This window comes from Microplitis demolitor, chromosome 3 (assembly GCF_026212275.2).
Source record: "Microplitis demolitor isolate Queensland-Clemson2020A chromosome 3, iyMicDemo2.1a, whole genome shotgun sequence".
Classification (NCBI taxonomy): Eukaryota; Metazoa; Arthropoda; class Insecta; order Hymenoptera; family Braconidae; genus Microplitis; species Microplitis demolitor.
This window is the reverse complement of record NC_068547.1, coordinates 24,086,530-24,228,488: the sequence shown is the minus strand read 5'-3', so window position 1 is coordinate 24,228,488 and position 141,959 is coordinate 24,086,530. Positions and strand designations below refer to the sequence as shown.

The 141,959-nt window shown below is 29.0% G+C and overlaps 21 protein-coding genes and 1 long non-coding RNA gene across 46 annotated transcripts; 10 read left to right on the top strand and 12 right to left on the bottom strand.

Moving 5' to 3' along the window:
• The first annotated feature begins 2,280 nt into the window (after positions 1-2,280).
• LOC103579250 (uncharacterized) lies at positions 2,281-21,545 on the top strand. Its single transcript, XM_008560607.2, has 14 exons — positions 2,281-2,397; positions 3,167-3,265; positions 10,673-10,837; positions 14,904-15,040; positions 15,423-15,711; positions 15,797-16,083; positions 16,165-16,512; positions 16,628-17,037; positions 17,137-17,373; positions 17,542-17,721; positions 17,893-18,040; positions 18,652-18,921; positions 19,024-19,370; positions 19,432-21,545. Exons 3-14 carry the CDS (start codon positions 10,675-10,677, stop codon positions 19,781-19,783), a joined length of 3,168 nt encoding a protein of 1,055 aa, XP_008558829.1. The 5' UTR covers positions 2,281-2,397; positions 3,167-3,265; positions 10,673-10,674; the 3' UTR covers positions 19,784-21,545.
• Positions 21,546-23,672: 2,127 nt separating this feature from the next.
• Positions 23,673-26,606, bottom strand: LOC103579249 (AP-2 complex subunit mu). Its single transcript, XM_008560606.3, has 5 exons — positions 26,342-26,606; positions 25,541-25,936; positions 25,210-25,460; positions 24,865-25,121; positions 23,673-24,792 (listed from the first exon to the last, which is right to left on the bottom strand). Exons 2-5 carry the CDS (start codon positions 25,878-25,880, stop codon positions 24,312-24,314), a joined length of 1,329 nt encoding a protein of 442 aa, XP_008558828.1. The 5' UTR covers positions 25,881-25,936; positions 26,342-26,606; the 3' UTR covers positions 23,673-24,311.
• A 219-nt stretch (positions 26,607-26,825) lies between these two features.
• LOC103579248 (protein N-lysine methyltransferase METTL21D) lies at positions 26,826-27,902 on the bottom strand. Its single transcript, XM_008560604.3, has 3 exons — positions 27,561-27,902; positions 27,307-27,496; positions 26,826-27,234 (listed from the first exon to the last, which is right to left on the bottom strand). Exons 1-3 carry the CDS (start codon positions 27,815-27,817, stop codon positions 27,007-27,009), a joined length of 675 nt encoding a protein of 224 aa, XP_008558826.1. The 5' UTR covers positions 27,818-27,902; the 3' UTR covers positions 26,826-27,006.
• A 23-nt stretch (positions 27,903-27,925) lies between these two features.
• On the top strand, positions 27,926-30,134 carry LOC103579247 (nucleoporin NDC1). Its single transcript, XM_008560603.3, has one exon. The coding sequence runs from the start codon at positions 28,123-28,125 to the stop codon at positions 29,956-29,958; it is 1,836 nt and encodes a 611-aa protein (XP_008558825.1). The 5' UTR covers positions 27,926-28,122; the 3' UTR covers positions 29,959-30,134.
• Positions 30,135-30,176: 42 nt separating this feature from the next.
• Positions 30,177-33,336, bottom strand: LOC103579246 (WD repeat-containing protein 36). The gene is made up of 4 exons (XM_008560602.3): positions 33,234-33,336; positions 31,531-33,159; positions 31,181-31,455; positions 30,177-31,100 (listed from the first exon to the last, which is right to left on the bottom strand). The coding sequence occupies exons 2-4, from the start codon at positions 33,104-33,106 to the stop codon at positions 30,201-30,203; spliced, it is 2,751 nt and encodes a 916-aa protein (XP_008558824.1). The 5' UTR covers positions 33,107-33,159; positions 33,234-33,336; the 3' UTR covers positions 30,177-30,200.
• A 68-nt stretch (positions 33,337-33,404) lies between these two features.
• LOC103579244 (tRNA methyltransferase 10 homolog A) lies at positions 33,405-34,947 on the top strand. Of its 4 annotated transcripts, none has more exons than XM_053737823.1 (7): positions 33,425-33,509; positions 33,581-33,620; positions 33,693-33,877; positions 33,950-34,259; positions 34,317-34,463; positions 34,548-34,653; positions 34,741-34,947. In XM_053737823.1, the coding sequence occupies exons 3-7, from the start codon at positions 33,717-33,719 to the stop codon at positions 34,893-34,895; spliced, it is 879 nt and encodes a 292-aa protein (XP_053593798.1). In that variant the 5' UTR covers positions 33,425-33,509; positions 33,581-33,620; positions 33,693-33,716; the 3' UTR covers positions 34,896-34,947. The 4 variants fall into 4 exon arrangements, with proteins under 4 accessions (XP_008558823.1, XP_053593798.1, XP_008558822.1 ...); XM_008560600.2 differs by having other exon boundaries at positions 33,686-33,877; XM_008560601.3 differs by lacking the exon at positions 33,581-33,620 and having other exon boundaries at positions 33,405-33,509; positions 33,686-33,877.
• A 78-nt stretch (positions 34,948-35,025) lies between these two features.
• Positions 35,026-39,015, bottom strand: LOC103579243 (reticulophagy regulator 3). Its single transcript, XM_008560598.3, has 6 exons — positions 37,826-39,015; positions 36,948-37,082; positions 36,773-36,872; positions 36,545-36,695; positions 36,314-36,445; positions 35,026-36,217 (listed from the first exon to the last, which is right to left on the bottom strand). The coding sequence occupies exons 1-6, from the start codon at positions 38,065-38,067 to the stop codon at positions 35,931-35,933; spliced, it is 1,047 nt and encodes a 348-aa protein (XP_008558820.1). The 5' UTR covers positions 38,068-39,015; the 3' UTR covers positions 35,026-35,930.
• A 966-nt stretch (positions 39,016-39,981) lies between these two features.
• Positions 39,982-45,429, bottom strand: LOC103579242 (integrin beta-PS). Its single transcript, XM_014442901.2, has 6 exons — positions 45,089-45,429; positions 44,111-44,286; positions 42,451-44,031; positions 42,175-42,375; positions 41,542-42,042; positions 39,982-41,470 (listed from the first exon to the last, which is right to left on the bottom strand). The coding sequence occupies exons 2-6, from the start codon at positions 44,282-44,284 to the stop codon at positions 41,405-41,407; spliced, it is 2,523 nt and encodes an 840-aa protein (XP_014298387.1). The 5' UTR covers positions 44,285-44,286; positions 45,089-45,429; the 3' UTR covers positions 39,982-41,404.
• A 452-nt stretch (positions 45,430-45,881) lies between these two features.
• LOC106693045 (death-associated protein 1) lies at positions 45,882-46,857 on the top strand. 2 transcript variants are annotated; one of them, XM_008560596.3, is made up of 4 exons: positions 45,882-46,056; positions 46,156-46,212; positions 46,270-46,369; positions 46,455-46,857. In XM_008560596.3, the coding sequence occupies exons 2-4, from the start codon at positions 46,164-46,166 to the stop codon at positions 46,612-46,614; spliced, it is 309 nt and encodes a 102-aa protein (XP_008558818.1). In that variant the 5' UTR covers positions 45,882-46,056; positions 46,156-46,163; the 3' UTR covers positions 46,615-46,857. The 2 variants fall into 2 exon arrangements, with proteins under 2 accessions (XP_008558818.1, XP_008558817.1); XM_008560595.3 differs by having other exon boundaries at positions 45,884-46,074.
• Positions 46,858-46,950: 93 nt separating this feature from the next.
• On the top strand, positions 46,951-50,934 carry LOC103579241 (extracellular signal-regulated kinase 2). Of its 4 annotated transcripts, none has more exons than XM_053737184.1 (9): positions 46,951-47,682; positions 47,975-48,194; positions 48,267-48,397; positions 48,504-48,819; positions 48,898-49,090; positions 49,170-49,310; positions 49,406-49,557; positions 49,618-49,823; positions 50,183-50,934. In XM_053737184.1, the coding sequence occupies exons 1-9, from the start codon at positions 47,593-47,595 to the stop codon at positions 50,801-50,803; spliced, it is 2,070 nt and encodes a 689-aa protein (XP_053593159.1). In that variant the 5' UTR covers positions 46,951-47,592; the 3' UTR covers positions 50,804-50,934. The 4 variants fall into 4 exon arrangements, with proteins under 4 accessions (XP_053593159.1, XP_053593158.1, XP_053593160.1 ...); XM_053737183.1 differs by having other exon boundaries at positions 49,403-49,557; XM_053737185.1 differs by having other exon boundaries at positions 49,382-49,557; positions 49,681-49,823.
• A 743-nt stretch (positions 50,935-51,677) lies between these two features.
• On the top strand, positions 51,678-53,731 carry LOC103579254 (protein phosphatase 1 regulatory subunit 42-like). The gene is made up of 5 exons (XM_053737442.1): positions 51,678-51,818; positions 51,883-52,188; positions 52,276-52,504; positions 52,569-52,694; positions 53,367-53,731. Exons 1-5 carry the CDS (start codon positions 51,678-51,680, stop codon positions 53,729-53,731), a joined length of 1,167 nt encoding a protein of 388 aa, XP_053593417.1.
• A 478-nt stretch (positions 53,732-54,209) lies between these two features.
• Positions 54,210-69,007, bottom strand: LOC103579240 (uncharacterized). Of its 4 annotated transcripts, XM_053737847.1 has the most exons (15): positions 68,223-69,006; positions 64,317-64,485; positions 64,087-64,234; positions 63,694-63,988; positions 63,276-63,614; positions 63,027-63,199; positions 62,788-62,927; positions 62,218-62,304; positions 61,381-61,587; positions 57,499-61,164; positions 57,291-57,398; positions 57,067-57,177; positions 56,626-56,730; positions 56,045-56,254; positions 54,210-55,942 (listed from the first exon to the last, which is right to left on the bottom strand). In XM_053737847.1, exons 2-15 carry the CDS (start codon positions 64,476-64,478, stop codon positions 55,763-55,765), a joined length of 5,931 nt encoding a protein of 1,976 aa, XP_053593822.1. In that variant the 5' UTR covers positions 64,479-64,485; positions 68,223-69,006; the 3' UTR covers positions 54,210-55,762. The 4 variants fall into 4 exon arrangements, with proteins under 4 accessions (XP_053593822.1, XP_053593825.1, XP_053593823.1 ...); XM_053737850.1 differs by lacking the exon at positions 56,626-56,730; XM_053737848.1 differs by lacking the exon at positions 62,218-62,304 and having other exon boundaries at positions 68,223-69,005.
• Positions 69,008-69,191: 184 nt separating this feature from the next.
• On the top strand, positions 69,192-71,389 carry LOC103579239 (UDP-glucose 4-epimerase). 5 transcript variants are annotated; one of them, XM_008560589.3, is made up of 6 exons: positions 69,192-69,616; positions 69,840-69,975; positions 70,052-70,170; positions 70,232-70,703; positions 70,830-71,114; positions 71,211-71,389. In XM_008560589.3, exons 2-6 carry the CDS (start codon positions 69,846-69,848, stop codon positions 71,264-71,266), a joined length of 1,062 nt encoding a protein of 353 aa, XP_008558811.1. In that variant the 5' UTR covers positions 69,192-69,616; positions 69,840-69,845; the 3' UTR covers positions 71,267-71,389. The 5 variants fall into 5 exon arrangements, with proteins under 5 accessions (XP_008558811.1, XP_008558810.1, XP_053593829.1 ...); XM_008560588.3 differs by having other exon boundaries at positions 69,192-69,621; XM_053737854.1 differs by having other exon boundaries at positions 69,192-69,621; positions 69,790-69,975.
• Positions 71,390-73,709: 2,320 nt separating this feature from the next.
• On the top strand, positions 73,710-90,758 carry LOC103579238 (putative uncharacterized protein DDB_G0281733). 2 transcript variants are annotated; one of them, XM_008560586.2, is made up of 6 exons: positions 73,710-74,110; positions 85,282-85,960; positions 87,720-88,083; positions 88,484-88,669; positions 88,770-89,361; positions 89,481-90,758. In XM_008560586.2, the coding sequence occupies exons 2-6, from the start codon at positions 85,699-85,701 to the stop codon at positions 90,240-90,242; spliced, it is 2,166 nt and encodes a 721-aa protein (XP_008558808.1). In that variant the 5' UTR covers positions 73,710-74,110; positions 85,282-85,698; the 3' UTR covers positions 90,243-90,758. The 2 variants fall into 2 exon arrangements, with proteins under 2 accessions (XP_008558808.1, XP_008558807.1); XM_008560585.3 differs by lacking the exon at positions 73,710-74,110 and adding an exon at positions 79,524-79,751.
• A 4,475-nt stretch (positions 90,759-95,233) lies between these two features.
• Positions 95,234-103,219, bottom strand: LOC103579252 (probable serine/threonine-protein kinase DDB_G0282963; the record flags this gene model as incomplete). Its single annotated transcript, XM_053737441.1, has 2 exons — positions 95,234-99,224; positions 103,126-103,219. Coding segments are annotated over 2 exons (2,877 nt in total), but the record flags the coding sequence as incomplete, so codon positions are not given.
• Positions 103,220-114,151: 10,932 nt separating this feature from the next.
• LOC103579237 (beta carbonic anhydrase 1) lies at positions 114,152-116,045 on the bottom strand. Of its 2 annotated transcripts, none has more exons than XM_008560583.2 (5): positions 115,284-115,880; positions 115,088-115,172; positions 114,795-114,982; positions 114,538-114,729; positions 114,152-114,467 (listed from the first exon to the last, which is right to left on the bottom strand). In XM_008560583.2, exons 2-5 carry the CDS (start codon positions 115,146-115,148, stop codon positions 114,258-114,260), a joined length of 651 nt encoding a protein of 216 aa, XP_008558805.1. In that variant the 5' UTR covers positions 115,149-115,172; positions 115,284-115,880; the 3' UTR covers positions 114,152-114,257. The 2 variants fall into 2 exon arrangements, with proteins under 2 accessions (XP_008558805.1, XP_008558804.1); XM_008560582.2 differs by having other exon boundaries at positions 114,153-114,467; positions 115,787-116,045.
• Positions 116,046-116,400: 355 nt separating this feature from the next.
• On the bottom strand, positions 116,401-118,251 carry LOC103579236 (ras-related GTP-binding protein A). Its single transcript, XM_008560581.3, has 5 exons — positions 117,819-118,251; positions 117,657-117,756; positions 117,168-117,552; positions 116,770-117,101; positions 116,401-116,707 (listed from the first exon to the last, which is right to left on the bottom strand). The coding sequence occupies exons 1-5, from the start codon at positions 117,828-117,830 to the stop codon at positions 116,616-116,618; spliced, it is 921 nt and encodes a 306-aa protein (XP_008558803.1). The 5' UTR covers positions 117,831-118,251; the 3' UTR covers positions 116,401-116,615.
• Positions 118,252-118,334: 83 nt separating this feature from the next.
• Positions 118,335-126,738, top strand: LOC103579235 (serine/threonine-protein kinase Pak). The gene is made up of 8 exons (XM_008560580.3): positions 118,335-120,150; positions 120,683-120,878; positions 121,891-122,059; positions 122,137-122,381; positions 122,465-122,751; positions 122,832-123,327; positions 123,413-123,631; positions 123,722-126,738. Exons 1-8 carry the CDS (start codon positions 120,095-120,097, stop codon positions 123,803-123,805), a joined length of 1,752 nt encoding a protein of 583 aa, XP_008558802.1. The 5' UTR covers positions 118,335-120,094; the 3' UTR covers positions 123,806-126,738.
• A 95-nt stretch (positions 126,739-126,833) lies between these two features.
• LOC103579234 (methionine-R-sulfoxide reductase B1) lies at positions 126,834-129,643 on the bottom strand. 8 transcript variants are annotated; one of them, XM_008560571.3, is made up of 4 exons: positions 129,447-129,643; positions 128,591-128,696; positions 128,090-128,262; positions 126,834-127,325 (listed from the first exon to the last, which is right to left on the bottom strand). In XM_008560571.3, the coding sequence occupies exons 1-4, from the start codon at positions 129,520-129,522 to the stop codon at positions 127,135-127,137; spliced, it is 546 nt and encodes a 181-aa protein (XP_008558793.1). In that variant the 5' UTR covers positions 129,523-129,643; the 3' UTR covers positions 126,834-127,134. The 8 variants fall into 8 exon arrangements, with proteins under 8 accessions (XP_008558793.1, XP_008558794.1, XP_008558800.1 ...); XM_008560572.3 differs by having other exon boundaries at positions 126,834-127,289; positions 129,447-129,641; XM_008560578.3 differs by lacking the exon at positions 129,447-129,643 and adding an exon at positions 129,204-129,319.
• Positions 129,644-129,931: 288 nt separating this feature from the next.
• Positions 129,932-133,167, top strand: LOC103579232 (F-box-like/WD repeat-containing protein TBL1XR1). Of its 2 annotated transcripts, none has more exons than XM_008560570.3 (6): positions 129,932-130,484; positions 130,560-130,847; positions 131,230-131,579; positions 131,644-131,988; positions 132,093-132,461; positions 132,544-133,167. In XM_008560570.3, exons 1-6 carry the CDS (start codon positions 130,415-130,417, stop codon positions 132,673-132,675), a joined length of 1,554 nt encoding a protein of 517 aa, XP_008558792.1. In that variant the 5' UTR covers positions 129,932-130,414; the 3' UTR covers positions 132,676-133,167. The 2 variants fall into 2 exon arrangements, with proteins under 2 accessions (XP_008558792.1, XP_008558791.1); XM_008560569.3 differs by having other exon boundaries at positions 129,934-130,484; positions 131,227-131,579.
• Positions 133,168-133,908: 741 nt separating this feature from the next.
• Positions 133,909-135,144, bottom strand: LOC103579251 (uncharacterized; the record flags this gene model as incomplete). The annotated part of the gene is made up of 3 exons (XM_008560608.1): positions 133,909-134,017; positions 134,099-134,503; positions 135,049-135,144. Coding segments are annotated over 3 exons (534 nt in total), but the record flags the coding sequence as incomplete, so codon positions are not given.
• Position 135,145: 1 nt separating this feature from the next.
• LOC103579231 (uncharacterized) lies at positions 135,146-140,525 on the bottom strand. The gene is made up of 3 exons (XR_549524.1): positions 140,457-140,525; positions 140,113-140,274; positions 135,146-135,271 (listed from the first exon to the last, which is right to left on the bottom strand). It is a non-coding gene; the product is annotated as an uncharacterized LOC103579231 (long non-coding RNA).
• Positions 140,526-141,959: the final 1,434 nt, after the last annotated feature.

Below are 141,959 nucleotides of genomic sequence, written 5' to 3'. Positions count from 1 at the left end.
TCTATGGCTTTCCCTACTAGAGGGCATCATAATGAACAAAAAACGTTTATATTGTGATGGGTTATTCCCAACAGGAGCAAAGTTACGGGCTACTCTTCATGGAGAATATCCTATACCCATGGCTACCAATACTCATATGGGTCTCAACTCACAAAATAAATTATTCCTAGGACTTTCTATGGCTTTTCCTACTAGAGGGCATCATAATGAACAAAAAACGTTTATATTGTGATGGGTTATTCCCAACAGGAGCAAAGTTACGGGCTACTCTTCATGGAGAATATCCTATACCCATGGCTACCAATACTCATATGGGTCTCAACTCACAAAATAAATTATTCCTAGGACTTTCTATGGCTTTCCCTACTAGAGGGCATCATAATGAACAAAAAACGTTTATATTGTGATGGGTTATTCCCAACAGGAGCAAAGTTACGGGCTACTCTTCATGGAGAATATCCTATACCCATGGCTACCAATACTCATATGGGTCTCAACTCACAAAATAAATTATTCCTAGGACTTTCTATGGCTTTTCCTACTAGAGGGCATCATAATGAACAAAAAACGTTTATATTGTGATGGGTTATTCCCAACAGGAGCAAAGTTACGGGCTACTCTTCATGGAGAATATCCTATACCCATGGCTACCAATACTCATATGGGTCTCAACTCACAAAATAAATTATTCCTAGGTTTTTTTATGGCTTTTCCTACTAGAGGGCATCATAATGAACAAAAAACGTTTATATTGTGATGGGTTATTCCCAACAGGAGCAAAGTTACGGGCTACTCTTCATGGAGAATATCCTATACCCATGGCTACCAATACTCATATGGGTCTCAACTCACAAAATAAATTATTCCTAGGACTTTCTATGGCTTTTCCTACTAGAGGGCATCATAATGAACAAAAAACGTTTATATTGTGATGGGTTATTCCCAACAGGAGCAAAGTTACGGGCTACTCTTCATGGAGAATATCCTATACCCATGGCTACCAATACTCATATGGGTCTCAACTCACAAAATAAATTATTCCTAGGTTTTTTTATGGCTTTTCCTACTAGAGGGCATCATAATGAACAAAAAACGTTTATATTGTGATGGGTTATTCCCAACAGGAGCAAAGTTACGGGCTACTCTTCATGGAGAATATCCTATACCCATGGCTACCAATACTCATATGGGTCTCAACTCACAAAATAAATTATTCCTAGGACTTTCTATGGCTTTTCCTACTAGAGGGCATCATAATGAACAAAAAACGTTTATATTGTGATGGGTTATTCCCAACAGGAGCAAAGTTACGGGCTACTCTTCATGGAGAATATCCTATACCCATGGCTACCAATACTCATATGGGTCTCAACTCACAAAATAAATTATTTCTAGGACTTTTTATGGCTTTTCCTACTAGAGGGCATTATAATGAATAAAAAACGTTTATATTGTGATGGGTTATTCCCAACAGGAGCAAAGTTACGGGCTACTCTTCATGGAGAATATCCTATACCCATGGCTACCAACACTCATATGGGTCTCAACTCACAAAATAAATTATTTCTAGTACTTTTTATGGCTTTTCCTACTAGAGGGCATCATAATGAACAAAAAACGTTTATATTGTGATGGGTTATTCCCAACAGGAGCAAAGTTACGGGCTACTCTTAATAGGAAGACAGACAGTGTCATCTGCTTGCGTCGGTCACGTACTAAACGATCTGCGACATTTGATCTGATTATATTCTATCCGCAGGTTATCATATCTATGGAAAATTAATCCTGAAGACGACTAATCCAAAATTTTTTGAACTATGTAAACTTAAATATATAAATCTATACGGTTGAAATAGTATGTTGCCTTTCCTCAGAGTCTTAGTGTGCGTGGACGGTGACGCGTTGTTATCAATTGTATACGTTTGTTATATATATACATGTATTGCTTTAACATGGTGTAGAGCGAAAGAAGCTTCGATTTTTAGGTAGCATCACTGCGCACAGTAATCAATATAGAGTGTTGAGCATAGAAAAGCACAGTAGAGGGTAGTAGAGGATAGTAGTGGTGGTTGCTCCAGGTAGTTATCGGTGCTTTTGCGCGGAACGATCACTACAACAGTTCTGGCAGTAGCAGTACAGGGTTGCAAGGGGTTGCTGCTGCTGGTGCTGGTGGTGCTGCTAGCGGTAACTCGCCGATGGCGGGGTCGAATAATCGAGGAGACTTGGTTGAGAATCGGAGCTCAGTGAGACCCGCGTCGCGATAGCGTACACTACCGCGCACATTCCGACCATAGCAAACTAGGTCAAGCTCACTGCCGCTTCTGCACGGCTCGCTCTCGCAGTCGCATCACAGCCAGCCGTGCAGGAGCGCCCTTACGCTCCTTCCTTCTTTTAACTGTACGTATTTTTTTATAATCGAGGTCTATCATACGATAAATATTTATTCGTTAATTACAAACACAGCAGACTAGTATTTTATTTATCAGTATCAGCATTTTTATTTTAATCAAACATCACAGTCAGTATGTTACATGTCTATTCTTCATAGTTACTAGCTAAGTCAATACATATATGTATATAAAAACCACAATGTCACTTAAGTATTTTATCCGTGGAAATAAATAAATTCTCATAACATCTTTATGGTGAATAAACTATTTATCTTATTATAATTATGCAGAGTTGGTTTATAATCTTTAGACGTACCCTCTACCTTCTACACTTATCAAAATTCACTAGATAATATTTTTTAAATAAACACCAATTAATTATCAGCAGTATTTTTATTTTCCTCCGATGGAAATTAAGCGTAATATCTACTGGTCAAACAATTTATTAATAGTGTATACACGTGTGACTTCTATTTATTTCTGTTGATATAAAAAAATTAATACATTAATATCAGAGTTATATTTTCTTGATCGTACTTTTAACTGAAAACCAATTGCCCCCAAGAAGACATTTAAGTTGAGTTTCTCATACGCAAAAGTATTTTAGCTTTTAGTCCTTGGCCGTGAACGATTAAACGCATTATGATTTCTACAGTTTTTCTCGACTCTCAAAGTTTTATTTTTCTTTATATCACGAGACAAGTATATTTACTTAACATGTATGTTATAACTCCCTTACATCAGATATACATACGTTATTTTTTTTATTTTTACAGCAAATGACAAGAATTTAAATGCACAATAATTAACCAGTATTAAAACTTAGCGATCTTTGAAATAATTACATCTTATAACTCCGTCACAGACAATCGAAAGTAAGTATTTTAACGTGGAAATTATTAAAACTAGATAACTAGATTCTTTTATTATTTTAATCTGTCTCCACAGTTCAGTTAGTTTTTGTTAGATATATATTTTTTTATTAATCAGTAGATAGAAAAGTATTTAATTTTTTTATGATGATATATCGTTGATAATGCATAATATAGATGTTTGAGAACATATAAGACTATAAATACATAGCAATAATTTATTAATAAGTAATATGATTGATTATTTAATCACAAAATTACATAATGTAATAAATTTTACAGAGATTATAATATAAATTACCTTCATCTCGCTACGTGAGTTATTAGTGTCGATAGTTATTAATTTTAAGCTCATAAAATTTTTCCTAAATTAATATTAAAAATTATTATGCCGTAAAATAATTAATATAATAGAAAAATCAGTATCGTTAGTTCTCGCACAGACTATGATGTTGTTTATTAATTATGTAAAAGTTTTTTTTTTTTTAACTATACATATATACAATTGACCGAGTACATAGTGTGCTGAAGAAATATGATTGTTGTAAAAATATGTAATGGAATAAATTATAGTCATGGGCATTCATATTTAATATTTTGTATTATAAAAAAAATAACTCCTCGGAATGAGTGATGTTTCAAAAAATTCTCAATATTTAATTTATTCACGTTAAATTATTTTAGATGTTAGTTAATGAAATACTCGAGCATGAAATGTACACGCGATAAAATTAAATTACGTTTAATATTTGCTCGCGGGCGGTAACGCATCATCTCAAGTTTTTATTTAACTTTAAATCTTTAAAAAACTATCTCTTTTAAGAGCAACGCTGTGTAACTACTCTCGGTTTTCAACTACTTTGTCCTATTTTTTGATGCGTGTAAAATATCTGTATATATATATATATATATATATTTTTTTTATTTTTGTATGGTATATACATGTATATAATACGCGCGCTCAGATAAATTAAAAACATGTCTGTGCCATTTTAGAAATGAATTTGTACGAAAAGCAAACAGGTAATAAATAATAATTACATGATGGTAATTGTTTATACACTGAAAAATGACTTATTTATTTTATAACTATTGCTGTATTACGGCAGTAAAATATGCTCTTTTATTCCCCATGGTTGCGGATGATTTAAAAAAACCTAGGAACTCGTTGGTACGAGTCAGTACGTTTGTCCACCCGCTCATGGAGAATGTAGGTATGGATAAGTTCTAGCCATTGGCCCTCGGTAGTTTTTCGCTGATAATCACCATGACTTTATGCGTCCATCTACAACAAATATATTAAAAATATCTGTCGCATACCAACACAGAGCAATTTTAAAATATTCATTTCACTCAATCGTCCGCAATTAATCGTCAATGGCAAAACTAAAAGATTATAACTCGAATATTTGAGCTGACTGTCGGGTGAATTTACGTAAAAGAGTACTCTTTGAATATTATACATATACAATATAAAAAAGCTCGATCACTGATAAATAAATATATTATATTTGCACATTGGTACAAGCCTAGTGAATAATAAATATTATATTATAAATCGGGGATTTATAATAACAGGAAAAAAGTAATTAATCAAGGATTACTTTTTATTGAGTGTAAGTCAGTTGTCTTCGTAAACGTGACTAAAATTACATTAGCGTCAACATTAGAACTTTGTCGAATATAGGTTGGTGTAAACCTCAGCTCGTTGGTTCACATATAGATGCTGATAGCTGGTAGGACGAATCCGATATGTCCGTCAACCAAACAACCACATAGATATGCATTATGCATAGTTGAATGATCGTATCGGCAATCGGCGGTAGTTTGATCATATCATGCTGGACATACGTTAACCCCTAGAGGTGTTTCATACTTGTACTCTAACCAATCAAAATCATCTTTCATTTTTATATCTATTAGACATTTAAAATTTAATCACCACACGTAATATTATTTTTTAAGAAATTTATTTTTATATAGAAATAAGCGATAGAAAAAAAAATCGATAGGTTATTAATTGTTATTAGAACGTAAGGAATATGATAGACTTGAGGTGGCGAGCTAAAGCTTTGTCATCAAGTAGTGGATAAAAATAATAATAATAAGATGTATTGGACATTATTAATATAATATTACGGATATTAATAATAATAATAATAATAGTAAACTACTAGCATTACTAGTAATTAAAACAAAATTTAAAGTTTGTGAAAAAAGTTTTAATTTAATTTTTTTGTTTTATAAAACTAAAGCATTTATTAGTTAAATTCTTATATAAGTAATTAACTTTGAACAATCGATTAGTATATGCTTCTCTGCATCCACAAAAAACTTTAAATATAACTTTAATAAGTAGAATATTAAACTTAAATTATTTTATATCGATGAAAAAAAGGGAAAAATATAAAAAATATAAATAAATAAATAAATAAATAAGCTGAAGATATTAAATATAAATCAAATAGTGATGGCGATGGTTATAAAAGACGATGGCTGTCCAATTAAAGCCGTCGCCACTGCCACCGCTACTGCTACTGCCACCTTACTCTCTTGTTCATTATCATCGCGTGCCTGAGAGCTAGATAGAGTTTCCGCAAAGGCAAAAAAGCTCTATGCCGCATCGCGCTACTTTTACTCTCACCAGTCACCAATCACAATTAATGAGGTCTCTGAACTTTAATTATTTTAACTATACTTAACAAACAACATTAATATTAAAATTTATTTTTTAACAAATTAGTATACTATTGATTGTAAGGGACATCATTGATTAGTTATTCCACAGTTTCAATTGCTTTAAACTTATAAATATATATATGACCTAATTATTGTAGTTACTTTTAAATAACCAAAAGTTTCATCAACAGATAATAACATATAAAACAAAATTTAGTTGTTATACAAGTTATAAGAATATATTCTGACCTATGTCTCATATAAATTTATAATTTCTACGTACCTTATATACTAAGGAAACAGCAATAACTTGTAGTCATTGTATATTTTCAAAGGCTATTTTTACAGCCAGTGACCGAACACCATAAAAAAAAAAAAAAAAAAAAATCAATATTACATGTAATTTTATAAAATATCTTGATTTTTTTACTCCATAACTTGTATATATGTATATATTTATTATAGAGGAAATGAGAGTAAAGTTAGTGAGGAAGACAGGAAGAGAGAGTTATTAAACCGGCTTAAGAGTTGTTATAAAAAGTTTGATTAAAAAATTTGTTTTTAATTTTATTTCTTAATAACTCAGAACGTGATTGATTTATTTTTAAATTTAAATAGACTAAAGTCTCGGTAAATATGCTCTCGACCCCAAGTTCACTTCAATAGATCTATTTACTCTAAAGATCGTCCGACAAAATTTTTATTACACATATACTCAGTTTTCGTATGCTGCACATCCGGAAATAACTTTTTTAAATAATCATAAAAGATTACCAATACTTTTTTACGAGTAACTCAAAGCATACTGATTAAAATAACTTTTTATATTGATTAAAGTTTTCAATTTACATTAGAGGAAATATACATACACAGTAGAGCTCAAAAATTCTATTATTAAAAGTATTTTATTGTTGCTGCTGACAACATGATCAGCCGTAAAGTATTACACATGATATATGTTGTGGATTTAGTCGAGTGATATATATTATAAAAGAGTATTAAAGTGTGTAATTGGTTAAATAGTTAAACATTGTTAGGCAACAGAGCGTTAAAAAGACATAGTTTATGGTAGATTGCTTGCAATATACTATTTCTATATGGTGTAGGTGTACCCACACAATATATATATATATATATAATGAAAAGTCTTTGAATTTACTGATGAGTAAAGTGAGTAACACTCAAGTATTGTTGACGAATGCGGTACGCGACGCGGGCAAGTATTCACTCTCTCATTTAATAAAACGTCTCAAGTTTGAGTATGTGTTATACATATTATATATAATATAATAATAATATTTATCTACAAGCATCTTTCATAAATAATTATAATATTATCAAAATAATATATTATCGGATTTTATTACACATCATTATTGATAATTTAGTGGTATATTTATCTTAATTATAATTGAATATGATACATAGTATATGTATATTAAAAATAAAAGAATGTAATAAAAGATATTTGATATAAAATTTATTTGAAATGAGAAATGTTTTAATGTGAAACTGTATGATGTGTATAAAGCGTCACAAGAGGATTCATAGTGTCTGAAGGGTACATAAAAAAAATTCCCGTCTCTGTAAATTTATTGGATTTTGAGACGTAAAACGTATGCTCATATTATTATTATTATTATTATTATATTCGTGCAATTACGATATCTATGTATACCTAGTGAGTTGAGCGAATAAATGAGCAGAGCGAGTATAATGAAACAGAAAGAGTATCCTGTTATAACAGGAGTTTACATACTCTCAGCACATTTAATTCAAAAAAATTTACTGTTTACTAGTATATTCAGAAAATGTTAATATCAAATTATATTACACGTGATATTATTTATGTTAAAATCTTTTTTTCTTTTATTTTTTATTTTTTTTTTTTTATTTTCCATTATACATAATACTTGGAGGGGGGGGGGTGCATTTACTAGCATAATATACTTGCATGATTCTTTGCGTTGCCACTTGGTTCAACTCTTTTAGTATATAAAACTACTGATGCAGTAGTAGTAGCACATGATCACACACGACGATATCACACACAACGAACGCTGACGGCGCTTACTCTCGGTTATTTTTTTTCACCCTGGATATTGCATACTGCATACTGCATACTGCAGGGTGTAACCAACCTCTTGGTTCTCTTACTCTCTCATTCTTTAACTCCTTCTCATTCTCATCCTACTTGGTTTGTTCACAGCTTTAGATATCACGCTAACCCCTGCTCATCTATACAGAATTATATGAGCCAGCCATGTGTAAGCATTCGCACACAATCGCTTTACACTTTTGCTTCAAAAAACGTTAACACAGAAAAAATATATTTATAGTCTATTTAAATTTATCAAACATAGATAATACATTTATTTAAGTCACCAACCTCATTTAAATTAAATATCTGATAAAAATTTTATCTTATTTGTTAAAGATATAAATAAAAGTTTATCCTATCGTTAAGTCACAAAAAACCTGAGATTTAGTCATGTTAAAAAGTGTATACGTAACTCTACCAACTACAAAAACAACAACAATAACAACATATATATTTTTCGTTACACCAACATTAGAGATAAACTTGAGAAACTTTAACGTAAATTTTAAACTCCCAAGATACTTATTTTTTTATAAACTTGTTTACAAAATTTATATATAATTTATAAATATATAAGGTTGGATTATCTGTATATTAATTATATAGGTTTATTTAGAGCCGTAGCTCTCCAAGGACCATAAAATCAAAAAAATTAAAAAATTACTGCCGGCTGGCCTAATCACTAACTCATATGCCATGAGCTAAAAAGCCAAAAATAATTTTCATAGATATTTAAGTTTTTTCTTGTCTAATATTACCTATACGCAACGCAATTGCGTAATTGACAGTAATTATAACTTAAAACCAAACAATCATTGTAACAAATACGATAACAATTAAGTTTAAATAAAATTTTTATTTATACAGAAAAATGATGATGTAGCATGAGTGTGTTGTATGTAGTTGGATATCGAAAGTCTTAATACAAGTATGAAGGTTAACGTCTATTCCTATATTCCTCTATTCACTGTAGATACTCAAGAGTTGAATGGCGCGCGCGGTAGTAGTATTGATCGAGTAAGCGAGCAAAAGTCTCATCCCTGAGTTGGTCCGCGCGCGTGCTGGACCACCACGGTACCCTTTTCACAATATAAATATATAAATATATAAATATATAAATATATATAAAGATCTTGGTATACTTGATAGTTTAGCGCCAACAGCGAGCACTAAGTCATTTATATTGCACACTGGTCAGCGTTAAATTGAGGAGAAAAATAATAAAAATTAAAAAAAGTATAAAAATACCTGTCGCGATAGATAATTGAAAGTGATAGTTGGTGACATTTCCTCGAGTATTCAGTAACTGACTACTCGAATGATATACTCTATCTCTCGAATTTTTTAGTATATATACTGTAATGTTGAGAGATGTAGGCATCGACTACCATACACTGACCATACACTGACATATACCACTGGTGATATTTTGTCAGTGTGATGTACAACCGAGAAAAACTACTCGAAATAGTAACATCATTCCCATGTCACGTACTATATTTTACTGCAGACACGTGAAAAATATATACATCTTTTGTTAGACACAAACACAACCGAGCAGAAACAAAAAAAGAGGATGAAAGGACCTGGATAAAATACTTGCTCACATCTTAATTTATATTTTATACTTGTTTATTTGTTATCAAAGAATCTAACAATAATGTATCCTTCTTTTTCCTACAGAAAAAATAAAAATAAAAATTTAATTACATTTAGATGAGGATTCTTAAAAAGTCAACATGCGATATACACTCTTAACAGTTGTTATTGCGCAAAGTTAAATAATTTTATAACTATTCATACACATCAAAGAGCTTTCGAGAGTACGTGTACAACACTTTTAAACTCATATTGCGAATACGCTGGGTGAAAGCAAATCGCTAAATATACCCAAAAGTATAGTAATAGTATAACAAATTAAAAAGGAAAATATAACTATACCAGCTTAAACCAGATATCTAACCGCTTTTAATGAATACCCAGGCCTTACTTTAACCTGATTTTTTATTTTCCCAGATAATGCTAATACTTTTAAGATAATTTTTATTTTATTTATTTGAAAAAAGTCGTTAATAATTCTGCCGGAAGAAAAAAAAAATTATGCAACTAACTTTATTCACGAATGCTTTAATTCCGCAATGCTGAATAAACGACAAATTTACCCCAGGCAAAAGAAAGAAAAAATTATGAAAAATTTTAATAGCAAAGTTAACAGGAAGTAAATTTCTTTAGTTGCCAGAGCGTATATACTGAAAATGCCAAAGGATTCTTATAAATTAACGCCAATTGTATTACTTTGTTTTTTTCTTTTAATTTCTACCATTTATTTTATTTTTGTTTCTGTTACTCTGCTGTCGACTCATTTCTCAATATTTAATCCTCAGTGATTACAACAGTCGGTACTTATCCTTTGTTTACTTTACAAGTGAATATGTATCATTAATATGGTATACAATCTATCTTGTTATATGTGTATAGGAACAATCCGACAACTTATACAACTCAATTCTCGGTGACCCGTGATTGGATATTTTTTATGTACATAAATCATTCCTATCCCCGATTTAATACAAATATAAAAGTAAAAAACCGATAAAATAATTATTTTAATTTTGTAATTATAATTACAGATATGTATTGGTTTTTGCGTATTACTATTTTAACAACTGCCACAGTATTTTGCTGCCGACAAAGTGAATTCCAATGCGGGAACGGAAGATGTATTACGCTCAATAAAGTATGCAATGCCTTGGACGACTGCGGCGACGGAAGCGATGAGCAACGAGCATGCTCCCGTAAGTATATTATATATCATTATTATTATTGTTGTTGTTGTTATTGTTATCAGCTTTATTTATATATTTTATAATTTATTATATTTTCAAACAATTAAGTTTAAAAGAACAAATTTATTTTTTTATTTTCTTTTATAAATTTAATAAATTACTGTTTAATGTCAAACAAAGGAGAGAAACTATGGATTAAGTCAGACTTTAGATCACATAAAAATAACTTTACAAAAGAGGATTAATTTATAAAATTATTTTTTTAAAAATAAATATAGTAATAACAATAACAGGATGTGTTTATGAAAATATTATTGCAAAAATATTGGATTGAAAAATAAAAAAAAAATCAATCAGCGTTTTCTCTTATGTTTCTGTCTGCAGTAATTTAGTAAAAAGCTATGTTAAACAGTACAGTAGTTGTACACACTGCAAATGAAATATGTAGCCAACTCCAATAAGATCTATCTATATAGAGTGGCTTGTATATGTACATATAGATAGGTACACATACGTGCAGGTATATAACTGATAAAATTTCTTCCAGCGGTTTTATATAAATTCACTGCACGTATAACCATCATTCTAGCATTCTAAGACATTCTAAGACATTCTAAAACATTCTAAGATATTCACCTTTATGGCACGAGTACACGGCCAGTTAACCGCTATTATTGTGCTAGAAAACTCTACCGGCAACTCTTTTTTTTTTTTTTTTTTTTTTTTACTTTATTGTTATTGAATAATCATCGATAATATACATGAAAAAAAAAAAGACAATAATCAAATTAGTCTCCTTTAACGACAATAAAAAAAAATTTGATCACCAATTATAATATTTATTTGATGTTTTATTACTATTATCAAACCTCATATGTGATATTTAATATACTGATGCTCATTATCAATGATTGCAATAATTGGTTCAATTTAAATATGATACCATTTCATGATATACTATTATATTATACACCAGAATAAAATTAACTCGAATAATTAATTGATAATTGAAAAAACAAATGGATATGACAGTTGATAAAATAATAAAATAAAATAAGAGAGGGATAGAAAAATATAAAAGTAAAGAGCATGTGCAGCTTGGTTGCACTTGGTTGATTCGCGCGGATCACTTTATATATATATATATTTGTGTGTATATGTGTGTATGTGTACGTAAGGTTGCGGGCTGTGGGCAGACATAGCCAACTGGCCAAACGCCAGCCAACGGCCAACATTTAGGTCATACTCTTTATACTACATACATATATCTATACTTTTATTCTCAATACAGTAAACTCTACGGTGTATGGCCCGTCCACCCTCTTATACTATAGTATACTCTCTGTACTTTGTCTGGCACGTCTTCGGCAGAGCTCCACATTATAGCTCAGCACCACATAATCAAGAGCAAGGTTTACACAATGAGACGAGCCCACAATTATTCTGATAATCAAACAATATTTTATTTTTCCAATGTTATTTACAACATATCACAGCGGCTTACAACACAAAAGTGGCCCTCTGAGAGCCTGACCCAGGACCAATTTTTTTTTCATTTTACATATTGATTGCGTCCTAAAATGAGTTATAAATCATCCATAGGCATCAAATTAAGTAAAATAAATTAAATTTGTTAATAAAAAATTTTTTTTTCTTATAATTTTAAAACATCTCGCTGTTATTTTGTTCGAAATTGGAAAAATCTAGTTGGAATTCATTGGTATTTCGACTTTGTACGAGTAAGCTCTATAGATATATATATATATATATATATATATATATATATATATATATATATATGTATTACAGATTTCATTAAAGCTTTCGTTGGATTTGTGCAATCACAGCACTTTTTTATCATACCTTTTTTTTTCTTTCTACTTTATCGTGATACTCGTGAAAATAATGCACGTACGGATAGAAAACGAATGACCAGGCGCAAAAAGTAAAGAAAAAAAAAATGACAGGGGGACTAGAGAAAAGATGAAACCGTGCACCCTCGATGAGGTACGTACAAGTAACCTGCTCGAAGGGTTGTCTCGTCGACCGCTTGAAATTAATACTATAGAAATTTTTTTCTCTTTTCTCTTTTTTTTTGTTTTCAATCTTGACTACACACTACTTGAACGCAGCAGGGTACTATCGTGAGATATAGATGCGTGAAAGGGACGGGTAGCTTTATGAGAGGTTTTCCCTCCTCCATATATAGGATAAAATTCATCGCGCATTCAATCATGTACTACTAATGAAGCAAATATCAAATTCTTTTACTCACTGTACCTCAGCATAATTATTTTTCATCATTAATTAAACCGTCATCATTTGAATAATAACAGAAATATACAACTTTAAATTATTTACTCTGAAAATAATATAAATAAACCCATATAAGAAAAGGTTGAGTGCCCTCAGTAGTCGGGTTATACTCGTGTTTAAATTGTGTTTGATAAAGAAAAATAAAGTGCTTGGACACGAGGTATTCCCAAGTGGCTAAAGTCACATATCCGTCAGGTGAAACTTTATGTATATTTGAATACGTCCCGTTGGTTATTAATATACTGGTTACACTATAATTATTTTTTATGTACATCTACCATCTACATTATTATTCGCAAATAGTAATAAAACTACATGTCATTTATCTCTCGTCTATTAAATTATTGTTTGCCGTACAGTTTAAGAGAAATTATAGAATCAAATGTTGGAATAGATAAGAGGACAAAAACAAATGAAATTTAGTTACCAAGTGGTGAAACTAAATCACAAGTCAGACTCATCATAGTCAGCAGTAATAACCGGCATTGAGTTATAATATCAATATAATAATTTAAACATTTATAAAAATAGGAAACAATGTGTCATATTTTACAATTTATATTTCTTTATATAAAAATTTAACAACATTAAATGACAAAGGTGAGTTAAATATCAGCACAAAAACAATTATTATTTTAAACTACCGGAATTAAAAGGTCGCGAATAATGTCTTCATCACAATAAGATTAAATTTATAAATGTTTATTATGTCAATCTGTGACTATAATATAATATTGTGTGAAAAATCAATAAGAGTATATATAAAAGCAATAGATAATTGCTCCTGAGTTGGCGCATCAACCAATTAGCCGTTTGTGAAACCCTGCACCACAGTAGGCGACTGCGACTAGTAACTCTCCCCTCAGGGTTTTTATCGACATACACGTTCGCATAATCGGATAGTGCGATTCTCCTCACCCTACTCTAACTACTATACCAAGGTATACCATTCAATTCAATAATTTCCCACAAAGAAATACCTTTTTGTTATAAATAATCCATATTATATTGTTGAAAAAAAAAGTTTAAAAATCTTAATTTTTTTTTAAATTCTCAGCAAAATTTAACATCTCAGCTTTAGGTGTAATAAAAAAAAAAAAAAAAAATTGTCATAATTGAGAAATTATTACCATGATCATTATTGTATTGATGTCAATAGATAAAAAAAATAAAAAATAAATATAGATGTATATATTAATGAATAATTCAATTGACACGGCGACGTTATGAATAAAATATCGTGATGGTGTAAACGGAGCAAATAGAAATGACAGAATAATGCGATGGAGAAATGGCCAAGCTACTGGTATATCACAGATCAGACTGGAAATGACGAGCATTGTAGGCTCGCGGCGGCATTCACTCGCCTAACAACCGCTCGCCATTCTCTCCCCTCTGCTCATACAATCACCAGCATGTACGTCGCTCTATCTCTTTTACTCTTATGAAAACGGATTTAGTTCCATATAACCCTTTACCCGGCTTCTCCATTTCCTGTGATCTCAATCACTATATACATATACTAAATAGCTAGCTCTTGAATCCAATAGAATCAACTCCACGTGGATTAATCTGTGCTACACTGTAGAATCACCACCAACATACTCTCCAAACTTGTTATATTCTCTCAACCGTAAATCCTCGTCCTTGCGTAATAATAATAATAATAATAATAATAATAGACTTTTATATACTGTAAATATTGGGATAATAAATAAAATATAAATAGTTGATGTATATGGTGTGATATTAATTACAGCTTGCAATAAAACTTATTATGGTGATGTGGGGAAAACTTACTACCTCGAACTCCATCGACCCAAAGAGGACAAAGTACCTTACTTCTGCAAGCTCACATTCAATGCTGTCGGTGGTAACTTTGGGGACATTGTTCAGGTAATGCCTACATATATGCTTCTCTCGCCTAGAATACATTGAATGCCAAAGATAGATTGCACGAACTAGGAATTTTTAATAATCCACTCTCAGTGATAATGTTGCGAGCAATTTTTCTTATTCCTCTTGAAATATGTCGTGATAAAACTTTTATTTTTAAAAAAAAAAGTAAATTTGGGATATATTTTATCACATAGTTTACGTCAAGTGTGTATCAATCGTCATTCAACTGGAAACACTCCAGAAAACACCTATAAATCATTATTATACCGGAAAATTTTCACAAATTTATTCTATATACAATCATAATAATGATAATGATAATGATAAAAATAATAGTTGTATTATATGTATATTAATAGTGTTTGATGTCTGTCGTCAGCTGACTTTTGACAGTTTTACTCTTGGAAAATTCGTCTCTTTTACTGCGGAAGGATGTCCTGACGGATCACTGCAAATATCAGAAGCTCAGCGTCCCGATGTTGGCGGGTTGTGGTGTGGCACATCCTGGGGTCCTGCAATTTACTACAGTGAAACGCCGATCGTCACCATTTCCCTCCGACTTTTTAGATTAAGCCAAGATCAAACGGGATTTAACTTTGACTTTCGTATGGCTTATAAGATGATCCGTAAATCCGACGCAGTAGTTCGATATGGAAATCCTTTTGTCGGTAATATTTTTATTTTCATTTACATCAATACTTAATCATCAAATAATAATAATAATAATAATAATAATAATAATAATAATAATAGGAATGACTCAAGTAACTCAGCCGACAACAGAATTGGAGCTGGAGCAACTCTCGACGGAATATTCAAATACAACAATGTTGATGTCGACATCGCCGCTAGTAGAAACGGTTGAACACGAGCAGCAATCTAGAGATAGTAAACCAGTACCCGAACAACAATACCTCGGGGATCTAATTTCGGGTACATACTGCTCGCGGATATTTAGCGATTGCGATAAAAAAAAGTGTCGATTGCAGTCACCAAATTTTCCTGGTCTCTATCCACGTAATCTCACATGCTATTACGCTGTAAGTTTATTATACCATTATATATTATCTATAATACTATAATAACAATAATAATAAAAAAGAAAATAATTACAATAATAGGTACGACAACATGAAATTCCACCGGGAAAACATGCCCTTATAACTGTTCGACAACCACGAGGACAACTAATTGCTGTTCGAGCCCGGCCGGCCAGCCAAGCTGAGCCGCCACCTCGAGAACTTCGTCTCTGGCAAGACTGCGATGTTGTACAAGACTACGTGACTATTTACGACGGCTATACTACTCGTGATCCGGTAATCCTTAAATTCTGCGGTGGAGGTGAACCCGTCCCTGAGGCTACCAGTAGCGGCGCTGAAATTCTTGTCGAGTTTACCACTTCACCATACGGCACCTTTCTTCATCCCACTCCACCACACTCGTTACATGGATTTCAACTTGAAGTTCAAGTACAATTATCATTTTATTTTATTATAATAATAATAATAATTATTATTATTATTATTATTATTATTATTATTATTACAATCAAATTAATTATATAAATTATTAATAACTATACAGGTTAAGTTTGTCGATGCTGACTCTCCAACTTATGCAAAAAATAAACGATGTGAGTTTTGGCTAAAAGGTAATACTGGCGGAGTACTAACCTCACCAAGTCATACTTTACCAAGAAACACAACTTGTCTGTATCATTTGCGCGGAGCTGGGCCAGTTGTACCAAGTCCTACACCACCGAGACCACTTCCGAAATTTCCCGAGACGCGGCCTGGAACTGTATGGAGAAAACCTCCACCCAAACCACCACAACCCCAGTTCAGAGTTTGGCTTTCGATACTAAAGTTTCACATTGGAACAAACCCCACAGTTGTTCCTTCACAGAACGCTGCCTCTGACGACGATTGCAATACCACTCTCTTCGTTTGGGATGGAGAAATGATGCCTTTATCCGATTGCAATGACATATCTTGGTATTATAACACCTATTATTATTATTATTATTATTATTATTATTATTATTATTATTATCATTTATCATTATTATTTATATTTTTAAATTAAAATTTCAGTGAAAAAGAAAGATTAAGATATATGGAGAGAACAGGGGACTCTATAACGACAGTAGGTGCACGACCAGCCAGCAATACATCTCTATTAGCAAGATACTGTAAAGATCGAGTCCCTAAAACTTGTGACCACGCTATTTTACAAAATACCAGTCGACCCTGCTCACTTGTTGAGGGTTTTATTTCCTCTGGTAATAGCCTCACCATCGAGATACGTATGATTGAGTCTACAGCTCTCAGGTAACAATAAATTTAATCAATAATACGTTGTTTTTTTTTCCTTTTTTTTCCTAGCCTACGCAATTTAAAATATTTTGCAAACTCAGACATCTTGCATATAATTGTAGTAAATTTAAAATACCCATAAATAGAAGATAAAAAAAAACGAATTTTATTTATTTTTTCAAGGCCCGTAAATTTTCGTGCACTTTATGAGTTTGTGGATCTTCATCATGATGGTGAACCGTACGGCAATGGACCGTGTTCACGGATCTTTTACAGCAGAAATCGAGATCAGTACCCGGATCGGAAATTCCAAGCTCCGCGAAATATTTTTCTTTATGGCCGAGGGGGTACTAAAAATTTAAGGTAATAAATCACCTTTTTATAATTTATCACGAGATAAATAGATTATTCCGTCTATAAAAAAAGACTCTTTAAAACTCGATATTTGTAATAATAAGGTTATTTGCATGATAAAAGAATTTTTTTTTCCAACATTCAACAAATATTTATGAAAAATTACTCAACTTGTTTTAGCTGTGTGTATCGATTCGAGGGTGAACAGGATGAAGTTGTCAAACTACGATTCAATAAGCTTCTCAATGGGAATCGAACATGTCGTAGTGTGTCCAGTATTGACTATAATCGTTTTCTCTGTATTGGCTCCAGCAATTTCTCACTCAAGGCAATTTTATTACATTACTAATTGTCACGCAATCGTTATTATATAATCTCATAATAATACAGAAAAAAAAATATAACTATGTAATCAATGATAAATAAGAGTGCATGCTGAAAAGTATGAAAAAAAAAAAAAAAAAAAAAAAAAAAAAAAAAAAATCGATATGCTAAGAACACAGAGTAGGATGATGTATATCTGGTCTAACCTAGATGTGCAACGAGCTTTCGCGTAATATCCTGAACTGTCTGACACGAGCTATGTTTATATTATACAAGTTATATGTATTTACGTGTGCATGTATATGATGTACATACCAGTTACCATCAACACATTAACATCGTGTGTCTTTATTACTCTCAACATGAGCAGTAACTTGAATTCGTGATTAGAGTTAGTTCTCAACACCCTCTAGCACTATACTAAATTTAAGAAACGATCGATATTTATATGCAACTCTGATATGCCCGCATGGTTTTTACTCTTGTTCTTGTTCTTGTTCTTGTTCTCGACTCGTCAGAAAGTTACGTGGCTAAGAGATTTAACTAAAACTTATGTAGATTTTGTAAACATGTATTATTATCTATTATTAATATTATTTTTATTATGATAAAAAGGTGATGGAACTGCCTTGGTTGAATGCAGCGCCAATTCAGCGAGACTGTCTCTGCTCTAATCGATCACTACCTATAAACATTAAATCATTATCCCATGTTGTTGAGGTACATTTTACGATTCACTCAATGAATGCTCTGGATGATTACAACAATATTTTCTTTGAGGGTGTTTGGGATTTCATAAAAGCCGTCCCGTGTCTTCAGAAACGAAGAGTTCGTGGGCCATCAGGGGAAATTAAATACGAATTACCCCTTACAAATGAAGACCAGGTTTATATATTTTTTGTTAATCTAATTGTAGATGATAATAATAATAATAATAATAATAATAATAATAATAATAATAATACCAAGTATATCTTTTACTTTAAGAAAAATTGCAAACACCATCCGTGGTTGATTGATCCAGGACCGGGACAATATCTGTACATAGAAACACATGGAATAGTGATGAATAGCAACAATAGCAGTGGTAAATGCTTAACCAGCAACCGTATTATCGTACACACAGGCGGAAATGTAAATGTTTCGGTCTGTCCTAAGCCTGAATCAGACTCAAGACATAATGTTGTCCAAGTGTTTAGTAAAGGTTGGTCTGTTGAGCATAAAACAATGATGTTAGCACCTCGTTTTGATCCAACCAGAACAATTGCCGTTGAATTTATTATGAATGAAGCTGATTCTTATTCTGTTACGTGGCTTGAACTAACCAAAAGATGGTAAATAATAATAATAACAATTGATAATAATTGAGATAATAATATAATAATTATTTAATAGGCCATCATCAATAATGGCAATAGCCGAACTGGGGGAAAGTCTACCGCGTGATTGTGAGCAACGTTGTCCAGAATTGAATGCCTGTATAAATACATCATTGTGGTGTGACGGTACTTCTCACTGTCCGTCTGGTTACGATGAAGCACTTACTCACTGTTCAATGCTGCTGCGACTTCCTCCTTTACATTTGGCTATTGGTGCTTCAATACTTGTTACAATAATTGGCTCTGTGTGCTTTATCTTTTGGCGGTGTATTCGCCGAAAAGCGAACCGTTCAATTTCACAACATCGACTTAAAAGTATATCATCAGAGACAGCTATTATTGGAGATGGAAAAGAAGTTATCTGCTGACAAAGCGACAGTTCTGTACGTTACGTCGAAGTTGACCGGGTTACCACTGTGTGACGATCGTTACGATCATCCTCACGATCTTCACGATCTTCACCATTGACGCCATCGGTCTCTCTGTGGCTCGTTCATTGCTCCTTTGTGGGTCTGCCAAGGTGGTGGTGGTACGGACATGATGCCTTGTTAACACATAATTTAATGTTGTTATGGCTACTCAATGCCGTTCAAGTTATTATTATCCTCTAACCCTCAATTATAAAAAGTCCCACTCGCAATAAAAATAATATTATTTTTAAATAGCGTATGAACGAGCTATAATAACAATACTTAAAACTCGCTGTTACGTGCAGAGCTGGATGATAATCATTATTATTATTATTATTATTATTATTATAACTAATTAATTTTATTATCATATAACTAATTATTATATTACCGTGTACGTGGGAGTGTGTATGCGTTCGACCGTATTCAATCTTTTGTTATCTCTTTTCAATAGCTACCCGTTTTAATATTAACACATTATTATTATTATTATTATTATTATTATTATTATTGTTGTTATTGTTGTTGTTATGAATAATATTTATTATATTTAAAAAAAAAAGTGATCGTATATAATCCACAGAATGTTTTAAACTACTGTGTTAATTCCACTGGGGTTAAAAAAAAAATGTATATCTGTTGGAGTCAACACTTCTCGATGTGATTGTTTTTTTTTTTTATTCTACTTCCCCGGGAATTCTCTCGATAACAATGACCACACGCTGCCAATATTTTATTGATCATTTCAACGAGAATGTAATTATTGTACAATATTTTCACACAACTTGAAATATATATATATATATATATATATATAGCTATGAAATTATTTAAACCCGAATTAAAAAAAATCCGTTTGCGACCATTTAAAATAATAATAATAATAATAATAAAATAATTAAGTGTGATTTTTAATCACATTTTTTAACGAGGACAATAACTTTATAAAGAATAAAATATGTCTTGAATCGAGAGATTTGCGTGGAAAAGTATAAGTATATAAATATATATGTAAGAGTGTATCGAGTTGAAAGTGTTTAAAGATATGATGCATATAAGCGGGTTAATAATGATAATAATAATATTATTCAAATAAAATGTAGAAATTTAAAAAAGTAAAAAATATGTTATAATCATATACGTTTGATTGAAAATATTGGTATGATTAAAATTTTTGTGTGAATTGGCGCGTATATTGTCTGAATATGTACATAGATATATAGTAGTAAACAATTGATAACTACTTTGTGAAACACGATATAAATTTAGAATACTTATTTGGCATATTATATTAATTAAATATACCGACCAAATTCAATATATATATATACAGATATAAGAATGTTGCATTACTTAACAAACAGAAAAATAAAATTTTAGGCATTGAAAGCATGCAAAAAGTATTGAGGTAGAAAAGATTTAATAAGGAAATGAGTGTTAACTTTTTCAGTTAGAAATAACAATAACTATAATAATAATAACAATAATATACATATGTCATGTGAAATATGCATGTATATATATGTTATTTAGTTCGGAGCTGTGCTTCGAATTGTTATGCCGAGATTGACGTCAGCGTCGCGGCGAAGGCACGCGGACAATCTAATTGATTTTTACGGCACAAGTGTGGAAACCAACCACATATATTGTAATAGACAAATATTGTAATATTCAATTTTTATTCCTCAGTATGTACACATACACACAAACACCAATTAAATCTCCATTACTCTTTATCTCATGTCTGATTTACGAAACACCATATTTTTTTTTTTTTTTTTTTTTTTTTTTTTTATTTATAAGATGATATTGTAAATAGATATGTGTACTTTTGCGCATAGTAAAAATTCATACTGCAGTATGCGAAAAAAAAATGACTGAGTTACAATAATCATTATTACTATTATTATTACCATTGACTATTCAGAATAACTACAAGTAATTATAGAAAGGGAATAGTAGCGTTGCGCACATACACAGCGACAATAGTTAAATAAATCAATGAAAAATTCGGTCATTTAAAATTTAGCCATATTAATAAATTATTCGCAAATAACAGAAAAGAAAAAAAGCCAATAATAATAAATACTAAAAAATAATAATTTAAAATAAATGCACATACACATACAGCTAGCCGCGAAAGCACAGCCATTATTTTCTTCGTCAGTGCGTGTATATACTATATAATAATATGCAATAATAATTATAAGCATTTGCTTGTATACTTAAACTAAATTTGCATGTCAATACTCAGCTACCGCCCAAATAATTCTTTCACATCTGGAATCGTATTGAGCAATTATTTTTTAAAAATTTATTTATATTTTGCAACTGACATCCGTTATTTTTTTTCATTATGACTATAATTTTGGGACCAATTCGAAATATCAATATGTAAATGTTTAAAATATTAATTCAAATAATTCTCTATTTCTCTTCCACTTAAAATGTATAACCTTATAGCTACTTTTCATATTTTTATTTTTTTAATTATTAAAATTAAATAAAAAATTTTTGGGGTGGTAATAAAACCAAAATCACTACGAAAAATAACCATACGATATATCTGTGCATTTCTATTGTTGAATTTTACAATTTGCTACCAGCGAGTTCATTTTTGTTGTTGATACAACACTCACATACACATGGATTCAATTATAGATATAATTCCATAGAAACGTATAGAAAAAAAAGTTTTTAAATATTTCACAGTATGTTGTTGTTAAACGGACGAAATATACATGAAAAAATTAAATAATAATGAATACTTAATTCAGTATTCAACAATACTCTGTAAATATCTCTACCAATTTTAAATGACGAAAAAAAATTCAAATCAGCGGAATTCTACTATGTAGATGATAAAGACGTTTCATTACAATTATATTATCATTATAAAATTCGATTGTAGAAATTGCATATCTCAAAATTGTTAAAAATTTTTTTAAATATATATACAAAAAAATCACGTCAAAGTAAAAATAAAGCAATTTCTTTATACATTTAATTATAATTAAAATTATTTATAAAATTTGTATTGTGTTATATTATGAAATTGCAATATTGAGTTTTACTGTCAAAAAAATAAATTTAAAATTTATTAAAAATAATACTTACTAAGTAATTGATATTGCACGAATGTGCGAGTGGTCTCGACCATTTTTCAAGACTGCCGAAATACGTCATGTGTATTTTAATAATTATATGATGTATATATGTTTTTATTGTTATTTAAAATTTGTTTTTACTATTTAAATATTGATAATAAAATGAATTGTCATATTGGAATTTTTTAAGTGCCCTATTTTTAATTTTAAATACTCTGGGAAATTACCCGTTTATCAGTATCATCGTAATTATCACAACTATCTATCTTTGCTAAGTGCAGTTAAATAAAATAGCTAAAATAAAACTACTTAAACGTAATTTCCATCATTAATTTTAATAGAGAGATTAAATTTACGGATTAAATGCAAAAATCAACACATTATGAGACATAAGTCGACAATAACTTATTAAAAAAAAAAAAAAATTAATTTTAACTAAACACGAACATTAATTACAATTTAGATAAAAATAAATCTAAAACTAGGATATTTGCATAGATAAATAATCAAAATAAAAACATTTAAATGTACCTCAATAATTGTATATAAAATAAATAATAATTACTAGTGGAAAAATTTTAATTATAATTCACCATTAAAATTTGGTTTATTATCGACTGTTGAAAATTTTTGATAACATAAAATTTCCAATGAATCAAATAAAATATTATTTGTTGTGGACAACCATATGAACTCAAGCCAGCGAGTTCCTAGGTTTTTTTAAATCATTCGCAACCATGGAGAATAAAAGTATTTTTTATTGTTTCTTAATTTATTTACTTGTTTTTACCGTTTTATATAGTATAATTTATCTTTTCTTCTACTCTCTCTTCTAGGTTCTTAATATTATATTATAATTATTATGTGCCGAATAATATTATTGTTATATCTATAGATTTATTTAATAATTGCGCAAAGTATTCAATACGTGATGTACATATACTGTTTTTAAGCACATGCAGATAATAAAATTCATTATAACGGTTATATTTGTTTTTGGTTCATATTTTTTTTTGGATGTCACTTTTTAGGAAAAAAGCAAAAAAAAAAAAAATTTTTTTTATTTTGTTCATAAATTTGTGTAGTCATACGACATTTAAACACGCTTATATTCTGCGATTGATACAATAATAATAACAACAACAACAACAATAACAACAATAATTATTTTTTGAAATTAATTATACGAATAAGATTATACAATTTTTAGTTTTTTGGGATTAATTATGATTTTTTGTTATAATAACCCACCATTATTATTTATAATTGATCTATATAATATATAGTAATAATATTGTTGAATAAATTTGTTGTTGTCATTAATAGGAATAAAAATAATAATTATTCCCAATAAATTACAATGACAAAGTAGAGTATTATTAACATCGCGTTTCATAAAGACCACTTCTGCCGATATATCTCACCCACTTAATAACATCGTGATCAGAATAATTTAGTTTTGATTCAAATACTTTGAGATATCTAACTTTAAAGCCAGATGGAGCAAATGGTACCTCAAAGTTCATTGAAATAGGTGGTCTTGTCCATTTTTTCTTGGTATCAGTTTCGAGTAAATCTATTTCAGCAGACAATTGAGTTTCTTTCATACCTGCCATACGTTTTATTTTCCATACAATTGCATTTTCCGAAGCTTTATATTTAGCTTTACCCTTTAAACAAATCAATTGAACACCGGCAGTATTTAATGGAGTTGGTACTCGTACTTCTATTTTTTGTCCCAAAAGTGAGGGCTTAAAATTTGATTTAAGAACAGCTTTAACTTCCATTTTTGTACGGCCAACTTCTCTTACCAGTGGTATCAATCGAAATGGCAATGATATATCTTTTGTTGTTCGGTATCTATACATTAAATAAATATTTATATTTATTTATTAGCTTATTAAATATTTAAAAAAAAATAAATATCAATACCTCATTAATTCAAATTCGCCATCCGGTGGTATAAAACTAATGGAATGTTCAGTTTCAAACTTTGACAATTTAACACATTGATGAAATTGACAATCATCAATAACCACAACGGGTTTACCAGAACGTGCGCCTGTTGGATCTTCGCCACCTCCCAATGCACCACTACCACCCTTCATTCCACGTGCATCCATCACTATTTTATCATTAATACCAAATTTACATTCTGGCATTCCCGACAGATAAGATTTCATTACAACCTATTTATTTATAAAATAATATATATATGTATATTTTTTTTTTTTTTTTATTTCGACTCTAAATAATATTTTATTTATATGATTATACCTTTCCGGCAACATGAGCGCTTAATACTTGTCCCTGAGGACTCATCAAGAGATTCACATACTCCAATACATCAAGGAATAATTCATTACGACGGTATTTAATACCTTCTCGTCTCCATCCTATTTGACCTGTTACTTGAGATGTAATTTGTGCTTGTTCTTCTTTTGTCGCTGACTTAACCCCTTGTTGAGTAATGAATGTCTTCAGCACACCGGTATCGCAATTTTGTGGATATCCAAAATCCAATATTTCTATTTAAAAAAATAAAAAGATTCCTTTACTCAACTTCTTTCATAAATTAAATTTATAATAATGAATTATTTAATTTTACCGTCAAGCAACTCGTAAATTAAAACAAAATTATTTTTAATATTTTCTTCGGAAATTTTTCCAAAGTACGACTGCATAACGTCATTGATCTTGAGAAGAAATTCAAAAACCATTGCTGCGTTAACATTTTGTTTAGTTACTGCAGCCAACCAAATATTTGCTCGTTTAATATGAAAGAATGATGTACGAGCAATATTGGTAACGGGTGAACGAACTTGCTGACGAGCATGAATAACATTAACTCTAAATGCATCTACGGCATTTCTACCAATATCATCTCGATACACCCGAGAAATTAATACTTCTCCCTTGTGATTGTACACAAATAGACCTCCGATCATTTTTACGGTGAAAGCTGATTCAACTCTCAATTTATTTATTTTATGTTACTGTACGGCTGAAAAAGAAAAAAAAAACATTTACATTATCTACAATGTACGGTAAATTATCTTTGCTACATAATCAAGTGCCACGAAATAGCAACAGAATATAAAAATAATTTTTTAAATTATTATTATTATTATGTGTGGGTTTTTGAGACTGAGAAAAATATCACAATCGATAACGCCCTCAATATCATAATAAATGACATTTGAAACGAAAAATAAACTATACATATATATGTATATATATATATATATGACGGAGATGCTTCACACAAATGATCGCTGTCGCTGATGATGTATTTTATCGACCACCCACTTTTGTATGACATTAAGAAAAAAATTTTAGAGTAGAAAGAAAGAGAAAATGGAATAAATGCCAACAAGTAGTAATGGTAATATAATAATTAGTTACTTACACATTTCACTACTTAAAATACTGGAATAATGTATTTAATTATTCCAGACTGGGATTAATATTTAAATTTAACTTTTAAACTTAAAATACTATCCAAGTGCAATCATTACGAGCCAGCAGCCAGCAGCAGAAGCAGCAATCACTGGTGATATCAGTCAATATCAGTAGCCGAACCAAGCCGAACCTGCCCAACACCCAACACAGTCCAAATCTAACACCGTTTTATACGTTTTCATCAGAACCAGAACGACCAGAAGCCGCGCTCAGCCATCTTCGCGCAACAAATTATACACCCACTTTTTGTTACTACGTAATTCAAAATTATTCATCTTTTTAAACTTTTTAAAATTCATTCTCATTAAATTATTATTTTTTTTTTTTTATTTTAAATAAAACAAAACTACTCTCTGATAATTAATTATTTAAATATTTTATTTTATTTTAAACTGATTAAAGGTAACAAATAGTGGAATAAGGAAATGGAATTTATTAAATATTCCATAGTTCCTCTTGTCTGACATGTTGGATCGAATCCTAGTCGAGCAGATGACGCTGTAGACAATTTCTGAACAATAGTCGCATTATTTAGTGGTAAAAAATTCAAAAGTCATTTGTATATTTATTTATAAAAAAAATTAATTACAATTTAAAGTATTGGTATAAATATTAAAGAACCGTTAATTTAATCAAATGAATATCATCACTAGAATAAACCGGATGCTGATCAGAGCGAGGTATGTACTCTAATTTGAATACTTTTTTCAATCTTTCCAGAAATAGTTGCCACACTGACACCTGTCCAGGAGTATCTCTCTCTTCTTGAGATAAAATACCATAAGTATTTTCATTAGCTGTACAAAAATACTCGAGAGTTTTAATCAGCGGATCTATCGACTTTTAAATTATTCATCAATTAATATTTATTAAATTAAATTAAATTAAATTAAATTAAATTAAATTATATACCTCTAAATAATATACACAGTCAGCAAGAAGAATAATTTCTGGTGAAAAATCAAATTCAATTTTAGTTCCCCATTGAATAACTCGTGCTTCAGCAAATCCTATCCCATTTTTCCATTGATTTTCGTTCATGGAAATGTTGTAATTTAACATTGGAATTGCACTCTCTAAATCAGTCATAACAACATGAGCTCTAAAATAAAATAATTATTTTACTTTATTTAAAAATAATTTTAAGAGAAAGAAAAAAAATGTACCCAAGGCAGGCTGCTGTCATTCCTACGCAGCCAATTCCAGCTCCAAGTTCCAGTACTTTTTTTCCCGCAAGCCACTGACTTGTCATTCCATTTTTATTATTTAAATTACTGAAATTATTGTAATCCAAATATTTAGCTAAAACAATTGCTGCATCCCAAACAACACAATTAACATGACCGATTTCTTGTTGATATAACGTTAATTTATTATCTTTACTCTCTAATTCGAAATTTCGAGTAAAAATATTTTTTTCCATTATTATTAATTGTTAGAGGTTAATATGCCATATCATACTATAGTAAATATATATAACTATACCAAAAATATTTTGCCGCGAAAAGAAAAAGATTTTATTTTGTATAATGCGTCTGCCGGCCGGCTGCATTTGAGTATTTGAGTTTTAGTTAAATATATAATAAATGTGCTCATAAGAGGTTATACTTAATTATTTTTTCATTATAAATAAATATCAACAAAAAAATTATTATTATAAATTTAAAAATAATCAAAGTAAAGTGATTATTTATTTTAAAAAAGTTATAAAAAATAAAATAAAGAAAAATGAGTATGGAAAATATAGGATGTAAAGAAGTACTATTTAAACGTATATTATTGGCAATAACTGCAAGTATTATTGTCCAATTAATATTTATGAGTAATGTTATTTTAATTAAAAATATAGACATGACATCTCCATTGTCATGGTTTCAAGACACATGGAAAATAATAACATGTTTAAAGATGTGGTTATACATGATTATTTTTGCAACAATTATTATCCTTCAAGGAATTATCTTGAGTAAAAATTATTTAAATTACTCGTATTCACCATACGCTCAAAGCAGATTTATTTTGTTCTGCCGTTTATTTACGCCAAATAATTTAATAATTATTGTTATGTATCTTATCAGTGGAATTGTACTCGTATGGTTACATTTAGCATTAGAAGATGGAAAGTACAGTTCATTGACTAAAAAATGCCACACAAATATTTCAACAACAATAACTTCAACTTGTCTTGTTGAAGAGCATTTATTTTTGCTGCTTGGTAGTCTATGGACTGGAATTTATTATTTTACAAAAACAAATATATTTGTCTTTCATAGATTACAATTTCCTCTTATTCCATTATCGAAATTTACTCAAGTACGCAGAGATATCAGTAATATAGTGCCAATTACAGTAATTAATGCTATTTGGCCAACATTATATTTCATAGGACTGTATTATTTTATCGGTTCGTATATTAAAAAGTTTATTGCGTCTCTGTTATTTATTCATATAGAAGAACAACAGCCATTGGACTCAATATGGAGATTATTTAATTTATCATTAATATTGCATTCATGGTTATATACATCATTATTTGGATTAACAATAAACAGTATGCATTTATTATTTAAAGCTTATTTAACAGAATGGATGCAGTTTGAAATCGGACAGCAGCTAAATGTTTACAACAATGTTAATCAACAGCTTAAAGTAACAATAACTCTTTCTGATGCATTGACAATGAGCAAAGTCCCAATTATTCAGCATTTAGGATTTTTGGATCTGGTAACACTGGCACAGAAAGAAAAACAACGTAGAGCAATACTATTTAGCTTGAGCCAACCTGGAGGACATCCCTACAACTGGAATTGCATTGTCGAAAAGTGTTTATCATTTATAAATAACTTTTCTGTTGAAATAAATACAACTGTATATCCTGCTGCTGGTCAACAACAAGATAAAGTATCAGTATCTCCTTCTGCTGCTTCACCTACATCACTTACATCCCCTACATCACCAGTTACGTGTTCTGAAAAACTAGGAGCACAACCCTACCATATGCGTAGTTTAGTAAATAAAAATCTATCTTTAACACCAGCAGCAGTAGAAAAAGATATTACGCCAACTGAAAATTGTAATAATTATATTGGACAATTTATTGGAGAATTTATAAAAACTACACGGCAAAATTTAATATCTTACTTACTGTCAAAGCCTATTATTTTTTATTTTTTTGGTAAACTGAATAACAACAACATTCAATACTTGATGTTTAATGGTCAGCCAATTATTTGGGCTGTTGATGGAATTTCTTCACTTGCTGTGGCATCTCTCCACGAGGATCCATATGGTATTGTACAAAAAGATTTACCAGCTATTATTGAAACGCTACTTGTTCTCAAACAATCGTTAGATAAACTTCATAAAATGAATATGATGATAACAACAAAAAAACAGCCACACTATGATGACAAAGACGTTAGACAAATGCTCACATCTCTGAGAAGTGCCAACAGACGAAGTATTTATAGAATTGTAACAAAATTCAAGGATTACATTGATGATTTAACTTTGGATCAATCAGTCAGGGATCAGTTGAATGGATTTTTTGTTTGTAAAGAATAAATTACAAGTTGTTACTGTTATTATTATTATCATCATCATTAAAATTTGAAATAAATAAGTGTGTGTGTGAGTGTATGTACGAGTATAGACTCAAACAATAAAAACTCATTATTTCTATTTTTAAAATATAAATATAAATATTTTTCATATCATATAATTAATGTATAAGTAAATAAATTAAATTGTTTTTTTTTTTGTAATTAAAAAAATTTTATTATTATTTTTATTTATAAATAATAATTTTACATTTTTTTTAAATATTGTACAACGCTTATATTATAAAATAATTTTTCACGCAGTAAATTCCAACTTTTACGTTGTACAGTCGACAGATTACTTAAATATTTAAATAACTTTTCATCATTTTGTATAGCCGTACCATGAATTTTTAAAAATATACCTAAATAAGATTGAGATAACTCAAAATCGCGATTACTCATCATCATATGTTTAATCATTTTCATAAATTGCAACATTATCTCTACTGAACATGTAGAATCTGATGAAAGCGATTGTACTTGCAAGTCTATCGAGCTGGGTCCCAATACTTTAAGTCTTTCAATAATTTTTGAAAAATCATTGTCATCATTGTCAATAGTGTCTTTCAACATTTTACCAAATAACGTCAAATTACTAAAATTATTTGGTATAAGTAATTTACTATTATTATCGATATTTTTATTTTTATTAACATCAGATAAATCAAACTCAACTTCCAATGAAGATATAGTCGGCAAAAAGAATGGCGCACTCTCAGGTGCTTTTGGAGGTTCAATTGGTTTGTTTCGTTTTTTTATTATGTCAATATTGAGAAGATTTTGCCATCGTGAGTTTGCTAATGATGACATTGTTATCAGATTCGAAGCTAATTGATCCGGTGAAATATATTTATTTTCATCGTCGTCATCTTGCTCATCAACAACTTGCATATTTTCTACTTCAGTATCATTATCATTGGGTGCTGAAGCTATTTTTGGTAATCCAACCAAAGGTATTGAATAATTTGATGGTAATGCTTTCAATGACACATGAGAATATAATGTACGATTCGACCACAAATAAATTCCTACATTATTCATATGAGCTGTTACTAAAAATTCGCTGGTAGGAGAAAAATGCAATGATACACAAGCCTCGGGTATCTATTAAATAAATATAAAATTATTGTTTTATTATGTTCATCGTAATTATCAAATTTAAGTTAATTTATTTAAAAAATTACCTGAAATACGTCAATTGGTTGAGCAGATGGTATGTCCCAGGTTCGTATAGTACAATCTAACGCGGCAGTTACTAGCCATCGAGCATCGGGACTAAATGTAGCATCAGTTAAGTGACCAGTATGACCACGAAAATGCCTAACTAAACGTCGGGTATCTAAATCTATTAAAATAGTGGTAAAATCTTCCAGGGCTAACGCAATAAGAGAACTTTCTGGATGCGTTCTTACCCATTTTACAGCTTCATTTAATGTCAATACTGTTTGTGGTTCAGTATCTGAAAACAATCATAAAAAAAGATTAGAGTATTTAAATAAAAAATAAAAAACTATTAAAAGAATAAACTAATAACCTTTATTAGGTTTGAATGGCCAAAATTTAATTTTAGTATCTCGTCCAGCAGAAACAACATATTGATTGAGTGGATCGACCATGATTGCTCTAACGGGACCTTGGTGTGCACCTTTTTCACCTCCATATGTCGCTCTGTGTAGCCCCGATTGAATATTAAATCTATCAATGTGACCTGTATTATATCCTATTACGACAAAATTTCCACAGTGTGTTAAACATACACTTGTTGCGTTAGCATTAAAATTTTTCGAAAAACGTTCAGGTAATATTTTATGCTCTCCCATTTTTAATTTATCATAAGACCAAGTGGTGACAACACCCAAACCCAAATGACATGCAGCAATATTGTCCCATTCTTTTTCACGTGTTTTTTCATAAGCAAATTCCGTGATTGGTGGCATTATAAGATTATCCTCAACGTTACGTTTCTTTTTTTTTGATGATTTTCTGTTAAATGACGCTCTGCCTAAACTTTTATTAAATATCTCGGTGACAGTGGAAAATATTCTCAATGAAGAATCACCACCAGCAGTCAATATATTACGACCGTCGTCTCCATAAAATCTAACATAAGTTGGCGGCTCAGAGTGTCCTTGTCGAACAATCAATTGTCGAGCAGCTCCATCAGCTAAATCAAATATCCAAACTTTCAGAGAGTTATCCGGTGAAGACGAAACAATCAATGGCTCATTTGGCAAGCACTGTAATCCAGCAACAGGTCCTGAATGAGCATTCATAAGCTGTGAATCAACTCTTTTCTCATCAAGATTCCAGAAAACAATATGACCAGAAAGACTACCAGTAGCCATAATTGGACGCTCGTGATCGTCTGTTCTAAATGTTATCGATGTAACTAAACCCCAGTCTTGAATAAGTTGAAAAACAGTCTCATCTAATTTTAAATTATGTAAAATAATTTTTCCATTGGCCAATCCAATCGCCACAACATCCAATGCTGGTGCCTGTTCAACAACCATTACCGTTGAATTCCATCCATTAAAATTGTAAATCATCTTTGACGTCCTAATATTCCACAACTGCAAATTACCCTGCTCACTACCCAACAGTATTTTATTTATATAAGTATTGGGATGCATAATTGTTGTTATTTTAAATACATTATTACTAAAATTTAACTCTAATTCAAGTTGTTCTGTTTTTATGTCCCATACTTTTAAAATACTTTCATCATCAACGGACAGTAAATTTGGTCCAAATGGCAATAATGCGTGTACTTGATAATTATGTTTAGCATACGTATGCTTCAATTCAGTTCCTCGACGCCAGGCATAAATATTACCCTCGCTGGCAGTATACACGTGATATGTATCACCAGCTAAACATGTTATATCACCTGGATGACTACCAGATACTGTCAAAAGACTCAAATGAGAACAACTGTAAGTATGAAATGCCCTTCCAACACAAGTTACAATTAAATTATCCTTTCTTCGTTTAATGTAACGTGTTACAAGTGGTATATGATTACTTACATAACCTAGAGCACGATTTTTTATAAATATTTTACTTTCCGGCATTTTTACACTATTTATATCACTCATTGTTTCAGGCATTTTATTTAATACACTAACACTTGTATAATATGTATTTATTTATTTATTAAATCCTGCAATAAATAAAATACTCAAATTATTAAAAGTAAATAAATAAAAAAAATTAAAATAATAATAATTATCTTACCTCTTATAAATTTTTAAAATGAATTTAAAATTTAAAAATCATAATTAATTTTACTACAAAAGCACGTGTTTTCTGATGATGTGATGATCGCCATTTAATTCATTTTTGTATACAGTTAAGTCGGTTAAGTCTACGAAAGAAGAAAAGAAAATATAGATATAGTTGTGTTGTGTATCGTGGATGTTGATAAATAAGATCTCTGTAACAAAATTTAATACGTACAAAACGTGCTGATGATTGATGAACATACAAGGAAATAGACAACAGAAATCATAAGTATGTACAGTATCAACACGTGTTTTATTTATTTATTTTAAATTTTTTATAACACAAAATTGTATTTTTAGTGCAATAAATTTTTTGATTTTTAAAAAAAACAACTAACACGTAAGTTATACATATATTTAAATTATTTAAAAATTAATAAATTTGTTTTGTTCATAAAAAAAAAGTTGACAGGTTAATTTAAAAAATAAACTGAAAATGACAACAAATTCATCGGATAATCAGATAGTAACAACGCCTAATTTAAATTTAATTAATGAAAATTCTAATAATGATACTGACACAAGTAATTTAAGTAAAAGCCAGCTTAAAAAAATAAAGAAAAGAGAGAAATGGCTCGCACAAAAACCAGAAAAAAGGTATGTCATTTTATACAATAGATAAGTATATTTTATTTTATTTAAATATTAATTGTTGTATCTGATTAATAGACGGAAAGAACGGTTAAAAACAAAAGAGAAACGGGCTTTTGCTCGGGCGAATAACATAGATCTTGGACCTTCAAGAAGAGAATTAAAGAAAAGTACCATGGAAAATAGCACTTGTCGATTAACAATTACCATCGACATGTCATTCGATGATTTAATGATTGACAAAGATATTGCTAAACTTGTCAAACAAATACTGAGATGTTATACTCTGAATAGACGAGCACTTGCACCAGTACAATTTTCATTGACAAGCTTTAATAACAAATCGAAAGAACAAATGGAAAAACACAACGGCTATCAACATTGGGATGTTAGTAGACAATAAATAATATAGTTTTTATTTATTTATAGTATTCATTTATTATAGGTTAAATTTTATGAGGAATCATACTCAAAGGTATACAGTGATAAAAAAATAATTTACCTTACTAGTGAATCAGAAAATATTATTGAAAACTTAGATGAAGATTGTGTGTATGTAATCGGTGGTTTAGTAGATCATAATTGCCACAAGGTAATTATTATTTTATATTTTATAATTGATGGTTTATATTATTTTAATTATAATAAATAAATGTTTATTATCATTTAATTATAGGGTCTATGCCATAAACTTGCTGTTGAAGCGGGTATTCAACATGCTCGATTACCATTAGATAAATTTTTAAAAATGAAAGCTAGAAAAGTTCTCACTATAGATCATGGTAAATTATTTTATTTATTCTCAATTTTAATATTAAATATCACTACACGTTAGTTATTCTTTTTTTTTTTTTTATTAATTATTGTAGTTTTTGAAATTTTATTGAGAATGACTGAGGGGAAAACGTGGCAGGGAACATTTCTTCAAGTATTACCGATGCGAAAAAATGCTGAACTAGTATCGGAAGCAGAAGAAGGAATAGATTCATCAAATGAAAGTAATGAATGTCAGATTGATGTTTGAAAATTGTACATAATATAAAAAAAAAATAATGATCTACGATGATACAAATTTATTGCGTTTTTTTTTTATTTTTAATTTACATTAATAAATTTTAAAAAGAGGTACAATCCGATGATACTTTTATTAAACACGCCCACAAATGCGTGTATATACATATTTTTTTTATTTTCATTTTAATAATTACACAAAGTGTAGAAATATAATTTTCAAGCATTCGAATCACTGTTAATCTATTACATTAAGCACTTATTTATTACCATTATAATTATTGTGATGATAAATTAACATGATTTTTAAATTTCGAGAATAGGCCATCTTACTCATAATATCTATCTTACTTTATTTTTACAGTAATAAATAAATATTAGTATACATTTTTTTTTTATCAATCTCTTACTAAGTATTCAGTGTTAAAGCTTTAAAAAATTAAAATTCACCAGAATCATTTAAGTATAATACAAATAAAATAAAATAATTCTATTAAATATATTGTTAAATGATATTTGATATACATGGTTTCAATTGCTGATTTAAAAAACTGCGTTTAAATTTATTTAAGTGAACAGAGTTTTCAGTAAAGAGATAAAATTCATAGATTCTCTTAAAGTCCTGCTCAAAAGATAACGTATGTTTATGTATATAAATATATATAATAAATATATACAGTGTGATATGAATTTTCAGCGAATTGTTGAGAAAAATATAGAAAAAAATAAAATGAATATAGTAAAATTACTTTCGACACTTTTTTTTTCTTTTATTCTATAAATCTAACTGATTTGTTGGTTTTTTTTTTATTATTTATATTTTACAGCACCACGTTATTATTTTCATAATAAATATTACCAAAGTCAACACCCCACATATGACTTATGGAACGTACATATTATGTACTATTAAAAATTGATAAATCAAAGTTAAATATGTAAAAGATAAAAGTACCGTCAGTCATTGTTTTCTGTGTACAACACATACAATTATTTTTTTATACATACTGTAGTATAAATGTTTTTTTTTTTTTTTTTTCTTTTAAATTCATAAATTGTTGACATTGTTTATTTCATGACTGTCGATAACTTCAAACTCGCTTTCGTCACTATCCCCGTCACTATCACTAGATAAATCTTTGGATTTAAGTTCAAGTTCTTCTTCATCTTCCTCAGATGAAGAAATTCTTTCAAAATGTCTACTTTGAATTTTCAATCCATCTACGTCAGTTTCACCGCCACTCAACTCTAGCTCCGAAAGCTCAAGTCCATCAGTGCTGCCATCATCATGAGATGGCATTTTTAATCCAACAAGTTCATCGTCATTAAATGGATCTTAACAAATTAATATAATAAATAGATTAGTTTAACTAGGTAAAATAATTTTTTATATATACATAATTTATATATTAATACATATTCGTAACATACCTATTGGTTGATCGAATGATGCGCCACTGGGTGGCGTTGGAGAGTGATCACCGGTCTCTCCCGCTCTATTTAAAACTTGTAAGTTATCCTCCGTAACAACAGGCAAAAAATCATCTATTTCACTTTCCCATTCTAGTATTTTATATTTAAAAAAAAATGTATATATATAAATATAAATTTATTTTTATTAATAATGACAATACTTATTCTAAAAAATAATAAAATAATTACCTTTACATGAAAATATTTTTTTTGGTATTCTCAGGAACAAAGCAGGTCCCAATAAAATGCTCATACAAATGGTGTAAGTTAAAAGAACACCATTTACAGCACCACCGATAAGCCATAACACGATAGATGCAATACAAACTCCAATACAAAACTAATTATTTAATAAATAACATTATTTATAGTTGATAACGATGAATAATATTAATAAATTATAAATAAAATAATTACCACTCCTGGCTGATTTTTCCTTAGCAGCATTAAATTTTCAAAACCCGCTTTAGCTTTGCTAATTATTTTACCAATACATTCTGCGTGTGGCGTCGACGATCTTTTAATTAAAAAAAAAAAAATTATATATAGTAAATAAGCATTTAATAATTATTTAAAAACATTTAAAACATACATAGTTGAGTCTGATAATGATTTATTGTCCTGTTCTTTCTCTACTTGTGCTTCCAGAGTACTATAGCAGAGAACGAGGACCAGCGCAGCACTGCTGGCTGCCGCAAAGCCACGAATCTCCAATACCACAACACCCCTGGAAAGAAAAAAAAAAAAATTAAAAATAAAACAAAGACATTTTGACAAACAACAACTTCGGATTCATACAATGACAGGAGTTTTTAATAAAAATACATAAATATGTATTTTTAAAACAATGACTGTACTGGTTATTTGTTTCATCAGATGGTCATTCATTTAAGAATACATACTTCTAAGTATAAAAATATTTCACAACATTGTGTAAATAAATAAAATTACGTTTTATCAATGTTTGAGTACCGGGAATAGTATTGATGAAAAAAATAAATAAAAAAGAATTATGATCAATATCAGATAAAAAAAACATTTTGATATCTAAAAATTACTGACGTAATTATTAATATAAAGTATTGTTGTGATTGATGTTTAACGTCTTCAAGGTCACGAGCAATTATATATATATATCAACTAACTAGAAAGAAATATCAAAGTGAAAAAGAAAATAAAATATACATGTATAAATGTGGACATTAAATAAGAATCACGTGATTATTCGCGTATGTCTAAGTTTTAGCTTGTTGACACACAGCACACTTATAATAATATACATATTTATATACATCATGCGCAAAAGATAGCATAACGAGGTTTAATTAATAATTATTTGTTAAAGTTTATAATTATTTAATTAATATGATAATATGATTATAACTAAGTATGTAAATATCCGATAATTGAAATAAATTTTTTGCAGTTACTCCATTTATTATAATGATAATAATTAAAAGGTAAACTCACCAAAATAAAATATTAAAGACAAGGACAACAGAAATGCTGTTGAATGAATTTTCCCACAATAGTATACTCTCCATTATGGTAAAAAATTTTTCCGATGTTTCTAAATCACGAGGAGGTAATTTTTTAGTTGTTGTTTGTTGCTGATAATGAGGATCAACGGATGATTTTTTTTCGACCAAATGTTCAGCTGTCCCTTTCATCCGCCGAAAATACCATCCAACTGTTTTCGATAATTTTTCCATAGTTTCCGTAGTATATATTTATAAATAATAAAATAACTCTATATATATATTTAAAAAAAATACTAAAATATCACGTTATTGTCACTTGGCATGTTATTTTTGAAAGACGCACATTAACCCCTACGACTATTTCTGTTGCTTAACAAACTTTATTTTCCCAATTCTCGTATCTCGTCACCGCTAACTGCGTTGTTTGTGAGGCAAGATGAATAGAGAACACCCTCGCTCAATACAGACTACAGACAACTCAAATAAATTTCTCTCTCTTTTTTTTCTCTCTCTCTCTCTCTCTCTCTCTCTCTCTTGATTACTTTCGTTATACCTGCTGCTACGAGGTACTAACTATTTTTTTAATTATTTAAATAATTTACATATTTAGCTTAACCCCTTTGTTAACTTTGATATATATTTTCACTTGTACAAAATTTTCTTTGTCTGAAAAAAATTCAAGTTACCACACACGATGAGTAATATGATCCACATAGATTTAAATAAATCTAGTAGTTATATTGCACACTAAATTAAATAAATTAAAATAATAAATAATAAAATGTCACTTGGTTTAAATTTAAAATATAAAAGTTTTTCTATAAACTGCGTAAGTTATTATCAATATATTTATCGAAGAAATTGCGATGTGTTTAATGTGTAAAACTTAAACGACTGTTGTATGTTGTGTCGTCGTTGTGTGTGGTTGTGTGTACCATGTGGTTACCCCACTACTGGATGTGGATACTGCAATACTGGTTTTACTTCTGCCTTCTACTGATCGTCGTTGCTGTTGTCCGTGTCCGTTGTCGTCGTTGTGTCGTCATTGCCAGCACTTGGGCTATTTTTCCCCCTCTTCCTTGCTCGCTCTCTTTCTTCTCTCTTGTGCGCTTTAAAAACAACCCTATCAACGTATCAACAAAAAATATAAAAATTTATCATGTGTAAAATGATTTAAATCTGAAAATATAAATAAACAAATGTTATTATTATTATTAATAAAAACGTGTTTACTTTTAAATTATAAAAGTACTTGGAAAAATAATAATAATAAATTAAGACAGTACTTACTAAACGTCATACTTTTAATGGTTTTTTAATGTATGTACCTATATATAGATATTGGTGTATATTGTATATTGTAGACAATATATAAACTAAACGGCATGATTCTCTTTCGCAAAATATAAGTATACAATAAAGTGCATAAACCTCCGTCTACAATTCCCACCTTGTGATCTTTGCTACTTTTATACACAAAACATGTGACACATATTGGTACTATTATTATTATTTTAATTCTTAATATAAATTACATTATGAATAAGATACCACTCAATTTAATACTCTTACTATATCGATTATACCTACAGATTGAATGTATGAATGAATATCGCGTCATTATTATTATTATTATTATTATTATTATTATTATTATTATATTTGTTTATTTATAAATTATCAAAAAGCATGTTCTCCCTCATTGCTGCTTTAATTAATCATTAAATGATATGATAGTACACGAGACGTAAACATCAGGCGATTAAATATACATACATATATTGAGAGCGTATTTTAAATATGAGTTAATGAATTGTATATGTACATAGTATAAATATTTTTCATCAATTCATTGATAGGTTGTTAAAACTTATTTGGCTATCGCTCCAATTTTTGGCATTAGGTCATCTTACTAAATCGCTTTATGGCCTTTCACTTTACCTTGACCTCAATCCAAACTTATTTTTCCCTCTCTATTTATTTATTATTTTTTTTTTTAATCTCCACTATATTATGAATTAATTAATAAGATGTTGGTAAAGATTACAGTTAATTAAAAATGTATTTTGCTTAATTAACTACTAAGTCTAATTGTAATGACAAAGATAATTCAATTGTTAAAAATTTATTTATTACACATTTTTGACATCCACGCACTCTTAAACATTTTAGATAATTATTCAGTCATTTCATATTTATCATACAATACTTTTTTTTTTTTTTTTTTTTTTTTTTTTTTTTTTAAATTAATTAAACAACGTATGGTACCTTGATTGGTCATCAAGTTCCTTTAAATAGATATCTTGGCTTCCGCTACGAATACTCGCAACAATTACATATAGTACATTAGAAAAAAAAAAATGTTAAAAAAGAAACCAACGATATATTTTTTTCAACTGTGCTGAATCATCTTTTTCGTACAAAAACAACATATTTATTATGTATTTCTTCAATCTCTTTAATTATAAATTATGTTAATTAATATACAGATTTATATATTTTATAATTTCATCATAACTTTAATTAATATTTTAGCTGTATAATTGCAACAAAATAAATTTACATTTATACGTATCAATAGATGAGGTTTTACAAAACAGTTAACGATATGTCGGCACAGAGAATTACGTTATTGTATATATGTTTTATAGTTATAAACAGTAGTTAAGATCGTTATATAAATATTGAAAATAAAATAAAATAATAATTAATAAACTTACAATTAATAATTCAATAAAATATATAAAAATAAATTTTAAAAAATGCAATTCACTATGGCAATTCAATACAAAATTGTGTACATTATTTTATTTATTTTTTTCTTTACTAAGTATTATTATTATTATTATTATTATTATTGTTAGTCATACTTATAAAAAAATTAAGTAATTTAATAATTATAATTAAAAATAAGAAAAGATAAAGAAATTCGATAAAAGTCACTTTGGCCTTGTTTATAAAATTTAATCATACACTGGGAGACAGATTTTTAAATTTCGACAAATAAATTTTAAAAAAGTTACTTTTCATAATTTAAATAATTTAAAATGCTAAGTATAATTGTAATGAGTGTTTAAAATTCATAAATATTTTAGATTATTACAGCATCATTACTTATTTGATCACTCTATATGTATATATAGAAAAGGCACTTTAATAAAAATAAAAAGGAAAAATTTAAATCACGTTTAAATAATCCAATAGGGAGCTATTTAATTACATTATCATAATGTATTAAATTTATTCACTAATATTTAAAAAAAAAAATTAAAATGATAAAAATAAATAAAAAAAGACAAGTTAGATATTTTACTGGACGTTCTCTTTACATGTTGTCATTATTCACACCCGCTTTCGTCGTAGTTTAACTATTATATTATATGGCAGTATTGCAATAACACGACGAATAATAGAAAATAAAAATTTTAATATTTACCGAATTTTTTTTTTATACTAATGTAATAAACTAAAAAAAAAATGAATAGTTTAAAAAACATTATTCTTTTACATAAAGTTGGAAGTAACAAATTTTGTTAAAAAAAATTTTTAAGTTGGTCGTTGTCCTTTTTTACTTGCCAGCATAAGTAGGATTTTTAAATGTGGATGTTGCTTGTTTATAAATTGGGTTTTCTCCCTATAAAAAAAAATGTATTTATAAATAATTAAAATTATTAAGATTTAATAGTAATAAACAAAATAAATTACCGTATCCCATTTAGCCATCATTCGTTCTTTTTCGAATTTCGCAAACTCTCTTCGATCGTGAATTGTCGTTAAAAGTTTCCAGAGCAATAAAAATGCTAAACCAATAAGAACGATAGCCGCTATTACTCCAAGTACTATTCCCAGGACGTAAACCGGAGAAGGACATTCTCGTTCAGCTTGAGCTTTCACTTTCAGACAGTTTTGTCCATCATAATAGTATACAAAATTGTATTTACAATCGTACTCATCAGTTCCATAACACGGGACTTCATCATTGTCGACATCGACTATTACAGCTTCGACAGGCTCAGGTACAAACTCTGTGCAAACTCTGGCACACTCTTCCTCAGTTAAATTTCCAGTTTTGTACATTTGACACTGAACACAAGGTTTTAATTCTTCGCAACGACTTGGACAAGTTGGACATTTGTTACAGTGCTTACCAGAGTATCGTATATTACCCTCCTCATGGCATTCACATTCACCACAAACACAATCACCCTGTTGATACAATACACACATATAACAAAATAATAATAATAATAATAATAATAATAATAATAATAATAATAATAATAATAATAATAATAATAATAATAATAAAGACAAGGTTATAAATTTATTAGTACTTACATGACCAGAACATAAAAGGCCGTTGATAGTACCTGGAGCGATACAGGTATCATTGGAAGATCGACATTTACAGCTTGGACCAGTCCAACCTGCATTACAAACACACTGTCCACATTGGCATGTACCGTGATTCGAACAAAGATGTCCTTCATCACGATCACATGAAAAGTTATCGCATTCACAAAAATGACCTGAAATAATCTGAGAAAAAATAATAATAATGATTAATAAAATAATTAAATTAATAGTGATATAAATAATAAATTAATGAATTACTTCTTCAGGATTTTCACGTTCTTCGCATTCACATTGACCGCATGCACATGTCCCACGGCCGGAACAGTCTACCAGAGATGTATTGTCCGGTCGACAGGATTGGAAATTACGATCAAATCCAGTTATTTCCTGGTGTGAACTGCATTCACAATGTTTGCCGAAGAATCCATCATAGCATTCACAAACACCACATTTTAATGTGCCTACACCATTACATTCTGGTGATTTAGGCTCATACATTGGACCCTCATGTTCACATTCACAATCACAAAGCATTTCTAAATTAACAGTCAACGTTTCATTTATTCCAACGGGATATATATCGAATTTTTGTTTCCATTCAGAGCGATTTGTAGGGCAACTTGTTACCTCTATTTCCGCTATGAATTCAACTTTTGTTCCGACCTTTAATCCATCACATTTTGACGTTTCTATTGGAGGTCCGTCATTTAAACAACTCGAAAGATATCTAACTTTAATAACACTACTAGCAGTATCTTTCATTTCAACAGAACTTGATATTTTATCATACTGTTCTCTTATCAATTCAACAATATTACTCGAGTCATTGGAAAGTTTACCAGCAAATGAACCCTCAACATGTTTTGTTAATCTTTTATAGACACTTATCTGTTCCTCAGTAACTGCCCAAATAATATTTATAGCATTTTGTTTAACTTTTAAATTAACTTGAGATATACTCGGATAGTCTTGTACTGATGAATGAGTATAAAGCCCAGTATGGTCAAGATGACACATACCGTCATTTGGCCGTATAATACCACCTAATTTACCGTCACCGGCATAGTGAAATCCAGCGTCTGTTGAAAATACCAACAGCCTTCGAGCTTTTTCACGCCAACCAATTTCACGTCTACACACAATAGCCTGCATGATAGCATCAAAACCACCCTCAGGAGCATCCAAATTACCAGAGACGGATGCGTTACTCACCAAGCTGGCAAATGCACTGGTATCAGTTGACAATCTCATAACATTTTTGTAACCATAAGGTGCCGCACATCCATCGCATGGCTCAATAAGTGCTTTCGGCAATGTACTGACATATGGCATAACAACTTTATCAACAAAACTACCAAATCCTAAACGGAAGTTACTTGTTATTTTACTCATACTCTCAACAAGAAGCTGTCCTAAATCCGATAATTTTTGTTTATCATCTTCCATAGATTTACTCAAGTCCATAAGATAATAAAGATCAACTGGATAATCTTCAGCTTGTGAATAAGCAAAGGACATTCTGTGTGCTTCATTTATTCGAAGTTTTAAATTAACTTCTTGAGGCCATATTTGAACAGCTTCCTGTCTACTTGAACTGCTGCTACTGCTACTGCTACTCCAAGATGATGAACTGCTTGATGATGATGACGATGAAGAGGAAGAAATAGATGAACCAATAAATCCAGAGCTTTCACCACCAGCAATAAATCCACCCTTGGTTAAATTCCGATGTCTTACCATACTAAATACATTATCAGGATTCCATGTAAATTCTTCCGGACATGTTGCAAATATTTTAGTATTTATATTTGGTAGAAAGCAACGTTTTTCATTGAATTTCTGTAAAAAAGAAAAAAACAAGTAAATAAACAAGCATACATAAAATAATAATAGTTTAAAGGAAATAACTGAGACTTACTGGTGCTGCACACCAAGCACAATGAGGCGTTTGTATACAGTCATGACAAGTTTGTTTGCTAATACATGGATTCATTCCTGTCAATCTTTCAGGCGGAGGAAGAGTAGCTGCGATTTCAGTGATACATATCGCCAAAGATATAGCAATCACTGTCTTGTATATTATATCCATCATTACTGTAATAAATAATTATATTAAAAAAAAATCATTATATAGACATAATTTTATACCCTCATATGTGTCAGATAATATAAATTAAAATTAAAACGGGACAGCAGCGCGACATACTTATGTTTACTGAGTCAAATCTATTATTAAGACACTGACTCAGTACTTGGCAGAGTAATATTTAACACACAAGATGATGCTTTCCTTGCATTAAGAGTCATATATTAATACTATTATTATTATTATTATTATTATTATTATTATTAACAATTTATAAATTTTTTTTCATGAATAACAATCGTGAGGATTTTAATATTTTATAAACATAGTTTGTGTCCAGAGCAATTAAAATATTTTGCCATTTTTTTTTTTTTTCCGATATTAAATGAATTAAAAAACAGTTGCAGCAAAAAGTATTTATTAACACGGTGTTGAATTTCTGACAGAGAAAAAAGTTAAACTAAAGTGTGAGAAGTTTAGGTGCGGTTAAAACCAGCTCTCCCACGCTTCCTTCCGACCGATGTTCCCCACATTACTCAACACCCTCACAGTAATCAAACAAATTAAAACGAAATGAATTAAAAAATTAAAAAAAAAAAAAAACTGTCCTTTTATGGCTCGATTTTGATGATATCTCAATGAACTGAAAAATTAATAAAAAAGGAAACACCCTTGTGACACTAGTTGCTATTCCAAGTATTGTGGTGTTGTCATAATTTATATGATGATAAATCAATTAAAATAAAATAATATTTAAATTATAATTTGCAGATATTTATTGGTAGTAATTGCAACTAAATAAATGCTTACTTTTTAAAATTATATCTTCTATTCCGTATTATTGTTGATTTTATACAGCATTACAAATATATATCTATCGTTTTATTTTTTTCTTATTAACTGGATTACCATAAAAGGTAACCCTTACAATTCTGAGGAACTAGCTTCCTAAACTTGTATCACACACAATCCACTACACACCACAGCTTGGATCTGCTCGGATCACTCTCATGAATGCTCATGAACTTTCAGATCAACTGAGATCAACAACTCCAACAAACTCTTGCTTACTCTTGCTGCTGCTGCGCTACGCTACAACTTATTTTCTTTCTTCTCTCTCTTTCTCTCTCCTTCCCACTTTGCCGCTCTTCAAATCTACTATATTTTCTGCTATTCTACTGAGTGCAAGTGATACTGTAGCGCTCTGTAAATGTGTAAATTGCAAAAGAACTACCTGTCATGTAGGTGACAGCACCTGTCAATTCAATTTTGTTTGCAAAACCGCGCCAAAATACAAGCATATTTTTTTCTTCATTTTATATATTTTTATCAAAAAATATAAGTTTGTATAATAAATAAAAAAACAAAATAAAAAAGCAATAAAGCAGAGCGCTGGTGGCAATATTTTGAACGATAGGTAATTGTATTAATAAAACTGTGTACACATGTGTAATATTAAAAAAACACTTAAAAATTCAGCACATGTATGTATATATATGTAATATATATATATATATATATATATATATATATATATATATATATATATATACGGTACGAAACACATGAATATAAACTCTATAATGGCATGAGTTTGTGTATGTAAATACTTACATCACTACATACTGAATACTGAACACGGATATATAACATAAAACAGAAAACACAATACAGAACACATTACGCAGTAGACATATAAATATATAAATACGTCGTATATTCTTTACAGTGCGTCACTTTAGTTCACGGTTAACAAAAATTACCAATCAGTTTTGAAAGTACGTCTACTTCCAACGGTAACATATTGTTCCATTGTTAAATCATTTACCGTATTACTATTATTATTATTAATTTTTTTTCTTTGTATTTTACATCAGCTTTAACAATGTCAAGTCCAGATGAATGCAAATTAAAAGCTGGACATCCACCAGCAGGTTAGTAATTAATATAATTATACTAATTATTGTTACTTATTGATAACATGATTTCAGTGAAAGCTGGCGGCATGAGAATAACTCAGCATAAAACACCACGAGAAGAACGTGAGGCTAAACCCAGCAAAGATTCCATTGAAAGTAAACCATCAAGCAGGTCATAGATTTTACATTGTTTACTTTGGTTATTTATTTTTTTTTTTTTAATAATAATTGAGTTTTTTTTTGTTTTTTGTATGTAGCCCTCCTAAAACAATAATGATAAGTGGTGCTCCTTCAAGAGGTAACGCCGATTTTCCTCCAGAAGCTGTTCAGCATTTTCATGAAAAACCAACTTCATCTCATGATTCCAGACCAGCTCATTCTACTAGACCCATTGTTATTCAACAGCCCAGGAAGTAAATTATATTGAATATATATAAATTTATCTCTTAAGTTTTGTTAAAACTTATACACTTTAAAACAGGTTGATAAAAAAATACTTAAATGCATTTTATAATGTTATTTGTTAAAAAGTGTCATATTACATTATAATAATGTGTGATACTAAAATTATAATTACTCTTAAATGTTACTACGATTGATATTTTTCATTTTGTAAAAAATTATTTATATGAGTATAATTATATTTTATGTATTTTATTACTCTACTTTTTCCATAATTACATTCATTACTTTTGTTAGTATTCTCAAGAAAAAAAAAACAGCATACTTTTGAATACAAATAATAATATTTTTGTGGGACCATAATTTTTATTATTTTTTCTTTCTTTAAATATCAATATTTTTTTTATTTTTCCATTATGTATTATTATTAATTATTCAGTTATTCTTTTGTTTATTCTTCGGATTGGATATATATTTAATATAAGAAATAATAATTATAATTTGTATTTGGCATAGAAAATATATAAAAGTATATAAAAAAAAGTTAAGGACTAAAAAGTTATTGACTTTGATTGTGTTGCTTTAAATATAAATTCACTAATACAATAACAAAAAAAAAACACGAATGTATTTGTATATGGTTATAAAAGGAAATGACGACACATATTACCGCGAGAACGAGTGTATTCTTTTGCCTAGCAACCAGAAATGTATTAAGTATAAACATAACGAGTCGTCGATGTGTCAAATGTGCCCGTCGAAAAAAAATAAGCAATTCAATGTTTATCAATTTTTTAATCCACACTATTCATATAAATGTACTTAAAGTATTAATATAATAAAATTTTGAGTGTTTGTGTGTTTATAAGAAATAACAAACAGCTGTCGAGCCGGGTCAACACCCGGTACTTATCAGTTATTTGAATTTGGTAAACCTCCGGCAGCGAAATATTCTTGGATTATAATCAGAATTTATAATTTATCAATATCAAGATGTCAGGAAAAAATAATGGTGAAAAATTATCGGAAATAGACAGTCATGTCACCAAACATTATAATATCATCAAACGACTTGGCAAAGGGGTAATAATTTATTTTTATTTTTTAAATTTATCATATCATATGTGATAATTCGTACGACCTATAAAAATTAATTTAATCATTTTTTTTACAATATATATTTTATTGTCAGTAATAATCAATACATAATGTAGTCATGAGTGTGCATTTAAATATTTATGTAGTGCTTGGAGATATAGATAAAACAACTCTGCATCGTACGTTATCACATTACATGAAGATATATATATATACATAAAAATTAATTTTTGTTTTTATTGCCAAATATTAATAATACTAATAATTATTATGCCAGGCATATGGAATAGTGTGGAAAGCTATTGATAAAAAATCGAAAGAGACTGTAGCAGTTAAAAAAATATTTGATGCTTTTCGAAATCAAACTGATGCTCAGCGAACATTTCGTGAAATAATGTTTCTTTTGTCTTTCTCAAATCATGAAAACATAATTCAATTAATTGGACTTCATAAAGCTAACAATGATCGTGACATTTATCTTGTTTTTGAATTCATGGGTATACATTTATATTATAATTATTAAAAAATTGTTTATATTTTTACTGTCATTGGTATTTTATTTATTTTAGAGACTGATTTACATAATGTTATTAAAAGAGGAAATATTTTGAAAGATATTCATAAAGTTTTTATTATGTATCAGTTGTTTAAAGCAACAAAATATATTCATTCAGGGAATGTTATCCATCGGGATTTAAAAGTAAGCTATTTTACATATTTATAGAGTTACATTACTGTAGACTGTACATGCAACGATACAATCAAAAAATTAATATTGTGATAAAAATAAAATATATATTTTTTAGCCCTCAAATATACTTCTTAATGCTCAATGCCATTGTAAAATAGCAGACTTTGGGCTGGCTAGATCAGTCACGCAAATCGGCGAAGGAGACGGAGAAACTGGTAGCGATCCTACTTTGACTGATTACGTTGCGACAAGATGGTATCGAGCTCCAGAAATATTGATAGCTTCTAAAAAATACACAAAGGGAATAGACATGTGGTCGTTAGGTTGTATTTTAGGCGAAATGTTACTTGAAAAGCCTCTTTTTCCAGGATCTTCGACGATCAATCAGGTCGAAAGAATAATGGCAACTTTGCCACCCCCTACACCACAAGGTTTTACTCCGAAATTCAATAAATACTGATATTCATTAATTTTATTTAAATTATTTATAAATAAGTATATTTTTATAGATATTATTTCTGTAAGCGCTGGATATGGATCAAATTTGTTGGAAAAAATTCCTAATATATCACGGCGTACTTTACAACAAATTTTTATTGGTGTACCTGCAAAAGCATTAGATTTAATTGAAAGACTCATAGTATTTAATCCTAATCACAGATTGACTGCCGTTGAAGCACTGGAACATCCTTACGTTGCTGAGTAAATAATTATTGTAATAACGTATTTTATAGTATTATTAAAAATAAAATTTATCAATTTTTTATATTTTAATTTATAGTTTTCATCATCGAGCTCATGAACCTGAGCGTGGTACTAACGTTATACCTCCATTGCGTGACGACGTTCAGCTGAGAGTTGAAGATTATCGCAATAAACTTTACGCTATGATGGATGAAAAACATCGTAAACACAAAAATATGTAAGAATAATTACAATCGTCTGATGGATAAATATTTTTTTTTTTTTTTTTGTTATATTTATTTTTCATAGGATAAAATACAAATTTTGTAGTAGGTCTAAGCCTAGAATTCGACGGATTTCGGAACATATAAGAAAGGACACAGGGCAAGGTGACGCTGTTGCGAAAAAAAATTTTGAATTTTTTAGTAATGACCTACGAAAAGAGCGTGAATTCAATGAGTCATTTAAAAAATCACACAATCCCGGTAAGTTTTTTTCTTTCATAATTTATTTATGAGAAACTTTCTATTAAAAAATGATTACAGGAAATAAAAGTAACATATCCCAATACGCTCACAATTTGATAAATGGAAATTTTCCAATTATAGCACCTAGTCACACTAAAAGTTGTCAATTTGTCAGTCACCACCAACAGAATCATAATCATAATCACCATCATCATCAACAGCAGCAGCAACAATCATCTCTGACAAAATCTCAGCGTTCTGTACAATCGGATCAAATGACTGGAGTAAGTTAATTTTTATTGTTTTTATTGTTTTTTTTTTTTTTTTTTTTTTTTTTTCTAATAATAGCAGGGTGTATATATAAATCACCAAAATTGTATCATTACAGGCTACTTGCCATATGGGATATATTTAGGTACTGTAAACTTTTCGAAATACACAAAAGTGCCATTCATATTATTAATAATATTTTAATAATTTATTCGGTTTAGTTGATTCATTAATTGTTACCAACTGCAAACAATTATTGTTTTTATCTTGCTAGTTGTAGAATATGTTGATATTCTAAATCAAAAAATAAAATAAATTATAAATTACACAATGGAATTAAGATAAAATGATAAATATTTATTTATTTTTTCAGTATGGCGTCACTAATAAATCGAATAACATATCATCGATAAATCAGCCAACGAAATTACGACGTGGCACTAAATCACAAGGGCTTAATAATAACATTAATAAATACTCAACAATAATAAATGGCAGTAATGCTCCATCAAGATATTCATTAGCTAAACATGCTAACAATCAGGATAGTCCAACAAGTAGCATTAATTCTGTTAATAACTATCTCACTAAAATTCCAAACAATATTACTAAACATTTTGCCGTGGGTACTGGTAGTAATGACCCAACCGATAATAATAACTCATTGGAAAGTCAAGTGATACTTAATTATTTAAATCAAACGATACCTTTAAGAACAACGGCAATAAGTGCAATAAACGGCAACAACCGGACTTCAGTAGTTAATAATAACAATGTAATTAATCGTCATCGGAATGATAATAATATCAACGAAACAATCAGTGGATATAAAATTACGCGTAGTCAAACTCTAAAAAACAATCTTAAACACACTGGCGTACAAAAACAATCAAATATAAGAAATTTACGATCTATCAACAATTATAATCAAAATCACGGTGTAATTACAGCTTCTGCGTACAGCGATTTGAAAAATGGATCTGTAAAGTGGTAAAACTAATCCACACCAATGTCATCTGATGCTCATTTTAATATTAGCTCGACAACAGAGATACTAACAATAATTGTTTGATAAATTTTTTGTAAATAGACATTTTTTAATTAAATGCTCACTGTGTGCGGTGTTACTACTTTTCATCTACATAATTCAGACATAATAATAATAATAATAATAACACTCTAGTCACAGATAAATTATCCAAATCCTGCCAAATGTTCGGATTCTCTCAGACTGAAATTTAATTATTTAATAATTTTAATAATTATCATAATTAAGAGCACGACGAATGACGTTAAAGTCTTCAATTATAATTTACATGATTATTGTTGTTATTATTATTATTATAATTAATTTATAATATATTTATATAGATCATCATCGCGTGTATTGCGATTTATTTGACTACACTGTGCCATAGAATCAAATACAATCTGTGCAATTAGATCACTTGATATTTAAGTGTGAAAAATTTTTTATAAGTCCTATTTTAAATCTACACACATATATAAATATATATATCTTTATTTATTACACTTATGTATATGTACAAGATTTTAATAAAAAAAAAAAAAAAGGTATATTTATGGAATCAGTAATAATTATATGAATGTAGTAATTAATTTTAATGATATAGAGTTTTGATTTTTCAATTTCGAAAAGTAAGTATCAAAATTTAGTTATTCAGTTGTTTAACAAAAAAAAACACCGTCACGGCTTTTTTTAAAATTTTTTTTAATGTAGAGTTTGTGTCTATATATATATGATACAAAACAAAATATATGACCGGTTTGTTTGATCAATAATAATTTAGTCATTTAGTTGTCAAATAATTTCTGGCTCCAACAAATAAAATAATTGCAAGTAAACAATGGTGCTGTTAACGACGAATTACATTGAAAAAGAATGTGTTCGGACACAATCCTTGAAATCTCTTACTAAAAAAATTTCAAAAAATAATTTCCGTACAATCACTCATCTTTATATGAATGGAAAATTTGTTGACGCTATCGTAAGTTTGTATAGTAAGCAAATAAATAATTTAAAAGAAGAATTAAAATAAATAATAATTTTAGGGAAATCTTTCAGGATGTAAAAACCTGAGAGTCATATATTTGCAAAATAACTCTATTTCGAAAATTGAAAATCTTCAATTCACTGTAAATTTAACCCACTTATATCTTCAACACAACAATATAAAAAAAATAGAAAACTTAGATAATTTACACAATTTAAAAATTTTATTTATCGGCTACAACAATATTTGTGTTGTAGAACAAATGGAGAATTTAGAAAATTTATTTGAACTTCGTATCGAAAATCAACGACTTTCGAGAAGGGAATCAATAATTTTTGATCCAAGAAGTCTCTATACCCTATCAGTACACTGAAATTGATTTTACTATATTTTTGATAATAACTACGTATATTGATGAGCGTTACCTTTTGTCCGATTGCAGACTAATCAGTTAAGAATATTGGATGTAACTGGAAATAATTTGACCATTTTGGAACCCCTCAGCTGTTTATGTAATTTAGAAATTCTAATTGCAAGAAATAATCTTGTTAATGATATGCTTGACTTGATTGAAACAATGAAAGCATTGAAATCACTTACAGAACTACAATTGCAAGACAATCCCGTTACACATCACTTCAGATATCGAGAAAACGTTATTGCTAACAGCAGTTCACTAGGTAAATCAAAATTATTTATCTTATGAAAATATAATTATTCATAACATAATTGGTATTTTGGCAGCTACTTTGGATGGGAAAGCAATACCTCGAATTACCCGGAATTTTCTGACTAAATTTCAGAACGAGAAACAATTGCGATTGGCCCAACGGAAAATACATAAAATGAGTTTAAGTGACGATATTACAAGTAAGTATTGAACATATGTAGTACAAAATTTTTTCAAAAACACGACTCATAAAAGGATGCCACTGTGTACGTGCTGTCTGATTCCGATGCAGGAGGTCACTTTTTACTCTCAAAGAAAATTTCAGACCGCTAGATTGTTATTCGAACAATTCGGGAGAAATTGAGCCGCCGGATTCCCGATTTTTACGCATTTTCGCCACCTAGGGACCCCCTGGTTGACTTTTTTATGGAGAGTTAACTCATACTTTGCTTGATTTCGATTCAGGGGATCGAAATTTAGTTCCAAACCAATTTTTAGCCTTCTAGAGCCATAATTAGATTTTCTAGGTCGATTTTAGTGGCCGGAATCACGATTTTGACCCTTTTTTACTTTCTAGAGCACCTGTGCATGACTTCCTTGTTTATTCTTCGGTCATACTTTACATATTTTGGCTCATCGTTTCGACTCATATATTCTACTTGTAATAATTCTAAAAGCTTTCAAAATAAACTTTTTCTTTCATGTGTAGATATTAAATACATCAATTCATGTTCTTGATGACAATGGCAAACTTTATAATCATTTAAGGTTCTTTGATGAGATATTAGAGTCGCGAATCCCCATTTACAGTTGCTACAATCAGTTAATATCTTAATTTTATAATAACGATAATAATTAATAAAACGAAATAGCTTCTCTGAACTTACCACCGGCATTCGAACGATCTATATCACGAGCCATACTTCAACCTGGCCCTAAGTTATCAATCAGTGCAACATCGGCTATGGAAGTTAAGCCCCAAATCTATCCACCATGGACATCAAGTAAAATCATCTATTCTTTAATATATAATTGTATAGAGGAGAGAAATAAGCGACGTTTTTATATAATTATTTTATTCATAGCCCCCTCAATCGCTGGAAGAAAAGATAACCATTGTACTCCAAGACCTTTTTGGAAAGCTGTTAATCCTCGACAAAAACATGAACTTAATCATCTAAAATCTACGTACATAAATTCAGTAGTTATGTCATCATGTTTGAATAAAAAGTCATAGTAAATATGTAATGCTAATAATAAACAACATACATCGAATTGGTAAGGTTAAAAAAATATAATAAAAAAATACACACATGAGATTAAATATATACAAATGGAAAGAACAATTTAAACAAAGTTTGTCGAGCAAAAGTACTCGTTGCTTTAATCATCGTTTTTTTTTTTCATATATGTATATATACTGCATTATAAATTCACATTTTTATTATAATTGTAGTAGAGAACGCTGCAGAACAGGATGTATAACAATTCAATTATATAATATAATATATATGTATATATATATTTCGAATCAAATTGATGTACTTTATTATTTATTTTCAATATATATTTATATATATCTCTTAACAACTCTATAATTAACGTGTGTTTCTGTTATGGATATTAAATTTTTTTTTATCTTTCAGCGTTAAATTTTCAATTTTACAATCAAGACAATATAATTATTGTTTTTATTTTTTATATTTTATTTGTTCTTCATTAATAAGCGCTGCTAAAATTAAAAAACAAAAGAAAATAGTAAATTAAATGTATAATAAAAAAATATAATACACAATGTTAGTTATTTAAATACATAAGCGTGGAATGTTACAAACAACAATAATGAAGCAGGGTGAGATAATATTATGTGCCATATTCGTACTTTGGAATTGAGAAATATTTATATAAATATAATAATAAAAACAATAATGAAATATTATTTGTGACAAAAACGAAAATAATCTTACTAAATATAATTATATTATTATTAAAATAAAAAAATTATAATGTGAAAGCCACATTAATTAATAATAAAAATATACTCAATAAATGTGGGGTGATATTTATGTCATCATTTATTACAACCTTTAATTTTCAATCAATATGTAAAAATATAAAACTAACTAATCATTTTTAATTGGCATCTGAATAAATTAAAAAAGTATATCTAGAGAAAATTAGTTAAAAAATTGAAGAGCGCAGATATGGTAAGACTTTATTTTTAAATAAATTTAATTTCACTGTTACTGAGTATAAAATTATCATTGATGTCAAAGTAATTTTTACTTTTTTTGTTCAATATATTAAAGGGTATCATACGCTGCAGACATACATTTTTTGAGTATACAAGCTACGCTAGATTTAGACATATACGCTGACAAATGCATCTTATAGCTCTTGGTTTTACATTTAATTATTATTGTTATCATTATCGAAAAAATTCAGTACTTGAGTCTACAGGATTTATGAGCAAACCTTCGACATTGATCTGCTTAAATGTAGTAGGAGAACGTGATGACGTTTTATTGTAATTATATACTGCTTATAGTATTTGTTTAAATATATATTTTAAATTGTATATTCAAAATAAAAATACTCAATTGTTACAAATCATACTATACAAATATAATCGTAGCATTAAATTTTATCATCACTTTTTATTATATAAACGTATTTTTCATAATATTGTTAAAATACGTTGCCCATAATAATAATAATAATAATAATAATAATAATAACATTATTATGTTTAGAAAAGTTCAACTAATATTATTATATAATATATCTTTGTTAAGTAATTGAAAAATAATAATCATCCAGATCTATTGTAATTGTAATTTAAATTATCATTTTTTTTAAAAGAAATGCTTTTTTGTCAACTGTACGGTTTCTTATTTTATTTTTTCAGTTCTCCAAAAAAAAATTGATAAGATTTATCATAATTATTATTATATATAATATAATAACTTGTTAAGCGTGTACCGTACTTTTAAAATTCGATAGCAAAGTCTACAAGTATTATTATATATGTATTGTATAAGTTTTTTAAAACTCACCCTGTACTGTCAAATTTTATTCAACCTCTGTACAAATATGCGTAAGATTCAATCATACGCTAAGTAATTGCAATACTAATAATAATATAAAATACAATATTTTCCGATAATTTTTTTCAATTAATATTAAATAATTATAAATTTTTTAGAAGATATTGTCTTCTTCTCGTTTATCAAAATTATAGTACTAATAATAATTTAAATTATTATTATTATTGTGTTGTTTGTTGTTGAATTTCAATTTTCTCTACTGTCATATCAGGATTCATAGCTGTTGCTTCTTGAATAGCTTCAGCAAGTGCTCGGTCATGGTCGATTGGATCACCATCTGATTGTATTGTTATTTTTTGTTCTACTCGAGTTTCAACAACCCCATCTCGTTCCGTTTTATACTATATCAATAAATACAGTGAAAATTAACAAGGGTTTAAAAAAAAAAAAAAAAAAAAAAAAAAAAAAAAAAAAAAAAAAAAGTTTATAAAATGAATACAAACCGTAATTGTTTCTACAGTTCTAGTTTTACTGGAAATAGTTTGAGTGCTAACTATTTCACCAGTTGCACTGTAACTTCCATCTTCATTTTCCAAAGCGACTTTTCTTGTTTCAGTTGCCACTAATGGTACAGTACTGGTAGCAATTACATTACTGTCTGGTTCACCCGAAAATACATGAGTCTCTGTTGCCACTATTCCAGCAGAATCTCCCTATTAATTTAAATTATCATTGATTATTTTAATTATAAAATACAATTATGACAATACAAGTAAAAATTTTAAATCATTGCAGTCATAGACAAATTGCTTTTTTTGCGGTGCTCACACAGTCACTTGTCTATTTACCTGGTACACTGTAAATAAACCTGTTAACTTTATAAATTATTTTAACGTTAATACAGTAATTCAGACAAAAACATTTCGAGCAAACAATATTATACAAACATGTATTACAATTTAGTGTTACCTTGATAAATGTATTAGATAACTCAAAAAGCTGATGATTTATTATAATTATTATTATGAATAATAATAAGTAATAACAAAAAGTGGTTATGTGTTAATGAGAAAATGATGATTACCTGATAATACTGATTGTAGAACTCACGTTGATCATCATCAATGTCAATAGGCGTGCCTGAATCACCGCTGCTTGAACTGGACGTACTGAGTCGTCGTGAGAAGAGCTACGCCATGCAATGTGGGTTATTAGCCAAGCCGCCGATCATTAATAAATTAATTAAATAATAATAAAAATAATCACAACAAACTATCATACTTTAAGTAAAATTTAAGCTAATTTTGTTATTATTTTAAAAAACATGAATTTTTTAATCGAAATGATTTTTTGAAATTCAGTTAATAAATTATTTACTTGTTATAATGATTTATATATGAGAAAATAATAACTGTTAATATTATTGAAAATGATATTTTTAGTGGCGTTACTTTTTACCACAAACAAGTTAATATTGTGATATTAAATAGTATCTAATAAAAAAATAAATAGATATAAAGTTTACCTGCTCTCCAGAAAGCACATGGCTTGTGGTTCTTACTTCTTGAGTAACAACTCGCTGCTCTTGTCTGGTAGCACTAGTGGCAGTTGTGTGTGCTACCGTTTTCTCTTCAACCTGATATGCCAGAATAAAGTAAAGTAAAATAAAATAAAAATAAAATAAAAAATAGATGATTAAAAAAATAATAAATTGTAAAAAACAAAAAAAAAAAAAAACAACAAACAAACCTGACTGGTTTTTTGATTTTTTTCAAGATCTTCATGCATAGTAGCAGTACGAGTAGTCACGGCTGTTGCCGTCATATATGGAGCTCTACCATCATCCTGAGTTTCTGCCTACATTTATACATAATATGCCAAACTAAATACTTTTTTACTATTTTTCAAGACACTAAATAATATTAATAATAATAATTATAATAGTAATGTCAATTACCTTATTAATGTGGGTATTTACTGTAACTTGTCCTGTACCACCTGGTGTCAAATCTTCTATTTTTTCTTCAATATTTTGTGTCAATCCTTCTTGATCTTTTATTACCGATTGTTTAGTTGTTGTTTTAACAATAGTAGGTGTAGTAACTGGAACCGCAGTTTTTTTTATTTTTGAAGGTGTAGTAGTTGGAAGACTTGGAGCTACAGAAACGGGAATCTCATCATAATCCATTGGTTGACTATTTTTATCATAAATAATACCATCCTTGATAAATCCACTATCATCTCCAAATATTTCTTGGTTGTATGGTTTACCATTTGTGTCGTAAATTTTACCATTATTAATATAACTTCCGTCATTACTAAATGGACTTTCCGTTATTGGTTTACCGGCACTGTCACAAATTATTCCTTTTTTAACCATCGTAATAGTTATATGAGTATAATGCTTGTCAAGTAGTTTACCCGATTTATTGTAAATAAGACCATCTTTTACAGTATTACCGTCAGAATCAAATACTGATTGTTTAATAGGTCTTCCAGTTTTGTCAATAATTACACCTTCTTTAACTCTTAATCCCTCAGGTCCAAATGACTCTTGTGTCAGAGGTTGCCCATCAGCATTACAAACTCTCCCGGCTTTGATAAAACAACTTTCAACTGGCAATGGCCCATGATTAAGTGGTTTATTATTAGGAGCATAAATAATACCATCTTTAATAGATTGTTGCTGTCCATTAAGACTAATAGAGCTTTGATTTAATGGTTTTCCATTGCTGTCATATATTTTTCCATTCTTTATTTTATTACCAGAATCATCAAAAGGCTGTGATACTATTGGTTTACCGTCATTGTCACATACCAAACCATATCGCACGAAATTTATTGTAATAGTAGTTGTTTGTTTTTTATTAAGTGGTTTACCGTTAGATCCAAATATTGAACCACCTTGAATATAACTACCGTCTTTACCAAATGTACCGCGACTAAGAGGTTTCATATCTTTATCATAAATAAATCCATTTTCTATGAATCCACCATCATGCCCAAACGAACTATGATTTAAAGGTTTTGAATCTTTACCATAAAGTCTACCTTCTTCAATATAATATTCGTCGGGTAATTTACTGCCGGCATTAAACAATGAACCTCCCCAATTGTACAATAAACCATCTCTAATATACGTACCATCGGGTTTGAATGCTCCCAATTTAAGTGGACGTCCATTTCTATCATATACTATTCCTTGTTGGATATAACAACCGTCTGGTAATAAAGAACCTTGATTCTTGGGATTACCTTGTCCATCAACTATTTTACCATCAATAATTGCAATATTATCTGGTCCTTTATCATCTTGTGTTGAAGGTTTACCATCTGGACCAATAATCATACCATTTTTTATTTTATGTCCGTGTGGACCAAAACGTCCATCTTTTATTAATTTACCGTCTTTATCATATAACAATCCAGCTACAACATACGATCCATCTGATCCAAAAGTATCCTTTACAAGGGGTGTTCCCATATCATCAAAAATAATTCCATTTAAAATGTAACAATCGTCTGGAATGGGTGAACTTAAATTCAATGGTTTACCATCTTTACCGTATATTTGTCCGTCTTTAATAAAACTACCATCAGGTTTAAAGAATGACATTTTAATAGGTTTTCCATCTCGATTACACACTTTACCTTCTTTTATAAATGCACCTTCAGGTAAAAATGAATCTTGATTAAGAGGTTTATTATTCTTACTGACAATAATTCCTTTTTTTATTTGACTTGTATTAGATCCAAATGATTCTTGTTTTACTGGATTACCGTCTTTACCAATAACAATACCATCTTTAATAGATAAATTATTGTCATTAGCACCGACACCACCCAAGTAACCATGATCAAGTGGTTTACTATCAGCGCCATAAATAATTCCCTCACGTATAATAGTGTCATCAGGTTTAAAAAGATTTTGATTTAGTAAACGTCCATTTCGATCATAAAGTAAACCTTGTTTAATAAAACTGCCGTCAATCAAATACGGAATTTGATTTAAAGGTTTACCATCTTTAGCATAAATAATTCCATCTTTAACAAAGCTACCGTCTGTTTTATAAAATGAATGTTTTATTGATTTACCATCTTTAGCAACAACTTTACCATCTTTAAGATAAGCACCAGTTGGAAGTAAAGATGCTTGATTTAATGGTTTACCATCTTTATTGTAAACAATTCCATCTTTAATAACAGAACCATCGGAATTAAAAATTTCATTTTTAACTGGTTTACCGTCTTTTGCATAAACTTTACCTTCAGTAACGTAATTACCCTCACGTCCAAGATCACCGCTTGACAAAAGTTTACCATCACGACCGTAAATCAAACCATCAGATATATAAGTTGAATCCGGAAGAAGAGCAACTTGATTAATAACTTTTCCATTTGGTGCACATACAATTCCACCCACAATATAATTGCCGTCAGTGCCGTATGAACCTCGAGTCAATGGTTTACCGTCATGTGAAAATATTAAACCGTCTTTTATTGATGCACCACCTGATCCAACTTTATCCACACTAATTGGCTTACCATTTTTTCCAACAACTCTACCGTCTTTAATTAACGAATGTTGAGGTCCAAGAGAACTTTTATTTAGTGACTGACCGTTACAACAAATAATTCCATTTTTTATATAATATTTATTATTATCAACACATGGTATTTGTTGATTCAATGGTTTGCCATCTTTTCCAGTAATTAACCCATTGACAATGTGTACACCTTGTGGACCAAAATCTGCTTTTTTAAATGTTTTACCATCTTTTCCGTGTATTTTACCATCTAATATTTTATTTGAATCAGGTCCCAGTGAACTTTGATCTAATGGTTTGTCTTTTAGATAAATCATACCTCCGATAAAAGTTGTACCATCTGGTAATGGTAGTATCAAGTGTTCTTGTTGTGGCTCAACATTTTCAGGTATAATTACACCAGGTTTAACAGCAGTTATATTGCCTGATTGTTCTCCAGCAATAAGAGCAGCAGAAGCAATTTTGTCATTTGAATTTTGTAATCCTTTCTGTTGTTCTTTCAATCCTGCGGATTCAACATAATTTATTCCTGGAGTTTTTAAACCTGTAGCTGCTGGTGTTGCTGCTGTAGTGGGTGGCGGTGGTGGTAGTGGTGGTGATGGTGATGATGTTACTTTATTTGGTGTAATATATTTGGTTTTACGTTTTTCAGCTGCTGACTCGACAACTTTTTTATCCTCTCCTGGAGCATAATTAAAGGCTAATCCGGTAGCTTTTTTACTTTCACCAGTGAGTGATTGTTGATTGTTACTGTCTGGAGAAGCAGCTCTATCTTCATATGAAAAACCATGGGGTACATATGATTTTTTTGTAGGCGATGATGGTGTTTCTTCGTAATCATAAGACTTGGTGTATGCTGGTGATTTTTTTTCTGTTTTTTCTGTTTTTTCTGTTTTTTCAGGTTTTTCAGGTGTACCAGGCATGGGTTCAATAGGTTGTGGCTGTCTTGATGACACTGAGATATTTGAATCAGCATCACCCATTGACTCATCAAGTTCTTTATTATTTTTTGTTGGTTTCTTGGTTTTATTTTGATCTTTATCCCGTTTACCAAAGAGGAATCCACCGACAGGTATCTTTGATAGTAAAAAAATAGTAAATACATGCGATACATGCTACAGAGCAACTACTTTAATATATTTATATAATACTTATTATTTATGAAATTACTATAACAACAACAAGGGATCTAATTATTTTTTAAGTAATGATATCTAATAATTTAAAAGTTTGAAATAATTTAATGCATCTACTTATAAAAAATAATTATTAAATAAAAAAAATCCACAAACCTTTATTTTCTCCTTTTTGTCACGCTTTTCTGGGCTTCCTTTTTCCTTTAATTTTTTATTATCAATAGACGTGCTATCATTTATCAACTCGGAATTATTAAGATCATTATAATTTTCTTTTTCATTTTCGTTCTGCTTATCCTTCTTCTTTTTACTGGTAAGCTCACCACCGGCAAGCGGTAAAACCGCAATACCTCCAACCGGTTTCTACAAGTAAATTAAAAAAATCGAATCACAAAAGCGTTCCATGCACGCAAAAATAAATATATATAGTCTGAAGCTTTCAAGCTCGAATTACTTTTCAAAAATTTTCATTTTATTTTATTCACATACATATTGTATGTGAGACTTTTTTTTTTTTTTTTTTTTTAAAGGTAAAAATTTTTCTTTTTACAGCAAAAAGCTTACAAAGAGCACGACAAATTGTTTATCGTACGCGCTCACTGCCGTTAAGTACACATAGATTTTTATTTCTGTTTTATATATTATAATAAACGATCAACCTAGCATGCTATAAAAATATCATAATAACGGTCTGCGCTCCCATATATTTATAAAATTTTTTTTTATTATTACTATTATATTTCACTATATATATTTGTGAAAATTTAACAACCCCCTTGACACGTAACGCAATAAATGAAATATGAAATTCACAAATGTATCATGCAGTTGATAGAAATTAAAAAAAACACCAAAGATTCACCATAATAATCTAACATTGAAATAGAGAACTACAGTGCGATATGTATAGATAGATTATGTATATATAGTATATATAGTAAACTGATAAATAAATATTTATTTAATGAGGGGAAATGAATGATGAAGATATACCTTTTCAGCGCGTTCCGCGTCATATTCTCCTTCCAGGCTACTGGCACTGCTAGCCGATGTTGTTCCAATACTTGTTTTTCGAGTGAGCTATCAGTGGTTAGTTATATACGTGTCAATTAATCGTTTAAATCTCAAATTTTTAAATACTCGGAATTTATTTTAAGTTAAAATAATAATTTCCTAGGTAGGTGTTTCCTAACTTGTTTTTATATGTATATATAGATATGATGATAATCTACCGTGATTCTCTATTAGATATAATTTAAAATATATTATATTATACCTTATATTATTAATTGCCCACTTCAAGCACAAGGCGTTGGGTGTACTCTACTCTCGCTTAAAAATTATTCAATTTATTTTTAATATCTTCCTAATAAAAAGTTATCTTTTTTTTTTTTTTATCATTTGTATGAAATCGAACATACATACGGATAAAATAAAATCTTGAAAGCGTAGACCGCATTGGGCGATATATCGTATTATAATCATCGGAATAATAAAAGTAATTGATCTCCATAAAAAAAAAAGAAAATAATAATAATTTTTGTATATATAAACAAATGTTACCTTTTCTTTTTGTTTTTTTATCGGACTAGGCCTTTGATCAATGTGTTCCATGTCTGGAATCATTTCAGGTTCATAGCTCATGGTATGACGTTTACTTGGTTCTGAGCCATAGGTCTCAACGGTTTGTGACCCACCTAAAGCTAAATAAATACAAAAAATATTTAATAAAAGTAAATTTGTATTATTTATATATTAATAAACTTTAAAGAAAAGAAATAAAAATTTAACAGCAAATATACCATCCATACTGCGAGAAGTTAGACGACGGCCGCTGAGTGATCTTTCAAATTGAGGAGGCTGTCTTTCAATTGGTATTTTTTTAGTTTCATAATGTGTACGTCCAGAATATCGAAATCGTGATCCTAAGTGTGGTAGCAGTCCCACTTTCTTCACTGGCTCAGGACTCATGAGTCTTAAATTTATGTTATTAATTTATAAATACAAAGAGAAAAAGAAAAAAAAAAAAAAAAAAAAGAAAAAAAAAATACCTGAAGAAAGTGTGATGTTCGACACAAACTTTCCATAATTTTTTTGCAGCTCTGTGATTTGCTAATTTAAATCCAATCGTTGATTCATATTGTTCAAATTCTCCCGGGCGAATTTTAATATAAAAATTATGTCTTTTGTATGAAATTTTTAATATTTTAGGCCATGCAAATCGATTTATTCTCAGTCTATCTCGATGAACTAAAAGACCTGAAGAGCATACACCAAGCATTATATCTACACCTTCAGAGTCTTTTGCTGGATGAAGATCAACACCATACATTGCTAGTTTTTTTGCATTCTCCAAGTAATGCAATTCTGCTTCAGCAGGTGTTTGACCTCTGTTTATAAATAATACATATAATTAATATATTTATTAAATTAAATTATTATAATAATATAAAATAAAAATAAATTTACTTATGTGTTTTATGAAGATCCATAACTTTCTCAACTAATTCGGGCGTCTGATTAGGTGCAAATTTAAAGTCTTTTAAATAATCTCTACCATGCTCTTGTGGATCATAATCGCCCACTTCTGATTGTACTAAATAAGACCCTAACAATGCGTGAGTGACAAATGAACACGCTAATCGTCCTGTTATTATATCATTTCTAATTTGAAGACACAATTGGTATCGAGTAATATCTTCCTGCAATTGAGCTGGGTCTGGTGGATAAAATTTAACTTCAAAGTTGAATTTCCAAGGTTCACCTAAAAAGTATAATTGGTTAAAATCATTTTTTTATCTATTGATTAGAACTTTAGTCTCGTATTTTATCAATATTTTTTTTATTTTTTTATTGGCTTACTTTTAATGAATTTTGTAATTCTTCTTTCGAGATCAAGCCAATTTCGTGGATCGTATTTGTCTTCGTAAATAAGACCAAAGTAATCTTTCTCAATTAAATTAATACTTGCACATATTTTGTCCAGAAGCTCGTATCCTTTTGCTTTTCTCTGTAATATAATTTATTAATTTTATTATTTTTACAACATTTATACAACATATAATGTCTAGGAATTAAAAATCAACAATAACCTCGATAGAAAAATCTTTAGTAGTACCATCGAGCAATGTTACTTTGGCTAGTGCCATTTTACCCCTAACCATTGGACTTTTACTTGGTGAATGAGTTCCTGTTCCATTTTCAGCTGCGGTAACATTACCAGTACCACCGGTTGATTTTTGTTCTTCTGGCATTTTTAATCTTTAAAAATAGTTTTATTTATTTATACAACGGCAATACTAACTGCATATAAATATATTTTAAAATTAATATAAATTATCTGTATAATAACTCATCAACCTACACAATTTTATTATCTCAAATATGAGTTGTTCTTTAACAATAAATGTGGAATTATTTCGTAAAAAATTTATAATAAATTACGTTAAATTTTTATTTAAAAGGTTAAAAATAATAATCACCAAGGTTATTTTTTCGTACATTAACTATTACTTATTTATGAGAAAAAAAAATATATATATATTTTATTGAATGAGTGTATTTTTTTGTGTGTTTAGTTAATACATAAAAATAGAAGGAAAAAAAATAAGAGTATTACTCATGGAGCAAAATATAATATTAACAACAGCATCAATAATCATACATGAGTATGACTCAGAATCAAAGTCAGATAGCGCACCTTATTCACCTTATTCAGTTTATATACAGTATTCAAATAAACGTGTACTTTTATATTACGTAATCATATAGTGGTTATGGTGCACGCACGCACACAATATAAAAGTAAAGTAATATAATTTACAGTGAGTGTAAAGTTAATTGAATCGTCCTTCATGCTAGCATTCCAATCATAAACGACCAACTTCTATCGAACACAACAAGTGTAGCTCTGTGACAATAAATGACGTTGAATTTATACATCATCATCTATATCATCATCATTCATGCGTAAATATTCCGCGAGTTATTTTAAATTTTAGCAGGTTCACTAGTACATATATATTATTTTACAAGTCTTTGATTACAGTAGTTAAAATTGACTGATGCCGTCAGCGCTAAAAAAAAATAGGGTGATCAGTCTTTAAACTTTATATATATATATATAATTGTATATAGGCGTTTGTTGGTTGATATAAATCTCAGTCGTATGTAATTTAAGTGTTTGATATTTTTTAAAAAATTAAATTAGATTTAATTTATAAAAAAAGAAAAAGCGATTTAAAAGAGAAAATAATGTCTTGTAATTGTTGTTTGATTGTTGAGTGGTGAATAACAAATGCATGCACTGAGGCCATTAAACCTTGATGGATGATTTTAAAGAGTCTTTTTTGTGTAGCAGTTTCTTTTGTATACCCGTGGTCCATTCAGTTGCATGGCTAGGGCTCGTTTGTCTCCGAGACGAGCGCGTGGGTTATGTCTATCCAACATTGATCTAAAGAACTATACATGCAATATATACCCATTTTTTTTCTTCTTTTTTTTGTTTTTTAATTTTTACTTGTAACAAGCACATCATCCTCCTCCTCCTACTATATTTGACGCTGAGTATTTTTCATTCTCCCTTACGATTAACTGACAGAGCGCATTTTTTTTATACACATATATATATGGTGTATTATATTAGTGGTATATATATATCTCATATTGTACAATTGCTGAGTTTGTTATTATAAACACTTTGGCCTCTGGCAAAAAATAATTGCAATATGGATTCACCGTATATTAGAGACTGTTTGTCATTTTTGTGTACGCACGGAAATGATACCGTGAAGGATGAATAAAAAAAAAAATTTTTAAATTACAGCTGGTTGAGTAAGAGAGAGAACATGTTGATTATATTATGTGGATATATATACATGAGCGTCGCAATATCCAGACCCCGTTAGAAAACTCGCCAAGTTCATTGTTACTCTGGTCACGGTGTATGGAGTAACGTAAAATGCAGGTTTTTTTTTTTTTTTTTTTTTTTTTTTTTTTTTTTTTTTTTTTTTTTTTTTGAAAAAATTATTTACTTAATAATTATTTTTTTTCCTTTACTGCGTCATACACTGACGCTTCGTAAACGTTTGCTTAAAAGAATTTTATTTTGCTATGCATCCAATATTAGTACTATTTTAAAAATTTATTTTATATTTTATAAAATTAATCGATAATATTATTAAACATAAGCATATCTAGTGTTATACACAGAATATAAAATAATGATTTTGGTACGTATCGTACTCCGGTACGAGTTTATTGACTCTGACAAACAATATTGAACCTCATCAATTAAGGACGAAGGGCTTAAAATCATGCAATCTATTTCTATTACGCAAAAATAAAAGTACTTGTTTTAACGAATCAAAAAAAAATTTTTTTGAATATTAAACTAAAAATCGATATCTGAAAAAAACATAATACATTATTATTCGTGTCTATAAATTACTTCCTTTACAGGAAAGTTGTTTGAAAGTCGTGTGCACGTATATTTAACATCTGTGCTACAAAAGTCGGGTATACATACAACAACAATAACAACAGCAGAGTAGTCAAAGTTTGATCTAACCACGATAACAGAGTAATTGCATTTTTCTATTAATAACGGGTACAAAAGGTCATGAACCATGAACATGACCAATATGACACACAATATGTACAATAAAATAAAAAAATAAGTAAGTAATGAAAAGGAAGAAGAAAAATAAGGTGGGGGTGTAAATTTATTATGCTGGGCTTTAAATCCTTCACAAGTGATCTTAATTGAGGTCATCAAGCAATTATTCGGATTGTTTGTCATCTAACCCGATGAGGTCAGCTACTTATGTTATTATTACCCACTATTCCAGTATACTTTCGCAACATTCTCTTTTTTCAGCGCCATAAAAAATAAAAAAAAAAAAAAAAAAGACAAAATTATATCAACTTCCTCATAACCCTTAGGCATACACTCGCAAATTTAATCAATACTATCGGTCAAGATCTGAAACTACTAAAATCCATACTCTTTTTAAAGGGTTTTCGTGACAAAAATAAATCTACTTATAACAAAGAAAAAAAAAATTAACGGATAAATGATGTATTGTATGAGTTTTTTTACAACAAGTGATAGTATGAAATGTACATGCAGCAATAACTTGTAATGAAAGAACGATTTAATTTTTAAACTATCTATATATTTCAAATATATATGTATATTTAATGAATGGTATTTAAAAATGACGTCATCAAAACGATATTATGAGTATTAAAAAAGTGTACAATGCTACTGATTACATTAACGATTCGTCAATACAGTAAATATTATAAATAAATAAATAAGTAAATAAATATCTAATAGCTGATAATATTAAACTTAATTATGGACATGAGTAATTCGTATGAATATAAACTACACTATCATTATTTTATTTAAAGGATTTTACAAGTTTTATGAATTAATTAAATATTTACGACTTTTTAAAATCATCAACACACGTTGATAAAAGGAGACACTTTAAGTCTGGTTTTAATATGTCAAACACGCCTTGTATTCAATGAAACTCCATTAATTGCGTAAAAATTTATTTAGTTTTATTTTCGAATTTATTTAGAAAAAAAAAAAAAAAAAAAACAAAAATGTATATATGTATATTCAGCAAGTATATTTTTGTGAATATATGAAAATAAATAAATTTCTTGTTTTTTATTTCATTATTCAACTAAAAAATATTTAGGACACACGTATACTATAATAGCCTATGATATTATATATCCCCCACTCCTTATCTTTGACAACTGGGAGCGTCAGATTTATATCTAAACAATGATTAGTGTATCAGAAACGTTTCTACCCTACGGGAAAATAAAAAAAAAGAAAAAAAAGTAACTATCTAATAGAAAATAAAAGAAAAGATAAACTTTAAAAATTTATAATAATATTAATACGGCGATGAGTTATTATCAGCAAACGGCAAACTCTTTAAACATATTATACCGTGGCTGTCGTTCTGACTTACCTTTAATTTCCAGACACACGTTTTATATTTTTATTTTATAGAATATATCCTACAGGTGAAATCCAATATGGCAAGAAAGAGTTTTTATTAAAGTAAAAAATAAAATCCACAAAATAGTTATTTAATTATAAAATATTTGAAAAAACGAAGGAAAAAATAAATAAAGGAAAACACTTTAATTGAATAAGCATAAACAATTGGCGTATTAATAATACTACCAATAGCCTAAAAACGTTTTATAAATATAACAAACACTACAAACAGGTTCGCCGGACAGGATCGCGGCACCGCGGCTGCACAACGCTGCTTGCTGCTACTGCACGACGCTACTCCCATTCCCCCCACCCACTATTATTTCGAATCATCACACAACTAACACAACCACCTATATTTCATCATTGCTTCACCAATTAAAACTAGTTCCTCTCTGTCAATTATAAATTATTTTTTTTTTTTTATTTTTTTATTATATCAATACATCAAATCATTATATTTTATACTCAATTTTTAATATTTTATTATTCAAATTCAAAAATTAAATATTATTATTATTTTTATTTTATAGTTGTTAGATTTGTAATCGTATTCCTACGCCGAGTCAAGATGGCGGTAAACACACATGTACACATACAATATATATGTATACTTTTCAACAATACAACAACAGAGCGAACAAAATCAACAGAATGAACAGAACCTGACAGCTTACGGGCCAAGAAAATAATAATCAACCAGGAGATTTCTCTTATGACGCAATCGCATCGCGGACAACACCCCGCCCAATGTGTTTCTTTCATCAATTATATACTACTGTAATGTTATAAATATTCAGGTACAGATGTCAGTAGTCTAAAAGATACAATTCAAATTTACAAATTTACCAGGTGTTGATAAAACGAAAAATCAATCATCAAAATTACCTTGATCTTATATATTTATTTTTTTATTTGAATTTATTCTAACCTATATGACAATTGAAGAGAAGATAATTTTAAAAAAATTTAAATTCAATTTTCTTGTTTAAATACTAAAAATAAATTTACTTAATTATATATATTAATGGAGGCGATTAATCGTGGCCTAATTAATAAAAGTACTATAGGTACTCACTATTATGTCAGTTATTTTAATAATAAATGAAATTAAAGCTTAGAATATGAATGAGGATAATAATAGAATGATGATCAAATGGTACTATGAAAATCCTTGTCATGACTTTGAATATTGGTGAGTTTATTAGTCACGTGGACGGTATTGATGTGTCATACAAGAATAATTGCTAAGTAAATATATAAAATGTCAAACTTCACGTCGTCTGTGATAACATTGATAACAGAATTTATAAGTAGAGTGTACTATCGGATACTCTGAATAAAAATAATACTCGGCTCCTGGTAAGGTTAGTAATTATTTTTATTATTTTACAATCATAAGTACACTTGTAACAAAAATTTTTTGTAATTATAGTAAACAATAATTATATAATTTAAGCATTAACTAATTTATGTAAATAAATTTATTAAATTTAAATAGAAATAATAATAATAAAATAACAAGCTTTTAGTAGTATGCAATTGATATAATAAATTTTATAATTAATAACAATAATAACGATAGTAAATAATGGATAATAATAAATGGAACGTGTTGGTGACCGGGGGTGCTGGTTATATTGGTTCCCATACGGTATTAGAACTAATAAAACAAGATTTCCCGGTGGTGGTCATTGACAACCTTGGCAATGCCCATAAAGGTAAGAATTTAATACTTGATCTTTGTGATTTATCACTCTAAAGTAATTTTTTCCTTTTGTGTTTAATTACCTACAGATGCTAATGCCAGTAAGCCAGAATGTCTTTTACGCATAGAAAAACTTGCAAATAAATCGGTAATATTTGAAGAATGTGATATTACGAATTTAAGTGATATTGAAAAATTATTTAAAAAGGTAAATTGTTGATGATAATTAATAATTATTTATTTAATATAAATATTTAAATATATTTCAGTATAAATTTCAATGCGTTATTCATTTTGCTGCTTTAAAAGCAGTTGGTGAATCATGCCAAAAACCGTTGGAGTATTACAAAACAAATGTCGGAGGTACATTAAATCTTTTGCAAGTGATGAATGACAATAGTGTCAAAAATTTAATCTATTCAAGCAGCGCTACTGTCTATGGTGTGCCGGAAAAATTACCTCTTACAGAAGAAATGATAATTGGTAACTGTACTAATCCTTATGGAAAAACAAAGTACATGGTTGAAGAAATTTTAAAAGATTTGTGCGCATCCGATAACTCATGGTCGGTTATATCTTTGAGATATTTCAATCCTGTTGGTGCTCATCCGTCTGGAGAAATCGGAGAAGATCCAAATGGAATTCCAAATAATTTAATGCCTTTCATAGCTCAAGTTGCCGTTGGTAAAAGAGACATGTTGTATGTGTACGGTGATGATTATGACACGCCTGATGGTACTGGTATGTAAAAACATGATTAATAAATTATTATTATTATTATTATTATTATTATTATTATTATTATTATTATTATTATTATAACTGACGGAATATATATATTATCATGTTACGTTTTTCTTTATTCAGGTGTCAGAGATTACATTCACATTATGGATTTAGCTGACGGTCATGTTAAAGCTATTATTTATCAAAGTTCACGAGACGTCAAAGGTTTTAAACCTGTTAATTTAGGTACTGGACGAGGTTATTCTGTTCTAGAGGTAATTCATGCATTTGAGAAAGCTTCCAATAAAAAACTTGCATACAAAATTGTTGAAAGACGTCCTGGAGACATATCATCGAGTTACGCAGATGCTTTGTTGGCAAAAAAAGAATTTAATTGGGTCGCCACAAAAAATCTTGACGACATGTGTAAGACAAAAAATTTTGTCTATTTATTTTAATATAATTATCGAATATTTAAATATTACCAATTGATTACACGAATAAATTATTATCATTATTCAGGTGTAGATACATGGAACTGGCAGAAAAAAAATCCAAACGGATTCAAATCAGCCTGATTTACAATTAAATTATCAACAATGTGAGTAGCCAAATGAGGGATGGATGTTTAATAAAAACAATTACCAAATGAAAAACCAAACTATATTTATTTATAAATATAATAAAGATTGTGAAATTTATTTATTTATTTTTTTTTCTTTATTTGCATATGTATATTTAACTGTATAAATTGAGATGCTGTTAATATGAGTATAGTATACTCTTAAACAGAAAAGCCTAGATCTAGCTGGTAATATGCAATACTGTTGACCTCAATCACGAGAAGAATTATGTAATAATCGCTTAGTTGCATATTGGCAGTGAATAAGTCTGTCGATTCTTTAACATACCACGCAAAAGTTGTCTTTGGGACAACATTTTTTAAAAATGGTTTTTCTTTTCCTTATTTATAATATCATAAATTAATCTATACTACCTACATTATAAATGCAATTATGAAAATTAAACTTTTAGTAATTCAGTCTGGTTTATTTTCGTTTATCTATACTATTTTTAAATAATTTAATTTGCACTTGTAGATTTAACGTTTATTATGCATAATCTACCAATTAAACTTTCATAAATATATCTTTCTCACATACATAGATGTGTGTCAACAGAGGCAAACCGTTATTATGAAGGACATTTTTAAATTTTTATGATAGAATAAACGATAGTAATCTTCAAAGCAGGATTATCCGTTATTCCAATATAACGAATATTATTATGCAGTCGGAAAATCTTTTGTTTATGCAATCTTACAACGGAGCACTACTTATTTATATGTATTCCCACTATATCTTTATCCTATATTTTTTATTTTACGATGTTCTAATTATTATTATCATTATTATTAAATAAGGAAACAACTTAACAATGATATGACGTAATGTCATCGTAAATTAAAAAAAAACATTGTTATATATAAACATTTCGTAAATAAAAATCAAAGTTGTCTCTATAATTATAATTTAAAGTAAAGAAAAAAAAAAAAAAAAAAAAAAACAACAACAAATTTTTCTTTTAATTATAAAAAAGCGCGGCAACTACATATATATTTAATAATGGCGTTAATCAATCTCAATAGTTATCCTAAGAAAAAAAAAATATACATGTAGTACTTATGCAATACCTCGTAATTTATGGAACTGTTGTGAAAAAATAATTAAAATTATGATTTATATTAATAAATAAGTATGTGAATATACTAGACCTAGAATAGATGCAGAAGAGATAGAAGTGATACAGAAATTATGTCTAATATTGTCCTCATGATGAGCTTTTCTACCTAGACTTGCGTAATGAAATTAATAATTATTATTACGTAGAGTAGGCGTATGTACATTGTTGCTGTACGTATACAGTACATATAGCGGTGATCGACCGCACAATGCTGTACAGGTTTGAGTAGTCCGAGGTCCTCCTTGCGGCTAGTAAATTGGTGTCGAGACAACTCAGGACGACGAGCACGAACAACAAGACAGTTAGTTAATCGCATGTTCATACCGTTTTCAGTTCTCATAAAAAATTTAAACAAACATTATATCTAATAATATTTAACTTTAAGTTTAAGTCACCAGACGTAGTTTACTTTTTGTAAATATTTATTGAGCCGGTTATAAAATAATATTTATTTATAAGTTTTAATTTTGTAGTAAAATGTCAAGGAAAGTGACAAAAGTTATTTCACAAAGTAATGTAGATGAACGAGATTATTATTATTATTATTATTATTATTATTATTATTATTGTTATGGTTATCTCGTCTATTACATCATCTCAAGATGATCTTGAAATTGAAATCATAAACGTATGTACTATTGTTATCACTTATCATAATAAAACTTAAACTACAGTGAGTATTTGATAAAAAATATAAATAATATTCATCTCCTAAACAAATAATTACATTACCAAGAGGAAGTATATCAATAGCCAAAAAAAAATAGTAAATATTATGATGATGAGTAACTCCAGATCGGAAGTGTTTTTAATAAAAATGGTATTTGTAAATAAATTTTGTAGTTGTAAATAAAGAAAGTTAAATTAAATAGGATAAGAAATGGATCCTTGATCGGATATCGGATGTAGCAGGGCCGTACAACAAGTACAACAGGAATAAGGGGCACACATAGACTTAAACTTGCCACCTACGCTATTTTCTTCTATATAGTATCTATGTACTACATATTATTAAAGGTACAATACATATATATTTACCTACTTATACATAACTTGTTTGATATCCTTTTTCTTCTGGCGCACGCGAGTGTGTGATTAAACAAGGATAGACAACAGTCAGTTAGTCGTCCTTTGCTTTCCTCCCTTTCTTATTATATATGTACATATATACATATATGTATGTGTATATGTATACGTTCTTTGGTTGTTCGTTCAGTCAACAGTCAAGTTCCCCTACCTAATCGGTGTCCAGTTATGTTGCTGTGGCGAACGTTGCTAGCAATAAGACGGTTGTATTATTTCTACTCCGTTCCTTCGCGACGTTGCGCGTCATCGTAAACTTTTTAATTCGATAATAAATATTTTATATATTATTATATATAGTTTTTAATTATCTTAAATATTATATAACGTTAATTGTGAACTCTGGTTTTTTTATTATCTTTGATACCAAGTGCTACCACAAGTGTTTATATATATATAGGCATCTCTGAAGAGCAACAAGATGCACGAGTTGTCTTCATTATTGATTTACTTTTTCAAAATTTTTCACCATCTTTTAATTTAAGATGCTGATTATTGTTTTTACTTAATAATTATAATATCAATAATTAAAAAGGGTGTCTTTTAAATGGTTATTTTAATTTGGAGCAGAAAAACATTATTTTGAGAATTTAACGGTGAGTAAATAAAAATATTAATTTTATCATAATAATATAGTATTACAATAATCACTATATCCTGTGTTGATGATGTTTAATTCTTCTATAATTTGTTGTAAGTGAAACAGCAGCAGCCGCAAAAGCAAAAGCACCAGTTGTGTGAGAAGTCAAGTTGCTGTAAGATAGTGACTAGTGTGTTGAACCGTTCAGGTCGCGCGCACCTGCCATATTGATTCTGTATATTCTCACGTTTACATATCATATCATACTTCAATATATTATATACTGGTACTATTATGCTTTCGCTGATACTATTCGATCATGTCAAAAAAATAGAAAAATAATTTATATACTGTCAGTTGTGAAAAATTTCAAATATCAATATAATGTCTAAGCAGTATTAGATTGTTTTTTTTTCCTTTTTGTTTGACTATTCTTTAACAGTATACAATATGATATATCTTCCTCAACAGGTGGAAGCCCCTCTTCTGTCTTCTCTTTTCTATCTAATAACTCTTCCTATCCTGCAAGTTCAACTGTGGAACGATCGCAGCGACGTTCTTGTTGAGGAATGCGTACATGTATCTGTATACTGTGGTTATATGTATGTATTATATATGATTTGGTTGTAGAGGTGGTTGGTGCTCCAAGTGGATCTTGGTGGTTCTTGGTAGTTCTTGGTGGCTCTGATGGCCTCTACTGGTATCGGTTGGTATGGTGGGATGCAACAGCATTTGGCGGTGGCGGCGGTTGATTTCTGGAACGCGGTAGACGCTGGTAGACGTGATGACGAGATTTCCTGTATAATATAAAATATATATATATATATATATATATTAATCTGAAAGGAACTTGCGCGTGAGTTTTCTCATGATGGTTTTTTCACGCAACAGTTATTTTTCCCATGTAACAGTGAATTTTTTCACAGTATTTACATGATAAATTCTTTTGTTTATAACTATGTTTTAATGTAAAAAAAAAGGTTGGTATACCGTTTAATGCTAAAATCAGTTAACGGATCCCTGTGAACGATTGCTAAGTCCATAAAAACAGACCATCAAATAAAATAATAAAAATAAATCTCGAGTTATATTAGCGCAATCGTGATCTTGCTAAATCAATGCAATTGACCTTCGCAACTATTAATTGACATCATATATATGTACTGTGTAGCTAAGCTCAAGTTTAACGACAATCACTTCCTCATTAAAATTTTTATTTTTTATTATTATTCATTAATGTGCATGCCGAATAAATACACAATTATAATAATAATAATAATCATAAATTATTTTTTTTTTATTATCATCTTAAATTATTGATTAGATTTTAAATTTTATTTTACATAAATCTTTCAGAATTATAACTTATTACAATTGTTATTGTTTATTGACCTGACAATAATGTATGATTTATGATTATACGTATCAGAGTATATTAATAGCCGGTATTTTCAGATATTGAGATTGCGAATTATTTTTTTTTTTTTTTTTTTTTAGATAAAAATCTTTTATTGATTAGTGTATAAATTTTATATCATGTTATTGTAAACAAAAAAACAGGTGTTAATAATATCATATTTATCGCACTTAGTATTTATCATTTATCATTAAACGGTGCACCAAGAATAAATTGAGTTGTTGATCTTTACTGAAAAGTCTATTTTTTCTGGCAGATTAGATTAAACAGATTATATTTATAAGAAAAAATGTTTTTGTTGTCGTGGGACTGTTTTTGTTTTTGTTTAATATTCTTTAGGATTATTTTTTCGTCTATTGCAATATTTTATCCAAGATAAATATTAAAAAAATAATAAAATAGCGAAAAAGGATTTAAAAAAAAAAAATAACGTTCCCCTAAAAACTACAGACTATTAAAATATAGACAGCTTGTTGTTGCAAATTCTTTAGCCGGATCTTTTCGATTAAATAAAAAACAGGTTTATTTTATGGATAAAGGAAGGTTCCTAATTTTATTCGAATGCAAATAAATAAATATAAATCTATATATATACATACGGATATCTAAAAAATTTTATAAAATTTTTTGTCTGCAAATGGTAAAATAAAACATTTTAAAATATTATAGCATATCTACTACATACCTATACATATATTACATTTTTTTAGTTACTCTACATGCAAATCCCAGAATTTATTCAATTCATTATCGGTTCCTAAAAATTTTTGTTTTCCTCTTTAATGTCAAAAAAGACGTTTGAATGATAAAAATTTGAGTATTAAAAAAAATATAAATAAAAAAGCTACATTTTTTACTATATTTATTGTCGAGACATATATATGTTAAATATTTTAACTAAAAAATGAGGAAAAAAAACTGAAACTAATTATAGCAGATATACATATACATTAATATTCTGTTAGTTGAAAATGAAAGGAATAAATTATTGTAATTATTATATTTTGATATTTTAACATATCTCAATGACATCCAGTCACTTAAAAAACTTAAAAAATATATAATACAAGGAAGTCAAATTATAAAAAGTCCATCGTGAACTTGAACGTTATTTCAGAATCAATACACATAACAGCGTATAGTTATAATTATTAATTTTTTTTATGTATAATGACATATCTATATATATATTAATACACTAATCATCACATCACCAGCAAGAAGGGTATCGGAAAACGCCCTTGACGAAAATATCTATAGCGCTTTGAACGAGGTCTCGAATATAAATCTAAAGAATTTATTTAATTATAAAATACCGTAAACTTTATTTGACCTTAAAAATATGGTTTTTTTTTTTTATATGCAGTAAATAACTCTATTAAATATTAAAATTAATAAATTGAATGAAATAAATATATATTTATCGAAAGAAGTTATGAATCGCTTGACTTTTTTGCTAAAATCAACTATGTATAAGTAAACAGGCCAATTACTCTTTAGATTAATCGTCGATTCTTGTTTAAATGTAAAAAACTGAACGACCTTCTGGTGTTCTCAACGAAATATCATAGAAAAAAAAATAAAAAATACGATGGGACTAAAAAATAAATGAAGATGGTCAGAGAATGACTGTGCTAACGGCGTCAGGAAACTATTTGATGATCACAAGATAAGCTATCATAATTATTATTCATGCAGACATTTTATATCCTCACACTTGCCAACTTACTTACTTACCTATTTATACATTTATTATTGTCTTAATGTTATTATTTAATATGATTTATTATATTTTCAATACATGACATAATTAAATAAAATTCAAATTTTTTTTTTAAATAATTATTTGCGTATTATTTTTATTTTTTTTTTTAACGGTATTATTATTCTTGTCGATAATTTATTTACGAATTTAAAATTTACTTGAATATATTAATAAAATACCATGAATTTTATAATATTTTACAATTTCAGATGTTCTTAATCATAATAATTCTAATAATTTGTTTATATTTAAATTTTTAACAAGAACTAGTATAAGATTAATAATCAAGCTGAAGATGAGCAAGTGTAAAATATTTTACATGATGTGTAGTAGACGTACTCCCGAGAACTTGCAATTTATTTTATTGTCGCTGTCTCTTTATCTTTCATTCTCTCCTCATTTCTTCTCACTCCTGAGTATGTATATATAGGGTCAATTTGATTAGAGGCGTCTCTCGTTCAATGTAAATTATTATGACCATTACTCAGGCTAGTAGCCTTTTTCTATTATTTATCCTTACTGTCCAATAATCCATTTTGACAATTATTTATTTCTCATGATAATCATTATAGATTTAATTTAAAAAATATCCATTTGTTTTACTCGTTAAAATTTATTTAAAGGATATAAAATAAAGTATATAATTTTTATAATAAAAGTTAAAAAAATTTAACACAGATAAGGAAGTTTATTAGAGTATAGGATCTATAATAAGCCGTATAGGAATTGAGGACGAGATTGAGAATAGCCGATATAAAGTGAATATATCTATATTTAAATATATCAGTATAACGTCATATCAGCGTTATTGGTATAGGCTGAAAGACAGGTTTAAATACGCATCATAACGCATGTGTTTTATAATATTTTAGCATCGGTGTCGCAGAAAATGTGTGAGACGGAAACACACTATAACTTTTTTATTTGCACAAATTTCATCTATTTTATCTTGACAAATAAAGTTGGCAAGAGAATAACCGGCATTAAATTAGAAAAATGATCGTTGGTCAATTTTTCGCTGGCCAGTTGACGTCAAATGTCAAACAATTTCTCAGCCTTAAATCACCAATATACAGATAAATATTATCATCGTCATGTTAATAATAATAATAATAACTGATATTAAAACGTGCCTTATTTGCCTTTTAAAAATGTATATCTATGTTATTCTTTTATTAATTTTATAGTGACAATAATCATTGGCATATTTTTTACAACGACTCATTTCTGTGACGTTTAACTATAAGATTATGTTTTTATTTATTACCATAACTACACGTGAGATTCTGTAATAATTATTCATTAATATATTGTCTCTTAATTATTTTTTAAATTATTTTTATCAACAGGAAATAAATTTTACTGTCGATACCTTTTTTTACTTATTCTAACTGATAAGAAAAATAATTACATAGATTATTTAAAATGTGTAATTAGTATTAGTAATGTATACACGAAAGTTTGTTTTTTATATCGATTAACATTTTCTCGAATTTTCTTAATAATATCTCTATAAATCTCTGACAATTAATATAATTTTTTAGTACTCAAAAGTTTATAAAAACTATCAGAGTTTTTTTTATTTGAATACGGCGACGAGTAAATTAATCACGCGACATAAATTTATTATTTTTTTATTATTCCATTACGTCGAATAATAATTATTTTCTAATAAGGATATAATCGGTTATTTTTTTCAGTAAAATCTCAACAATAACGCGAGTCAAAAAAATAATTTCCAATCGAAAGTTTATTTATATAATAATAATAAGAAACTTACGCGGGTGTACGTGTGTCGTTGTTGTATATTAGATTTATGTTGTCATGACATATTACATTTTATACGTATAGAAAGTGGACGACTATTTAAAAATCTACTTGAATAATAAAATAATTTAATAACCATTTTATGAATATACAGATTGTAAAAAAGATTATTATTATATATATAAATGATATTGAAGATGATATACATCATAATTATTGTTAATTAATATAATTAATTATCGGTTAATATCTTTTAAATATGCAAGTGACGATGCCAAGTGCATTAATATGTAGACATAAAATAAATAAACCCGGTGCAATTTTTTTCTATCTTGCTATCGCTGTCTTGTGTTCACTGTAGTAGTCGTTTTAAACCGCGCGCGGTCTTTCGCGATATACTATCTATCTAATATATCTATATATGTGTAATGTAGCTGTGCGCGCGTCGTAGTATACCAGATACCAGGTTGCATTCAACAGTAGTCGACATCAGTTGGTAAACGGACACGACATAAGTCGGATCTTATATTATGTTATATTATAGATTAACATCCTACAAATAACTTATTTTCACAGTTTATTATTTTAAATTATGCATTTATAAAATTCCATACTAGTTATAATTAGTGACAACCAAAATTTTTTATTTTTATTTATTTTTGGTTTTATTGACGTGAAATTTAATAATTGTTTGTGTCATGCAACAAGGTATGCACTATATATATTTTTATTATTGAAATTGTTATTCTAATTTATATTTATACTTTTAAATGAATGGCGAAAAAAACTATTTTTTTTTTTTTTAAGTTTTGATAATAAATTAACAAGTTTAAATCTTTTCCCGCATATTTATATACTGAAAAAAGTAGCAAGTAGCTGTATTGATGCTGTTTTTTTTTAATTTAAAAAAGAATATGATGATATACATGCATATGCATATGTGGGTATATATTGTAAGATATTATATTTTGGAGTGTCTCGTTGTAAAGTATGTACATATACAGTATAGATAATATATAGGGTATATAGGGTCAATGTGACATGGAGCACCATTGTCGGTTGTATAAACTTGGATGGGTTTGGATGGCTTGGATGTACCCTGCAAGGTCATAACATCAGCCTTATTTTGCCTTGAACGATCGTAAATAACCAGCATTTTTTAATTCTTCCTATTGCTTTTGTTATTATCGTGAGGATAGCAAATATGTATTAAACATTTTTTTTTGCACAGTTCTTATTTATTATTATTAACATTATTTATCTCTTTTGCAATGATATGTAGTATAGATTAAATTTGCTCAATTTTTGTCCTCTCAGGAAAAAAATATCCCTTTTTTTTTTTTTTTTTTTTTTTTTTTTTTTTTTTTCTCTATTTTTTGAATAACCAGCGGAAAAATTGAATGTTATTAGCAATAGGGCTAAATTGTCATACCGGAACGTGATTCAACTATGACTAACAGGCTTCGCTTGTGTGAGTTTTATTATTTCTCGACGAGTTTTATTACTTTTAAAGTGGATAGGACGATGTGGAGTTATATTAGTTTAAATCTATTATTCACAGATGTTACAATACACTGTCAGTTTTTGGTTTTTGTTTAGGACTCCTTTGTACAATAAAATTAAATATTACGAATTAAAAAAATAATCTCCAAGTAATGAAAATAAAAAAAAGCTAAGGATAAGTGATAAAATAGTCGTGCGGTGTAACTTGGTGTAGGTTTGTTGTCGTGAAAGTGTCGTGAGACACGACGGAAAATAGTGTCTAAGTGACACGGGAAATACCACTGGAATGCCATTCTTTCAGTAGTTGTTCCATTCTCTTTTTTAGTGATTTGCGGAGTCGGTGGTAGCCAGATTATTCCCTACTAAATAAATTATTATAAATTTAATCTTCAGTAGTTGTCAGCATCAGTATCACCATTATCAACATTACATCACTAATAATAAATCCATTTTTTTAATAGTTTTTATTGTTTTTTTTAACCCATTAGCTGTTAAATTGATAATAACAGCAATAAAAGGCATGGTAAAATGAAAAAAAGGAGTAGTATTATGAGTCTGTGTATTACATTAGCAAAGAAGAAAGTTGTTGACGGTTTATATATATAAATATAAATAGATATATGTGCGGATTTCCGGGCATCTACACATAAGAGAGAAATACACCTGACAGGAAAATGCCCTCAACTCGTCTCTACTATACGGTCAGTATAATAAGTTAAGTCTCAAGCAGGCAGGAGTTAGAACTGAGGGGCAACAACCAACTAAACAGCCAACAACGTCAGAGTAGTTTCTCTGTTCTCGTCGTATCGTCTCGTTTCTCTACGGGCTGTTGTTATATGTGTGTGTTGATGGTGATTACGCACCTGACAGGAAACGATCATTAGGATTTCTGTCACACACATTCCCTCCACTCGAGTACTCATGGGACACGAATATGTCACTTATAGCATACCTAATTGTTTTCTTGTGTCAATAATTATATTTTATTATTATTAGTTAATAACAATAGATTTAGCAGCATCAGTAGATTTTAAATAATTACTGTTAATAAGTCTTACACGGTGGTAGTGATGATGATGATGATGATGATGCTGTTTCTAGTGCTAAAATTACTTTGATGATGAATCAAATTGAAAGTTCCGTAGTAAAGAAGGATAATCTTTAGATGATGGGTACCTCGGAAGACCGATCAAGGTAACCGCCATGCGCGGCGTAAAAAACACGTACCCACCACAAAACCACCGGCGTTGAGACGTTGAAACGTTGATACGTTGAGAGTATACCAGTTGAGAGCTCGCACATAGGCCATTGACTTGTTTAAACTTTCGCCAGAGCGCTTTCATATGGAGCATCAACACATATACGTATATATATATATATAGATTTCTGTATACCCTTGGTGTATTGTAAATGTCAATATAATTGTAGTCAATGACTACGTCATCATCTTATATGATCCTTTATAAATGGATTACACTAGTTGGTGACATGAATTAATTCCATTGTATAAATATGGATCTGTTGCTTCAGCAATTACTTTTTATTTTTATTTATTTATATACTACAGTTATAATTGATGATTGGGAAGAATAACCGGAAGGTATCTGTCGAAGGTATGCAATAGTAGCTATTCTTGTATACGTGGGCATTATGTACAATTTTGCATACAATAGTAGAAATAACGTCGCGGTGTATGCTCTTATGGCCGCGACGAGACACCCGGGTGTTGATACTTTTTTTTCTTTGTTTAATAAATAAAATCTACTGTTTATACCGAATCAATAAAAGAGAAAGAAGTTTTGAAAAATAGGTGACTGTTATAGTACCTCATTTCTTTTATTTTCTTTTTTTTTTTTTTCTACTCTGTTACAATAAAATTTTACTGGGATCATTGGAGGTAAAAGCATATCTGTAATAAAATTAGATTTGTATAGATATATAAATAGTTTGATAGATAGATAGATAGATAAATTAATGATAAAGTAGTCTATGATTGCAGTATAGTATAACGGGAGCATTGGATTAAAAATATGATTGGGTATGTGTTGTACGGTGTACGGTGTATTCATTGGTGATGCTTATGCGTAAATACCTCAACTACTCGCACTTAACATACTTACTATTTAATATGCACAACTTTGATCCAGTTGCTGTTTGCTATTTGCTCTATACTATAACATATATATATATATGCATCATGTGTATATATGTATCATGATATCCATATATATTAGTATGAATTATATGATCAACTACCGTTTACAAATAGCAAATACCTGTATATATACTTTGTATCTTGGTTTGTGGGTCATTTGCCCGGAAATATATTATTTATATTTGTACAAAACTACAGTAATTATATTGCTTGCATATATGAAAATTTAAGATTATCGGACGCGGTTAATTATGAGTTCATATTTATGATTTATGTTAAATATATATATATTCCCAATGACGAGAGGTTGTCCTTCGAAGAGGTTTTGTATTCAAGTCGTACAAGCCACATGTTGCTGCGATGAGTAAATAATAAGGTCGTAATTAAATTCGTTCAATACAATGTGTATAGATACTGTATACTTATTATAAACGTTTTAACATTTATATTTTACGATTCTTTAGATCGTCGCGACATAATCTGGCTATATCACCTGTATTTGCCGCTATTAGTTTATAGTTATTATCATTATCATTATAATAATCATAATTATCATCACCATCTATACGAGGCCGTCGTTCAAATATATATCCACCATTATGTTTATTGTCAGCATATGTGTATATGTATATATTTTATAAAGTTTATAATACTACTCATTAAAATTAACATTAACTTGTCCATAAAACTTTTATGTATAGTGTCGATGTAATTTAACAACATTATCTACTACAATTATACCGATTAAAAAATTTAATTGACAGATTATTGCATTTATCTATTATACAATAATTGATGATTCACATAAATATATGTATACATAAATGAACAAATAAAAGGAAAAAAAGCATACCTTGAACTTGATCTTTATTATGTTGTTCGCTACATTAATCATTAAACTTTAACATGTACGTTTCTTGTACTTATAGGTATACATTATCACATACATTACTTATTACAAGTGTTTAAAAATTTGTATATGTCAAGTGTATATGTGACGACTCATCAGTAGCACATTATAATAACTTATATATAGCTGATGTAAAAAATACCTTATAAGTATATATACATCTGATACCAGTTGTTATTATCATCAGCTCGGATGAGATCAATTACAAATAATAAGACATAATATAAAGATAGCAATAAAAAGTATACATAAAATTATAATGTTAAAAATACACAATAATTTAAATAAATTTCATAAAATTCTCTAATGATTCAATATAATATTAAATTATTTATTTTTATCCCTCTCAAGGCCGATATCATCATATCTAACGATCTACGTCGTTGATTCTTTAACAACACGCAAAGGGTTGAAAAATCTTTTCTCTCTTACTGCAAATACTCTAATAATATACATGACAAGTATAGCCAGACTTCCTTTCCCTCTGGAGTTTCGAAAAATTTACTGCACGCACGCTAAAATACTCATTATATCTACCAATATATACCATATACTATTATCATCATTAATATTTATCTTTCAATTCATTAATATTTTTATGTCACTCAAATATCTACTTAATGATAGATATTTCTACGTTTAATAAAAACGTTAAAATATGTGGGGAAAAGGACACACTTTTCCTTTTATCCTCAATCTATATAAGTCATCTCCCCCTTTGACCTATATTTTTTAATATTATTATTATTAATACTTATCCCATTGTTAATCTCTCTCTGTCTGAGTTATAAAAAATTGATCCATAAAAAATGACGAGTTCAAGGTCGAGAAAATTAACTACATAATTAAACTCTATAAAGTCTATTATATAATTTCAAAATATTTAAGTTTTATTAATGCACGTAAAATATATGTGAATGCATATAGGTATTTATGGAATGTGAATATATATACGTATTTTAATCTAGGTTCCTCTAGCTCTTCCGTGTCACTAGGTTAACGGTTAGTTTTTTTTTTCTCTTTCCTATATAGTCACTGTCAAGTGTAACACTGTCAATTTAAAAACATAAAACCACCAACAGTCAGCTATCTTTTATCGTTACTTTTTTTGCTTATCTTCTCTTAAATAAAATGTGACTTGAAAAAAGATTCACAGCACGTAGCATATCACTTTGTATAGTATGCTTCTCGAGAGACAAAAAAAAAAAAAATAAAATAAAAAGACAACGTCATTTAACAAGGACACTAAAATATAATATAATAAATTTTTCTTATTCTGTGCAACAATATTTAAAGTAATTTACATATATATACATATAACATACGATGCACGTACAAATGCAATGATTTTGACGATAATTTAGAATAAGGAAGAAAAAAAACCCACGTATTATGTGTATAATAAAATAATAAAATAATAAAACGTTTTGGTTTAAAATGGTATGCTTTCGTTTTAGCAATAGGTATAATATAAAAAATATATTAATCTTGGTTGGTAAATTCAGCGGATACCGCGAGAAACTTCCGGTGGGAAAAAGCAAACCGGAGTTTCTAGTTGGCATGTCAGCTCAAAAATTAATTCTTAATTTATTTATCTGAACTACATATTATTAAATAACACTTATAAAATATAAAACTTGCTAATTTTTATTTAATTTTATTTGTTTCAGATAATCAGTGCCTTATTCAATTGATGTCATGTATTACTTGTTATATTATTACTATTACGTCTCATTAAAGCAATAATAGTTACAAAAAAAATAATAATAATAAAAGTAAAACTCTATTTACGTCATAGTTGTTTACAACATATACATTCACATACATGTATTATTTAAAAACCTCAATTGATCCTGAATTACATAAAAAAATTTACTCGATCAATATAATAATGTCAATGTTGCCAAATAATAAATAATCGAGCATGTAATCTGTCAAAGAGATATCACGAATATTCATGTACGATGATATTAATAGGATTTGATTTTACTTGAATAAATTTATTTTAAAATAATAAAAAAATAAAAACAAAATACAATAAAAGAGAATTAAAGACTGAAATAAAATTTTTGAAAAACGAAGAGAGTATGAAGACCATGGGAGATATTGTCGCTGCTGATTCGGTTTGTGATGAAGGGTGTGTTCAGCAGATTACTGGCCAAAACACCAGCAATTCAGCAGTAGCATCAGCATCTGCTGGGAAGGAGCTTGGCCAACGAACCTTGAGATCCTTGAAGCGAGGGTTAGGAAGAATATGGAGAAGGCACAGAGGCAATGCCTCGATCACTGAATACGATCCCTGTTACAAGGTCGCTTATCTTGGAAATGTGCTTACGGGATGGGCCAAAGGTAAGTCTTCTCTGGTGATATGTCTTTTGATAAGATATATACTTAATTAAAATAATAACGTTTATTAACAAACCGGTTAATTTAAATAAAGAGTACATATAAATTAAAATTATCAACAAGATTTGCTCTGAAAATCGCAATAAATTTATTTGATATAGTGATATTACAACAAGTGTTTTTAATAATTTATAATAGCGCTGCAAAAGAATAACAAAAATATGCATGATATATGTTATGTAAAATTTTTTAATTTTTTCTACAAATATAGTAGCACAATATTCAAGTATAAAAGCTGATAGCTCACGTGTATTTAATTGTTTATTACAGTAAAATCTAATTGCGCTCACATTGATCGATAAAATTGTCTATGATGGACTTATTATACTTTAAATTAAAACTCGATAAACGTGATTTAATGAATACCGGATATATGGAGCTAACTTGAACGATCTTGTTTACCATTAAAATTAATATATGTATTTACTAGGTACTGAAAGTTAACAAACGATTTGAAAAAAAAAAAATTATAACCACACAAAACAACAAGTAATTAAATCTTATCGTTATATTCATTACGTATGTCCGTCGTGTAATTTTTCATTATTCTATTATCAAGTTAATTATATCACCATCTGTTTATAAATACAACTAAAACACAATATAAGATGATCAAATTATAATTATCATTTAAATAATTACATATTATATCATGTACAAAAGGTTACAGTCAGGTCATTGATTTTTATTATTATCATTATCTATTGATTAATCTTACAAGAATGCAAGAATAATAATAATAATAATAATAATAATAATAATGAACTATTTCAAGGTCGGTGAAACAATACATCAATTATAGGGTTTGTTAATAATAACAATAATAATAATAATTAAAATAACTTGTAGTTTAATTGCGTAGAAAATATGTGACAATCATGAATAATTTTTTTTACAAACAATTCTTACTACAGATAAAGATAAACTATAATTTATTATTGTAAAGATAAAATAATTATATATCCGGTGTACAATAAGGGGTTTTTTTTATCAATTATCAGATAATTATCTTATCAACGGAAAACAATTGATACATAATATTTATAAATTTATTTATCGTTTAAAGTTGTAATGAAATAAGAATGGATTTAAATGGCAATATGGTTTAAGTACCAAAGGAATAAGATCTCTTGTTGCACAGTGTCGGTTGAGTGAACCTTTCTCTCCGTGTATCCGGTCTACTGAATATCCAGGTGAAAATAATATTATCCGTATACTTCCGATTTTTGTCGATATACCTAGCAGTTTAATTTTTCTTTCCTCTATTATACGGTATATAATTCATAAGCTTACATTTTTTTATGCCACAATAATAATAAAAATAAAAATAAATAAAATTAGAGAAAATATTTAAAAGGCGTTGGTTTTATAAATCAGTGATTCAAGTCGACTTCGACGTACATTTATAATATACACAGAGTACACGGAGAAGAGGATTATTCAGAGCAACACACTGATGGAAAGTTGTTTTAAATTGTAAGAGAGGTCACGGACGAGCAAAGCCTTTAAATTATTATTGTATATATATATATATATATACATTATATAGAGCTATGTTTGCTTGGATGACTAGCAAAAGAAAATAATTAAGTAAAATATGTATATAGAGAATAAACGTTATGCCGACTTCGGCGAAAGTATTAAATTTAATAGATTGTAAAATAATTTTAGTAATAATATAAAAAAAATGTTAATATATTAGGTGAGGGCTGTGTTGAAAAGCCTATTTCAACCTTGTGGCGCAATTACGTTAGCAGTAATAGACCAGACGTGACGATGAGACTGACGGTTACGAATGGTGGTCTGACGGCCACTACCAAGGACCACGGTTTGACAGAGTACTGGGCACACCGAGTTACTTATTGTGCCGCTCCTGTCTCACACCCACGCCTCTTTGTCTGGGTATACAGACACGAAGGGCGACGTCTCAGGCCTGAATTAAGATGTCATGCTGCCCTGTGCTCAAAGGAATCAACCGCAAGAAGACTTGCATCGACCTTAAATACACGACTACATCAAGCACTCATCGAATTCCGTAGGGATAAAGTATCACGACAAAATGCCAGGTAATATATAAATAATATACAACCTAAAAAGAATAACCGGGTTTTTATTATTGGGGTCGTCAGTTGTCGCGAATAATATAAACAAAGATAATCCACTGTGTTATTTGTATATGTAGATTGTAATTGCTACCGCTGTTACTCAATAAATATACCTATATCACCTATATGTATGTATATTCAAGTGTACTCCATTCTTATTCACCAGTCGCGCCAGTCCTACCATCAACAAGTTTAGAGATATAGAGTCACGAATTGGGTCGCATCAATTTCAATCGATTATCATTCATATACACGATTCTATTTTAAATCTGCGATCAATCAATTCATTTTTCTTTGTCGACTATACAATTATTTTAGTTCAATTTATTTAATTTTTTTTTTTTTTTTTTTTTTTTTTTAGGCTCTCGTTGGCAAATGCCGTTTACGAGAATCCGTCACTTCCACGTAGAAAAATATTATTGAGTACAGGTGGACAAAATTACAGGCCACCTCTTGAAAGATCTAAAAGTGCTCCAAAGTTATCAGCTATTGAAGAGGATTCTGTGGCTGAAGAAATTGAACAAAAACGACTGCTTGAGGAATTGAGGTATACATTTTTTTTTTCTTAATTTAATTGAAAAAAAAAAAAAAACAGGAATTTAAAATAATAATAATAATAATAATGGTGTGATGTGATGTGTCTATAGGTCATTGGAGAATGTAGCACGTTGCTGGCAGGATCAGGATGGTTGGCGATTGGCAAGATTGGTTGACGCTTTGAATCGTGCCGGCGCCTCAAGCGAATACTTGGACGAAAATGCAAGTATCTCAAGCGGATGTGAGACTGCGAGTACGTCCAACAGCGAAGAGAGAGCGCTTGGTATTGATGATACCAATAATGCGAGTGTCGACCCCGAATCCCGATCTGCCTCCAATGGTAGAAGAGTATTATTCTCCGATGACATTGTAAGATCTTCTTCCGGTGTTGTTAAACTTGTACCGAGAAATACATCTGAGTGTTGTTCTTCTTTTTCTTCATCATCATCATCGTCATCATCTTCATCTTCATTTTCATCTTCTTCCTCCTGTTCGTCTTCTTCGCCTTCTAATTTTATTGTGTGTTCGGGAGGAAATACAAGATTTATTAATTGTGGAAGAACCATCGGTATTAGAAAAATATACTCATCCTTGATGGTAGGTGACGATTACGATTTAACGGAGGAGGAAAACGAACAACGTGAAATAAATCAATCTTCAAATCCGGTATTTGAGTTTGAGGACAACCAAGTATTCAGTGAGGTATGTAGAAAATATTATTATTATTATTATTATTATTATTATTATTTATTAGATAGATATTAAAATATGCTGACATTTAGTAATATGCTGGTGTTGTGTTTCTCGTTGGAATTATTCAGGTCGTCGACTACAGGCCTCATGGAGAAAGTTCAGCTAGATTGGAAAATCCAATAACCGGAAGGAGGATGGAAGTGAAAGCAACATCAGCAGCAACAGCAGCCTCAGCCGTAACAACAACGCCGGCAACAGCAACAGACGAAATTTATTCAGACTGTGTAGTTGTTAATCAAGTAAATAAATTATATGAAACAATAAAAGAATCATCTTTTGTAACTCTTGATTCATTGGATGAAGAAGAAGCTGATAGTGATGAAAGTGGATATGTTGAAGCACCACCAAAATCTCTTTTAGACATAAACAATGACTCATCATCAGATAAGTTTAATGACAATGACAATGACAATGATTTATCTTCTAAAATGAACATTAAATCAGATCATCATTATTTTATAACTACTGAGGAAAATGAAAAATCTTCGGAAAAAGTAAATGATAATAGCAAAAATATAATCATCAGTAACAATACTTGTGATAAAATTCAAGAACAATATCAAGATTCTATTTCTCGACATAAAGATCGGGAAATAGTTGACTTTATAACGAGTCCAATATCTGAAACAATTAAAAAATTAGCAAATGCATCACTCAAAAATTCTAAATCAATTGAATTATCAAGTAGTAATTGTTTAAAAGCATTAAATACATTTAGAAATACAAAATCATTTGATGGCACTAAAACAACAATAAATTATGATGATGAGCCATCACCCAGTCTTGATCAACGAAAGCAATTGCTCGCCAAACAGGGAGTTAAAGTTTGAACAATTAAATAATTAATACAATTGCTTTTGTTGCTCAATATTGTGTCTGTATAGAATTTATTTATGAATAAATGTCCGCAATCAGGATGACAACTAGTCCATTTAAATCACTGCGTACTGGTCGAATTGCGAAAAAGTTACAGAATATAAACTAAAATAATTAATATTATTAGCATAATAATAGTGAGTGCTAGCGTGTGCGCATGCATATTTTTACGGGATATTTGATCTCTGTATAAAAAAAAAAAAAAAAAAAAAAAAAAAAAAAAAATACGCAAATTTTAAATTAATAAATGAATGAATATATTTAATAATATAACGGATTGATTACATTGCACATCTAATGAGTATCTCAGTAATTAAATGTATTTATATATAAATTTGGCGATAATAATAAATATTTTTTTAATTAAAAAAAAATGTATTAAATCGAGCAAAATTGTTATGATAAAATTGTTATATTTGTTGTTAGTATATTGATTATGAAATTTATTTCAATTTTAATATTATTATCGTTTAAAGTTAATTATTTTATGAAAAAACAAAAAAAAGGATAAGATAATAAGCTCTCTGTGTACACAACTGAGAATAATAAATATTATATATAAATATTAAAATATATTAACACATTGTTAATGTGTGTCATCGATATATTAGTATTATTATTTAAATCATATTAATTAATTGTAATTTTTAAATGAATTTATTTGAAAAAAAGTTTTAAAATGTGTGTATAGTATTTACCAATTATTTAGCAATAAGAGTAATTATTTTTATGAAAAATATACATGATTGTAGTGTTTTAAACCTATTGAAATCAAATTAAAAAATTTTTATCATAATTTATGGTATTTTATATAAAATACTCTAATAAATGCAATGAAAATCATCACATCAATGCTATATTTATTTTTTTTCCAATAATATAATCAAATCATTTTTTTAATTACTATTATATGTTGTATTTTTTTTCAATAATAATTGATTATAAAAATTTAAGCACTTGAAGAAAAACATTTCAATAATTTTTCTAATTAGTTTTTAAGAAATTAAAAAATTTTAATTATTTATGTACTTTTTTTTTATTTCATAAAAAATTTTTGTTTAAAATTTCATAAATTAAATAAATAATTTGCTATGATAAAAATTGAATTCATAAATTACCGTGATAGAAAAAATTGCGCGCGTATTTCCATGCTCATGCGCAGCAAGTAAAAATACTCGAGCTTCAGACGGATGTCAGCACAGATGTATTGATAATAAAGATCCCGATGATACAAGTTACCGGTAATACAGATAACTATATTTTTAAAAATCTAAGGTTGATTATATCGAATTACTCAGTAGATAAATTTTAGTAAATCTGTAAATGGCTTTATAGTATTATTCATCTTTGTCAGTATGGAGATGTAGGATTCTATATGTACAAAGGTACAAATATTTAATATTGAATAAATAAAAGTGTGTAGACGTAGCAGAAAATAAAAGAGAACTCGAGGCTCGTTACTCGTTCAGTTTAGTGCAACAAAGATGTAAAATCAAGGGATCAAGGCCAAAAATAGCGATGAGGATAATAAGTAAAGATCAAGATCAAGGTAGGATGATAAAAAAATTGATAAATAGTTTAGTTACATATGCCTATGTTGTGCTGAGTAGATTACAGTTTCAGAACCACTATTTCTGATAATAGTGTACATAAAAAAAAATTTTTTGATTTATGTCAAAAGATTATGAAATAAAATTTATAACTTTATAGTCAAAGGGATTTAAGCAGTAATTTTAACAATTGATACTCTAATGAGATTATTTGTTCATAAAATACTGATCCGTGCACATGAGAAACATTGCACACCAGTAAAGATTTTAAGACATACAAGATTATAATATATCTCCTTTCTTTTTCTTCATCGTCTTGTTTTCTGATGGTTTACATATCAGGCATATTATCATCATCATCATCATCGTGAGTATAACGGCCTTGCTGCAGCATGTAGGTCATGAAACAAGGTCCTACAACCTATACAAATAAACCCACACAGACACAAGCCTTTACAAATGCTTATAAACCCATCTGGAAGAGAAATTATGGACATATATATATATATATATATACGATTTTATATCAATACTTACGATAATGATATTACTTGTATTGGTAGTTTATACATCTATATATTTATCAACTTCCTGCTAAAGGGTTTTACCTTAAGAAGTACATAAAATTCAAGTGTACATATCGATATTATATAAATATACATATATATACGTGACTTTAATAGAAATGAACACATGGGTAGTTTTAATTTTAAATATAATCACGTTCAGTGTGAATGATTTAGTTGCCAATAAGAGAAATCGAACCTGATAGTTCAATACTCGGGTTAAAAAAAATTTCATTTTATTATCATAATTATTATTAATCTCTTATTCAATAAAACTTATATTTATTCATTAATACTTAAAATATAGGAACTTTGTTTGTTATAAAAGTAAATCACTTTGGAGTGCACAAGTGCACACTTGACCTTAATCCTCAAGAATTATTATTTAAATTAAAATAACCCACTATTTAATGTCAAAAGTTCATTAGATGATATATTGATTATATATCTCTTTCATTGGGCGTTTATTTCTCACACATGCGGATATATGAGCATTTTAATTCAACAACTTACGTCTTATAAAATAACAAATATATTTTTTATTTATATAAAATTATTTTTGAATGGTAACTTGCTTCTTTTTTTTCGTTGGGATCAGTAACATATGCACCTGTCATTTATTATTATCATTATTATTTAATTGAAAATCAAAGATATATAACAAGAAGTTACTGTAACATTAAAATTAATTGAATTATTCATTTTAATAATTAAAAAGTTTTAAAAATAATTTTAATCATCTGTGTTTTCTCTTTTTTAATTTTAAATTTAAATTTAAAAAAAAAAAATAAAATGTCAATTATACTAATGAGATGGAGATAATTTAAAAATAAATAAAACTAGTTAAATATAGACGGCATATTGCTGGTGATGGAGTAGGCCCATTCTGGCTTTACTCTGCAGGATCCTGAACCGAGAATCGAGAATCGAGAATTGAGAATCGAGAACCGAGAACCCAGAACCGAGCCGTCTGTTAAGTGTGCCATGTAAGTAGAACACATCGGTGCCTGGTACCAACACTTGGTCCGCTTTACCCTTCTCTCCACCACCTCATCTTGATCCTCATCCTCCACCATCACCATCACAATCACTATCACCACCACCTCCTCTTCCTCCTTTTTTTCCTTTTTCTCCTCTTTGATGTATGTATTCTCTCTGGTTCACGCGATCACAACTGGTTTGTGGTCTGCCTGCTTATACACTACAGTGAAAGACTTTCTTTAACAACTATGCTACCACTACTCACATTATCAAACCCACACAGTCTTGTTTATTTTTAATCCTACTGTTCTACTCAATTGCCATTTCTTTAAATAAATATTTTAGCGACCCCTAGTCCCTAAAAAATATTTAAAACTGTATTTCTATTGTACCCAAAAATGAAATTAAAAAACAAAAAGTAATAGGGTCACTGACCTACGTGGGTCGTGTATGAAAGAGCACCGAGAGGACGGAAAGAAGATGGAGAAAGAGATGCAGAGAATCAAGCTGCAGCTTTGCCACCTATATAACTAACATATTTTTTTTTCTTGACCAGTTACACATGTTATTAAAACAAAATAATTAATAATGATTAATTAAATACTGAAAAAATAATTATACGTATTAATTGTTAAATTGATAAAGGGATAATGAATGAAATAATACTTAACAGACATGATCGTATAATAAAAAAAAAAAAATAAAATTATAGTGACAAGTAAATAAAAATAAAACAGTGAAAAAACTATCAACAACAGAATATTTTAATCTTAAGCAACTATTTTATACGTCTCTTATAATAAAAGAAATATTTTAAATTAGATATACACTAATTCAGTATAATTAATTATAATAAATATAGATACAATACTGCCATTCATTACACTTTTTATTTTTTTTTCTATTATTATTATTATTATTATTATTGTTGTTGTTATTTACTATTTAGAGACACTATTTATTTGTTGTTGATGCAAATTATGTATTATTTATCACTGTTAATTCAGTGTTTAAAAAAAAAAATAAAGAAACAATAATAAATAGTGTTGCATCGAGCTTTAAATAAATTATGTCTTACTTTTTATTATCATCATCAGTTTTTATGTTTGTTTGTTTGTTTAAATAATCTACATACAAAGATTTGCGTAGCCAGCTACGCTAGGTACCAAGTATAAAAATTAACTGTGTTTATCACACACAAATCTAATTATCTTTTTTTTTTCTTTTTCTTTTTCGTTTCCTTTTTTTATAATTAAAAACTGCCATCGAGTAAATATCATCTCACTTAAATTTTTATAAATTAATAAGTCACATATTGGACCCGAGTGTTTAAAACAATACAAAGTATAAGATTCAGAAGAAGAAAAAAAATAAAATAATAAGAAAAGATATTTATAATAATTATGAAGCTGGGTGTGTACGGAGTACTTAAATAGATTTTATCTTTAAAAATTATAAAAAAGAGGTTAAGACAGAGAAAAAGGAGGACAGTAACAGAAAAATAAAAAAATCATGACAGAAATACCATTTATCAATGGGATTTTTTAGTTAATATAATTCGTGAGATCTGTGGATCATCCTCATGAGAAAGAAGAGAACACAGCCGTCATTTCATTTTTAATGCGCACGTATGCATCTATTTTTTAAAAATCAATCATAGTTTTTTACTCTCCACTAAACTTAAATTCGAATAAATAATTTAACATAAATAACGAGAAAAATAAGAGAAAGTAAAATTAATAAAAAAAAAAAAAAAAGGCAATAAATAGAAATAAATAAAAAGAGAAAAAAAAATGATTGATGCGACGTATATATTAATTATTTTTTTGACAATTTATATATATATATATATATATAAGACTAATTTAAATAATAATTAATAAAGTGACATTATATTATATGAATTTTTTATAATCTCAAATAATTACTTGTTGATGTATTGTCGCAAAAGAAAAATAAAAGTAATTAATAAAGAAGCATAAGAGAATAATATTAAATAAGAGTAAAGAGAAAAAATGAAAATTGATGAAGAAAAAAATTAATAAATGAAGCATAATAAATAAATGGATGAGTGAAGATGATAAAAGTTTTATAACTGGTGATAACTGATAACAAAAACAATATAAATATATATTTATTTAAATGTAAGTTAAATTAAATTAAAAGCACGTGACGGAAGGACTTAATAACATATTTTTATAAATATATATATATCTAACTATAAATATAAATATATATATATTTATAGGTACATTGTAGCACGATCACAACAGGTCGCGCTTATTGTCTCGTTATACATTGTTTAATGTCTCTTATTTAGTCGCACGCAAGTGTCTATACATAAAACATATATGTAATTATAAATAAAATAGTACCATGCGCGTTAGCAAGATATACCGAGCAATAATTATTTTAAATTACATACAATGTCAAAAACTAAGTACTCAATTATTAATATATAAAAATAAGTGTCATATTATATATACATGGCGCACAATTCGCACCATTGAGAATTTTATTCCAAAAACGACACTCGCACATATATATCTAGATATTTTTTATTTTCTTTCTTTTTTTTTATTATCAGTGTTAATATGTATACTATATCGCGCGCGTGCGCATTATTTGCACTGGTACTTTTTTGACAAAATAATAATATTAATAATAATATTCAAAGTCCTTATTAATCAAGGTTTCATACCTTAATTCATTTTATTTTACACATACTAGTTGTCGAATATACTCACATGATTTACTTGTTGAGTATTTTGGCTGTTGTCAAGTAATCCTGTGTCATAATCATCATCATCATCATCATCATCGTCATTATTAAATTTACTATTTTTAATAACAAAATCAGTAACTTAATTACGCGACAAATGCCATAAGTATTTGATAGAAAGGATTTTGTTATTATTATTATTATTATTATTATTATTACTATTATTATCGTGCTACTCAACACAACGTATATAAATATATATCACTGACGTTATTGTTGTATTTGTGATCAATTAGATTTTCAAAAATAAATAAAATAAAAAAAAAAAAATAATTTAATCCCTGCCAATTCTTTTGTGAATCTGTTGATGCTTTATTAGATGGGCTTTTTGTCGAAAAGCTTTACCACAAACTTCACACCTGAATGGTTTTTCGCCCGTATGAGTTCTCAAGTGAACTTTAATATTGCTTTTATTTAGAAATCCTCTATTACAAATAGAACACCTGTGAACGGGTTTTTCTTTACCACCTATGAGACTTGACTCAGTACCGTATGGTAAAGCTGTAGTAGCTGGATTTTTTTTTGAAGGATTTTGATTGCCAGCTGGCGATGGTCGTGATCTTTTTCGCGTGTGAGATGGTGCAGCAAATGAGGAGTGAAGTAAATGATCAGGACTACAGGAGGTTGATACCCTACCGGGTGGACTGACTGGTGGATAAGGACTCGTTGAAGATGGTGTCTCACCACATGATGGATTTTGAAGACCCGCATTACCAGCTTGAAGTCTTGCTTGTAGCAATGGTGCATAACTTGTTGTTGTCAATAAATTTTGTAATGTTGATCCATGTTGATGATTATGATTATTCGGTTGATTTGTTTGTGAGGCATATATCTGTGAGTATGGATTTGGCGATGATGTTTCATGAGTTTTAGGTGAACACGCAGTGTCAATCCATTCCGCTATGTCAATCCAATCTTTTGAATTATCAGGATCATTTTCCGAGCCAGGACCATTTCCACCACCAGGAACAGTTGTATCCGCAATAGCAGAACCAATTATTTCAGCAATATCTTCAATATCATATTCAACTTGCTGTGTTGTTGATTGGGGTAATTGATGCTGTTGAGTTGATTTTTGTGTCGATTGTGGACAGGGTGTACTCGATGATACAACTGATGATTCATAGTACTCATGATTTGAAGATGGTGTAGGTGAAGACGAAGATTGTATTGTAGGTCTTTGACCAGATGATGCTATCGTATGATAATGATGTCCAGGTATACCATTTATACTTAAATGTCCAGTATAACCAGTAAATGGTGGTAATGGTTTTAATTCAGCCAACGAATGAGCGGAAGCAACAACACCCACTGATGAACCCAATAAAAGAGTATCCCAAGCGTCATGAATAGAACCTGGTGTTGTTTGTTTAACATCAGAGGGTTCGAGAAAATCGGGACCACTAGTGGCCCATGGCAATAGAAGGCTATCAACACCGACTTCTGTTGCTGCTGATGATGCTCCCACAACAACAAGTCCACTTGATTGACTGCTACTGTGAGGAGGTTCAACACCGGTTGATCCTGTTAAATGGGGTGCTCCTGAACCCGGTACCGTTTGTGTCTCATACTTCATATCGAGAGCTGCTATTTCAGCTACTGATACTGCTGATACAACTATATTATCCGAGGTTGAATGTTGTTTATCACTGTCTTTTGAGGAAAAACACCGTGGTTGTGATGATGATTGTCCACTGGTGCTAATAATATCGTAAGGTGATGTTGCTGTTAAATTTTCTTCAGTAACTTGTAAAACGTTTCCCTGGGGTGATGGTACATTCAATGAATATTCAACTTTAATATTATGATGATCTTGATTGTTCGTTATATCAGAATTTGTGTTACCTGATGATATTCTCGACGTTGATAATAGAGAACTCAAAAGGGATGCACAATATCCTTGTGCAGAACCGGTGGAATCATCCGTCGTTTGATTATTACTACTACTATTATTATTATTACTATTATTATTATTATTATTATTATTATTATTATTATTATTATTATTATTATTTCCTTTCGGTATATGTTCTGATTTAATTCTGACGTTAAGTGATGAAAGGATACCCGTTATCGAATCTCTTGAAGAAGAGGATGAGGTTGGAGAAGACACAGTCGTTGTATCAATATTATTTGCACTGGAATTTCTTATAATATTTGCTATCGATGTTGAGGCAGCAGATGAATTACTCGCATAGTCTAAATTTGTTGTTGTTGGTGATGCTGTTGTTGTTGTTGTGGTTGTTGTGGCTACTGCTGCTGCTGCCGCGGCCGCTGCTGCTGCTGTTAATAAAGACGACAATACTGTTCGATTGCTACCAGCAGTAACACCGCCAGACTGATTATGATTATGATTATGGTTGTGATTGTGATTATGATTATGATTATGATTGTGATGATGATTGATTCCTCGCGTTATATGCGAGGAATCTGATGATTTTGGGGCAAGCAGTGTGGAAAGTACGTTATCAGATTGTTTTGAAGAGGTTGAAACGTTTGTGCCGTATGAATTATTGCAGGTACTCGTGGTTGATGATAATCTTACAACATCTGAGCTACACCTATTTGAGTTAGTAGTCAATGAGTCTATTTGGCAGAAGCTCGACGTTAATGATACTACTGCTGCTGCTGCTGATGAAGATGACGACGATGAGGATGACGACGATGATGATGATGATGATGAAGATAAAATCGGTGGACTCGTTGTCGCTAAGGCAATACCCAACGAAGAACACAAATTTTTATTTATTTCTTGATTATCGTTATTGTTGTTGTTGTTGTTGTTGTTGTTATTGTTATTATTATTTAAGTGGTCATAAGACTGTTGTTGAATAGATGATGATAAAAATGAATAAGTCAAAATAGGACTCGATGTATTACGAGTATTATTTTGTTGTTGCTGCTGACCACAATACTGATGTTGATTTATTCCCGGAAGTCCCTCGTCGATTTTAGGTGGTCCTGGCGTCGAGACAGTTGGGAAGAGGGAACCAGGATTCCACCAGGGATCCACTCTACTGCCGGGGGTGTTGCAACCGCCAACGGCGCCGCGAGGACCTGTAACAATTTTAATTTTAAATATTCCAACGTGACACATTACTCTTAATATTTTTATCATTACTTCAATTTTTTAATACATCTATACATATTTAATTACATAAATAATTATATCTCGAGTCGGGTTGATTATTAGCGGGCAGAATTACTATACAGTATAGAGTTACATACTTATACACCGACTTGTCTCTTTCTCTTCTTTATACGTCAGAGAGAAAGAAAAAGGAAATAAAAAAAAATATATATATAAAAAGAGTTGCTCTAGCTAACTAGGTCAGTGGCACACTACCCGCAGCCACAGTAAAACTATATGTATACATGTATATAGATATATATATATACATATATTCATCATTTCACTAAATCACGTTATATGTAGATAGATTTTATTAAAAGATAATAATTATTTAAAATAAATAAATTTTTGTAACAATGATAAGAGAGGAAGGATATAAATGTTTATAAATGATTGAGAGTAGTGTTATATAGGATGATAAAAGGCGGTAGTAGCTTATTTCAGTACAACCTTCCCTCAGGTCACCGTCCTTGTCGTCGGGTTACAGTGTTACAGTGCGTCCTTGTCGATTTGAGAGCTCAACCAGGAATGGCAAATAAGCGGTGGCGGTCTTCCAAGCTACGGAGAGAAGGGCGAGGGAGAGGGAGAGGAAGAGTTGTAGAACCGTGACGTGACTTGATTGTACCGTTATCCAGCACCGCAGTGGCGTCGCAACTCTAACAATCGTTAGTTTTGTCAGAGATAAAGAGAGAAAGGAGTTTATTATTATTTTTTCCGGCCTACGACAATGGTGAGCCACTTATCAATGGGATTACTGGGTACACATAAGGACGGATAGGGAATAAACTCATATACCCTCACACTCACACACACACACACACACACATTCATCAAAGATTTTAATCATTGGAATTTAGGTAGGAGGTACGTATGCACGTATGTACTTGTGATATGTTAAATTGGGGACATGCATCTACAACAAATGTCACTTGCAGCAAATAATTGTAATAATAATAATTACAATTTACTTTGCAGTTAAAAATTAAATAATCATTACTGACGTAGAATATGATGGCAATGATAACGATGATTTAGAATAAAAATCATGATGATCAGAATTGAGTATATAGTTTCTACAGGTGACCTACTTAAACAAGAGGAAAGTGACTCAGCATTCCATCAAGCAGATCATCCTGTAACCAACCGAGTCCAAAAATAAAAAACCAGCAAATACTACTAACCACTACTATTTTATCCGATGATTTTACGATCGAATAAAAAAAAAAGGAACAAGATACAAGTACATGAGTATAATACATAGTAATAATATTGAATGATGTCTATGGGATATATGGGATATATAAATGTTATAGGTTTTAGCAGTGCACAACTTTGGCATACTGATTGTATTATATTATGTATATTGTATACGCGTCATGTTTTGCGTGACTGTGTGCGGTTGTTCTAAGCACACGTGCGTCATGGTTGTCCAGACGTGATGCAGGCTGTGTTGTACAGGGGAATCGCCGGCTCAGCTCGACGTTAAGTAGAACGAAGCACCGTTAACCCGCCGACAACCAATAGCTTCTCCACTACTTTAGTTCACGCGCGCTTGCTACACACTCATGCTCACACACAACACACAACACACAACACACAACACCTATACATATCTACATACATACATATATAAATATCTATATAATACACGCATACAAAATTTTGTTGAGTGCACAGCGTTTGCTTTCCTTTTCATTGTGGAAAATAGCGCGTGCGAATTGACAACTATACCCAACTATAACCTACTCTTCGACCTACATCTGTTTCTGTTAGTACAGAGTTATTTTATGCCCAGATGTCCCAAGAACCACCGAAAATAATCATCATTATCTACATTAATCTGTATTATGTATCCTTATTATTAATTTTATCTTTGTGCTGATTGCAAAAAAATCGTTGTTATATTTTTTATAAATGATTATGATGAGTTTATTTGAGTAAAAGTTTATCGTATATCAATAATAAAAGGATACATGAAAAAGGATGTAAATATAAAACAGCCATTTGGTCAAAGTAAATTGTATGAATGTATACAATATTGAAGATTGTAAACGCAGGTGTCTTTGGTGATATTTCGGTCATCGTATTCGACAACTTTCGCATTATATATATATACATATTTGTAAAATGATATTGAGAACGATACAACTTTTTTTTAAAAAAATGAGGGTATTATCCGTGGTATTTAAATAAATTTAACGATAGACAAATGATCAAGTATATGTGGGCTTATACGAGAGAAAGAAATTTCAACGAGCCTAGTATGCAGTGAGTTTAATGCTAGACAAACTGCACAGACAATGTAAGTACATGTACATATGAACTAATGCCAAAGATATATATGATAAATAAAAAATATTATTTATGGAGACAAAATTATAATAGTAAATAACTTTATTTTTATACTCTTTATTATTTATGTTAATGTTGATATAAATACATTTAACTAATTAGACTTGTCGAGTTGTTGTATATAAATGTATATGCATGCATGTATATGTACCGAGTATGTGGGTGCTGTTGCCCTCTTTTCCAGTAGCAGCAGCAGGATCATAAAACACACATTATTTCCTCATGTACGCATGTGTACTCGTTACAACAACAACAACAACAACAACAATAATAATAATAATGATAATTAAAACCATCATCATAAAATTTTCGTTATATTCTATGATATACTATCAAAAACGATGGGATAATAATAAAATAAAAAAGAAAGAGAAAAAAAGGCTTAAAAAAAAGTAAAGTGTGTGGGGAAAGGGGAGGGGGGGGATTGTGACCTGGTATGGCTTGGTCAACGGAGAAAGTGCGACTTACGTAGATCGAGGTAAAGGTTAAAGGCTTGTTTGCTTGCTTGCTTGGTTACTTGGTTACTTACTTATACGCGAGTAGTTTATATATACTATACACAAATACGGTATTTTGTGTGATGAAAAGGAGAAAGATAAAAAATTTATATATGTACAAATCTCTGAATAAGATATGTACGGAGTAGGCAATAATTAACCTTGGCCTTCAGCAACTTTCAACCAACTTGGCTCTCTTTGATTCCTATATACACCTTTATATATAGAGAAACATCATTATCAGGATCAGTCGTTGAGAAAATTGGGCCAACCATTAATTAAATTATTTGAAAAATTTCGTCTATTCATTAATCAGCTTCTAAGAGAAATAATATATCTATCTATCTATTTTACTAGATCAACTTTTTCAAGATGACGATAACAGAAAGATGTAATCGTAATAATAATATATATATATAAATGTGTGTATGGTACAATGAAAACAGTTGGTTGTGTGTGTGTATGGTGAGAAAAGGATTGCTCCGGTTGGAATCAGGTTTTGCGGTGGTCGTCGATCGTGCAGGAGGCTGTATCTGCTATACTCACTTGCGGAACTGACTAGTCGGAAGCCCCCTTTTCTCTCCCCCCCCCTCCCCCATTACTGGCACACCGGTTAATGTGGTACACTGACCTACTCTCGCGGCAGCGCGTTCGCGGGACACTACACACACTCATACAACAACAACGAAACACACATACATACCATCAGTGATATTACCATTGCTTGTCACTCGTGTCTACATTCAAGGTGGGGAACACCACCGTTGCTCGCTCATCTGGTGAGCCACTCATTTCTTCTTCAATATTTCTCCAATATTATATTTTATATATATTATATACCCATGCATTCTTACCTCAACACATTTGTCATCTCGTTTTTTAGTTTAATTTTTATATTGATTAATTTTAAACAAATATATATATTTTTAAGTTTAGCTGAACATTGATAAAAGATGTGAATTGTTTTAGAACTTACATAGGAGCAGCGTGGTATCCAGAGTGGTATTGTTGTTGCCCGCGGGACCTCCCCTTACGAATCTATCCACTGAACGAGACACTGTCACCTGCTGTTATTATTATTTGTACACGTTAATTTTCCTTGTTTTTTCAATAAATCACTTAATAATTTGTCCAATGGTGTTATATTTTTATAAATGTCACTATTATAATTTAAATCCTTAGCAAAGTCCAAATAAAATTGTTTATTTTACTACCGATCTTATTATCGTTATTCTATCATAATTGTAGGAAAGAAAGAAAAAAAAAGAGTTAACAAATAATAGTATTAATCACGTTCGCCACCTTTTTCTTTTACGTCTACTAGTAATCCTCCTCTTCCTGGTCGCAGGTTTCCGTGGATAACACTCTGAATAAATTTCGCTGGCCGTATCTACCACACCGATTGACCACGCGAAGATCCGCGATCAGGAAGAGGTCCACAATAAATCGGCACAGTTGATTGCCGATATTAACAATCCTTGAAATCTCTCAATCCTCATTAACAATTTAAACTTGATAAAGTTTATATTTACAACCAATAATATATATATATATGTATATATATTATTTTATAATTTTAATAAAACTATTATTGTTAAAACTTTAGTACTATTAATTGCACTAGTCATCACTTTTGTCATTTGTATTAAAAATATATCACTTAATCAATAAATTATCTAATTATGTTCCACAACCGTATGCACAAAAAAAAGAGTATGTATAATTGAGATACATAAAAATAAAAATGAATAAACTCGAATGTGTATCCGAAATGCAGAATAAAAATTTAGTGTACTGGCCCGGCGTGAAGATATTTTATAAAAGAACTATTCCCTCGATGATTATTTTCTCTTGGATGATATGTCCACTTCTTCCTTACTTTATTTTTGAATTAACTTGTTAATTTGTTTGTTTATTTGTTTGTATGTGTTGTGTGTGTGTTTGTGTGTGTGTTGTGTCTCACTCTGAGTGGGTTATCAATAATAAGAGATGACTCGTTTAGCTGACGCGAGAGACCGTGAAACAACGTTGGCTTATACTTTGGCCGGGGAAAAGCGACTAATTTCTAAAAGTAGGCGAAGAAGCGAACTGGATGGCCTGTGGGCCCTTACTGTGAGGGGCCTTTAGAGGTTTGAACGATCAGAGGCCCCTACTTGGAGCCAGGCCTCATGGCTACACGAACGGACGGACTTACTTCAGCACAGAGGCGGGCGGGCGGGCTTACTTGTTGCCCCCCTCCCCTCCTCCCACCCTACCCCACCTTACCCTCCTCTACTCTTGACTCTAGACCGGCACGATGAATCCTCTCTTCCTGGTCAAAGTCCCCTCTTTACTTATTTTCACTGTTGTATAGAATAAGCTGAATAAGTGAGGACTTCTAACCGGCATCCTCCAACTTCAACCACCACCATCACCATCACCACCATTACCATTACCACTAGATTTAAATCTTAGACAGTATTCTATCTACCACCTATATAAATTACTCTATAACACCTTTACTTACTTACCTCCAAGATTATTTCTCTTATTGTTCCTCTTTCGCCATCATCGGCAACAACCACCACAACAACATTGTCTTTCTTATATTTACTATTATAATCCTCTCGTTTTATCAAAACTTAAGTCTGATAAACATGTTGTCCGAAAAAAATTTACTCATCATAAATTAACAATCATTAATACCTCATTATCCATACTTTATTTTTACTTACTGATGCTTTATTAACCATTAGCCATTAATTATCATACGTAACACAAAGTAAAATACGTATTTCATTTTTTAAAAATACATAATACGAATTTTCATTTTTAAATGTACTGAAAAAGATAACATAGCTATTTACTTATGTCAGATAGCATAATAAGTATATACACCATGACGGTTCCTGATTGAACACATTAGTAAATATATATATATATATTTTTTGTGTAATTAGTCTTACCATTACTTTATCACGCAAATATGCCCTTAAGCATTCTTGCTGACTAATACCGATTGTTGTCATAAATATCTGTAAAAGTAATTTTTTTTTTTTTTTTTTCAAAGATAAATAAAATTAAAAAATAAAAAAAAAATGTAAACGAAAAACGTAATTATAATGAGACTCGATTAGAGTAAAAGTATACTTTATTAATTGTATATTGAGTCTGTTCCGGCTAGAGCCAAACAATTTTTTTTTTATTTTAAATTTTAATTGGCAAAATGAATTTCGTAATTTTGCTGCGGTTATCTTGAGGTACGATCCTCGTAAGCTGATTAATTATAATTGTGACGAGTAATGCACACGCGCATTTATTATTTATACTATACACATATAATATATATAGCTACTACTGCTACTGTTGATGTGTAGTTGAAACATCAAGTTTAGTTGTATTGTTGGCAAAAGGGATTCTCGTACGCTTTCAGCACATTCTTCGTCATGCTCTTTTATTATAACTCGAAATACTTATATACTGATTAATTGTATACCTATATATACAATATATCTCTATAAAGTATATGCGTTAATACATTTATTTATTATTTCTAAAATATACAAATCCAATTGTATTTCCCAAGATATTTGGTCGAAATAAAAGTTGTTTAAATTATTCAAGGTAAATACATTTTCTCTTAACCCTAATATATCTAACTCCTTCAGTGTAAATTTACGTTAATCCTTTTAAACCGTTGGATTTTTAAATTTGTGTTACTCAGTTTAGATTCCTGAGAAAGCGGAATATTACTATTTATCCTATACTGGACAACAAGAGAACTAGGGCTATCGAAAAAAAAATTAAAAAAAAAACATTTACAAGTTTAAAGTATTATTGTTATCTCGTTTTAGGTCTTATGTCAATACACCAAATACCTTGACAGATTTTATTTTTTTTAATATAGCTTTTCAACTCTGTACCTTGTAATCCTCAAGAGGAAAGGAGTTGTTACCGTAAACTGAGACAATTTTACTCTCGGAAATTTTAAACATTGAACGCAACTATTCAAATAAAATTTAAACAATATTTGGTCATAAAAAAAAAAAAAAAAAAAGGGTCAACTACCCTAGAAGAAATAACAAAATAAAATATAAATTTAGAGGAAACAATTGGATATTTCTATTTTTAGAATTCGTGTATTAAATTGTGAGGTGACAAAAATAAAATGACAGTATGCAATTGAATATTCAAACAATAGATATATATCCTACTGCGATTTATCTTCATTGGTTGTTTTTTGACAAGGTGAGAGAGGATTTACAACACTTAGTTAACTGCAGAACGAAGGAAATGTCGTCGTCCCATCTAATCAGCGTGTCCCTTTTGACGCAAAATATATACAATTTCATAACTTCTTTTGCCGATGGTTAAAAAACAAGTTTATAGATGTCAATAAACTAAAAAAAAAAAAAATTGTATACAGAATGTGACATTGACGTTTGAGAATTTTTTAAAATTTTTTATGATCTTCCAAGGTGCACCATGTTTCTTTATAATATTTTAAATATTAAAAACATATGTTTTATTTTTTTTTTTTTTTTCTCAGATCACAAAATATATTTGCTACAAAATGTGTGTAAGTATATTATATGTGTTCATTTATCACACGCTGTGCACCCAAATTACAGTGTACGAATATATGTTAGATTTACAGAGGTCGCACGCGTCACATTTTTAAAAATTTCACGTGTTGTTGTTGCTTGTCAATTTTCTTTCCTCTCAAAATATTTACTGTGTTTATAGATTTTTCTTTGAATGCCCAAGGTACATATAATTAGGTCCCAGCAATAAAACACACGTGTTGTTACAACTAAATCCAGATAATGTGAGAGACTAGTCGTGTGTTTAAAACACTCTAAAATCTAAAACATGTGTTGCTGCACGCGACTCACCAATACATGCCTGTGCCCTTCATCAGGTATATAATACGTTATTGTAAATTTTTGAATACACATAAATATATGAGTACATATGCATGCTGTTAGACTTGCATAGAACGAATAAACGAAATGTTTTGACCAAGTCTATAGACGATTGATCGTCTAATAAATCGTCCAAGCGAACAAATTCTAAAGAATGTCAATGCTCGTGTCCTTTTAAGTTTTAAATTGACTGGAAAAACATAACTAAAAAAAAAAGTAATATACTAATAATAATAATACTATTTAGTTAACATAAGGAAATGATAATTCTAATGATCTCAATGTATATAAAACGATATCTCCTCGAGAAAACTAGGTCTTAGAATACATAACAAACAATTATTATAACATAACAATTATATTTTACATTGTAACATTATTCAAGGCACAAGTAGCCGTAAAATCACTGTACTATAAGGTTGTGCCAATTATGCTTATCACCCAGTGTCCTTACATTTTTCTATGTCTTAAAAATATATTTATATATTTTATATTATTCTTAATTTAACTCTTAGTAATAATAATAATAGTATACCTGAGAAACAAAAGTTTGAAGAAAAAAATGAAATATATCGTTGAAAGGACGTGACGATGCGTCCAGACAGGTCCAATGAACCTTTCAATGAACATGCCAACTGATGGGGCCCATGAAACGTGTATGGTATAAATATTGTTGTATATCTAAAAGGGGCGCGTCTAATCTCGGTTTCCACGTGTTATTTGGACACCTAAACACAATGCTTTCAGAATAAATTGCATTTAAAAATAAGACGCAATTTCACACGGCGTACACCTAACATCTCAAAATATTTTGTAGTAAACATATTTGACACGCTGTGTGCGGGCTGATTCTATTATTTTCAAAAATCCGTTAAAATTTACGCAATTGTAAATTATTTACTCTCCTTTGCCTATGCAAGCAATTATTTTTAAGAAAAAAATTATTTTTACATAAATAAATTAAATAAATAATTTTTACGTAAAAATATACAGATATTTATATTTATCAGATGCATAGAAAGAGAGAGAGAGAGAGAGAGAAAAAAAAATATTTAAAATAAATTCTGGACGATTTAGGAATTTATTGGCGTAACTAAATGACCACCGGGTTTGGTCCCACTTTCCGTAAGTACCTCTCCGGCTGTTGGATCCTTTATTCTATGAACCTAAGATACTAGATGCGGTTTCCTCTTTGGGTCTCTCTTTTTCTTTTAAAAAATTTTTATTTCTTTTCCTTGTCGTTTTGCGATACGGTGGTCAACTTGTCGAAATTCAGCGGAAGATTTAAATAAGCGCAGGTACACAACAACTTTTGCGACATTTAAGGAAAAAAAAAGGTGAGGTTGTAAATATAACTTCTGTGTAGGATTACTTATACTGTGACTCTTGTTTAACACGAGAAAATGCTCCTGTACTTGTAGAAATAGCAGCAGGCTAGCTTGACTTATCTGCTGATGCTGCTGCCGTTGCTATTGCTGTAGAAAATTTACGGTGGTTTGTCAAAGAACAGTTTGCGGACATAAATGTGGCCACTGAAAACTTGTTGTCCTTTTACCCAGTCTCATTTTCATTCCTATTTTTCTCTAGTTTTTCTGTTTTTGACCTCTCTCCCCTTTTTGTTCCTTTAACATGCACCTTGTCGATTCAATCCAAATTCATCGTGTCTCCAAAGCTGTAAATTATATATTTTCATAAATTCTTCTTTTTTTTTTTCAAATATTTTTCTTTCACTGTTATTCGACAGGTTGCTGACATTTAGGTTTGTATTTATATTTTTATTATTATACACAAATAAATAGCCAACTCGAGGTCATCACCATGGTTATGGCTAATATATATATATATGTATATATAATATTTAAATATTAATTATTTCAACAGAAACTTCCTACTTCAGTATACATAATATATATACTATTTAATACATCGATTGTTGATGGTTAGAAATGGCAGGCTGACTATAAAAAACCACACCATTTAATTGGAAAAAGTAATAGATCATCAAGTACAACACATATACTACATACTCAACGTACGGCGGTGGCTGTGCTATTACTCGTCCTTGTCAAGGCCTTCCGTTTCACAAGTTATACATACATATGTATATATATATATAGTTATTTTATATAGTATGATATTTTTCTCTGGCCCGCGATCATTCATGCGAAAACAAGGAGAGATCCATGAGTTGTGCATACACCATGCACACATTACTTTATATACATATATAAAAACTATGTGAGTAGTTTCTGATGCCATTTTACGTACACTTATAATAATCTTATATATAGGTATATGTTACTTATTACTGAGTATATACCAGTAAAAAAATTCTGTAAAAACCCATCGTCATCAGAATCGTAATTTTTACTCAATTGTAACTTTTATAAATGAATCAAATGTACGTCAAACGGATTCGTTTCTCGGTCAATTAAAATTTTTAAACTTATAAGCTAGATATATGTATTAAAATATGTACATAATATATATATAGTGATGATGATTGAAAAGCGTAGAGGGATTGAGGAATTCGTCCGGTGTGATGGGAAACTTAAAATATGTATTGATCAATCGGAGACTTTGAAAAGTCAATAAAAAAAAAATTTTTTTCTTGTTACATAAATTTATTAATTTAAGTATTTATATTAATATTAAATAAATGCCGGTAAATTTTCACGTTTTGCGCTATTTAACATCCGGCTCGAAACCAAGAGTGGGTCGTATGTATGTAATATAAATATAATATTTAAATATACATTGATGGGAGAGCTAAAAATTTTGTTTCGGACAAACCGGGACTCTCAACTTTTGTCGACGATGGCCAACTGGAATCCACCGACATTTTTTATTTTATACATACACCAGCACCGGATGAAATAAAAGTCAAGCGAATAATAGTCTCTTCTATACGTGAGAGACTCTTTCTTCTCCTCCTTCTTGTTATTATTATTATTATTATTATTATTCTTTATTACTGTCTTTGCATTTCTTCTTTTCTTTCTCCTGATAATACTCTCGAGGTATATACATATATATATTCATGGTTTTGTCCTGTTTAACAAGTGGGTCAATCGAGATGGAGAGTGCGCCTAAGAACGTAAGATCATCAGGCACACTAAAACCAACACCTTATTATATTTATGTATGTAAAAAAAAATAAATTAAAAATTATAAATATACATAATATTATTCCATAAATAAGCACCGGCACCAGCACCAACACCAGCAGCAGTAACACCGATCTACTCTCAATCTACTACACTTCCAAATTCTCATACGTCTGTCTAACTGTTGACCAAGAAATCCGTTAAGCCCGCATCATCCAACACATGCCCACTGCTAATGCTTACATACTTTTTAATATCACCATTTTTTTTTTCCATAGACGGGAGCAACATTGATATATCTATAAATATTCTTTTATCTATTATCTAACATAATTATTAGAATTTTAAACGTTATTGTAATAAAAAAGGTACACTTCACAGGCATATGAAATATAAATGCATATTTATTAAAAATGAATAAAGTATTGATGGGATATTATATTTAGTGAGTACATGAGTAGAGGCTGGTTCTTGCGGGAGGACGAGCATCTATATAGATATATATATATATATACATAAAAGTTGAGGTAAAGTATATGGTAAAGGAGTTTGAGTGAGGACATGAACGTTTAAAGCCAGTCAGCATAGTATAACATAGGTAAGTATGTTTGTAGGTCAGTGGCACAAGCCAAGCCACACAATATGCGCCAACAACGACCAACAACGATCAACAACGAATGACTGCATGGTGTATTGGTGTAAGTCTCTCCTTCTCACCACCTCACCACCTCACCATCTCTTGCATTCCCTTTACTCTTTATCCATTCGATAGTAGTAGTACAAGTTAAATATTATATTATATACATCGATATATCTACAATTTACATTATTGATCCTGACGTAGTTTATTATTCTTGAACTTGATTGTTGACGATTCTCGTACCTCGTGTGGTGGTTAGAAAATATCACTATATCTACATGTTCGCATATATATAAATAAATTATTGGTTTTACAAATCACACTTGGCTCTGTTATATACTTAATACATTTTTATTTATCCATATTACAATAGTAATAACAACACTAATCTTTAAAAAAAAAAAAAAAAAAAAATTCAAAGATTGCATTATTAACACACAATTATGTAAAAACTATGTGGTGCTAAGTATTAGCAGGGCAACGATATTGTGGAGAAAAAAAAAAACAAACCAAGGACATTTGACACACCGCTGACCAAATCCTTGCCCAATAAATTTCTCTCATGAGTAAACTGTCTGACCTGGCCAATACGAGTCATTGACTCTAATAAATATAAAAGATTACTAACTATATATAATAATAATAATATATAGATACATACATAATGATATAAAATAAATAAAATAGATTATTCTGCACGAGAAATTTAAAGTTTTATTTTATTATCGGGGGCAAAATCACTAGACACTAGTATATTAGTGTGCCGTATAGTATGCTCGCTACGGCATTATTATACAGTTAAAACGTTAGAATAACGGGATGGTGGCTACAGAATTTTGGACATTTTTGTCTCAGTTGCCCAGCGACCGCTTATCGTTGGAATTAATAACGCGTTCACTAATACAACAACAACAACAACAACAATACAAACATACATATATGTGTATGTAGGTACGTACGATTGGTTGTGCAGGCAACGTACCATGACACCTACTCCGAATTTATTTTAAAATGTATAGGTATATATCCCACTCTAGTCTCACTTGCTGGCATTTAAGAGATTCTGTCAGTATATTGGCCGCTCCGACATTTGGAAATTTGTGTCATTTTGAGACATTAAACTTACACACAAACCTCTGCATCATAAACCTCAATTCGTAGCACGTAATTTATTAGCTTGATTTACTTTTGTTTGAAAAAAATTATTATACTTTAACAACTAATACTCTACAGTACACTGTGTACTAAATTTTTTAAGTAAATTCAGCAATTCATATAAATATATACGTACTTTACAGCTAATTTTTGGTTTTAATTAAATACGTACACTTAAAAGTTATATATATACATAAAAAATTTTTTTTTTCTGTTTGCCTGGGTAAAGAAAAAACCGCATGACCAGTGGTGTGTGTCGAAGCATAAACTCTGCGTTGCCGCGGGCCGCGAGCCCCGAGCCCCGAGCCGCGAGCATTACTACTTTGTTACGCCTGCTGCGGGTCATATACTTTTTTTTTTTTTTTTTTTCTTTTTTTTTGAAGCCTAAGCAAGAATAATAGCGACAACTGGATGGTATAGCAAAAGTAATTAATAGTTATTAGATCTCAATGAGAGAGTATTGGTGTCTAGTTCGACTCTCAGAAAACTATATTCTACTCGAGATAAAAAATATTGACAAGGCCTCGATACGCCTTCAATCATTAATATCACCTAAAGTAGATCGATCCGCACTGATGACAACTTGTTTGACGCCGTTGAACTAAAAATATATATTTAGAAATTATTTAACTACAAGTCATTCTCATTAATTTACAGGCAAAAAAAAAATAATAAATATAATCTACTAAAAATAATAAATTGTTAAAACTCAAGTGCCTCTATTATTCTTTTTATTTATCGTTTTCTCGGTAAATTGTTTTATTTTGAGCTCCCGTAGAGTCAATCTTCAACCACAATCTATATATATATATAGATATATAGGTTTAAGATACTACCTTAAAATTTAGTTGTATTGTTGTCAGTAGCAGATAGAGTAGCTCTTTTTATATAGAATATAATATAGTAGGTCGGCGGTTTGGTTTCTTTCGACACGCTATGGTCTACCTAAATTTTCGTAACAGAATGCATTTTTGAAGGTAGCACAAAACCCAGTATAGTATACCCGGAAGTATCCGCAATAGAAAGTACCAAATTGACGTTTAACTTTTTTTTTACCCCATAATAAAAAAGAAATAACAATTCCATGAAATATCGGTATCTATACATATATTTATTCATTTATATGTTGTCTTGATAAAGGATGTACTACTGCGGTTGTCTATACATATATATATACATACGACGAGAGGTGGATCACATTATTATATTTATATATATATATATATATGATGTATATACTAAGGTTGGTTTATCAAAGCGAAAGTTCCGTGACAAGTTGTGCACTTTCTTACGTTTTAGCCTAACCGTTACGTTCTCGTGAGTAAACTGACGAAGCATGGAACCCAGTTTTTTTAAATTTTATATTTTTTTTTTTTTTTTTATTTTTGGAAACGATAAAAAAAACTCCGTCAGCTGATTTGGGACAGTATGTCACCGTCGAATACATTTTAATCGACAAAAAATAATAACTCACTGATAATTAATTTTGAATAAATTTATATACAATTATATTTGATATGATATGATAAGTTTAGTATTATGTGTCTGATGTCTGGGATGATGATGATGGTAATGATAATGGTGAGTTTGGTAAGACATGTTCACTTTTACCGTGAAGTAGCCAACCATCAACGACCATCAGCATCAGTGCGGCAGCAGTAGCAGCGATGAGCAACTACTTGGCAATCATTTTTTTACAAACCAGCTGATGTATATAAATATATATGTATATATGAATTTATGTATGCATGTATGTGGAAGCGCGTCTTGATGGCAAACAGGCGACAAGCCTCTGCTTAGTAGTTAGTTGTTTTGCTTTCTCTTTCGGGAGTGGCATGCTCTAGTTCACTTGCCGCCACTGCTCTGCCACCTCAAAGCTAGCTTATATATATATATATATATATAACATATAAATACTTGTGTATATCCTATGGATCCACTGCAAATCCTGTTTATATTAATATTGTGTATGCATATATACATATATACAGATAGTAGCAATGCGTTAAATTGTTGCGCATTTTAACTGCAATTCTCCACGATCTACTAATTAAGAATACCCGTAATCGAGCATTAACACGCCAACACATGGACTTACTCTTGACAGATTTGTTAAAAATATGACCCACCTATCCTCATCCCAAATTAGTAATTACATTATTAATTAATTTATTTAATTTTATAAATAATAATTTGTACATTAATGAAAAAAATAAATAACAATACCACTTATATATAAATAATTGTGCTTATTTTTTTATAAAATAGAATGTGCATGTATTTAATTATTGTTAATTTTATTTCAGGAATAATATTTTTGAATTTCTTTCAGTAACGGCTTTTCGGTTATTTCATTTATTTCAATGAACCTTTTGTTACCTCGACTAAAATAATATATATCTCCGGTATAAATATCAAACCAAAGCGCATGAATATGTAGATCATGCCTCTCTAGCCGTTTCTTTAAAAATCCATATGACGCGATATTTTGTAGCTGTTGAAGTGTATTTATCTGCCGATAATTAATTTTATTTAATAATAATAATAATAATAAAATAATAAAATTAAAATAAAATATGTACTTGTGATAATTTATCTTCGACGGCAAATTTATCGTCAGGATCAATATAAGCGACAAATTTTCTCATCGGAGTTTCAGCTTGAAAAACCATTGGTTGATTGAACCCAGTGGTTTTTAATTGTCTATATTTATCTAGACTACTATTAGCATGAGCACACAGCCATGCTCTCAATGGAGATATTCTTCTATTTATCTGTTATTTTATTTTTATTTATTATTAAATATATATTATATAAATAATAGAGTTTATATGTTTACTTTAGAAGCGAATTCTTCATCCTGGAGCGAATATAATAAATTCATAGCTTTGCAATCACTGTGCCCGCAAACAATAATATGCCGAATATCATTAACAACACATCCAAGCTCCAAAGCTGCTGGCTCACACATTGTCAGTTCATCGACGAAATGTTGCGAGTGTGGAATAACATTACCAGCATTACGCACTAAAATTATTATTTAATATGATAATCAACAGTTGTAACTTAATTTATTATTAAGGAAAAACATTACATAAAATAATTAGTTTCATATGTAAAATAAACTCATACCAACGAACATATCTCCGACATTTGTTTCAGTGAATCTAGTTGGGATCATCCGTGAATCCATGCAAGTAAAAAATACTGCCTTAGGCTAAGATAGGAGAAAAAAAATAAATAATACTATAAAAATAAGTCAATTTATTAAAAATAATAATTTTAAAAATACGTTTTTTATAGAGATGTGCAAATAGTTTAAACTTACGAATTATTCGTTAATTTTTGAATTACATTTAAATATTTTAGTAATAATAAATGTATCATGTGTAGATGGCACTAGTTAACGCTTACTGAATTTCTCTGCAAAATGGGATTTTTTGTTCTTTTTCTATATAACTTTCAGTCGAAAAGAGCGATTTCATAATGATCGTAATTTCATTAAAGATTTTATAGTTTTATTGGCTTATGAAATATTTTTTTTTTTCTTCATCTTATCTCAAATAAAAATTAACAGATACATGCTCAAAAGATTATCATAAATGAGTGTAATATCGACAACAATAGTAGATATATAAGATAAAGTGGTAGCGAGAGAAGACAAGTGATAATGATAAGGGAGAAACAAAGTATATTATTATATCACATAATTAAACTATCAAATGACGTGCACGTGTGTAAAACCGGCCATTTTTAAAGAGCATAGAAAGCATGTGAATGATAAAATACTTAAACACAGCATAACATAGAAAAATAATTATAAAAACTTACTTCAGGATGATCTTTAACTTGTTTGAATTGTTTAACCATTCCTTCTCTGTGACACTGTCTATATTTCATTATACCCTTTATTATTCTGTCCATTATTTTTCTTCAGGCATTAACGATTAATTAAATTTTTTTTATTGCAAAATATGCATACATATATGTACAATTGGTGATTAAGCACAAAATATCATATATAATAAAATATCCGCCATTCACACTGGAATTGCTTGCGTGTATATCGCGGGAAATTCAAAGCAAAAAAACTTGTTCTATTTGCTATAATTATTATTATTATTATCATTAATTTACTATTCTACATAAAAATTTAAACAAGGTTAATTAATAAATTTATTTAATTATTATTATTACTTTTTATAATTTTTTTTATAATTTCTCATACATAAACTAATGTGAAATTTAAATTTGTCTAATCTAATATATTTAAATTTATAATACAATGTATTTATTTAACAATAAATTGACGAATGTGTAGGAAAATATTGATATAAACTTTTCAATAATTAAAAAAATTTTTATACATTTAAAGAAAATAAAGTGTTTGTCTTTTACATCCACTTTAACCAGTCTAATTATTTTATTATTTAAATTTCCAGTCATTTATCAGTACTTATTGTTTTTTTAATTTTTTATTTTTTCAAATTAATTTATAGTTTCCTTTTTACACAAGAATAGTATTTTTATACAAGTTTTGACAATTAATCAGTCAATGAGCTTTCTGTTTTTTATATATATTTGTCACATATTTGCAATTTATTTAAAGCCAATTGAAAATGTGGGTCCGAGCGACAATGCGCCTGGACCGAGCTGAATTTTATCCATTTAATGCTGAGCTTTGACTCACACGCTCTAGTTTTTCAAAGTGCTTTCGGGCGTTTCGAATATTAATAAGTGTCGCTGCTGAGGCTAAAATATAATTACGTCATAAATTATATATGCATATTAATTAAAATAATAAAAAAACTTACGAATTGCAGGATCAGACATTATCACCATAACGTAAGTATTGGAAGTAAATACATCAATGAAAGCAGCGAAATTAGTATTTCTTACTTCCATACTTAAAAATTGAGATGCTAATTTACTGCAACTCAATTTAAATTGTTTTATAATATTTGAAACTTTTTCAAAACGATGAACATCCCTGTGATACTTTCTTTGACAATGGCTGATAACTAAAAAGGTTGCTCTTTCAAATAGTAAAACTTCATCAGCATCAATAATATTGGCAAATTGTTCGAGGCTTTGTTCCAATTCCTTAACATTTGGAATCAGCATATAAACAATGGAAGACCAAGCCCTTGATAATAAACAATACTTATTAATAACTTATATAATAACTAAGTAATAATTAAATAAAAATTACCTATATAAAGTTTCATCCCATATACTTGTTCTGAAACACGTACAGTCAAGAGGAAGACTTAATTTTTTTAAATCTTCAGCTCTTTCTCGGAATATGACGTCTCTTTGATCCTCTTGCACAAGATCCATCTTGTGAACAAGACAAAATATTTTAGCATCCGGGCTATTTTGCAGTATAGCTTCCAAACAACTTTGGTAATAATGCATATCTTTATCTAATTCTCGTGATTCTACATCAAATACATAAATCAATACTTCAACATTCCTAAATATATTATCTCGTTGTGAAGCAAAATAATTTTCCATGAATGCTTCTTGGCCACCACAGTCCCACAAATTTAGCACCAAATTACCAAGAAATCTTACATGACTGTGTTCAACATCAACTATTGATCAATAACAAACAAAAACAAAATTAACTCACCATTTAAATATTTAAATAATCATATTATTATTATTATTATTATTATTATTATTAATAATTTTTTACTTGTTGCTCCCAGTCGCCTGGTATCTCTTGCAATATAATTCGCAAATATAATACTCCGCATACTGGTTTTTCCAGACCCACTTTTTCCCATTAATAAAACCTAAAAGATTTTCATTTTATTTTATTATCAGTATTTTTTTTTCATTATAAATATTTACGTACCTTCTTCTTCATTTTTATAAAATATTTAAACTGATGAACGCTGAGTAATTTTCAATACTTTGTTGACAAATAGAAAAATTATTATCAGCACATATAAATCTACGTTAACTAATAAATTAATTATACTTATGTTTGTTTTCAATAATTTAAGTAAATTATTGTATTCTATTAATTATAAAAATAAATTATAAACATATATATGTATAATATGTTGCTAAATGACACTTATTATTGTAAACAGAAGGCGTATATTGGTATGAGTAATTATTAAGTTAATTATAAATCCACAGATATGATAAATTCACAAACAATAAAGTAAAAGTCTGGTCAAAGTTTACTCCTATTATTATTTAGTATATTCACCCAGTGTGTCTTTCTTTTCATTTGATAATCGATAATAATAATCGACAGCAAAGTATTCGAGAATCGAGCTATTTAACATCAAGCCGACAAAACAGTTTTACCAACATAACAGAATTTATTATAAATAATTCCCTACAAGTCTCCAAGATGCTCCAAAAGACAACAACAACAAAAAACATACTTATGCAGACATCCAAATAAGAGAGGAAAGAACTAGAGAGATATCTCATGTAAAAATACCTTTATTATTATTTTAAGAGTAACAATATTACAAATAATTATTCTTGTTGTTGTATGATTTTTTGCTGTAAGTGAATTTAAAAAAAACAATTCAAGAAAAAAAGCTGAAGAAGGCGCTTGTGTAGTTGAAATAACTGACAGAGAGAAAGAGAAAAAAATAAAGAGAAAGAGAGAAGACTAAAAAGGAAAAACTATCGACACTGAACACATATACATAGAAATAAATAAGTGGTATGTGTGTGCTGTGTGTGTAGAGACTAGGAAAAGTGTGTCTGATGATAGTGGCAGACCGTGGTGGCTGGTGACTGGTGACGATACGAACGCGCAGGCGGGCGGTGATTCAGGTGATTATCTATATTCAGATTCATTTATCCGTTTATTCACAAGAGAAAATTAAAGTCAACTAGACTCTTGAACAAGATAGTAGTTGTGTGTAACATTTAAATGACCAAGTGTTTTTTAAATTATTTATTAAAAAAAATGTGAGTGAAGTTGATGATAACTTATTTTATATATGTATATGTATATAGAAAATTGTTATTGGATGGTGTTTAATATATATGTATAATATATATGAGCTAAAGACCGACCGACAAGCATTTCCAGCAGCAGCAGCAGCAGCAGCAGTGTGAGCAGTAGTGAGCAATAGTGAACAGCAGCATCACAGCACGAGTTTTTCAGTAGACAGAAACTGACAAGAGTTGTTGCCAGTTTAATATAAATTCAAATTTTTTTTTTTTATTTTCCTTTTTTCTTTTGAATTTTAGTTGTTTTACTGTAGTGGATGACACGTAGTGCCGAAATCAAATGAATATATTTCTATCCTGGGTATCTTGTAATTCGGTGGATGAGTGAGTCATACTTAAAACACACAACTAAGTGCTCCTGAGGGTGGAATTTAACGCACAGTTATTGCAATAACGAGTAACGACATTGACCTATTCTTAACACCACTGTACCAATCTTTTATTCTCTGTTTCGATAACTTCCAAAGGATACTACATCACAATAATCACTTGGCTCCTTATTTTATTTTTCTTGCCAATTTATTTGCCGTAAAAAAAAGGAAAAAAAGAAAAAAAATAAAGAGTCATCCAATTGATTCTTCCAAAATTTTATTTTTATATTTTTAATAAACCAAGTTGTAGGAATATTAAATATAAAATTACTCCATTTATGGATTATTATGGAATTAGTTTAAAATATACATATAGATAGAAGAAGAAGAAGAAGAAGAAGAAGAAAAAATAAAGATAATATTATTAAAAATACACAAGTGTATTTACCACTTGTCCTTTCAACCAGTCGACTGTGATCTCAAAAAATTGTGATTCCACCTGATAACTTAAAAGGTGGTGGTACCTACACTTATACACTGGTTTTACAGTGTACCAGTTGCTTAACAATAGCCTTTTATTATTTTTAAAACTTATTATTATGTGTCATCAGAACCGATAACATACAACCTAACACATTCATATAGATACATCCATCGGATTATTATTAATTATTTTAAAATGATGATAAATACGTCCAGTAATTAGTATAACCAGTATAATAATAATAGTAATAAAAAGGACAGTATTTAAAGCCACTGAAGCTTTAATAAACTCGTGCCTAATAATCGACAGATAAAAAAAACAGACTGAAAAAAAAAAAAAAAAATAATCAGCATGTCAGATGAAGAAGATAAACCACCTGCACCTCCCGTCAGACTCACTTCAAACAGGTAAATCTCAGAAACATATATTTCATAAATCGTTACCGTTACAATTTTTCTTTCTTTTCTTTTTTCCTTCTTTTTTTTTCATCTTTCTTGTATGATTGATACATTATATTAGATTCAATTCATTGTTATAATAATGATTGTAAGGTAGTGACATTATATTTTATAATTTTTTCTGTATATAATCTATAGAAAAGAGGATTAAAATGAGAACGAGAACGAGAAAGAAAGAGAGTTTCATCTTCCAGAAATAGATTAACAGACACTAATTTAGTGACAGCTAAAAATAAAATGATTTAACCGTGTAGACACTATAGATATAGATATTTATAACAAGTTCACGAAGGGATGTCGTTAAAAAATATTATTGAACCATAGTCTCGAAAGAAAAATTTTATTTTTTTATTTTTCGTCTACTTCTGTTTCTTCTTTTTCTTTTTTCTCTTTTAGTATCATCAAACTCATATGCTGAGTAAAAATTAAAACTGTAAGTTGTTGCTGAAAATAATAATTGTGTATTATTTTAATTTAACAGAAGTGAATCGACACCAAATTTACCGGTGGATATGCGGCCACTACCAAAAGAGCCTGATTCGGATGAACGTAAAAAGAAAACATTAAAAGGAAAAATGAAGGTTAAAGAGAGCAAGGATAAACCAAACATCAGCTATCCAACGAATTTCGAGCACACTGTTCATGTTGGATTTGATGCTGTTACCGGTGAATTTACGGTACGTTTAATACTCACGCTTATTAATTTTGTTAACATCGTGCACTCGCTTGCTGCTTTGCTGTTTTTTATGGAACAACGGAATATCCAATCAAAATATATATTTAATTATTTTTTTTCTCAAGTAACAGTAACTCGTAGTTGTTGTTGCATTTATTATTATTAGAGGAATGAAAAATATATTTAATAACAATAAATAGTTTTTAACATAAATGTAGTTAACAACTGGATTTTCCGTGTCCGTAATAAATATTTTTAATTCCGACAAATATATGTATGAATATCATGGAATTATTATTATTATTATTATTATTATTATTGTTTTTTTTTTTATTATTATTGTTGAGTAATTTATCTGATGCTTTTTAAATCTATGATTTTCTCACATGAAAACTAACTCAAACACGTATTTCTTTCAAGCTGCCACTCAAAGTAAGTAAATTTAAACAATCACAAGATTTTGTTTTATGTCTAATTATTAACTTTATTTTATTATTTATTTATTTTTTTTATTTACTTACTTGTTTGTTTATTTTTTTGTTACGTTATCACCAGTTTATTTACGTTGCAGTCAAATTTAATACACATTCCGTTAGATTTTGTTTAAATTGCTTAATAATTAAGTATAGAATTTTGTAGAAAAAAAAGCTTTAGTCAACGTTGCTTACAATTGAAACAATAAATAAAAAAAAAAAAAAAAATAAAATAATAAATAAAAAAAACTAACGCTTGATTCTATTTAGAACTCTATTATCAATGCATTAATTTTTATAATAATATTTAATAGAAGATTTATAGAATATTTTTTCATCTTTAAAATATCGATTATTTCTGTTATTTTAAATTTTTTGTTCGATTAGTATGTACATAAATGAAATATTTTGTGAATGATGCACGTGTTAGAATAAATAAGATTAGTATTATTATTATATTTATAAAATTATATAATTTGAAGATATTGGATAGTTATTGATAGTTAAATGTTATTATTAATATTTAAATATTATTATCAGGGAATGCCGGAAGCATGGGCAAGACTCCTCATGTCAAGCAACATCAGCAAACAAGAACAAAAGAAGAATCCTCAAGCAGTATTGGATGTTTTAAATTGGTATGACAACAGCAGTAAGGAAGTTAAAGGATCCAAGTATATGACAACTACTAAAATGGTTGGCAATGCCGGTATGTTAATAAAATATATTTATATAATAATAATAATTATTATTATTATTATAATATTATTTAAATGATTTTTTTAGCACCTATAGAAAGAGCAAGTAGCCCACGTAGTATGGGAACAGGAATAAGTATTGGAATTGGAAATGTGCGTGGGCAAGCAATGTCTCAAGCATCTGGTAGTTCACATTCACAACAATCTCTAAGCAGAGTTAGTAGCAGTAGTCCTAGTAGTACTCCTACAGATGCTTGTGCAACTAGTTCCGAACAAGAAGATGAACCACCGCCTCCGCCAATCTCTGCAAGACCGGAACGCACCAAATCTATTGTAATATTTTTTTATCATTATTATTAAAGTGTATTGATTATTGTTATTCATTTATAAATGTGTTATTTAATGTTTATTGATAGTATACTAAACCAATTGAAGAAGAACCAGTTTTACCACCACCTTTACCATCATTGGAATCTCCTCAACGAAATGGTACACCGCAGTCTCAGCATCAATCACAACTTGACAAAAACAAAAATCAAGCAACACCGACATCAACTACAACAGATCAATCGAGGATCGGTCAAAATGATAAAGCACGAAAGAAAAAAATGTCTGATGATGAAATATTAGAAAAGTTAAGAACAATTGTCAGTGTTGGTGATCCTAATAGAAAGTATACTAAAATGGAAAAAATTGGACAAGGGTAAAATGATACACAATACATATATATTATTTATATAATATTAATACTAATAATAATAATAATTATTATTATTATTACAGGGCATCGGGTACTGTTTATACGGCAATAGAAACTTCAACGGGAATGGAAGTGGCAATAAAACAAATGAATCTTTCACAACAGCCAAAGAAAGAGCTAATTATAAATGAAATTTTGGTAATGCGGGAAAACAAACATCCAAATGTTGTAAACTATCTCGATAGTTATCTTGTTGGCGAAGAACTGTGGGTAGTAATGGAGTATTTACCAGGTGGTAGTTTGACGGATGTTGTAACTGAAACTTGTATGGATGAAGGACAAATAGCTGCTGTATGTAGAGAAGTTTTGCAAGCGCTTGAATTTTTACACTGTAATCAAGTTATTCATAGGGATATTAAGTCTGATAATATATTACTTGGATTGGACGGTGGAGTTAAACTCACGGACTTTGGTTTTTGCGCTCAAATATCACCTGAACAAAGTAAAAGAACAACAATGGTTGGAACACCTTACTGGATGGCACCAGAAGTTGTTACTCGAAAACACTATGGACCCAAGGTAAGTAAATTTAAAAGTTATCGACTACAAGTGTTCTGGCATTAAAGATTACATATAAATATGTTTTTGTAATGTTTGGTAAAAGGTTGATATATGGTCGTTGGGTATAATGGCAATAGAAATGATTGAAGGAGAACCACCGTATTTAAACGAAAATCCTCTACGAGCACTGTATTTAATTGCAACGAATGGAAAACCAGAAATTAAAGAGAAAGAAAAATTATCGAGTATTTTCCAAGACTTTTTGGATCAGTGTCTGGAAGTTGAAGTCGAAAAACGCTCTGGAGCTTCTGAATTACTCAAGGTATTCATTTAAATTTATTATAATTACATATTTATCATTTACAAATTAAAAATTTTGAATTCCTTTTTTAATAATTAAATTGTATTGCAGCATCCTTTCTTAAAATTAGCAAGGCCACTTGCTTCGTTAACACCTTTAATAATGGCAGCCAAAGAGGCGACTAAAGGACATTAGGTAAAATTAAACATCTATTGCGAAAAAAATAATAATAATAATTCACCCTCCCAAAACGGTAACGGCACAATAATTCAATTTAATAATAATAATAATAATAATAATGATTATTATTATTGTTATAATCATAGGAAATAGTTAGTTGCAAGTTCGGTACCGTAACAGTATCGAAAATAAAATGACTTTTTGAGTCAATAACAATACGAGTAATCCTCATGTGATATGTGAGTTTATTTCGTATTAAACCTGACTAGTAGAGAATGATCTGATGAAAAAAAAAAAAAATAATGATTTACAAGAGCTTGTAAGTAATAAATTATTACGTCTTCCGGGTTTAAAAAGTAAAAATAAAAAAATAAAAGAAAAGAAAAAAAAATAAATAAAAGACTTGACGGTTATTTACAATGACGATTTTTTATTACTTTCGAGGGCTTAGTAAATTAATGTCAGTTATTTTCTATATATGTTAAACTAGTATTACTGATTCTCAAATTAATAATGAGTTAGCTACAAAAATTATAAATAAATAATTAAGTAAGTAAACTTACAGCTAAAATTTTGTTAGACTATCTATATAATAATAAAAGCCATAAGCAAATACAACACAGGTTATTATATAGAACAAAATAAATAATAAACATTTATGACTAATCTTATATATATATATATTAATCGAGAATCATATAGCAAAAACAAAAATTTGTCTTCACCTTGGACTTATATTTTTGAGAATAAAATTGAAAATAAAAAAAGTTAAAGAAAGATTTTTAAAAATAAATAAATAAAAACATATTTATTATTTTTTATTAAAAACACTATAGTGTTGTACAGTAGCCCAAGTATATTAATTTAAGGGTTTTAAAATTTCACTGATCTTTATAATAATAACGAAATAAAAAAAAGAAAAAGAAAAAAAATTGAAAAAAAAATATATAAAATAAAAAAAAATTACTCATAAAAAATATTTTAAGCTGCTTTATCAATATCAATAATGTTTAATTGGCATATCGCTTTTAATCAGATGTAATATAAGTTTAAAAATTTTATTAGCTATATAAATATTAATCATTTTTGACGTATATATTATTATTATTATTATTATTAAAAAGAAGAGAAAAAAACGTAAATATAATACGTAGCAATTTATTAACTCATGGTATTTTAAAATTATTAAATTTTTATAAAAAATTAGTTTGCTTATTAAATATATTGTTAATTGAATTAATTTAAAATATATGAGGCTCAGTAAATTGTTAGCCATTATTAAATATATTCCGTTATTGAGAATATTATTTAATGGTTTGTCAGTCAGAGCGTAAACGATAAATAAAATAAACGATCGAGGAAATTTTAAGACAAGGCTGGGGACGTTGTGAAAAATTGTGTGACACTTTAAAGTGCCTGTGCGTCTTGTCATGTTTTAGAGAGGTATGTATGAAAATATTATTGCGGTAGTGGATTTTTAAAAATAATATTATTTCAGTTTAAGACTCCGAAATATATGTAATTAAATAATACAATTAAAATATAATCGAATTTTTTATACGTGTACAATATTTTGGAAATTGTGAAATTGTTGTATGAGAATAATATGGGCCATTTTAGTACATATTATATTATATTATAGTTTAGAACAGATTCGATATATATATATATATACAATATAGATTTATTATTACAGTCGATTACCCGTCATAAGCCTGCCCTCCATAAGCTTCTTCCCCTCGCTCTTTTCATACCAGATAGCTCATTATATACCTCCGTTAAAATTGTCAATGATTATAAATCAAGAATACGAAAAAATAGGCAAATTAATGATGAAAATTTACTTTCTATGTTTCACAAACTGAATCGTTTACATTTAAAGCTTCTGCTACAGATTTATGACGGGTAGTTGACTGCATTTTTTGTTTTAATTGTAATTTTTTTTTTTTTTTTTTTTTTTTTTTTTGAGTATAATATAAAGCTAGTATACAAGTATTAAAATTATTGAACAAAATCAGGAAAACAAATATACATATATTATTATCGATAGAGTTTCTAAACTCTTATTATGTTGATGACAGTATTTCAGAGTTGATAATGCTCACATAATTTTATACAATATTCGCGGCAAAATTAATCTAAAATTTTATTCTGTACTGTTTGAATAATTATCAGACAAACTGATCATAGTTACAAAAGTTTATTTTTAATTATTAATCTATTAGTATGAAATTCCAGTAGAATCAACAAAAATATGAGACTATGCATTTTTAAAAATATTTCGAGCATTTAAGACCTGAAATATTTTAAGACAAATAATTAATTTCGAGCATTTTTTCATGACAGTAATAATTATTCCGATATTTAAATAAAATCCATTTAATTTTATTATCTGAATTTTTTTTTCTTTCTATATATTTATATATTATAAATGTTTTAATTGTAAATTATTTGTAAAATCTTGATGTTTATGAAAATGCTCAGAAAATTACTCCATGGAATAACATGGAGGCAGCAGGCCTAGCGACAGAATTATACAATTCGATTGATGGTGTCTCATATATGTCTCACTCACAAAATATACGAAAGTTGTTTTTATTATTATAAAGTTAAATTTTTACAACGGAGTAATATTAATAATAATAATTATCCTGATAATAATAATAATAGTTATTGTAATAATTATAATCATTGAACGCGTTACGATATGGACAACAATAAAAAACACTTTTATTTTAGTGGAGTCAATTTTGTAAGCGATACCATTTTTTTTTTATTTTTTTAATTTTTTTTTTACCGACAAGGAGGAATAGGAAGATGACAAAAAATTGTAATGAATTAAATAATTAATTGTAAAATAAAAAAAAATATGCCTAGTGGTTTGCGTATATATATTATATATATTGTACTGTAATTTACGTTTTTTTTCAACGTTAAAATAAAAAAAAAAAATAAAAAAACATTTTATAAAAAAAAAAGTGTTTCAGATTTTTTTTTATTTCACACCTGATTAATTAATACAAATTAAGATAAAATCAATAAATACATTTACGACAATTATGATTTTATTATTCTTACAATTAATAATTATAATTATTATTTACATGCTATTATGGCATCGTAAAATGGTCGATGAAAAAATAAAATAGATCTGTTACTTATGTAATTGATTTCAATAAAGTTCATTTGCACTTGATTATATTTTTGACACAGAATATTGGTAAAAAATTTATAAAAATTTTAAACTTTCAGAATGAGGGATTAATTATTTTATAGAAGAAAAAGAATAAGCTGATCAAGTGCAAATATACTTGATATAATATGTAAATATAAATGCTGATAAATTACGTCTTGTTTGATTTAGCTTCTCCGGCTTCATGGAAGCTTATAGAGGCGGAGTTGATGCAGAATCTTGTTCTTGTCGGTTTTGGGCCATCGTTGAATACGTGGCCTAAATGAGCTCCACATTTTGAACAGGTCACCTCGGTCCGCACCATATCTGGGTTTGCGATCAGCAATAGTAGATTGCCACCAACTGGTGTGCGTCGTTATATCGACGCATTTTTTTTGTTCATTTCGGTGGTGAATAGGTGGGAAGGCAAAGGAAAGACAGAACAATAGAGTGTGATTAAATTGAGACCTACATCGAGGTTTCTTTAATTATTTTTCATTGTGAAAAATAATAACAGCCCAATCAGTATAAATTAAAAGCACTTCCAATAAATTTTTTCTTTCTTATTAAATTTAACATATATTAGAAACGTAATCAATAATCAGCTACAGCAATTGTTACTGCTATTAGTTTTTTTAAATAAAAAAAAAAAAAATAATAATAATAATAATAAATAGAGCTCAAGACAGAGAAATTTAAAAAAAAATTTTCCAACTAACATAATTTTATTTTATGTACAATTTTAAATCATTATTATACATATATGTATATAATTAAACATGATGTAAGTCTACTACAATCACACTCTAAGCATTTAACATGCAGGATAAAATAAATATATCATCATTTTTTTTTTCTTATCATGTAAGCTACTTTTGAATGTTGAATGTCAATCGACATGCAAAAAAAATATAATTTCAATTAAATAAATAGTATATAATAAATCACATAGATTTGCTAAAGCGATTAGAGTAAATAAAAAAAGAAAAAAAAATAGTAGTATTTATATTGCTAGGTAAAATAAAACAATATTGGATAGGAGGGCACAGAGAAGGAAATTATAATTCAAAGCAGGATCAAGGAACATTGATAATAAATATTATTAAAATTATACTTCAATTGCTTACCATTTGTGGTATCTTTGGTCAACTTGACTTTTCCTTGATCCAAAACTTGGTTGAATGCTGGCCAGCCACACCCACTGTCATACTTTGTTTCTGATGAAAATAATTCCTGATCGCATACAATACACGTATATGTTCCTTTTTCATAAAATTTATTGTAACATCCTGTGAATGGTCTGAAGAGAAAAATATTATATTTTTATTAGATTGAATTAGACTTAGAGGAAGTATAAAATAAGCTTTGATGTTATTTTAGAAGCACTTGGCCCTGAGCCGTTCGAGACACATGCTCTTGAAAAAGTTATTTTTGACACTCGCTGTGTCACTCGTCCAAGACTCCATCAAACCTTATATATTTATAAGCTTCTTATTTTTATTTTATAAATTATAAAATATATTCTATCAAATACAATAATATGAATTATGTTTTAAAATCAAGGTCAATTACTGTGACAGTGTGTAAAAAAAAAAAAAACAAGTTTGATAATAACATATGCATTGCACCTTTCAGTTCCTTTCTCTTGAGTGACATGCCACTGTATAGGAGTCAATCGTTTTCGCAATTCCTCTTTATTTGTATCCGACATGTTTTTAGTTTCCTTATGAAATACTGAAAAAATAAAAATATAGATTATTATATATATAAAATATAAAATATCGGAGTATAATCACCCGCACGCACTACCGTATGCGATGATATGGCCGTAAAAATACGTATTAACTATTATTTTAAGTATCGAGGTGCGATTCCCCAAGTCTACAGCTTATTATACTGACCCCACTACTTTTCTCTTATATATATTTATATTAAAATCCTCAATGAAATATTATAGCTACCTAAATACATTATGAATCAGATTATTAATATACCTCATGTCCTCTATACTTTTTTTAGTCGTTTGATTTTTTTTTTATACAATATGTACACTACCAATAAAAAACCAAGTCATTTTTATGTCATAATATGATGCAATTTAATTTTATAATAATAATTAATACATTAATAATAATTATTTTAAATTAAAAGTTTTTCATGATAATTATAAAGAATTTTTTTTTTTTTTTTTTTTTTTTTTTTTTTTTTAATAAAAAAATAATAATAATAATGAAAACCTACATGGTGATTAATTTACTCGATAAATTGTAATAAATAATATTCAATATGGCGTATTCTTCGAATAATACAAAAAATAATAAATCCTTTTCAGTGTTTATCTTATTCATCTTGACATTTAAATTTCCGAGCTCAATAAAAAAAATTTAAAAAACGAATGTATTGTTAAAATTAATACTAAAAAAATTGTTAAAATAAAATTTATATGATATAAAGTAAACAAATATGTAAAAATAATATATGTACCTATTTGGGCGACAGTAAAATGACGAATGACAGGTCGTTTAGCAACACCAATTAATAAATTTCGACAAATATTCATTCCCTCCAATTATTTGAATTTTATTATTATTTTAAACCTATTGTTATTTTAATTTTTTTTTTTAAGTAACACTGCAGATAAATATGGTTAGAGATGTTTTTATCATTGTTATTATTACATTTTATGTGTTGGTACTTATATAAAATAAAATAAATTCAAAAATGCTCTGTAAGATGTCATTCTATTACCATTTTTGAAATTTTGGAAACTCGCTGGAAATAAAAATGCAATAATGCAATTATAATTACTGTGCTGTTAAATTTTAAATTAATCTGTAATTTGTAAAAATTTTTATTTTACAAATATTATAAATCAGTAAAAAATTTTCAGAAGTGCCGAGAGCCTCAAAGTACAAGTAGGAAATCATACTATCGACTGTGCAAAAAATGAGAGGAAATTTAAAATTATTTGGGGTGATGATTTTTTATGATTTTTGATGATTTTTTATGATTTTTGATGATTCATTCGAGTTTTTTCGGGCTTAGCCGAAAACGCCTACGTATGCACGGTATGCATGATTGTAATGTAAAATGTAAAGTAATCTAAAATGACAAACAATATTTTGTGTTGTTGATGATGTACAGTTAAGTTAAAGTTTAATAACCCTGTTAATCGGCATCATACCATACATTACCAACTATCACCATCACCAGCATCAAATCAACCAGTTTTAAAACTGTTGTTTTAAGCAGTTTCTGTGTTCATAGGAGCAGTAAACGGCTAATTTCATTTACTTATTTTCCAGCTATAATTTGTATATATATATATATTATACACTTGAGAACCTCCGCGTCTTCAATATATGCACAGACTTTTTTGTATTTTATATTGTAAATACCAAGGAAAATTTTTCTAAATAAAGTTTAAGGAGTATGTTATTATAATTTTATAAATGTTAAAAAAAATGAGCTTCTCGAGTGATGAAGTAAACTTCTTGGTATACCGATATCTACAAGAATCAGGTGAGTTATTTTATTAGCAAACATAACCTTTCATTTGTTTTAATATTAATTATTTTGTAATTTAATAATAAATAGGTTTTCAACATTCGGCATACACATTTGGAATTGAATCACATATATCACAGAGTAATATAAATGGTGCGCTTGTTCCACCAGCAGCACTTTTGTCAATATTACAAAAAGGATTACAGTACACAGAGGCTGAAATTTCTATAGGAGAAGATGGTAGTGAACAGAGAATGGTCGAATCTTTGTCTCTCATTGATGCGGTGATGCCTGATGTCGTTGTTTCAAGGCAAAATCAACAGAATCAACAAAAACAACAAATTAAAACTGATCCACAGGATACTAATGGAGAAGAAGGTTTTTATTTTTTTTTTTATTAAAAAATTTGTGTAAATCCTGATACACCCTGGTTCATGTGACGATGATAATTTTAATTTGAACCTCCTTTATTAGATCAGGAATATTAATTAATTGCTTTAGGTTTTTTGAATTGTTTGAATTTTAGGATTTCCCACTAAAATTATTATTATTTTAAAAATAATATTTTTTTTTATTTTTTATTAATTATATTTTATAGTTTTAATTTATTATAATAATTCTAGTGAAGTGAAATTCTAAATCCAGATAAAATAATTCATACTCCAAAAGCTCACATACTTTTAAAAATATATATAAATGTTATTTAAAAAAAAAATCAAATTATTTTTTGTGTGAATAATAATATTTATAAATTTAGCAGTTGTCACATCAAATGATAATACTGGGTCTAATGAACGAAGTGGAGAAAGACCGGAACTGGAATTGGAAGAGCAACAGGCAGGAGGAGCTGGAGCGGGTAGTAATACGAGTGCAGTAGAAATACCCGCGAGTAAAGCAACTAAATTGCGTGGTCATGAGTCTGAAGTTTTTATCTGTGCGTGGAATCCCACAACAGATTTACTGGCTTCTGGCTCTGGTGACAGTACTGCTAGAATTTGGGATATGTCTGACAACTCATCGGCTCCTAATCAACTTGTATTACGGCATTGTATTCAAAGAGGTGGTGCTGAAGTACCAAGCAACAAAGATGTCACATCTTTAGATTGGAATGTAAGTTAAATAAATACTATATTTTAACTATTATAATATTTATCATAAATATAATTTTATATAGTGTGATGGAACGCTATTGGCAACTGGTAGTTATGATGGCTATGCAAGAATTTGGACCACTGACGGTAGATTATCATCGACACTTGGCCAGCACAAAGGTCCAATATTCGCATTAAAATGGAATAAACGTGGAAATTATATATTAAGTGCGGGAGTTGATAAAACAACAATTATTTGGGACGCTGCAAGTGGACAATGTACTCAACAATTTAGTTTTCATTGTGCGCCAGCTTTGGATGTTGACTGGCAAACAAATACTTCATTCGCCAGTTGTTCTACTGACCAGTGCATTCACGTTTGTAAATTAAATGTCGATAAACCTATTAAAAGTTTTCAAGGACATACGGTAAGTATTATTTATAAATAAATACATTTATTGCAAGTAATCATTATTATTATTATTATTATTATTATTATTATTATTATTATTATTATTGATATTATTTTTAGAATGAAGTAAATGCTATTAAATGGGATCCTCAAGGTAATTTATTGGCAAGTTGTTCGGATGACATGAGTCTAAAGATTTGGTCTATGAAACAAGATACATGGGTTCACGATCTAAAAGCCCATCATAAAGAAATATATACAATAAAATGGTCACCAACGGGACCAGGAACCCATAATCCGAATATGAATCTCACATTAGCCAGTGCTTCATTTGATTCAACTGTAAGATTGTGGGATGTTGAAAGAGGCTCATGTATTCACACTCTTACCAAACATACTGAACCAGTTTACAGTGTAGCATTTAGTCCTGATGGTAAATTCCTTGCCAGTGGCAGCTTTGATAAATGTGTTCATATTTGGTCTACGCAGGTAATTACATATATGTATATTTATATATATATTTTTTTAAATAACTTAAATAAATACTATACATAAAAATGATATTTTTCAGAGTGGCCAATTGGTGCATAGTTATAAAGGTACAGGTGGAATATTTGAAGTGTGCTGGAATAGTCGTGGAGATAAAGTCGGAGCATCAGCTTCCGATGGAAGTGTTTTTGTCCTTGATTTACGTAAACAATAATTGCATATACATAAAATTTATAACAAAAATTTTTCATTAACTTTTATCATTTATGGACGAAATTAATTTACTTTGCATTAAAGCCTGACAACAATTTGGATTTAATACCGGAGTATTTAACAATAAGACGTTGAAACTGGCTGTTATTTGAGCTCATTGATTAATTTGATTTTATTATACAGCGTATGCATCAAAAAACTTGATTATATTTTTTTCATTATTAAAATCATCATTTTTCTTTCATTACTCACACCGTTGACTGTTAATGTAATGATAAGTTGTAAATTTACATTTACTTATAGCTTAATTTTGCAGTAAAAGTATTACACTATAAAATGCAAAGAAGAACAAAAAATTAAATAATTTAAACGTTGGATTGTTTTTTGATAAACAAAAAAATAGAATTATCAGGACATTAATAATTGTGTATTAAGCTATAATTAATAAATATAGATATGAAGGTTTACAATAAATTTTTTCTAAAGACCAAGATTTAATAGCTTCATTATTTTTACCCTTTCAAATATATTACAACATCAGTAACATAATAATAATAAATTAGTCAATATTTGGTTTAAGGAAAATTATCGCAAGACTCATAAATATATGATTTATGTTATTAAAATACAACATAAATATTTATTAAAGATACACTTTGATTTTAAATAAATAAAAGTAATAAATAATTATTCAGCTAGAATCTACATAATTGTACAAGGGAATACATGGATAGGCCTAACTACTAACATCAATTAACGTACATTTTTGAAAGCCTTTGAAATTTTTTAAATTTGAAAATTTTAATTTTAAATAAAGTTATTTATATTCTTTTTTATTTGTTTATTTTTTTTTTTAAAGAAAACAATAAAATCACACAATAATACTGTTTCGTTTTGATAAATTATTTAAAAATACTGATATGAAAAATAATAAATTGATTTGTAGTATCTCTATTTTAGTTTTCATTCATATAAATATTAATTTACAGTTTTTATAAATTATCCTGTGTTGGTAAATTATAGATAACGATAAACAAAAGTTTTGATATATTATTTTACTCCGACAACAAGCCATGTTTTTATTATACTTGTCTCCTCATATAATGTATTTTTATATATATTTATTTATAAGTATTTAGCGTTTCTTTTAAAAGATGACAATAAGATATCACTAAGAAAAAACAATAATAACAAATCTGTAAACATTTATCCTTTAACTAAATAAATACTTTTTTAAAATTTAATATGGACAATTATAATTACAAGCGGAGGGATAAAATTGTACTCGGTGACCAATTGTTTCACTCGCGTTACAATAAACGAATTTTATTAATCTTCTTTATCTGTAACAAATAAATGAAAAATTTTTATTATTTTTATTATTTGAATAATTTGTTTTTTTTTTTTTTTTTTTTTTTTTTTACCTTTCGTAATTGATCGTTGACATTGTACTGATTTGTAACATCATTTGCATTATTATTGTTGTTGTTGTACCAATCGAGAGTAGATTCCAGGGGATTTTTAGCTGTGTAATAGTTTTGCTCCGGCTGGTCAGCAAATTGATGATCAAAAATCCGGGCAATATTTTTTGTTTCCAACATTTGGGGTAAATAATCCATTTTGAGATATTGATTTGAACGTTTACCAATGTTATCCAAGTAACGACGATTAGCGTCTATCTGCTGTTGATCCTGCAAAGCTTTTCGACGTGCCAGTTCCAATAGGACACGCTGTCTCAATACATCTAACGAATTTGTTACCGAGAGAGACTGGATTCTTTTAGCCCGATCGATACCGGATACTGAATCATTTACTTTCAAATTTTCATCCTGTAACAAATTATTATTTTATTTAAATAAATTCAAAAAAACTACCACATGTATCTATTGATGACACAGCTCGAACAAAGATGAAACAAATTAAATAAGTAAGATACACTTTATTTTAAGTGCTTCTAATTATACTTTTTACATTTTCATATTGATTATTTTATAATTCATTTTACTTAGAGTATCCAATCTGCCAGCTACCAACACATATATATATATATATATATACTGCTTATCATAGTAATTTATACATCCCACGTACCCGCAGACTAAAAATTTTTTCAAAACTTGATATCTAGTATTAATATTTTAGAACAATGCTTGTATGGTATTGTGAGCATTTTCTTATCATAAAAATAAAAATAAAAAAAAATTATTTAAGCACTACATATGCTGGGTGTGACTTCCTGCTGGTTTTGCTTTTTGAGGTCACTAAATTTATATATAGATCCTTCAGGAAGATTCAAATATATTTTCATATATATTTATATGGTATTATGTAACATATGTATGGTTATTAGATTGTTGATATAAATTGTATATACCTGTGGCCAGTAAAACTCGTTGACTGACAATCCTCTTTCATCAATCAAATAAGGTATATATACTCCATTATCTCCATCAGTAGCAACATCTCTTCTTTGATGTGTTACGTATGATAAGGGTGTAGATTTTGACAGAGTTATCAGTGTTGTTACTGCGAATACGCTTATAACAAACATTTTGTTTAAATAAATTAATTCTTCTCCTTTTTCTTACGAGACTGTCCTAAAACACCATAAAAATATCTATCATTATTTAAATAAATAAAACGACCATTGACACTCATATATTAATGGAATGTTCAACAGAGTAATAATTAATACACAGAGAGAATTAAAATTAAATTGCAAGCACGAATATGAAATAAACACATAGGATTATTATTAAATATTAAACCATATATAGGATCGATCGAGACGTTAATACATTTAAATTATTCTACACCGCAGTGATATTCGTGACCCTCAGAATAACAGCAGTTAGCAGCCTCTGTATATATAGATTTGTATATATATACATATATGTCAGGTTTATTAACATTGGCATGCACGATGGGTTAATTTGTCGTGGTAATTCGCGAGGGAACAATACAATGTATGTAGATATCTAGCCACGCTTTCCAATTACCACAAATCTCATCTACACCCTATACCCTACACCATCACCTTATTCGCACGCTATTCCTTTTGTCTGGTTCCTTTATTTACTTTACTTCCACTCTCACTCATCATCCTTCCCTCTTTTTATTCCATTATTCTCCCTTTAAAAAAAGACCTTCTCTTTCAATTATTTACAATTTATTCAGATGCTTTATCGTAATGAAAAGATGTGCATCATGTTTTTAAATATAACTCACTTTGACATACAAAGAGCCCTTGTGTATTTAATTGTTGATTCAACTTTAATATGAGTTGCCAATTAAGACCGAAATCACAACCAAAGGCTTTTTTTTCTCAATTTATGTACAATACCGGCATAGACTTTAATCAATGATAGGAAAAAGAAAAAAAATTAAATTAAATTAACCAACTTCCAATGGAATTGGATGATAGTTCATATTACACTGCTGTACCTATTCTGTTCTATTTGCCTTTTAATTGTAAAGTTGACAAAAATAAAAAACCGTTAATTTGATCCTTTTATTTTGTCGACATACTGGTAAATATAAAACTTTGTACATTTGATATTAAAAAAAATATATGTGTGTTCATATATTTTTTAATTGACGGTGAGAAATAATATATTGAATGAAATAGTTATTGGATTTATATTGTATATAAAAAAAATAAATAAATTATTAATGATGAATTGATTATTAGATTTTAGAGTACAATGGATCGGAAATTCTATTTTAACGATCAACGAGAATTGTCGCATCGTTCACTTCCACAAGATTTACGGATTTGCAGGAGTTCCGCCTGCCTCTTGTCAAGATATTTTTTCTCGCCTTCGCCTTACTCGTACCAGTGCAATTACCCTTATCTACGTGACCCAAACAAACCACAAAAGCGCCTGCAACATTATATTCTTCAATCTATTATTTTTATTTTTTTATTTTCAGTTTATAAATATTATTATATTAAATAATATATTTAATGGTGATAAACACGTAGAATTATTGAATCTGCAATCTCAGCAGGTAGTAATACGACTGATTCAACAATTTTATACTATATACCGTCATCTACCCACGCAATTCCCGATAAAAAAAAAAAAAAAAAAAAAAAAAAAAAAAAAAAAGAAATAACGCTCACTTGGTATATTTTAACCAAAATTATTTTGACCATAAAAATTAAAAATAAAATAATGTGTTTATAATTAATTTTAAAAATTACAAGCTCGGAAAAGTTTTTCGTGTGTCAAAGCTACGTATGTAGAAGAAAAAAAGAGACGAATTATTCGTCTGGACATTTGATTCATTTTTACGGGTCGGTAGACGCCCAAGTGAGACGCGTGTAATATGCATGCCTTAGTGATGGTATATAAAAAATATAAAAAAACATAAAACATTGAGAAAAAAAATAAATTTGCATTCACACTTGGTTGTACATATAGTACATTACTTGCTGTTAAATTAAAATGTCAAACAAACTTTTTTTCTGCCTCCATCAATTTGTCTTCCATACCGATGCACGATCAACTCATTTACATATACTATTTTTACATAAATGTAGTCTTTATATAAAGAAATATACAATTAAATTTACTGTAAAAAATTTTATTTTAAGATCAGAGGGATTTTGAATTTTTATAACGTTTATTTGTCTGCATATAGACTATAAATTATAATATCTGATGTCATTTATTGTTATTGTATCAAGCAAGACGCTTAAACATATACTTATAAATAAAATGTCATTTTCAAACGTCATAAGATTATTAGTACATATATATATATATATATATATATAAAGTGACTGTCGAAAGTAGTTTAATATAATTACAGTGTAAAACGTTATTTAATGGTCTGCGGACTGAAAATATATCACGTTATTATATATGTTGAGACAAGTTAATAGTAGTATAATGTGGGTTAATTTTTAATCCTAAATAGTATTTTTATTTTATGTGTAGCATATAGAAGGTCTTTAATTTCTGTCACTCAGTTTGATTAAAGATTAATTGTTAAATTAAATAATTTTGAGTTAATTTAAACCGTAATAAACTCGGAGCACCGCCAGCGCTGATAATATTTTATTATTTAATAAAATGTCGAGCTCTTTAATTCATTTTTAAATATTTTATCTAAAATATTATTTAATTCTCTCTGATGTCTTGCAATATAGTACTCAATAAAACTAAATTAAATTAGATAATTATATTTAATGTATAGATTGGTAGAGTGGTCTTATGGAATTCTCATCTTGGTATCTCTATATATGACTATTAAACTTGGAGAGTTTTTAAAATTACAATAATAAAAAATTTAAAGTTTGCACAAAATGATTGCACTTGGTTTTCTATTTCTATATCATCAATATCTACTACTCGACGCATTCCAATTTCTTTATAAAAAAAAATATATATATATATATAAATATATCAAGTACTTTTGATATCGACATAACGTCGTGATGCTGTTCAAGCTCTATGAATCTATATCGTATTTACTGTTGTGTGTAATATACAACCAATACTCTCGAGAAACAATATCTACACTCTTAACTCAACAAGGTAATATGTACAAAAATTATTAAATTTTAAATTTACAAGATTTATATTAATTTCTGTACTATTCTTATAATAAAAGAAAAAAAAATGATGTGACTAAAAATAACTCTTTGATGATGGAAAAAAAAAGTACAAGTACAAGTACCGTATTATTAAATTATGTCTAAGTATATATATTGCATACATATGTATATAGAAGAGTTCGATGTCAGAACTGACAATCGGTTCGTTTGCTGCTTAATGTACAGTACTCATTACCTTCCGTCTGTGTTGTAATAAGTTTAATGTTAAGAATATATTCATTATAATTATTCCTAAAAATTTTTAAAATTATATTTAATTTACTGTGAAATATTACGAAATATCCACCTACGACTTTACTAAATCTTTTCGACTGATTTTTACAATTTAAATTAAAAAAAAAAAAAACGTAATAAAATTTAATTATTATTAATTTAAATGTACAATCGACTTGTCTTGTCAATTGAATAAAACATATTGTGTGCTGTGATTTTAATCAGTTTAAATGAGTTTATGCGCACAGAGAAAATTATATAAAACATAATATTAAATAAACAGAGAAAATGCCAGCAAGCTCCTCTTGTGTATTTGCCTGACCACAGTCTGATTGTTCTACTATTTCTACTTGTCGCGTTATCTTTACATATATGTGTATCGCATACTTTTACTCAACTTGTATTAATAACGTATTTTATATTTATAATTTCAGAGATTATTCAAAAAATATAATTATAAAAATAATAACCAGCCCTTCTAATTATTAAAATAATTTTTCTAGACCCTAATAGCAGAAAATAAAGTTACAGTAACCCGGATAAAGCTCAAAAACTTTATGGTTTAGTTTAATTATTTAAACTTTTTAAATGCATCGAATAATGATAAAAGAAATGATCAAAGGCTACAAAAATTATTTCATTTAAATTCATGAAAACATAATAAATTTTGGTATATATATATATATATATATATATATATATATATATATATATATTTTATTAATAAGATGTGAGAAAAAATACCAACAACTGTATAAAAGATTATTGATAAATATTTCATGATTGTAGAAATTTTTATATTGATGCAATACTGCAATCTTTATTTCTCCAGTATAAAATAAAATGATTTTTTATTACCCGTGGGATACAATGAATGTTGAAATGGGATAAGTCACATATATCTGACGTACTATTATATATATTTTCCATATGTTTCGCAATTTTTTTTTTTAATATCCCACAAAAAAGTAAGAAAAAAATAGGTCAACTAATTTTGTAATATCAAGTTATATATATATATATATATATAGTTGCGTGAGCAAACAGTAATGTCGTTAATTAGTTATGTTGTTGTTGTTGCTGTTGCTATAACATCATAAGGATATGATGGTGATGATGCTCGGGGTTGAAATTATTATCGCGTGTGTAGTAACTGTATTATATGACTATATATGTCTGTAACCCATAATCCTACGTCAAAATCGAGTTTTCCTAAAATCTGTTTCATCGCCAATGGCTATTTGTGGTTTCATTTACAAAAAATCTATAAATACATCCTGTAATCTATTTGATCAGAAAACAAAAACTTTTTGTGAATAAAATCCTGAGAAAAGTTGTCAACTTGTATTGTTTCTTTTTTTTTTTCAATTTACTTGAATACTTAAGTAATTGTTTAATCTGTATTAAACAGAAAATTAAATGAATTTAAATTTAAAAAATTAAACTATTTTATATTTTATTTTCACTTGAATGTTGTAAACTTTTTTAAAACTGTTAATCGAGTTTTAAAAACTTTTAATTGAAGAAAGTTAAACAATACATGTAATATCCCTTGAATAAATAAAATAAAATTTAATGATAAAAAATAAAAAAACTCACTTAGTGATTAGCTTTAAAATAGTAGCACACCGAGAAAAAGCCAGCTGTTGACCCAGAGGGGATAAATAATCACTGAAGAAAATGGGAACTTCCTTGGCACGTTTTAAATTTGTCTCGTTGCGGTCCCAGTAGATTAACCAAACAGCTATCTTCCAGATTATACTAAAATCCAATTTTCACGATAATATCTTACAGCTTCGATATACAAATATATTTCCGTTTTATTTTTTAAATTTAATATTGATATTTTAAACTGAGTTAAAATTTTACGTACGCGTTTTTGAACAAAATTAAAAAAAAAAAGAAAATAATATAAATATATAATTATGAAATAAAATCCTCACTTGTCAGTTAAAAATAGTTATGATAGTTGTTGGTGGAGCTCTTAAGGAAAGGGGGCTTCCTTACTGAAGAATGGACCACCAGCGTGTGACGTCGTAAAGCCAGTGCCAGTGAGCTTTTATAGTGACTCTCCGGGACGCCGCTCGCTCTCTACTCCTCTGAACGGTGCTCTCTTGTCTGAACGCACCGTAAGAGCACCGATTTATCCTGCTATAGGCTACTGCTACTCGTATCGGGTGCGTTTTCCGGGCTAGGCAGATACACCCTGCGCATCAACATAATTTCACGCGATCCTCTTCCACTACTTTTATATTTATTATTATTTACTTTATTATTACAACTCGTCATATGTCAATTCTTCACCTGTTGCGTCTTCTCTTCCTTCTTCTTCGTCTTTAGTTACTTTTTGCGTACCTCTAGTTCCTATACTGCATCCTCTGACTTGAAATTATATTTTTAAAACTCAACGCTACAATAAAAAAAAATCTGTCTATAGGTTGACCCCGCAGGTCAGCCCCAAAACTTCCCGCTGTCTCGAGCTGTTTTAGCTCGAAAGCATTGCTGAGAACACATTTTCCAGCTCTTCGAGCTTTTATTGAGAATCCTTCTATAATAACGCTGGCATATAACAGTAGAGGAAAAAAATTTCTCTAGGATTTGCCTAGGATTTTCAGAGAGATAAATTTTCTCTAAGATTTGTCTAGGATTTGCCTAGGATTTTCAGAGAGATAAATTTTCTCTAAGATTTGTCTAGGATTTGCCTAGGATTTTCAGAGAGATAAATTTTCTCTAGGATTTGTCTAGGATTTCCAGAGAGATAAATTTTTCTAAGTTTTCTCTAGGAATTGTCTAGCATTTTTAGAGAAATAAATTTTCTCTAGGATTTGTCTAGGATTTTCAGAGAGATACATTTTCTCTAGGATTTGTCTAGGATTTGTCTAGGATTTGTCTAGGATTTGTCTAGGATATGTCTAGGATTTGTCTAGGATATGTCTAGGATTTTCAGAGAGATAAATTTTCTCTAGGATTTGTCTAGGATTTCCAGAGAGATAAATTTTTCTAAGTTTTCTCTAGGATATGTCTAGGATTTTCAGAGAGATAAATTTTCTCTAGGATTTGTCTAGGATTTCCAGAGAGATAAATTTTTCTAAGTTTTCTCTAGGATTTGTCTAGGATTTTTAGAGAAATAAATTTTCTCTAGGATTTGTCTAGGATTTTCAGAGAGATAAATTTTTTCTAGGATTTGTCTAGGATATGTCTAGGATTTTCAGAGAGATAAATTTTCTCTAGGATTTGTCTAGGATTTGTCTAGGATTTCCAGAGAGATAAATTTTTCTAAGTTTTCTCTAGGATTTGTCTAGCATTTTTAAAGAAATAAATTTTCTCTAGGATTTGTCTAGGATATGTCTAGGATTTTCAGAGAGATAAATTTTCTCTAGGATTTGTCTAGGATTTTCAGAAAGATAAATTTTTCTAAGTTTTCTCTAGGATATGTCTAGGATTTT

What these genes read in the sequence shown, in the direction of transcription:
- LOC103579250 (XM_008560607.2), top strand. Translation starts at nt 10,675, where the DNA reads ATGTATTGGTTTTTGCGTATTACTATTTTAACAACTGCCACAGTATTT. An exon ending in ACTTTGGGGACATTGTTCAG is followed by an intron (nt 15,041 to 15,422) that starts GTAATGCCTACA and finishes GTCTGTCGTCAG; the next exon opens with CTGACTTTTGACAGTTTTAC. An exon ending in GATTTCAACTTGAAGTTCAA is followed by an intron (nt 16,513 to 16,627) that starts GTACAATTATCA and finishes ATAACTATACAG; the next exon opens with GTTAAGTTTGTCGATGCTGA.
- LOC103579249 (XM_008560606.3), bottom strand. Translation starts at nt 25,880, where the DNA reads ATGATCGGAGGTCTATTTGTGTACAATCACAAGGGAGAAGTATTAATT. An exon ending in AATTTACGAGTTGCTTGACG is followed by an intron (nt 25,461 to 25,540) that starts GTAAAATTAAAT and finishes TTTTTTAAATAG; the next exon opens with AAATATTGGATTTTGGATAT. An exon ending in GGCGAATTTGAATTAATGAG is followed by an intron (nt 24,793 to 24,864) that starts GTATTGATATTT and finishes TTTAATGTATAG; the next exon opens with ATACCGAACAACAAAAGATA.
- LOC103579248 (XM_008560604.3), bottom strand. Translation starts at nt 27,817, where the DNA reads ATGGAAAAAAATATTTTTACTCGAAATTTCGAATTAGAGAGTAAAGAT. An exon ending in ATGACAGCAGCCTGCCTTGG is followed by an intron (nt 27,497 to 27,560) that starts GTACATTTTTTT and finishes ATTTTATTTTAG; the next exon opens with AGCTCATGTTGTTATGACTG. An exon ending in ACTGTGTATATTATTTAGAG is followed by an intron (nt 27,235 to 27,306) that starts GTATATAATTTA and finishes ATAATTTAAAAG; the next exon opens with TCGATAGATCCGCTGATTAA.
- LOC103579247 (XM_008560603.3), top strand. Translation starts at nt 28,123, where the DNA reads ATGAGTATGGAAAATATAGGATGTAAAGAAGTACTATTTAAACGTATA.
- LOC103579246 (XM_008560602.3), bottom strand. Translation starts at nt 33,106, where the DNA reads ATGCCTGAAACAATGAGTGATATAAATAGTGTAAAAATGCCGGAAAGT. An exon ending in GCCATTCAAACCTAATAAAG is followed by an intron (nt 31,456 to 31,530) that starts GTTATTAGTTTA and finishes GATTGTTTTCAG; the next exon opens with ATACTGAACCACAAACAGTA. An exon ending in AACCAATTGACGTATTTCAG is followed by an intron (nt 31,101 to 31,180) that starts GTAATTTTTTAA and finishes TTTATTTAATAG; the next exon opens with ATACCCGAGGCTTGTGTATC.
- LOC103579244 (XM_008560601.3), top strand. Translation starts at nt 33,717, where the DNA reads ATGACAACAAATTCATCGGATAATCAGATAGTAACAACGCCTAATTTA. An exon ending in ACGGCTATCAACATTGGGAT is followed by an intron (nt 34,260 to 34,316) that starts GTTAGTAGACAA and finishes CATTTATTATAG; the next exon opens with GTTAAATTTTATGAGGAATC. An exon ending in TAGATCATAATTGCCACAAG is followed by an intron (nt 34,464 to 34,547) that starts GTAATTATTATT and finishes ATTTAATTATAG; the next exon opens with GGTCTATGCCATAAACTTGC.
- LOC103579243 (XM_008560598.3), bottom strand. Translation starts at nt 38,067, where the DNA reads ATGGAAAAATTATCGAAAACAGTTGGATGGTATTTTCGGCGGATGAAA. An exon ending in AAAAATATTTTCATGTAAAG is followed by an intron (nt 36,446 to 36,544) that starts GTAATTATTTTA and finishes ATAAAATACTAG; the next exon opens with AATGGGAAAGTGAAATAGAT. An exon ending in ATCATTCGATCAACCAATAG is followed by an intron (nt 36,218 to 36,313) that starts GTATGTTACGAA and finishes TAATTTGTTAAG; the next exon opens with ATCCATTTAATGACGATGAA.
- LOC103579242 (XM_014442901.2), bottom strand. Translation starts at nt 44,284, where the DNA reads ATGATGGATATAATATACAAGACAGTGATTGCTATATCTTTGGCGATA. An exon ending in AACGTGAAAATCCTGAAGAA is followed by an intron (nt 42,376 to 42,450) that starts GTAATTCATTAA and finishes ATTTTTTCTCAG; the next exon opens with ATTATTTCAGGTCATTTTTG. An exon ending in GCCTTTTATGTTCTGGTCAT is followed by an intron (nt 42,043 to 42,174) that starts GTAAGTACTAAT and finishes TTGTATCAACAG; the next exon opens with GGTGATTGTGTTTGTGGTGA.
- LOC106693045 (XM_008560596.3), top strand. Translation starts at nt 46,164, where the DNA reads ATGTCAAGTCCAGATGAATGCAAATTAAAAGCTGGACATCCACCAGCA. An exon ending in AGCTGGACATCCACCAGCAG is followed by an intron (nt 46,213 to 46,269) that starts GTTAGTAATTAA and finishes ACATGATTTCAG; the next exon opens with TGAAAGCTGGCGGCATGAGA. An exon ending in GAAAGTAAACCATCAAGCAG is followed by an intron (nt 46,370 to 46,454) that starts GTCATAGATTTT and finishes TTTTGTATGTAG; the next exon opens with CCCTCCTAAAACAATAATGA.
- LOC103579241 (XM_053737182.1), top strand. Translation starts at nt 47,593, where the DNA reads ATGTCAGGAAAAAATAATGGTGAAAAATTATCGGAAATAGACAGTCAT. An exon ending in CATCGTAAACACAAAAATAT is followed by an intron (nt 49,311 to 49,381) that starts GTAAGAATAATT and finishes TATTTTTCATAG; the next exon opens with GATAAAATACAAATTTTGTA. An exon ending in TAAAAAATCACACAATCCCG is followed by an intron (nt 49,558 to 49,617) that starts GTAAGTTTTTTT and finishes AAATGATTACAG; the next exon opens with GAAATAAAAGTAACATATCC.
- LOC103579254 (XM_053737442.1), top strand. Translation starts at nt 51,678, where the DNA reads ATGGTGCTGTTAACGACGAATTACATTGAAAAAGAATGTGTTCGGACA. An exon ending in GAAGTCTCTATACCCTATCA is followed by an intron (nt 52,189 to 52,275) that starts GTACACTGAAAT and finishes CAGACTAATCAG; the next exon opens with TTAAGAATATTGGATGTAAC. An exon ending in TTTAAGTGACGATATTACAA is followed by an intron (nt 52,695 to 53,366) that starts GTAAGTATTGAA and finishes AAAACGAAATAG; the next exon opens with CTTCTCTGAACTTACCACCG.
- LOC103579240 (XM_053737847.1), bottom strand. Translation starts at nt 64,478, where the DNA reads ATGCCAGAAGAACAAAAATCAACCGGTGGTACTGGTAATGTTACCGCA. An exon ending in GAACATCACACTTTCTTCAG is followed by an intron (nt 63,200 to 63,275) that starts GTATTTTTTTTT and finishes CATAAATTTAAG; the next exon opens with ACTCATGAGTCCTGAGCCAG. An exon ending in TAAATACCCACATTAATAAG is followed by an intron (nt 57,399 to 57,498) that starts GTAATTGACATT and finishes GTATAAATGTAG; the next exon opens with GCAGAAACTCAGGATGATGG.
- LOC103579239 (XM_008560589.3), top strand. Translation starts at nt 69,846, where the DNA reads ATGGATAATAATAAATGGAACGTGTTGGTGACCGGGGGTGCTGGTTAT. An exon ending in CCTTGGCAATGCCCATAAAG is followed by an intron (nt 69,976 to 70,051) that starts GTAAGAATTTAA and finishes AATTACCTACAG; the next exon opens with ATGCTAATGCCAGTAAGCCA. An exon ending in TTGAAAAATTATTTAAAAAG is followed by an intron (nt 70,171 to 70,231) that starts GTAAATTGTTGA and finishes AATATATTTCAG; the next exon opens with TATAAATTTCAATGCGTTAT.
- LOC103579238 (XM_008560586.2), top strand. Translation starts at nt 85,699, where the DNA reads ATGAAGACCATGGGAGATATTGTCGCTGCTGATTCGGTTTGTGATGAA. An exon ending in GTATCACGACAAAATGCCAG is followed by an intron (nt 88,084 to 88,483) that starts GTAATATATAAA and finishes TTTTTTTTTTAG; the next exon opens with GCTCTCGTTGGCAAATGCCG. An exon ending in ACAACCAAGTATTCAGTGAG is followed by an intron (nt 89,362 to 89,480) that starts GTATGTAGAAAA and finishes GGAATTATTCAG; the next exon opens with GTCGTCGACTACAGGCCTCA.
- LOC103579237 (XM_008560582.2), bottom strand. Translation starts at nt 115,879, where the DNA reads ATGGACAGAATAATAAAGGGTATAATGAAATATAGACAGTGTCACAGA. An exon ending in ATGAAGAATTCGCTTCTAAA is followed by an intron (nt 114,730 to 114,794) that starts GTAAACATATAA and finishes ATAAAATAACAG; the next exon opens with ATAAATAGAAGAATATCTCC. An exon ending in TCGAAGATAAATTATCACAA is followed by an intron (nt 114,468 to 114,537) that starts GTACATATTTTA and finishes AATTATCGGCAG; the next exon opens with ATAAATACACTTCAACAGCT.
- LOC103579236 (XM_008560581.3), bottom strand. An exon ending in CAGGCGACTGGGAGCAACAA is followed by an intron (nt 117,553 to 117,656) that starts GTAAAAAATTAT and finishes ATTGATCAATAG; the next exon opens with TTGATGTTGAACACAGTCAT. An exon ending in TGGGATGAAACTTTATATAG is followed by an intron (nt 117,102 to 117,167) that starts GTAATTTTTATT and finishes TTTATTATCAAG; the next exon opens with GGCTTGGTCTTCCATTGTTT.
- LOC103579235 (XM_008560580.3), top strand. Translation starts at nt 120,095, where the DNA reads ATGTCAGATGAAGAAGATAAACCACCTGCACCTCCCGTCAGACTCACT. An exon ending in GTCAGACTCACTTCAAACAG is followed by an intron (nt 120,151 to 120,682) that starts GTAAATCTCAGA and finishes TTAATTTAACAG; the next exon opens with AAGTGAATCGACACCAAATT. An exon ending in CTGTTACCGGTGAATTTACG is followed by an intron (nt 120,879 to 121,890) that starts GTACGTTTAATA and finishes TATTATTATCAG; the next exon opens with GGAATGCCGGAAGCATGGGC.
- LOC103579234 (XM_008560571.3), bottom strand. Translation starts at nt 129,522, where the DNA reads ATGAATATTTGTCGAAATTTATTAATTGGTGTTGCTAAACGACCTGTC. An exon ending in TTTTACTGTCGCCCAAATAG is followed by an intron (nt 128,697 to 129,446) that starts GTACATATATTA and finishes TTATTTTTTCAG; the next exon opens with TATTTCATAAGGAAACTAAA. An exon ending in GACCAAAGATACCACAAATG is followed by an intron (nt 127,326 to 128,089) that starts GTAAGCAATTGA and finishes GACGCACACCAG; the next exon opens with TTGGTGGCAATCTACTATTG.
- LOC103579232 (XM_008560569.3), top strand. Translation starts at nt 130,415, where the DNA reads ATGTTAAAAAAAATGAGCTTCTCGAGTGATGAAGTAAACTTCTTGGTA. An exon ending in AAAGTTTTCAAGGACATACG is followed by an intron (nt 131,989 to 132,092) that starts GTAAGTATTATT and finishes TATTATTTTTAG; the next exon opens with AATGAAGTAAATGCTATTAA. An exon ending in TTCATATTTGGTCTACGCAG is followed by an intron (nt 132,462 to 132,543) that starts GTAATTACATAT and finishes GATATTTTTCAG; the next exon opens with AGTGGCCAATTGGTGCATAG.